At 39.3% G+C, this 144,179-nt stretch overlaps 2 protein-coding genes across 3 annotated transcripts; one reads left to right on the forward strand and one right to left on the reverse strand.

Annotated features, from left to right (window-relative positions):
* The first annotated feature begins 14,285 nt into the window (after positions 1 to 14,285).
* Positions 14,286 to 43,964, forward strand: PIWIL1 (piwi like RNA-mediated gene silencing 1). Its single transcript, XM_089490980.1, has 20 exons — positions 14,286 to 14,354; positions 16,556 to 16,667; positions 23,186 to 23,311; positions 23,849 to 24,060; positions 24,165 to 24,286; positions 25,554 to 25,634; positions 26,037 to 26,234; positions 27,007 to 27,118; positions 29,840 to 29,966; positions 31,145 to 31,262; positions 31,915 to 32,029; positions 32,747 to 32,934; positions 33,841 to 33,913; positions 34,001 to 34,201; positions 35,340 to 35,443; positions 39,498 to 39,568; positions 41,688 to 41,841; positions 42,686 to 42,811; positions 43,609 to 43,756; positions 43,848 to 43,964. The coding sequence occupies exons 1-20, from the start codon at positions 14,286 to 14,288 to the stop codon at positions 43,962 to 43,964; spliced, it is 2,574 nt and encodes an 857-aa protein (XP_089347106.1).
* A 2,530-nt stretch (positions 43,965 to 46,494) lies between these two features.
* Positions 46,495 to 99,701, reverse strand: RIMBP2 (RIMS binding protein 2). 2 transcript variants are annotated; one of them, XM_089491047.1, is made up of 18 exons: positions 99,600 to 99,701; positions 96,856 to 96,906; positions 87,081 to 87,285; positions 82,171 to 82,322; positions 81,828 to 81,904; positions 79,862 to 79,971; positions 77,711 to 78,526; positions 75,157 to 75,308; positions 74,075 to 74,545; positions 71,978 to 72,139; positions 70,568 to 70,726; positions 63,199 to 63,316; positions 58,286 to 58,470; positions 57,404 to 57,572; positions 51,691 to 51,794; positions 50,099 to 50,170; positions 48,171 to 48,305; positions 46,495 to 46,683 (listed from the first exon to the last, which is right to left on the reverse strand). In XM_089491047.1, the coding sequence occupies exons 1-18, from the start codon at positions 99,699 to 99,701 to the stop codon at positions 46,495 to 46,497; spliced, it is 3,429 nt and encodes a 1,142-aa protein (XP_089347173.1). The 2 variants fall into 2 exon arrangements, with proteins under 2 accessions (XP_089347173.1, XP_089347174.1); XM_089491048.1 differs by lacking the exons at positions 46,495 to 46,683; positions 48,171 to 48,305; positions 50,099 to 50,170; ... (1 more) ...; positions 57,404 to 57,572; positions 58,286 to 58,470 and adding an exon at positions 67,996 to 68,688 and having other exon boundaries at positions 63,194 to 63,316.
* Positions 99,702 to 144,179: the final 44,478 nt, after the last annotated feature.

Genomic DNA, 144,179 nt, shown 5'->3' on the forward strand with positions numbered 1-144,179 from the left:
CCGGAGCGGTCACAGCCCATCGAAAGGTAAGTGTTTGGTGTCGCTGGATGCCTCCTGATCGAGGCATTCCAGCGACACCATTTAAGTTTAGGAGGCGATCATCGATCGCCTCCTAAACGCTTTTAAAACGGGCATCCGCCGCCATACAAAGTATGGCGGATGTTGACGCCCCGTGGAGGGGCCAGAGATGGCCCCTTCGTTCCGATCGCGGCGTTGCTGAATGCCTCGAGGTCGAGGCATTCAGCAACGTTTTTTGGGTGCAGAAAGCGAAAACAGATCGCTTTCTGCACCCGTTTAAAGACGTGCCGGTCCTGGCACGTCAATTGTCGTAAAGCACATGCTTTTCCGTGTCGTGCCAGGACCGGCAATTGTCGTTAAGGGGTTAATTGCCGTACATTCCAGATGCTGAGGCTAGTCTAGAGCTTTATATAAAAGAAAGCGCAAATGATAAGGGACAACTTCAGATATAAACGTAGATTTCTGACCTGTCCCTAAGCCATTTGTTTTTCTGCCATAAGGTGAACGTTTTCAATGAACTGACAAACTCATCCTTTAGATCTTGATTAGCTAAGGTCCATGGTATTATTTACCACTATAATTTATTTTATTATATTTTAAAAGGATGTATTATTATTTGAATAAAAGGAAAACAAGAAGGCTGAACCGCCGTTTCACTTATCCTAATAAATAACTAATCAGCACCATGCACTCCGATATATGAAGTGTACTCACGATACCGTTTAATTATTGCATGATAACAAATACAATAATTTACATGATAATTTACCTTTATACAATAATAGAAATATTTTACAGATCTCTGTTATTTGATATTGGTAGACTCTAAATACTACAGTGTCCTTTTAAGGTAGAAAAGAAAAACGGATATACCTTTATTAGTCCAAGAAAAAATAATGTCTTTAGTTAAAGTTGATACCTTTTATTGGGATAACACAGGAAAAAGATGTCAGATTAAATGTTTGAAGGACCTGTTCAGTTGTAGAATAAATGGCCATACTTGGTAAACAATACAGGGGTCAGTATTGATAACTTAACGTGTACTATAGTTTTTCATATGAAGACAACCTCACCATATTTTCCTCATACAAAACCACATCAGCAACCTAAATCAGGCAGTCATGGTATGGACTATAATACACTTCTAAGTTAAGTAGCTAATCACTTAGGGTAGAACATATTTCTTTCTTTTTGCGTATAACTAATCTGCCTTTCTGTTATGTTTAGCCCCCCTGCTATGTGGGAATATATTTCCTGATTCTTCCACTTCCCAACCCAATTAAAAGGAACAAATCTGATTTAAGTCCTTCTTTGTAGAAACCATTGCTCACCCACTGAACGCTTATCTTTTTCATTTTATAATTCTTTGTAGCCTTAGCCTAGATAATAAGCAGCTCATAAAATAGAAAAAATAGAAAAATAAAGAAAATATTTGTCAGATTTTAATTCTTAACTACAGAGCCCCCCATAAATCGTTCTTTTACTCTGCATCTCTTGTTTGAAAGGCTGACTCCCACCTCCTCTTCTCATTTGTGTTTCAAATGGATATTTCATACACGTTGATTGGTTTTGGTATGGGATATCAGCAGCTTTGAGTCAGGCACTCAGCTTGAGGCCAGCAGATTATTCATCAACATCCCAGGCAGGGGGGACCATTCTCACTCTCACTTCTGAGCAAAGATCTATTCCTCTTCTGTCTTTCTTTCAAAGTCATTTCTTCTGAAAAAAGGTATCAGAAATATCAATAGTAGTGCACAATGATCTATGAATTTATGGGTGTTTATTTGCTGTTCTCCGGTATGCATGGAGACAAAGACAAACCAGGCAGAAACATTATATCTGCTTTTATTTTTTTGTATTTTCCCAGTACACCAATGCAACGAAAAGGTTCATATATTGACAAGATTGTCCACAGTTATGAAAATGTGCCTAACGTTATTTTTATTTTTTTACGTGTAGAATCGTAGAACTTCTAGATTTAATGTTGACATATTCTCTTTAAGGACTTAACTTCCTGGATTGGAAGTACCAGTGTTTGGATTTAATATAATATTGAGTATTGCTGTTACAGTTCTGTTAATGAAAGGAGCTTGTTGAAATTAATATCCTCCAGTCTGATAATGTATGACATAGACAATAAAAAAAAATAAAAGAGTAGTAAAGGAATCTGCAAATCATTCTTGAGAACTTTAGAAATCAGCTAGGTCTGAGGACCTTCATATTCTGAGCCTTAAAATAGACCATAACAAAGTTTATTTAATGGTTACCAATTGTACAACAAAATCATTCTAATAACGGTCCACTGAAAAAAAAGTATGAAATAGGAAGATCTGATATAATTAAATCAGAGTTTAATATGAGGTCAGTGCTGCATATTTAGGAGAGCTCCCTGGTCATAATAACAGAATTTCAATGATATAACTGCACAAAACTCAGCCTAATGCATATGTCCTGCATTCTCAATTATACCCCGAAAAAACAGTGAGTCCACTTATGTCAAGCTAGCATATATATATATATATATATATATATATATATATATATATATATATATATATATATATATTGTATTGTGCTAATGCCATTGATTTCAATGGAAGTTAATATCACGCATGTACAGGAAGACTTATAAATACATTGCAGTGTTTATCTTTGGATTAAAATAGTTGATTGGGTAAATCAATGGCAGAGTGGCAGGAGACAGAAGTTACTGGTGACTATTCAAAGGAAAGTCTGGTTACTACACCAAATGCCCTTGCTTTATGAAATTTTCTGGTTTACTTTCAAAATACAGGTTGAGTATCCCTTATCTGAAAATCTGTTATCTACATTGATTCCAAATTCGGAAAAAAAACCAGATAAGGGATACCCACGACTGAGGTGGGACAGAAAGCAAGTGTCCGCCCTTTTCATGTAGTCAGTAGATTCTTTCCCCCGCCTCCTTTACGTCTTCTCCCTGCTGTCTGTTCCATTGTTGAGGCTTCTCCCCTCTGTCCCAGAGCACTTCTGGTTCGTTGTTAGGGCTTCCCCAGAGCACTTCTGCTCCCTTTTCTGGAGTGGAAGTACTCTGGGAAAACCTCAGTTTTCCTGTGGGAAAATTCCACCAACATTTTCAGAAATCTCATATATTTGTCTGTTTGCCATGGAAATAAGAAATAAATGCATAAAAGAAGTTTAACCCCTTAAGGACCGGGCTCGTTTTTTCTTTTTGTACCCTGTGGGACCGAGGCTGTTTTAATACTTTTGTGGTGCTTGTGTTCAGCTGTAATTTTCTCCTCACCCATTTAGTGTACCCACATAAGTTATATATTGTTTTTTTCAGGACAAGATGGGCTTTCTTCAGATACCATTATTTTGATCGTATCATCTTATTTACTATAAAACATGGTGAAAAATTGAAAAAAAAACAACAAATTTTATGACTTTTATTTGAAAAATCTTTTACTCACCTAAAAAAGCAAGTAAAAAAACTAGCTAAATAGATTCTACTATTTGTCCTGAGTTTAGAAATACCCAATGTTTTTATGTTTTTTTGCTGTTTTTTGTAAGTTATAGGGCAATAAGTACAAGCAGCGTTTTATGATTTCCAAACCTTTTTTAACAAATCTGGTCAGTCTGCCTCCATCTCCTCTTTGGAACATATTTGAAGCCGGTTAACCCAATTTAACCCCGTCAAACCATATATTTTTGAAAACTAGACACCCCAGGGTATTCCAAATGCTGTTATTTTAACCCTTTCCATACACCAATTATACAACTACACTTTGTCAAACTTTGTAATAGTAATTTTTTTTTCACACAAATTGTACTTTAGTTATAGATATACAGGTTCTGGTATATGTCACTGTCAAACAACACCCCAATGTGTGTTCAGGAACATCTCCTGAGTGCAGTGATACCCGGCATGCATGGGTTTGTCGTGTTGTTTGAGATTTAAAATGCCACATTTGGGAAGTGCGCTTTTTTTCTCCATTTTGGTCAGTCTGTACCTATGCCCTATCTTTGAGCTCGGCCGCTCCAATTTACCCCATCAGCCCTTTTTTTTATATTAGACACCCCTTGGGTATTTGAAGTGCTTTTATTTTAACTCTTTGTTGAGATTTTTGAGAAATTTTAGCACTTTCTCAAAATAATAAACTTTATTTTTTTATTTTATTTTTTTAATACTTTTTTTTATATTTTTTTTTACACATTTTGCTGGTACTGGATGGTTCATCTAGTGACATCACTGCATAATTATTTTTAAATGTTAGCACATTTTTGTTATTTTTTTTCCATTTTTATTATTTTTTGAATATTTTACTAATCACATTGTGATTAGAAAGCTGGGCTCCATTGACTTGCATGGTTGAATGCAGTACCTGTATTCAACCTGCAAGTGGAGCCAGAGTTCTCTAGAGGGTCTGGAGACCTTCTAGCGAACTCTTTCATCTTTATTGTTTTTTTTCCCGGGCCGCCGCCATCTTGCTGATGGCGAACATCACCGGCAGCTGCGGCTGTGACCGCTCTCCGGAGCGGTCACAGCCCATCCAGAGGTAAGTGTTTGGTGTCGCTGGATGCCTCCTCGTTGATCGCCTCCTAGACGATTTTAAAACGGGCGTCCGCCCCGGGGAGGGGCCAGACATGGCCCCCGATGCTGATCTCGGCCTTGCTGAATGCCTCGACATCGAAGCATTACAGTAATGCCGTTTAAGCGAAGAAAGTGATCGTTGATCACTTTCTAAGCTTATTTAATTTTTTGACGGTTCAGGACCGTCAAAGGTCATTAAGTGACCGTTTTTTCCGTGACAGTCCTGAACTGGCAAAGGTCGTTAAGGGGTTAAAAAGGAATTTGAGACCAATGGATGGAAGAATTAGCTTAGAGTTATAGTTAAGGTTAAGGATAGTAGTGGACTGGTTATATGACCTTAATAAAATTAATTAATGGTCTTAATTATCACAAAACTTTAGAGAGTCTTGGACACTGTGAGAAATGGCAGACTGAGGCTCACCAAGTCTCATACAGAAGATCAGCTCACTCAGTGTCCCTCCTCTTAGTGCAGCCAAAATGGCAAGATTCTCCTCCTCTTAGTGTAGTTAAAATGGCAGCCAAAGCGACGGAACGAATGAGCGAAGATTTTTGTATTACACACATTAGTTTTTTGTTTCTTTCGTCCAGTTTTGTATTTGTGGGTTCGTTATTGGGACGAATGGACGAAACTGCAACATACGGCACAAAACTAAGTCTAATAAAATGTATAACTTTTATCAGCATGAAATCCTCTATTAATTTATCGCCCACACATACAGAAATGTTCCCTCCTGCTGCCTGCCAAACACCTTTTCATATATCTTTGCATTTAGCTGCCAAAAACCAAGGGCAATGCAGATAAACAAACACTGAAGTTATTTCAGGATCATGCTTTTCACATTGTAAACCTCATAAATATATATATATATATTTTTAGAAATGTAGGTATGATGTTAACTAAATGGTAACAAACTGTATTTTACCTGTTGATAAAAGACATGCAAGCTCCACTGGCTAAAAGTTACTATTTGTTTTAGCATCTCAACTTTGGTTTTAAGTGTAGTTCATTTTTAATGAAATCTCAAACAAATTTATTTTTTTTAGAAAGAATCTCAAATTACGTTTCAACACTACTAAATGTAATATCACTCCAACAATTGGGGTTTTTTTTGTATTAGGTAAAAATAGGGTTTCAAAAGTATTGTGATGTTTTTCTTTTTTGAAACTGCTTCAGCTTTCACATAACAATGTATTCTGACAGATATTAGTTCTTTTATATGTTCTTGCTGTGTTAAGGTATGAAAAATATCACATTCCTCTAGGTTTGTAGATAAAGCAAGTTTTTTTCATTTTTATGTGACTTCCCCTTTAACCCCTTAATGCCCCTTTGGACATACATATTCACAAACACACTGGTCAAGATGACCCTTAGGACTTATGTGTACATCCAGCTCTCTAAAGAGAAAGCAAAAGCCTGCTGGCCTGCTACATCTAGTGTAATGAAGTGAGGTTACTATTTGAATGCCTAATCAAGGAGGTCCTAATGTTGTCAAGAGATAGAAGACCCGGGAGGGTCTGTCCACACCCTGCTGGGATCTCTGATCAGTCCCTCTGTTGGTTGATTAAACATAACAAAGTCTCTCTCTGCCCCCCCCCCCCCCAAAGCAATAAAATAACATTTAAAACCATGTAGTGTGAAACAAAACATGAAAAAAATTTGCACACAGCCATCAGTGACCCTAGACTCGGCCCTGACATTATGTTCCTAAAACTAATTTATCAGTTATCGTCACTTACATACATAATGTTTTGTCCTCTTAATTAATTCGCTCATGATACCAATAACATATTGCTTAAAAACAGGATTTTGTTTTACAATTTGCTTATGACTGCTATGTAACTGTAACCAACTTTCAATCTAAACACCGGGATAAAGTATGTGACACTTGAACTTGCATTATTATATCACTGAGGTTATACTACTTAATATTTGCTGCCACCTAATGTCTAGTCAGTAAACTGCACTTTATAGTTTTAAGATGTTTGAGAATGTGCACCTCTCCTTATTCTGAAATAATGGGATATTATGTGTTAACAACAAACAAAACCACTCTGTTATTGGTTTATATGTTTAACCTGATTAAAAAAAATAGGCAAAAGGTCCCTAGGTCTTGTACCATACTTTCGCTTCCTTCACTAATAACAATCAACATTTCAATTAATAATGACAGCATTTTAACTTGTCAGTAGCAGCAGTTACACTGACTGATAAGAGTTGGAGTGTGAGACAATGACAGTTAGCTTAGCACAGGCTGAGATTGATGCTCATTACTCACTTACCATACTGCAAGTTAACCCCTTAAGGACCGGGCTTGTTTTTTCTTTTTGTACCCTGTGGGACCGAGGCTGTTTTAATACTTTTGTGGTGCTTGTGTTCAGCTGTAATTTTCTCCTCACCCATTTAGTGTACCCACATAAGTTATATATTGTTTTTTTCAGGACAAGATGGGCTTTCTTTAGACAGTGGCGTCGCTACAGGGGGGCAAGGGGGGGCAATTGCCCCCCCTAGGTTATTCCTAGGTTATGCCCCCCCGCCGAATTTGGAACCATCCAGCGGATTGCCCAGCACAGTCCCGCAATGGGACTTTAAGTCCTGGGCAGCCTGAAACGCTTTTTTTTTATTTTTTGGACGCGGAGGAGAGAGAGGGGCGCCTAGCAACCGCTCAGCCCCCCTCACTCTCCTCCACGAGGCCTCTACCTCCGCTGCAGTGCCGGCGTTTCATACTGAGCGCCGGTATATGACATCATATCCGGCGCTCAGGAGTGAAGACAGAAGCCTCGTTCTCCCGCCGCAGGACTTTAAAGGTGAGTGAAATACAAAGGGGGTGAGTAGGGAAAGAGGAGGGAGAGGGGTTAGAAAGTGATAAGGGAGGGAGAAGGGGTAGAATGTGATAAGGGAGGGAGAAGGGATAGAAAGTGATAAGGGAGGCAGAAGGGGTGGAAAGAGATAAGGGAAGCAGAAGGGGTAGAATGTGATAAGGGAGGCAGAAGGGGTAGAATGTGGTAAGGGAGGCAGAAGGGGTAGAATGTGATAAGGGAGGCAGAAGGGGTAGAATGTGATAAGGGAGGCAGAAGGGGTAGAAAGTGATAAGGGAGGGAGAGGGGGTACATGTTAATGAGTGAGTATGAATTAATGTGTGGATGCATTGTGTGAATGTGTGAGAGTATGGATTAATGTGTGAATGAATTGTCTGAATGAGGGAGAGCATGCGTTAATATGTGGATGAATTGTCTGAATGAGGGAGAGCATGAGTTAATATGTGGATGAATAGTGTGAATGAGGGAGAGCATGAGTTAATATGTGGATGAATAGTCTGAATGAGGGAGACCATGAGTTAATGAGTATGTGTGTATCATAGATGTGTAAATGTGGAAGGGCAAAGATGGCACTCACCGGGGAATTCTCTCTGACAGCGGGGGGAAGGTCTGCGGTTCAGGACCGTCAAAGGTCATCAAGTGACCGTTTTTCCATGACGGTCCTGAACCGGCAAAGGTCGTTAAGGGGTTAATTAATAGTTTATTTTAGTTCCTGAAATGTTTTTGGTTGGATTGGAGATGCTGTAGGGACTTTTTCCCTATTCCTGAGTGAAGTTTCATTGATTAAGACAGGTGCCCATTTATGTTACCAGCCAAACCTGTAGTTTGTGGACAAGTTAATTTTTTCACTATCTTTCTATCATATCATCTATTATTCATCATTGATAAATAAATATCGGTGTCAATAAATATTGGTGACAATCCCTCAATATTGTAAGCTTGCAAACAGGGCCCTCTCCACCTAATGTATCGGTTAGTCTTAGGCTGTAGTTTCTAGTCTTGTCATAGCGATGTATCAACAAAATATAATAATAATAATGTAAAATATATATTATTAGGGAAATCCAGTCCCGCTCAAGGGGGCTGCATGTGCAGTCAGTATCTGCCTGCCCAGGCACAGTGTTCTACTACTACTGCTGCTGCGCCACCTTTATGACCATCCTTACTTTAGGGAAACCTTTTTTTTTAAAAAAAAAATTCTATAATATTGTGGTGCAAATCCAGTCAACGGCCAGTGCCCAACTACTACTGCTGCTGCTGCTGAAAGGTCCAGAAGGTGTCAGGGAACTCCCCCTTTGGGAACGCCCACTGAATGCCGTTCTTAATTAGAAAAAGGCCCCCAAATTTCATCCCAGCTAAAGGACAGGTAAACAAAATTCATTGCCCGAAATGATTGCAGCAAAAATCAAAATTGGAATCAATTGTTCTCGCTGTGCGCATGTCTAGTAAATATATAAACAAATTAATTATTGCATTATAACTGATAACTAGAAATGCCCCCCAAATGGGATATTGTTTCACAAGAAAAATGGCAGAAAGACATTATTTTAACATCATTAACATTCCATTTTTCTTTTTTCAAAATGTTTGAGGTATCAGTAATTCCTAGAAAAAGCATAAGTTCCAAATCATAATAAAAGTGTACATTAAATTGCCACAATTGAATTCAAATTCATTAAAATGCACTAAATAATAACAGTAACTTAGTAATGCTATTTAATTTTATTCTTTTTTTTTATTCATACTTTACCTATGCTTGCTTAGACACCAACCATAATGTATGAAATAATGTTTTACACAATGAAGAAGTTAAATATTCCACACCACACATGATGTTCATATCTTGAACAGGCTGTAACTAGAAAACACAGCACCCTGGTGCAAAAATTGTCCCGGGGCCCCCGAAGTTGTCCAAGCACCAAGCAACCATGCCACCTTTCCCTCAAACAGCTTGTGAGTGCCTTTGCCCCAAGCAGCAACCCTTCAGTGCCATCCTAACCCCCAAAAACAACCTGTCTGTGCCATCTTTGCCCCAGCTTGTCAGTGCCCCCAAACAGTCAGTCTGTGACAATCATTGCTCTCAAACTGCTTTTTTGTGCCATCATTGCCCAAACAACTTGTCTGTGCCTTCTTTGCCCTTTCCAAAATACACTTTGGCACACATATGTAATCACACAAATTACACACACTTACTCATACTCACTAACATACATGTACACATTCATTCTAACTAGGGCTGCAACAACTAATCGATAAAATCGATAATAATCGATAATGAAAATCGTTGACAATGATTAGTCGAATCGATTTTTATCGATTATAAAAAGAGAGTTTTTTTCAGAGCAAATGCTCTGAAAAAACCCTCTCCTTATATAATCCGACCTCAAATAGAGATCGGATTATAACACTAGAATCCAGATCCCCCGCAACGCTGCGGGAGGAGGCAGAGTGATGTATGGGAGGGGGAGGAGGCAGAGTGGTGTATGGGAGCGGGGAGAGAGGCAGAGTGGTGAATGGGGAAGAGGCAGAGTTGTGTATGGGTGAGTTATAGTGGTGTATGGGTGTGTAATGAATTTCAGGGAGGTAGAGTGGCATATCTGGGGGAGTTAGATTGGTGTATAGGGGGGGGGTAGAGTGGTGTATGGGGAGTATAATGAATTTCAGAGTGGCATATCTGGGGGAGGCAGAGTGGTGAATCAGGGAGTATAATGAATTTCAGTGTGGTACAGGGCATTTATTGGGGGTGGAGTGGCATATCAGGGTGCACAGTGGCATATAGGGAGGTATAAGGCATAAATGGGGGCGAGTGGCATATTGGAAGTTATAAGGCATATCAGGGGGCACAGTGGCATATAGGGGGTATAAGGCATATCGATATTAGGCATATCAGGGGGGCATAAGACATATCTTGGGGTAAAAGGTATATCTGGGGGCTCAGTTGCATATCGCAGGCATATGAGGGGGGCATAAGGCATATCGGGGGCACAGTGGAATCTCTGGCATATAGGAGGTATAAGGCATATCTGGGGGCAGAGTGGCAAGCTGGTGGTCAGATGTGCATAACTGGGGGCAGTTTGGTAAATAAAAAAAAATATAAACAAGGCTTTTTTCTCATAGTTTTTATTAAATATGAAAAATAGTTAACATATGAAATAATATTTACTAATAATTTTGTATTACAACCTAGTTTGAGAAACACCGTGTTTGGGTTCTTGTAGCTTTTATTATTATGTCAGTAAAATAAGAAGGTGAATAGAGACATGCCTTTGTGATAAAGAGATGAAAGCGTATAAGTTTTTTATTACATTATTTTAAATTTAATTTTTTTTTTTTTTTATCCGATTAATGGAAAAAATAATCAGCCAACTAATCGATTATTAAAATAATCGTTAGTTGCAGCCCTAATTCTAACACACACATTCCCTCTCACACCTTTTATGCTAACACATACTCCATCTTGCACACACTTACGCATCGATGCTCACACTTATACACTCATGCTCACACACACTTACACATCCATGCTCACACACACTCATACATAGACATCCATGCTCACATACACTTATGAATGCACATTCATGCTTACATATATACATAAATAAATATATACAAACATACCCCCTCCCGCGCTCTGCTTACCTCTCACCTCTCCTGCAGCTTTCTGTCGAGCAGCTCACACATTGTTTCTGTTTGGGCATTTTCTGTTATTCAGTTTAAAATGTCACTTGCCAGTACAAGAGATCAGTAAGCAATGCTAACAATACTAGCTGCTGCTAACAGAGGTCTCCCTCGACTGCCCCTAAATTAACCCTAAACACCCCACCAACCACAACTGCCCCTAAATTAACCCTAAAGACCCCATCAACCACAACTGCCCCTGAGTTAACCCTAAAGACCCCATAAACCACAACTGCCCCTAAATTAACCCTAAAGACCCCATCAACCACAACTGCCCCTAAATTAACCCTAAAGACACCATCAACCACAACTGCTCCTAAATTAACCCTAAAGACACCATCAACCACAACTGCCCCTAAATTAACCCTAAAGACCCCCATCAACCACAACTGCCCCTAAATTAACCCTAAAGACCACCATCAACCACAACTGCCCCTAAATTAACCATAAACACCCCATTAACCATAACTGCCCCTAAATTAACCCCCACCTCCCCTAACTTTCAGCAGCCCAAATATAAATTTTATACTAACAGTTAGATGAGTGTCTGAGCCATGTGGACGCTATAAGGAAAGGGGCGGGGCCAATCTGCCTCTGACTGCAGGGAGGGACTGGGAGAAAGAAATGGGCGGACCAATCGTCAGTGACTGCAGGGAGGAACTGTAAGTATTAACTGCTGCTGTGAGTCACACTGAATAAAATGGATTATAAATCCAGGGCTATTTTTCAGAGCATTTGCTCTGAAAAACCCCTCATTTTATAATCGATAAAAATCGATTGTACTAATCGATAAAGAAATTTGTTGGCAATGATTTTCATTATCGATTATTATTGATTTTATCGATTAGTTGTTGCAGCCCTAAAAAATATATGAATTGATGGGGTATATTGAATTGGCCAGGGTGAACAATGTCCCAAATAACATAGGGGGCAGGATGACCACATGTCAAATTTCCAATTTGAAAAATGCACACTTCCCAAATGTGGCCTTTTAGTCCCCAAACAACCCGACAAACCCATGCATATTACTGTACTCAGGAGATGTTGCTGAACACATATTGGAGTGTTGTTTGACAGTGACATATACCAGGAGGTGTAAATTCATACCTGAAGTAAAATGTGTGTGACGAAAACGCAAACAAATGACTACCACAAAGTTTGACTAAGACTGGTGGTAGAAGTAGTGCATGGAAAGAGTTAAAATACTAGTATTTGAAAAATACTGGTGTGTCTAGTTTTCAAAATATATTGTTTGATGGGGTAAATTGCATTGGCTGGGTTCAAAGATGTCCCAAATAGCACATGGGGCAGAACATAAAAACATTGGGTATTTCTAATCTCAGGACAAATAGTAGAATCTATTTAGCAGGTTTTTTCATTAGCTTTTATAGATGACTAAAAGATTTTTCATGTAAAAGTCAGAATTTTTTCCCCCTCATTTTTTTTAACCATATTGCATACTTGTTTTTTATAGTTAATTATATGATATAATAAAAATAATGACATCTAAAGAAAGCCCTTCCTGTCCTAAAAAAACAAGTTACAACTTATGTGGTTTCAGTGAATGGAAAAGAAGAAAATTATAGCTAAACACGAGCTTTGTCAAGAAGGCTACAAAAATAAAATCAGCCATTGTAACAAAGGCGTTAATACATAAAGCACATAGATAATAACACCTTAACACACACACACACACATATATATATATATATATATATATATGTTCACCTTATTAAAAGTATTGCTTATATATAATACTTATGTAAGGTACAATTTATATGTGTTTCTAACCAAAACTGCTTTGCCTAAATTATATACATCATTTCAGTACATATTACATATTGGAAGAACCCGAATTCGAATCCATATGATTAAAAAAAATTACCAATTAACACAAAGCGCGGCATCGGAAGGCTTGCTCCTATTGGTTTAACTTAATTCTCGATCTTACTTCTGACAAACATTTCAAATATTATGTTCTTCCGCGCAGCAGAGAAAGTGCCTTTTTTCCCCCGTGAGTCGAAATACTGAATGATATATATTTTTTTCAGATTCATTTAAAAAAGAAATGAAATAACTGAGTGTTTGATATATATCATGTATATTATGGAAATGGAAGGATTACAAAAAAACCTGCATATGCGGAAGAATCGGAAGATGTGACGTTCTCCGTCCTATTTCTTTCAGAGGTCCTGCGCAGAGCGCGTGATTGCTTCGAGGAGCTGGCAGATTTGGTTTGTGCGGGAGGAGCTGCGGAGAATTGTGTGCCGGGCGTGATTTAAAGGCGAGGTGTGGTATGGGGTTGCGGGTCCATTTGCTTAATAATTATAAAGATACAGCAAATTTGGCATTATTAGTATAGAGCTATATATGAACAAATTGTATCGTGCTCGATTAGCCTTAAACGTGGGACGTAATCTTTTAATAGATTCTTAAGAGTTTAAACCCCTTCTACAACGATATATGGATTATAATCTGAGTAAAATCAGATCGATACAATATGATTATTAGAAGTATTCCGGCCTGATGTTTTATGCCTAGTGGTAAATGGAAACTGCAAGGGCCCTGCACTGTAAGGAAGGCCTTGATAGGGGGCGTGCTACCCGTCATTCAAAGTAATGTCTACCCCATTGTACATCACCACGTGCCCATCACTGCCCCCTCATGCCCATCACTGCCCCCCAATGCCCATCACTGCCCCCCAATGCCCATCACTGCCCCACAGGCAGACTGTCCCAAAAACGTTTTTTCCAGTATGATTATTTGACCTTAGATACCCAAGACGCACATTCTAGGGTTGTGTGTCATGAAAATGTTCCAGGTTTACTAGTTTAACAATTTAGGTATTCATCTAGTATAACCTTACTTTGCTCGTTCAGTTGCATAGTTTTATAATTGGTGACTGGACATTTCCAGCAGTTTTCAACCACTTTGTATACATAACCACCAATAAACATTTAATTACAAAGGGCAAATTTAGCCAATAGGAGAATAAAGTTTAATTACGCTTTAATAAGTAAAATAGGACTGTAGTGGATTTTTAAGATTTAATATATGTTCTGACGTACAGACTTTAGTTTATGCTGAGCTTGTAATCCACACGTTGGTTGATGATGGGTCCATGTTAAGAGGAATGTTGTGCTAATTTTTGTAATAATGTTTTGCAATTTATTTTAGTACTACATTGCTGGTCTGAAAAATGACAGGAAGAGCCAGAGCCAGGGCCCGTGGAAGAGCACGTGGTCAGGACCAGAAGACATCTGGACAGGTCTACTCATATTTAGATAATAATGGATATTTGTTTATTTTGTGTGAAGACATTTTTCAGGCATTTCCATATGCATCTCAAGGATCCATAGTCTCTTAAATGCGAACATCTGGGGGGGGGAGTCAGCAGTGTTTAGGTTAGATTTGGGAAACAAGCGGGCCACATCCAAGAAGCCCCTTCCTTTGCCCCCTAAGCACTCAGTTGTTAAAGTTACAGCCCAGCAGTTCTGAACAGAGATCTTTTGCAGCCCCTGTGCTGTATGTTAGGATGAAACATAGGCTCCTCTGCCAAACGGTAACAGGTCCTTGGAAGGAATGAAGCCTAGAGGTTGGGAAATAACTAGGGAGTGCCTGTGAGTTATTTGAGTAACTAAATTCTTGTATGTTGAGTTTTGTAGTAATATCTTTTGGTGTTTTTGTCAGGGCTTGAAAAACTCTGGTCGGCTTGAAACCAATTCCAAGGGTCATGTTATGCATGTATATGCCTTATACCTCCCTATATGCCACTCTACCCCCAGATAGGCTTATACCTCCCTATTTGCCACTCTACCCCCCCCCCAGATGTGCCTTATACCTTCCTTTAAGTCATTCTTCCCCCAGATATGTCTTATACCTTCCTATATGTCACTCCACCCCTTATATGCTACTGTGCCCCCCAGATGTGCCTTATGCCTCCCTATATGCCACTCTACCCCCCTAATATGCCACTGTGCCCCCCAGATATGCCTTATACCTTCCTATATGCCACTCTGCCCCCTGATATGCCATACTGCCCCTAGATATTCCTTATACCTCTCTATAAGCCACTATGCCCCCCTCCCATACACCCTGGTGTCTAGTGGGGGCACCCGGTGAACCTTCACTGCTGGCCGGCACTTTCACTAGAGCTTATATGGCTGAGCACCGGAAAGTCAAGGGCAGAACCGGAGGTTATCTGCACGCATCGTGCAGACGCCCACCAACTGCCAGATAGCAGTATCCTCCGCAGCGCTGAAGGGGACCTGGATTCTCCTTCCTAGCAGGTGGTGGGTGTTTTTGCGATGTGCAGAGATCACCACCGCTTCTGCCCTCCACTTCCGCCGGTGCTTCTATAATGGAGCACCAGAAGGTCATGTGATGCCGGCGCTCAATCATGGAAGCCGCGGCGGAAGCGGAGGATGTCTGCGCGCATTGCACAGACGCCTGCCAGAGAGGATGATCCAGGTCCCCTGCAGCGCTGCGGGGGATCTGGATCTTAGTGTTATTATCCGACCTCTGTTTGAGGTTGGATTATAAAACGGGAGGTATTTTCAGAGCATTTAAAATTGATTCAACTAATCGATAATGAAATTTGTTGATAACGATTTTCATTATCGATTATTAACGATTTTATCAATTAGTTTCAGCCCTACTGTAGTGTCAGAGTCAGTGTGTATATGTATGGTATGTATAGTCTGACATTTGTGTGTATACTGTAGTATCCGTGTGTATGTGTATAAATGTGTAGTGCCAGAGTTAGTATGTCTACTGCAGGGATCACCAAACTTGGTTTGGATATAGGAGCCAGACAAAAAAGATACGAACAAGCTTTTTTTGTCTTCCCCCATCATGTTTTTATTTTCCTGGTGCCCAGGGTTTGTCAAGCCTTGCCATACACTAACATACATCTACACACTGTAACACCTACAGTAAAACACACGTGATAATATTCTATGCCAAGGCTCGACAAACCCTGGGTGCCAGGTCTCCATGGCGACCTTGTCTTATAATTGAAGTTGTCTTTTTTTCAGACTCCAAATTTGAGGCACCTGCACACAGCCCACTATACCTAGGAGCTTGTCACTCATGCTTTCTTGCTCATTCACTTTTACACTCAAAATCTACCCACCTTCTCCTACTACTTTACGTCACAGCTGCATATTTTGAAGGGGATTCTCATTTAAGTTTATATCACTCTCACCTACTTTGGTTAATACATTGAAAATGAAAAAGACATGCTTTATTCAGTATGCACTTATGTTTTGATAAGTTTGTGTATCTATAAACTATATTGTTCTTGTTATACTCTTAAAACTGGAAAGGTCATCAATAACAGAGAGACATTTTATTTAGTGTACAACTTTTTTTTTGTGCTTATGTTCACAAAACATGATTTGTGTTATCCAATAATAAAAATGCCATAGAGTGAGTGAAGGTTGGTTTATCTGGTCTATACAGACAAAGCTGCCAGGACCTGTACCTGGGAAACCAGTTGAACCAGATGCAGAGCTTGTAGGACGTGGAAGGCAGAGGGGAGCTCATGGAGCTCCTTCAGATCCAAAACCTCATGCAAAAGGTACATGTTCTTTAACACAAGAGATTATATTAACTGTTTGAATATTAATACAGAGAGGATTTGTATTATTTAACCGACTAATAACGTGGAAAAAATGGTCAGTTAACTGCCGTTGGCATGTCTGGCATTAAGCAAGTATAGAAATCAATCAAAGGGGAACCATCCAGTTCCAACAAAATGTAAAAAAAAAAAAAATCCTCCAAAAATATATAAAAAAAAAGAGCACGTACTATAATTAGCATTGTATCTTCCCAAAAATCCCAGCATTGAAACAGTTAAACTAGCAGTGAATTAGCATGGTTCAAAGATGTCCCAAATAGAACTTGGGCGCAGACTGACCAGATGTCAAAAGGAATGGGCATCTCCCAAATGTGACCTTTAAGCTCCCAAACAACCCGACATGGGTGATATCACTGTACACGGGAGATGTTGCTGGGCACATATTGAGGGGGAGGTTGTCATTTACCTCTGCTGTAAGTACAATGTGGGGAAAAAAGACTACCTCAAAGTGAGACAAAGGATTAAAATCAGACCTCAAATAGAGGTCTGACTACAAGACTAAGATCCCCCACAGTGCTGCAGGGGAACTGGATCCTCCCCTGTGGCAGCCGGTGAACATCTGCACGAATACCCGACACTTACGCCGGAGCTTCTATGATGGAGCACTGGCGTGACTGGGTCATAGAAGCCCCTGCGGAAGTCCCGAGTAGCAGCAGAGGTTGTCTGTGCACATCACACAGATGTCCACCTGCTGCCCCCACTTGAAACCAAGGGGTACAGGGGACAAGTCTAGGAATGCATCGGTAAGTCGGGAGTGGGCGTATATGGGTGTATAACGCATATCTGGAGGGCAGAGTGGCATATAGGGCGTAATAGACATATCAGAGAGGCATAGTGGCAAATGGGATATAAGGCATATCAGGGGGGCAAAAGGGCATATGTGGCGGGCAGAGTAGCAAGCTGTGGGGCAGATGTGCATAACTGCGGGGCAGGTTGGCAAATAAAAGGAAATAAAAACAAAATGAGAAAAGAAAATTACAGCTAAGCACAAACACTGCAAATAAATGTTAAAACGCCATTGTCATGAAGTGTCCTTAAGGGGTTAAATGTACCCTTTATGATGGGATTTATTTTTCTTTGAAAGTACTATTCACCTTTATATACTGTCAGATATTTTATCACAGAAAACATATATTCTATATATGTATTTTACATGAGCACAAAATGAAGTCAGAGCCATTTTATTTTACTTAAGCATATAGTGATTATTTCTTTTTGTCTTTGTTCCCTTTATAATTGAGAACAAAGGAGTATTCATGTATATAGATGCTTCAGTATATATATATATGATACAATTAATGTTATCTTCCGTGAGAAAGTTAAGGAGTAGACACTGCATATCCTTAGGAATGTAAATTGGAGTGGGAGATACATGGGAAGACTACAAGACCTGAGTTACTATCTAGGAAGTAACATTTGGCGATTAGGGTGACCAAGGATAAACTCCAAACACATATGTAATGGTTTTAAGTTAATTCTTAGACAAGAGCGTCTCTCACAGGTAAATTAAGAAATTACAACGGTGCAAATATGAGTAGAAATTCTAATTATAATGGGTAAAACCCACTGTTATGATTGGAGAATTCCAATCAAAAGGTGGAGGCTATGATAATAAGCCCTGTCTTTAAAAGCTTATGTCTTTAATAGAGAAAAAGATCGCACCCTGAAATAGACAGACCCTGACGGACTTATTCACCAAATTTACCCCAGAGAATTGGAATCTTAAGATTCTGGCACCATATTTCACTCTTAGAGTTACTTTGAGTTCTAACCTATATAATTTGTATAAAGTTATATTCTTTCCTACTTAATTTCTTGCCACTGAACCTGGATTAATTTCTACAAGGACCAGTTGGACAACAGCAGCAAGTGGTGGTAAATATAATTGTTTTATTATTCTGAATAGAGATGAACTTTGTCTTCTTCGTATAGAATTCCCTGTTTCCGGGAAATAGTATATTGCATTATTGTATATGACGGCTTGTGAGACTGCAGCTTATAACCCGTGATAACAATAATGAAAAGGTATTTTTACCTATAGACGAAGTTTGACATTATTTGCATCTATTAGGAATTTCACTAAATACTCTTAGACACAAACAAATTATTTTTAATTTGTCATATTAGTTAAACTAATATAAGAGAAATATGATTTGAAAGATTTAGGATCGGAGATAAAATATAGGGTATCTCCTTAAATTAATATTGTGGATGTGGTACTACAATATTTGGTAGTGTCGTTATTTTGTGTGTGTGACGAAATATTGGTTTTGCCTATTTTGTCTCATTAATATCCCTAACAATACTGATCTTAACAATTTTTGTCAATAACTACAGTGCATCATACTAAGAATTAACAAACGTTTCTCAGAAATAATAAAAAGATTATATTTGCTTAACATTATTAATAGTGTGCCATTTGTTTTTTCCCCCAAGTAAAACGGCATGTTTAACCCCTTCAATCCCCTATAGACGTACCGGGATGTCCAAAAAACGTCCATTAAGAAAGCCCTATGGACGTACCGGTACGTCTGGCCCTTTGTGCAGCGTCAGGGACATACATCCCTGCCGCTGCACGGGAGATCAGGCTGTCGTTTGACAGCCTGGACTCCCCCCCTGGCAGCAGAAGCCAGCGTCGCTGGCTTTCTGCTGCCTGATCTCCTGTAACAGCTTCCGGCGCGAAGCCGGAAAACTGTTACAGATAGAAATGCCCATTCGCGCGATCGGGCTTTCCCTTCCAGGTCACGTCACTACTGACGTGGCCTGGAAGTTCACGGGAGGATCGGGTAGCCCAGCAGGGTCTGTGTAGACCCTGCTGGGCTACCCGATCACTCCGATGAGGGAGCTGTAACAGTTTCCGGCACGAATGCCGGTAAACTGTTACAGTTGGAAATGCCCGATCACGCGATCAGGCTTTCCTTTCCAGGTCACGTCACTACTGAAGAATATCACAGGAGGACAGGGTATCCCTGCAGGGTCTGTCTAGACACTGCTGGGCTACCCTTTCACTCCGATGAGGTACCTGTACCTGAAATCGTATGACTCTTGTTAGGTCTTGGATGAAAAAATGGAGAAGTGCCTATTTAACCTCTTCAATCCCAGGGGTTTTTGGTACCTCAAAGCCCGGAGCAATTTTTGCGCTATGTCGGTTCAGCGATGATTCTCTTTTCCTGTGAATAGTGTACCCATATAAACTATATATTGTTTTTTTCAAGGAGAGATAGAGCTTTCTTTTGATACCATAGTTGGATGATTAGCTGAAAATTTAGAATTAGAAATTTAGTAAAAACTAGCAAAAATTTTAAAAAAACATCTAAGTTTTTTTACATTTTCCCTCTGAATCCTCACAAAATTAGGTAAAGAGACAGAAAATTCCATCCGGATTATCAATTCAGGTGTCCTGATTTCAGAAATACCTAATTTATATAGATTTTCCATATTTTCCCACCACATATAGGCAACATACTATAAGGTGTACATTACTTTATACAAAGCCGTTACATTTTTACATTAGGTATGATGGGACTGCAACTCTAATTTTAAACAAATAAAACAAAAACACCCACAAAGGTACTGTATATTCCGGCGTATAAGACGACCCCCAACTTTTCCAGTTAAAATATAGAGTTTGGGCTATACTCGCCGTATAAGACTACCCCTCTACCCAGCATACAACAACCAGCCAATCACGGCTCTTACACTGCCCTTACACACACACACACATATCTACACATACTCACATACGCCTGTCCATACATACGTATTTATACATGTCTATATATATTTATATATATATACATGTATATATATATATACATGTGTGTGTATATATATATATATATATATATATATATATATATATATATACACACCAGCTTACAAACACACAAATACCTACACTGCTCTTACACACACCTGACCATACACATACACTGACCATCTCACACCAACATACATACACTGCACTCACACCCCTTTCTCCCCATCTCTTACCTTTCTCATCTTCTTTCTTCCATCCAGTTGTGGGAGCGCGAGGTCTGTCATTTCAGACCTCTGCTTTACTGCTCCCTCATCACTACGGGCCGGCAATCGATGCCGGCGCGTACTGATTAGGGAGCAGGGAAGCCGAGGTCTGAAGTGCCAGACCTTGAGCTCCCTAATGTTGGGCTAGTTAGAGGGAGGTCGTGATCTCCCCAACCAGCCCTGCTGATCAGGGCTAGTTGGGTAGATCACGATCTTGCACCTACCTCGGCGCGGCCCTGGGGAGGCGGCTTCTCCACTCGCCCCTCCCTCTAGAGATTCGTGGCTTTGTGGGAATCGGTTAGTTAGTACCCGGCGTATAAGACGACCCCCGACTTTTGGGAAGATTTTCTGGGGTTAAAAAGTCGTTTTATACGCCGGAATATACGGTATATATTTCTGTAAAGCAGACAATCCAGGCTATCCTATCGGGTATTTGGGCACTCTACATGCAGGTATTTGGCCACCAATCACTGTCAAAGGTGGCCACAGAAATTAGTTCCTGCCCTTTTTTCACCAACGCGTTTTAGTATTTTGTAGTATTCTTAGGATTTTTTGTACAGGGTATGTGTTACGGCAGAGAAATCTATCCTAAATTGTTTAGCCGCCTCTCCTGATTACGGAAATACCCCACATGCCTAGTTTTTTTGTGCTTTTCTGGACATTACAGGGCACAAACGGGACCATGCGCGTTACAGATTCCAAACGTGAAATTTTCACATTTTGCTTTAGTAGACCTATGTTTCATTTGGGGCGACGCTGGCTTCTGCTGCCAGGGGGGTCTCCCGTGGCAGCGGCAGGGATGTGTCCCTGATGCTGCACGAAGGGCTAGGCGTACCGGTACGTCCATAGGGGTTTCTTAGTGGGCGTTTTTTGGCTGTCCCGGTACGTCTATAGGGGATTGAAGGGGTTAAGGTCTAGTCAGTCAGAATTTTATTTTGATTCATTCTCTTCTGGCTCTGTACAGATGGACATCAGTAAAATAGTGGCTAATTCCAAGAAAGATATTCAATGGTTTTTTGGCTTTGTTAACTTCTATGTAATGTTAACTTAAATTTTTTTCTTGCATCATCCAATCTCTCATGCAACTAACCAAAAACGATAGGTGATTTTCCAGGAAAATCCTTCATTCTTCTTTAAGAAAACTTTACTATGCCGCCTATCCTGGTGCTCCCTGATCTATCTTGTCCTTGGAGCAGTATTATGGCAGCGACAAGGGGACAAACCACATCCTCATCGTGTTGCTTATTATTCTAGAAAATAATCTTTAGAAATTAAGTATAATGTCACTGATAAAGAACTTTTTGCCTTTATTTGCTTCAGTGCTCGGCCCACGTGATCATAGTTTATACTGATCACCGACCACAGTGCCAATTCACAGATGGTGGTACCAAAATACCTTCTTGGTTTCCGTTGATCATCTACAGTAATTACATATGTCAGTTTTAACATCTCCCCCAACAACTCCAGTTTTCCGGTTCTGGGCCAGGAATCATTAACACTTTACAGGATGTTTTGTGCAACTGTGGACAGATCTAATTTTTCTCACATGGTTGTGGTGGTTTATTTTGAGCCAGTAGCAAATCATAACCAAGGAGAAAAGTCTTAAGTGCTATTGCTTACACTTCTTATTTCTGCAGAGCCTGATCCACGCAAAGCACTCTAAAATTGAGAACAGACGTATTTAGAATCAAGCCTACTTTATCGTAATTTAAAAAGTTCAATAAAGACATGATTGGATGAGTTTGATGTGGAAGAACTTGACTGGCTCGCGCAGAGCCCTGACCTCAACCCCATCGGACACCTTTGGGATGAACTGGAATGAAGATTGCGAGCCAGGCCTTCTCCAATATCACAAATGCTCTACTGGATGAATGGGCAAAAAAAAAAATGCCAAAGTCTTGTGGAAAGCCTTCCAACTACATATAAATGTCTATGTATTTACAATGCAATGTCATAATAGTCCCTGCTGATGTAATGTTCAGGTGTCCCAATACTTTTGTCCATATAGCGTAGCTTCGACTTGCTTCAGTTTAGCACTGTCTCACTAAAGGCATTCATTCCTTTCACATAGGTCACCTAAATTGTATATAACAAAATAAATTAGTCATATATATATATATTTGTTTTAGCACAAGAAAAAACTGTCTAATCAAAGATAACACCTCCTATCGGGCCAGCAAAAATGAGAATATATATATATGTATATATATACATTTACTTAAGCTTTTGGGATCTCAAGCCTCTGGTTCACATGGAAACCATCCATCTGTGGTCTTAAAAGTGTATGTACATCTTTTTTCTGTTTGCACAAAAAAAGTGAAAGAAGGTAATCACGAAAGAAGGATCCAAAACACATTTACGCAAGCTGCCGGTGAGAGCCCTGCATTTTTAGTTTTACTATAAAAAATATGCACAAATCTTTTTTCAATCTTCAGAACTACAGATTTCAGCCGGATTTCAAGATATATGCATTGGTGAGCGTGGTGGTCGAAGACGTGATTTCCATGATATGGGTGTTAATACACGAGAGTCAATAGAGCATGTGAAGGAGTCTAAGACAGGTAAATATTAGCCTTATATATACATTTGGTCTTTCAAATACTACAGTAGTTATTTGCATGATTTATACAACCATTTTTAAAAGTTTGTTACTTAGACAATATTTGGACCCAAATACAGTACCCTCCACAAATACTGGCACCCTTGGTAAATATGAGCAAAGAATGCTGTGAAAAATTCTTATTGTTTAACCTTTTCATCAAACAATACACAAAAATACTCTGCTCTCATGGATATCCAACAATTGCAAACACAACCCAGGTTTATCCAAAAAAGAAAATGGTTATATTTTCAATAATTTTTCACTTCTTTGCTCATATTTACCAAGGGTGCCAATATTTGTAGAGGGTGCTGTATCAGACATAACAGCCTATTTTAGCAAACACTAGTAACAAAGATTGGGGTATAGTTCATGTTAATAGGATAGCTGGGTCTTAGTGTGTGAATTATAGGAAAATGTTGAATGAATGAGTTTACAAAATGAACAGAAGTATTAACCTCTTTATTGGTACTGTCTTTATTGTTTTGTGTCATTTAAGGAAGTTCTGGCAGAACAATTCCTCTAAGCACCAACCATATCCAATTGGTATCCCGAACACAGTGGGTGCTATTCCAGTATCATGTTAGCTACAATCCTCAAATGGAATCCCGACTTCTGAGATCGGCACTGCTTTTTCAGCACGAGGATTTGATTGGTAAAGCACGTGCTTTTGATGGAACAACATTGTTTTTGCCCAAAAGGCTTGACAAGGTAAGCAAAACACTTAATGGAAGTACAAAATAATCACACTGGAAAGTATTTGAACAATTCTGGAGGTTTAGCAACATAACATTAGCTTTATGCTTTAAATCTAGGTGAACGAAGTGTTCAGCCAAACACGAAACGGAGAGACTGTGAAAATTACAATAACCTTAACAAGTGAATTACCCCCTACATCACCTACTTGCTTTCAATTCTACAACATCATTTTCAGAAGGTAGGGTTTTATGTGTGCATATAAATAGATTCAAATGCAAATACCAATTTAAATGTCTGCAGCATAAGCCCTGGTTTGATACATATACAAGATTATTTCAGCTGCTAGAATGGTGCATATGAAATAAAACTGCCTCTTTGGCCATTAATGTCTTACTTTACAAAGATTGTCTTTATTCTAGGTAAGCTTATGCCAAAAGAAGTTAAAACCCATAATATGTATGAATTCTGGTCACATAATTACTGTTTTATATTTTCCTCAATTCCAGCTGCCATCAATATTGTAGCAGATTAACCCCTTCATGATAACGCCCAGGCACGTTGCGAAAAATGATCATTTAACGATCCATGGCATTGCATGAGCTTAAAAAGTAGCTGGGTTAACCAGATGCAATAAAAGGTCCACGAGTCTAATTCAATCTTGTACACTGCATGGTTGTATAGACATAGAAAGTAATTCTGTAACCTTTAGTGGACAAATTCAGCGAGGTTTGTGCTCTGGCTTATCGATATTGTTCAAAGGTAACCCCTTAGAGTCAGGTACAAACATATAAAATTAAAATATATATTTAAAAAAATGTTTTTTGGGACCCAATGAATCACTTTTTCTTACTATTCTCTGTCTCCAACTCATGATCACAGTGAGAAGGGGAGAGGCGGAGAACAGAGACAAATGCTGACTGTCATTACCAGACTGTTAAAAAAAGAAAAAATGGTTCAGCACTCAACTCCTAGGAAGCTGGGTGCTAGCAAGAAAAAAAGGGACAGCATAAACCCTCTTGAAGTATACGAACACCAAACAGCTTGCAATCCTTAGGTTACTTTATTCAGAGAAAGCAAAACAAAAAAAAAAAATGTTTCAGCCAAACAGTGCTCTTTTTGTTTTGCTTTCTCTGAATAAAGTAATCTAAGAATTGGAAGCTGTTTGGAGTGCTGGGAAGCTGTTTGGAGTGCTGCGTTGTCCATTCTTTTCATTATTTAGGGTAGACGGTGTACTCCAGGGCTATTGCATGTTCTTAAGGACTTAACTTACATGATGCAAAAAGGTCTGTGGACTAAAATGCTAGTTAACACGAAGACGGGGAGTGCGTGTGTAGCCAGTCATCCTGCACTGACTATAGCCTGTAAAAAAATTATTTACCAGTAAAATACCTTTTTTGTTAACCAAAGTTTAATCTTCAAATTTTAGCCTGGTAAGAAAAAAGGTTTCAATTTGATATGTATAGTAAGCAGAGGACAAAAATTTATTTTGGATTTTTTTTTTACAGGCTCCTGAAGATGATGAATATGAAGCAGATTGGACGCAATTATTACAACCCTAATGATCCTATTGAACTCAAAACTCAAAAGTATGTGAACAGAAATATCTCTTGTTTTGTGTTAGACTGCATACGGTTTCTGTACTATAAGTACTATGTTATAACATACGTTAATAGGCTGATGAATATATATTTTAGTTTATCTGTGTGCTGCAAAAAGGTTAAATATACTTGACCTAGGTACTTTTTGTACCCTTTGGGACCAAGGCAGTTTTACCACTTTTGCGGTGCTCGTGTTTAGCTGTAACTTTCTCCTCACCCATTTAGTGTTGTACACACACAAGTTATATATTGTTTTTTTCTAATTTCCTATAAAAAAATTAAAATATGATGAAAAAACCCCAACTTTTTCTCACTTTTATTTGAAAAATCTTTTACTCATCCAAAAAAAGATAATGAAAAAAACTGCTACATTTTTTGTTTTGCTTTCAGCCTAATTATATGGCCAGGTTTCACCACTTCCATTCTGCAGTATGAAAATAGCATAATGCTTTGTATTGATGTGAGTCATAAAGTCCTAAGAAGTGAAACTGTTCTGGACTTGATGTACACCTTGCATGAAAACGTTGGAGCCCATAACTTTCACAATGCATGCAGTAAGGAATTGATCGGTCAAATTGTTCTCACAAGGTAAGATGAAAAAAACACATTTTGAATGTATAAAGCTAGGATAAGACGTTACTCTTCCCCTAAGCAGTGTAGGACAAGTGGAAGTTATAACCTTTTTCCCTCTGAGGGTATAACCTTGCCCTGCTCACAGGGTGGGCTTAGCCCTTCTCAGTATGCTGAACAATTTCTCCAGCTTAGCAGCCTGTCTGACCGCATGGGAAAGATTTTTGGGTATCACCCGGCCTTCCTGTTAGCAGGGAGGGTTTGTATCCACTGTGACAGAGGATTTATCTATTCACTAAAAGGTCAAGTGTCCTGTTGACGTATAAAACACAATCAAAGAAAAGAATGCATGCCACTTTCTTTAAGGATCTTATTGGTGGCAGCAACATTCACCAACATTTATGAGAGGTTTTGACATTCGATCTAAGCATGCACCTTATGAGCATATGGTGATTGTATTTTGGCCCCGAAGGTTGGATTGTTATGTCGTGACTATGATTTTTGTTAATGTTAAATCCAAAATGTCAGCAAAAGCCTTGATTTTACAGTGATCATTGAATTGAGTATATATATGATATCACTCAGTACAGGAGAAACTTAGTTATTATCCCTACAATTTCAGTAAATAGTTTATCAGATTCACTTCATCTTAAAACCTGTACCATCTGCTTTCAAATCTTCAATTTCAGGAAATCATGAGAGCTATTAACACCCTAAGCTCATATTTAAAGAATATTGTTGGGTTTTAGTAAATAAAAAATTTGTTTTCTTGCTACTTCCTAAATTTCAGATACAACAACAAAACATATCGTATTGATGATATCAACTGGGATTTTACACCGGAGTCAACGTTTAAAAAAGCAGATGGCACTGAGATAAGCTTCGTTGAATATTACAGAAAAGTATGGCATTGATTGCGTTAATCGGTTTTTCTCACAACATTGTAGAGTTCTGTTATCCTTACTTGCATTTTTATTGGTAGTTCATATTTTCTGTCATTCTGACAGGGTTTTTTTCCATGAAAGCTGAAGCTTGCAGGTGACCAGGAGAGAATTTGAGCATTCCAGCTCACCACTAACATTATTCATAGAGGGGCCAGCCGCGATGGGCATCTCCTGCAAGAGTCGCCTTTGCATTATGCAGAGATAAATCAATAACAGGGCCTACTCAGCTCTTGATGGAGAAACTTGCCAGTGTTTAACTTAATAATCCATAACGATTTCAGAGAATTGAAATGTTCATCTCTCCAGCAAACTCTTTGTTAGTTATTGAACCCCAGTTGTTCTTGATATCTGCTACCTATATTAGGACAAACACATTGTTTGACTGCTGTACTGTCATGTAGTAGCCTCTTGTTATTTCAGTATATGTATGAAGTTAGGACATTCATGAAAAAGTGGGTAGATTAGATGAGCCGCTTGGTTCTTATGTATGGATATCAATGGTTCTATGAAGGCATTATTCATTTTGTGAGATATATAATTCATTTAAGAAACTTCTCGGTTTTTGTTGTCCTTAAAGAAAATGGATTTTTATAGACCTCATCACTCCTTTATTAGCTGCGCCCCCAGGGGTTACCTAAATCATGATTTCATCCTATGTACTTCATCCTATGTACTCATCTGTATATTTTGATTATTGCAAAAGTTGGATGGCAACATCATCTCAAACTTTATCTCCACTTGGCAAATCATCCATATGGCGATCAGGTAGTCAAGGCTCCTCACATAACATGGGCTGACCCACCCTTTCCAGAAGGAACTGTAAGCAGATGCATATTTAGATGATTTAATATTGTTTGTACTAATGGATTTTATGGAATTCCCAATTTCCTTTTATTTCCTGGCATATCACATTGGTGTTTATGGAAGAAGGTGGTTATGTGCACCTAGCGTTTTATGTTCAGAGAACATCTGTTGGGATATGTATTGTTGAGGCCTTGGACTGGGCAGTTACATAGTGGCTGGTATCGCCTTACACATACTTGTATTGTGGTTTGTGAGGATAACATTAACCAAGTTAATGTCTGGCTTAGTATATAGCAGGGCTTGACAAATTTGTTGTGAATCTAGGCGCCAGGTAAAAAAGTTAGGAGCCAGGATTTTTTTAAACTAACAGTTGGTCAGGAGTGATCTGATCATCATCAGCCCACTTACTAAAATCACAGCGTTTGACCTGGAAGCACCCTGGACTTTCAGGTCAGTGCTGTTTTTTTTTTTTAACTCTTTCGATGATGATGTTCCATTGGAGCACAGCATTGACTGATATTTAGTCCCCACAAGCTTGTGGGGACAAATGTTAACCCCTGCAATGCCACGAATGTGTCATACACAAGTGTGGCATTGAAGGGGTTAACGCTGCACTGTCACTCTCATGGAGCGATCAGGCAGCAGGGGGGTGTTGGGGCTGGTCTCCACACTCATGGGGAGACCAAAGAACCCTCTCCCCTGTCCCTGAAGCTGCCTCTGGCAGCTGGGAAGCAATTGCTGGTCTATAGACCAGCCACTGCAGTGGGGAGTCTCTGTGATGACGACTGTAGGCTTCCATGCCTACAGGAATCATCAAAGGGCTTGTGGGGGCTCGTTTTTGCTGTTGCTGGTCTGCCTGGGCTTCCAGGCAGACCACCAGCAGCAGAGTCCCGTACAAAACGGGAATTAACCCCTAAATGCCGCGATCGCGGCATTGAAGGGGTTAACGCTGCACTGTCGCTCTCATGGAGCAATCAGGCAGCAGGGGGGTGTTGGGTCAGGTCCCCACACTTGTGTGGGGGCCCAATCAACACACAACCCCCTTCCCTGAAGCTGCCTGTGGCAGGTGAAAACACGATTGCTGGTTTTCCAGCAACCGTGTTTTCAGCCTACAGGATCACTCCGTGGGAGTGATCTCAGGCTCGGGGGCAGGCTCTGTGTGGCTGTGCTGTCTGCCCAGACTCCTGGGCAGACAGCAGCAGCAGCGCCCCCGTGTGGTGACTCAGCCTCTTACATCCACAATTTTTTCTGGATGTAAGAGGCTGACAAAACCTAGGCGCCAGGACAAAATTCTCTGTCGCCATGGTGACCTGGCGCCTGGGATTTGTCGAGCCCTGGTATATAGTAATGAGGCTTATACTGCACTACCATCAATGACTAGCCCTGTGTATAGTGATAGGAGTTACACTGTACCACTGTCAATGTCTGGCTCAGTATATAGTGATAGGAGTTGTGATATGCTGTTACATATCTGTTCAGTAAATGTTATTTATTTAAACTTCTGTGTTCATCCATTCTTTGCATTTTGGTGCTAAACCTTTTTGTGGGGTAGCCTACATCTGGGTCCACCATGATCTATGTGTGGGTTTTTTGCAGATTATAGTTTTTTACTGGTTAAGTCCCACTCCAAAAAGTTGGTGAACACAAATTGGACAGCCTAAAACTAGTTATTTTGGTGGTAGTTTCTTCCTCTTTCTTCCTCCTTAGTTGTGTGTAAAAAGCATTAAATATTGTCCATATAGGCATCAGTCAGCGTAGCATACCACACTTTTCTGTTTAGTTTGTGGTTGCATTTTAGTTTGGAAAGGTTATTCAAGATGTAACCTGTTTGTGTACTTTATTAATGTGTTGACATTTTTTCCCTTATTTATGCAGCAATATAATAAAGAAATAAAAGACCTGACCCAGCCAGCTATTGTTCACAATCCCAAAAAGACCAAAGGTCCAAGTGGTGTTCCTGCAGGACCTATATTCTTGATTCCAGAATTTTGTAACCTGACAGGTATTTAAAAGGAAGGCTGTGCTCCACATTTTGGAATTATTGAATACTTCTGAAACGGCAGCATGTTTTAAATTAAATCTTAAATTATGTTACGAATAGGTGATGTTGTGAATTTGGGTACAGAACATATGTTAGGTGCAAGTGTAAATTGAGATATAACCAGCAGCCTTAGTAAAGTGAAAAATTATTTAATAACTAATAATAAAAAAGATAACAAATTATGCAGTGGTAGGCTGGATCGGCTTCAACGGTGGTTCCTGGTGCAGGGGAGGCAGTCCTCAGGAACAGCCATTAACCCTCCCAGTGCTGAATTGATAGATGCCTTGCGTTCTTAACATTCATGCATAGTGAGTGCTGCTGTGGGAAAAAATACCCTGCATTCATATTTAATTTTTTTTTACAAATTTGGCTGATACCAGCCTTTTGCTTGTGCATGAGCTTTTGGTCAGTGAACTGATGATAAGGGTGAGGGAAGTCGTGGTCTATAAAAGTGGCTTCACAAGAAAAGCAAAAGGCTAGCATACTTGTGAAAATGTATCTTTTGCCATCTAAACTTTATACTGTATTATGATTTAGCCCTTTACCTTCCCCTGTGTGCTGTTCCTCGATTAAATTAGTGTGTCATGCAGTGCGCTCTGTAGATTTAAAGACATGCAAAAACCTATGCATGTGGGCTATTTCTGTAATCTCGAGATTCTGGCGAATACATTTTGGTGTGTTCCTCTGTAGGTGCATGTAATCTGTGCAAACAATCCAAAGAAACATGGAGAGGTTGATGGGGGGGGCAACAGAAATTAATGTTAAGCCCCCCTTTGCCAGAGATTAGTGACCACATGGTTGCATGATAAGTGTCCAAATGCCCCTTGTAAAAAAAAACCTAAGTTGTCTTCAGTCCAAAAATATATACTTTGTGTGTGTATTTTGAGCTGGTGGGCTATTAAACAGTCCCAAATGGAACATTTACAAAATTAAATAAAAAGGAAAATGAGTCATGTTTAAGGAAACAGTGTAAAAATCCTGAAAAAGTATCTGGTTTTGGGGCACAAAACACCCTTATTAAAGAAGGGATTATCATATGTTTTGTGTGTGTGTTTTCTTTTATGTTAAATGTGTATGATGTTTGGTTGTTATTGAATGTTTACAACATGTACATAAGTCTGTAAATGTGTTTTTTATAGGATTAACTGATAAAATGAGGAGTGACTTTAAAGTAATGAAGGATCTAGCAGTTCATACTAGGTTGGCACCAGATCAAAGAGAAAAACAAATGGCAAGATTTCTGAATTATATACACAAGTAAGTATTTTATTGAACTGATTATGTAAATAAGAACTCCCACCTTTCTGCATGTGTTATATGTATATTCTCTTCAGGCTAGCTGGAAATGTGTGCTAAGAAGAGGTATGTTAGCAGACGTGATGGAAAACTTACGTAAAGTTTTGCAAGGGTGTCCCCTAGTTTTTGTTTTCCCAGTGTGATTTACTGGCAATACATCTGGTGTTGCAGCATCGCCTAGGCAGACTTCGGACACTTAAGGGTGGTCCTAGCTTTTGTTTATATCATGGGGACCCTAATAAAGCCAAGAGTATTTATTGTTGCAAATGTGACAATACATGGCTTGTGTAAGGATGTGTGGTGTCATCTGCAGCACGCTGCATAAAATGTGATGCAAACAGTTTTGTGTGCTGACTTTGAAATAAAAAAAAAAAATTGGTTATTTTTTTGTGTTAGACATACTACATAAACATTGCTTACAACCAACCATTGGACAACAATATAATTCTATCAAATATAGTAGGAATTCACCTTTAAAAGCTTTGATATAATTACTGGGAGAAAAAAAGTGTGTGTGTCATTTCTTGTCTACGTACTATGTCAATGCTCTTTAGTGTTTTCTTTTTGTTGCATCTTCTAATAGATGATTATATTATGCACTTCCTGATTCCAGGGATGATAACGTTCAGAAAGAGCTACAGGATTGGGGCCTTAACTTTGACACCAAACTTCTGCCCTTAAATGGTAGAGTGGCACCTCCGGAGAAGATCTTGCAAGGAAGAGGAACTGTAAGCAATTTGATTTTTAATTTAAGCAATGATATAACAAGAATAGCTGTATTCTCCTTGCATCACATGACTACAGACCTTTGTTAAGCATTCAATGAAAAATATGAATGGCGCAAAATTTTCAACTTTTATTATTTTGTAGCTGTTCGGTATGTTTTGTTTTTTGTTCACATTATTAGAAGTAAATGTAAACCTTACTGCTTTCTTTAGAATTACCCAAGCAGCTTAGTTTATTGAGCAGTCAGTTTTTTTTCCTTTCATATCCTGACACATTTGCTAAAACCAAATATTTAACCTTGACCCTAACAGGTTGCTGTACTGTTTTTTTTTCCTTTGAAAAGAATGTCGCAGAATAAAATGTCATTAAACTTTGTTTTTACGCTCAAGAAACAGATTGAGCAAACCTGCATAAAAAGGGATTTTCACTTAAACTTCATCGATCTCTTCTCTTGCTTCCTACTTTCTCTCGCCAACATTACAGGTCACGGCAGTGTCATCACACTCTGTCAGACGATGAAGTGTACTGTTTGAGTGGAAAAAAATGCTTCCTGCAGCTTGCTTTCTCCCACTAACTCTTAAGATAACGATTGAGAAAACTTCTTAATTTAAGCACGTTTTCCTTAATGGTTCCTGTGTATGTAATATAAATAGTGGCTCTTTAAAATACAAAATCAATGTTTTTTTTTATTAGAACTGTGATGTGTATTTTTTTTTTAGGTTGAATACAATCCTCAATTTGCAGACTGGTCCAGAGAATTGAGAGGCCCCTCTCTAATCAGTGTAAAACACCTAGATAACTGGCTGTTGCTATTCACGCGGAGAAACTATGATGCTGCAAACACTCTTATGCACAACCTTTTCAAAGTGTCACAACAAATGGGAATCAAAATGAATAAAGCAGTGATGTAAGAAATTATTCTCCATCATAGCCCTGTGGCAACTCATTTTCCTAATTTGAAATGCACACTTGGTCTTCTCTGACAGCCCTAGTTAGGGTTACACTGGCACGGATATCTTGCTTTTGGGGCAGGATAAATTCAGATTATTTGTTCTAGATATATATTTTATTACACAACTATCTGTCAATTAGACATGGACTTGGGGTAGAGAATTCATTTTTGTTTATTCTGTACTATTTTAGTGTTTGTATTGAGTTTCTTGGAGGTAGAAGTAGGATTTTTTTTCTTTTGAAGCCATATTCATAAATGTTAGATATTTTTTTATGAAAAAACCCTGCATTCTCCCACTGACGACAATGGGTAAAAAATATATTTACTTGATTTGTAAACCACCCTATATAGGATTTATAAAATGTGTTATAGGGATATACTGTATATTACATTACATTTTTTTACTTCTATTCTTTTTTTCTTTTTCATTTGCTTTTTGTTTTACACAGTTCTAACATTACCAATAAGGTTTCTTGCACAGCAATTAGAGGGTTTCCCTGTACAGTAGTCAGGGCAATCCTATGGGGACCACTCTGATTATTGTTTAAAGCCCCATGACAGCTCTCTTATAGGGGCTGCAGCATACCTGCACCATACCCTGATAGATTATGAGATGTATTGAGATGGGCTTCCCTAGCAATCAGTGTGATGTATCCCCTTTGTTGTGAAGGGATTATTTGTGAATGGGTTTGTAAAGCGAGACATTTAGCAGTACACAACTCATGTTATGCTCTATTATCCTAGAAGATATCATGTTTTCAGCACTATCCATCAATGCAATGTAACAATTCTAGCAAGTTAGCAGGATAACTAATGAAGGTTGGTTAAAGTTTACAAAGTGATCCTTTTTATTTTTTTAAGGGTTGAAGTTGATGACAGTACTGATGCTTATGTAAAATGTTTGCAACAAAAAATTACACCTGATACACAGCTGGTAAGTATGGAAGGGTTTCTCAAGTATTTTGTGTGTGTCTGTGTGTGGTTTTTTTTCCATTTTATGATTACGTTTATTTTCTTGCAGATAGTATGCATTTTGTCCAGCAATCGCAAAGATAGATATGATGCTATAAAGAAATTCCTGTGTGTTGATTGCCCCATTCCCAGCCAGTGTGTACTAGCCAAGACTTTGAACAAACCTCAGACTGTAGTTTCAGTTGCTACCAAAATTGCATTGCAGATAAACTGTAAAATGGGAGGTGAACTTTGGAGTGTGGAAATACCCGTAAGTCTTTATATATATTTATATATTTTTTTTTATTTTTTGTATCACAAATGCATTGTTTCTAAGGATTAGCGCCTGTCAGTGTTTCACTTACAAGTGTTATTTAGGGCGGATGGAAGTTAAGAGACTACTTCCTAAAATACTTCATCTTAAAATAAAACCGATTGGGGAGTTAGGGGTTAATTGGACTGACTAAACTCGACAGGATATATGGTAAACCTAGCAAAACAGCATGCAGATACACTAATATGAAAGTTATTGGCGAGGGCATGGAACTTTTGAGATTAGGACATGCAAATAGAATGTATTCCTGCAACCATATTGCTTGGCAAAGTTCTTTAAGAAGCTGTATTGATTGTACTGTAAAAACACTACAAACAAGTAAATAAATGTGTTTAGTAATCCGAGTTGTAAAATTCCAGGTTTGGGTAACAATGAATCATTTTCAAAGGCCACCCAAGCGATAATGTGCATTTTAATAAATATAGGTATCTAAAAGGACCTTCTAACTTTACATGGTGCCACCCTTGCAGTTTCCTAGGGATATTCTACAGAATCCCTATACGCATTTGCCCCTTTCTGCAATTCTGTTATTTTCTGTGCAGAAGATGTGTTGTGGCAAACATATCTCCTGACGTTTAAAATATTCTTACCACCAGTCAGTAAATGCTTTGAACGGGGGTCTAAGAAGACCCCTGTGCTCTTGTGTGGAAAGCACTACCATTATTCTCAAGTGGGAGTTCTTTCCTGCCATAAATTGGCTGCAAGACTTGTCAGGACACAGCCTGAGTACTTTAAATACTTATAAAAAGTACTTTTAAATGCATCCCATGCCCTGGGTGCTCAACACGGTAGTGACACTTTGTCAGAACAACACATGCAGCGGAAGAGCTAAGCGGTCTCTCAATAATTTGGTGTGATGTAAGCACCGCACGGATTTCATTCGGACAACAAAGACATTTTCCATGGTTACCTCAGTCTACCTCCACAAAAAAGTGATCCATTCATAGCATCAGTCTACACAGACCCACTTTGTCTAAATAATAAAAACCCTCACTGTTAATTATGGATTAGCTAATTTAACTCAATATAAAAAGGCTATAACAAAAAATATTAAATGTGATTTGTGTGTTTTCAGCTGAAAGAGCTGATGATTGTGGGCATTGACTGCTATCATGACACGTCATCTGGGCGAAGATCTGTTGGTGGATTTGTTGCAAGTTTAAACCAAGGCATGACTCGGTAACGTGTGAAATACTTATTTTATGATTTTCCAAATTAAATGGTGTGTTATTAACCCCTTAAGGGCAGGACTGTGTTTTATTGTTTGTACCCTTGGTGATAATGGCTGTTAACATTTTTGCAGTGTTGCTGTTTAGCTGTAAATTTCTTCTCATTTCGTGTACCCACACAAATTATATATTGTTTTTTTTATGACAAGAAGGGCTTTCTTTAAATACTGTTCAAATACCATTTTGATTTTTATCTCATCTACACATGCTAATTTAAAAGCCCGCAAAATAGGTTCTATTATTTGTCATGAGTTTAGAAATACCCAATGTTTTATGCAAGTTATAGGGCAATAAGTACGAGTAGTGTATTGCTATTTGAAAACCATTTTTGATCACATCTGGTCATACTGCCCCTTGTCCTATTTGGGAAATCTCTGGCAGTTCAATTTACCCCCATCAAACCATATATGTTTGAAACCACCAGCCTTTGAATGTTTATCACGAAGGGTATAGTCCTTAAGGGGCTAATAGCAAAATATGAATCCCTTTGTTACAATGGCTGATTATTATTTTGTACCCGTAGTGTTTATTGTAATTGTCTTCTTTCCCATTTACTAAACCCACACAGTTATATATTGTTTTTTGTCAGGACAAGAAGGGCTTCATTTAGATGTCATTATTATGATTGTATCATGTAATTTACTGTAAAAAAGTATGAAAATTGTGGAAAAGGGACTTTTTCTGACTTCTACTTGAAAAATCTTTTACTTTTTACCCGTTAAAAGTCATGACGGTCCTGGCACTTCAACTGTCGTTAACTGAATGTCTTTGCATGACGTGCCCGGACAGTCAAAAAAAATTGTGTTTTCTCTTTTAATGTATTAATGTAGAGTATCAATTATTTTCAAGTAGCTAAGTATTAGCCATTTGTGTGTATTCTTGCTCTGTTATCATAGCCAAGTTTACTAGACAGATTATAATGGCTCTGGATATACAACCCCACACACCATGCTTGTTTCTTGTTTTGTATTTTTTTTTACATGTTGCTTTGCCTACTTACCTATAAGTCTTCAGAAATAATAGAGGTTTAGTCACAGCCAGCTTCAGCAAGAGGACCCCTTGCATGCATGGGCAGAAAGTGTCACCATTGATTTCAGTGGGAGCTGTCCTGATAGTGGATGGCTGCTTAAAGTAGGCAAAAGAGGTGCAAAAAAATCGAATCACAGAGGCAGTGTACTGCAGCTCCAGATGTGCAATTTCTCATAAAGCCAAGTGACTTTTTGTTTTTGTCCTGTGGATAAAATAATGCCTATTCAAGTACTCACATTGTACTTTAATAGGAATTGTTCATTGGTGGGTTCTTTTAAAAGCAAGTGACCATCCTGAGTGGAGAGAATGCTGTTGACCAGCAGCATCTCAATAAAGCAAAATTAGAATTATATTATGGCTACCATGGTAACCTGTGCTGTTAAATGGGAAAATAAAGTCTCGACTGTAAGCTGATTTATTATAAGGTGGACAGTATGCTGGGAACAAAAGTATAATTCCAGTTTACTTTGCACTTCCCCATGGACAAATAAACTTATTTTCTGTATTTTTAACTTCTTGCTGGTATTTTTAGAGTTAAGGAGTTTAACCTTGATTCATACACGCTTTACACTGCAATCTGCATGTACGTACAAGCACATTTGTTGGATTAATTAACCCCTTGGCTGCTAAGCCATTTCCCACCCTGGTGCTAAACTGGTTTTCGGCATTTTGGTGCATCTCACGTTTAAACGCGTTTAGAAGTACATTTCTTGGGAATAAACTATACAAACCATATATTGTTTTTTCAGCACACACAGCAGATTCCAAATATACCATTTTTATATGTGTATGTCTCATAAGGTTTGCAAAATAAAGCCAAAAATGGGAAAAAAGTGTAATTTTTCACTTCCGACTCAATAAAAACTAGTTTGTAATGTTATTTTTCTAAACTCTAATATCAAAAGCTGTGTTGCTAAATATTTATAGTAGGTAACCGGTCTAAAATAAACAGAAATTGAGAACAGTAGACTGTGTTTTTCTAATATTTTATAGCTAAAAGTTAAATTTATTAGACTATCACAAAAGACATCTTTACATTTAATGCATGGCTGGCGTCAATTAAACAGCTCTAGCTGCCCGGGATGTTAAAATATGCCAACAAAACTATATATTTTTAGAAACTACACCCCCAGCTTCAGCAAATGAGGTCTTAGTTGTATTTGTATCACAAATCTGACGTGCACAACAAATAAGTGAATATCACACTTCTAAAAAAAAAATTAAATTAAAAGCGACAAGTTCATTTATGTCTTGCGCACTTCAGTCTTGTTCTACGAATACATGCAGCCCCACATTTGATGCGACAAGGGGTGTAGTTTCAGAAAATATATACTTTATGTACCATAATTTAACTTTCCAGCTGTCTAGAGCTGTCTAATTGCAGGCATCACCCCTAAATGTTTTAAGACAACTGCCATATCTGAAGTTAAAGTGGTCTAGACATCTGGGAAGTTAAATTAGGGTACATAAAGTACACATTTCAAGAAACTACAACCCTTGGAGCTTCAAATGAGGGGTTACATGTATTTCTAGGACAAAAGTTGAGTGCACAAATAATGATGGAATATGTCGCTTTGGCTAGAAAATATGTTTTTTCTAACCATAGCAACATGTTCATTTTTGTCTTGCGCACTCCAGGTTTGTACTAGAAACACATGCAGCCCCTCATTTGATGCGCCAAGGGGTGTAGTTTTTGCAAATATGTACTTTTTGTGCCATAATTTAACTTCTTACGTGAGCAGTAATGCCACGTCAAGGCTTCAACCCTAATTACTGACCATTCACACGCCTTTCATATCTCCATTCACTCGCAGAAGCACACACCATACTTTCCATACATTCACTCACAGAAGCACACACCATTCTTTCCCCTTACAATCCCAAAGAAATGATGGTAAAGGGAGAAAAAAATGGGGCAGTAAAAATGCAAGGTGCTCCAGCGATGAGATGGTTACTCACGTACCGCACAGGCTAAATGGCTGATTTTAATAATATTTGCAGTTCATCAGGATTTCAAAAATTGCCTACCTCTACCATTGGCTAAATTTAACCCCATGATCAAAGGGATCATGGGGTTAAAATTTAGTATCGGACATTTTTAAAAAGGGAATGAGACTTTTTCATAGCTATATGATCACTGTGGTAACATTGGCTACCACAGTGATCATTTAGCTAGAATACTTAAACTTTTTTTTATTTTTTTTTCAAGTTAAACTAGTTTATGTTTAGATAATTTAATTAGGGGGTCTCTAGGCAGTTTTGATCTTTATTTATCTGCCTTTAGAGACCCCCAAATCATTTATTTTACTTTTTTTGTACATTTTTATTTTTTTAACTTAATATTTTTTTATTCTTTTTTCACAAACACTATACCTTTCCAACGGTATATGTTGGGGGTCTCTAGCTGCTTAGATGCCTGAGATGCCCCCATACCGCTTTAACTGACAATTGTCAGTTATTAATAAAGTTGCGCGACGTCACCGGCCGGATTGGGTGGTCCCAGTGATGCCCTTCAATATGAGGGACAGATCGCCGGGGTAGGTGGTGATGGGGGTCCACAGACTTCCATCAAGGTAGGGTAGTGCTAGCGGCATGGTGCCGTCGTTAGCACCTGACTGGGACTGCTAGCGACGGCACCATGCCGTTGTTAGTCGTCAAGGGGTTAACTAAAGTGGTGGAGTCTTGAAAATAATTTAAGGTTTTTTTACTTTTATTATCTGCTTTGCAATATATAGAAAATGAATGGCCTGATATTATTTTTTACTATTTTGTTATGTGATGTAACGCACATTTTGCTTGTACTTAAACGTCTATAGCTTAACTTGTCCTGGAAAAAATGTTTTCCCTATCTTAAACTGTCTTTCTATCTGATCTTACCTAAATGTCTGATCTCTCCTAAATTTACCCATTGCAAAACTTAAAAATAATTATCCAGCCTCCCAGGAGATATTTTTTTTTCCTTTTTTATGTTTCAGTTGGTTTTCTCGATGTGTTCTGCAAGATCAGAAGCAAGAGATTGTTGATGCTCTGAAAGTTTGTATGCAAGGTGAGATACACCTTGGACAATTTCCTTAAACATACAAGTATTGTAAAAACTCTACCAAGTATTCTGGTTATAGCATATGTACGGTTGTGTCTTTATGTTACATTAATATTGAAATTTAAGAATTTGCTCTGTGCTATTGCAGCATAGCTTTATCATGCATGACAAAAGAGACAGTTGCATAGGGCCCAGGTTTACCTTAGGGACACATGGCAACTGTCTGTTGGGCCTTAACACCTCATTTCAGTGGGAATGGACTTAAGTCTTTCGATAGATAGTATATACTGCATTTTTCTCATTTTTACGTGTGCCACTTCTCATCTGCTGTACAATAGGATTGAATACGCTCTGAGGCTTGATACCAGTCCTATTAAGCACTTTGCCCAGTGATGGCACTGGTCAGCCTCACTAGTATTTTTTTGTTTTGGTCTGATTGTAAAATAGGCTAAACTGATCTTTACCTGATTTAGATCAACAAGGAGCCTAGGGCGTTAAGAAGTGCCACAAGAAGTCTTGGTATCCCTGAAGTTTGTCTTGTCTGGCATAGGTACAATATTTCTATCACCCAGTGATAGAAACCACCTAGTTCTTGTTCACCGTACAATCTCTTTCTCAGGGCTTTATCAAGGGAACAGTGCCTTAAGTACACCCAACTTGGCTCGTTGATCAATCGGACAGAGAGTGCTTTGACACCATGTTTGGTGGAGTTTTTGAGCATGATCTTTGGCTAGAGGAAGGTCAACTGTGTCAAAGTATAATACCTGGCCTATCTGGGAGTACAGAGACTGCCCACTTGTCAGCCCCATCGGAGCATTTTCTGTGGCTTCGCGGCACATGGTGTCTGCTCTACAAGTAATCCCATTGAATACCTCAACTGTAATTCATGGAGTGATAGAACAGGACGGGTTATTAAAACTCTTACCCTGGTTAATAGAGGTACCATGCTTCACCTAGCTTAGTGAACAGTGGTGTCATTAGACACCAGCTTGCTGGGCTAGGGGCATCTCCAGGCAATATTTCTTACTCTGTGGACAGATCAGCTATGGGGTGTATGTGTGAGGGTTCACCAAGATGACACCAGAAGCACTGGAGCCCTTCAGGAAACATACAGGATTCTCAGATGGGGAGAAGATAATGTTGACATCTCTCTGCCATCTTTATTCTGTAGTGAACAATTGGGAGGTGAAGCTTACCAGCTGTCAACAAATCAATTTAAGCGTATGGTCTCCTTACCCAAAGTTTTTTTTTCGTCTGCTTGTCAGGAGGTAGAGATAAATGTTGTGGCTTCTGGTCAGGACTGCAGGCTACCTCAATAATAATACTGGCCCCTTGATCTACTAGTGCTGTAAATAGGTTCTTTTGCCCGTTCATTTGGCTATTGTACTTCCCAACGCTATCACAAGTTCTCCACAAGATGTGGCCAGAGAAAGAGTGCAGGCAATGGCTTAAATTTGCCATGACAGGGAAGGTTTGCAGACATGGTGGATATTGCAGTAAACCAACCTTGGTGCCTTGCCCTTCAGGAGGTCCTCCTCTCATGCGGGCCATGGGAACATTCTGGGCAGCTGTTCTGTGGGCCTGCCTTGGTAGGCCACACTTGTCCTCCACTGACCAAAGCAGTGAAAGAAAAAGGCATTTTAAACTTATTGTTAAATTCCGTTTTGTAGGCTCGTAGTCAGTGCACAAAAACCTCCCTTTCTTTTTCACATGGTTATTTTATTGGTATAGCATGGCTAAGTGTAAACTGAACTTCCTGTGAGGGTGGTATTTTTTGTACTGCCTGCAGAGATAACGGAAGGTAAACCCTACCGTCTAGCACTAATTTAATCATTAGGAAAAAAAAATATCCCCAACGTACCAAGATTGATACATAGTAAATAAGCATATATTCCCTTCCACTGTCTTTACTGTCATACGTTTTCCTAATTTAACTATTCGTTTTTGGCATAAATATATATATATATATATATATATATAACAGTGGTTTCTAGTTACCCTTCTAAATGTTTTCTTTACTTTTGTCTGATTTTAGTGTTTTAAAAAATATTAATAGCTAAAGTGTTAAACATGGAGTTGAAAAGAATAATACTTACATATGTAAATATACACTTTAATATTTCAGCTGCTCTAAAGGCCTGGTATTCCTATAACAAAAATCTGCCATCGCGTATCATTATCTATCGAGATGGCGTTGGAGATGGTCAGCTGCAAACACTGGTAAATTATGAGGTCACACAGTTTCTGGATTGCATACAATCTGCTGGAAAAGACTACAGGTATGAGCATATTGTTTACTTTTATGACATACATGCTCAACATGGCTTTAGTCAGATGTCCATTTATGTGATTGTGAAATATCTCTTAACTATATTTTTAGATCAAAATTAAAGCTATGGCTACCAGGGCAGAGCAGAATGAATTGATAAACTCAAAGGGTAGCCAAACTAACCAAAGCTGCAACTCAATAATTTTCAGACAGCTTTTGGTTGGCTGACAATGATTACTTTTGTATTTCAGCAATTTAATTTCAGCAATAGAAAAGCTTTGTTTCTGCTTAATCTGATATCCAATGACACGTGATTAATAAAAGCATCCAGACTAGACGCTTAGCTGTTAATAGTGGTGGGTGAGCGTTAATCACACATATCCATGCAAGTTCTATATGCATTCACATTGACCCACAGGGCTGAATGTATTTTCCAGCAGTTACATAGTAAAATAAAATAGGAGAAAGTTGGGTTAACAGGAGTGTGTGAGATTGCTCAGTTGGTTATGGTTTAAGTTGCGTTGCATGTTTGTATTCGCTAGGTGCCAGTAAAGTCTACTTGGGATAATAGCTGATCATGTATTAAATTGTAGATATACATATTATTTAAATATTTATGTAGGGCCATCATATTCCAGAACACTGTGCATGGGGTATGTTAATATAAACCCTAGGCAAATATGACTCCTAAAATGTGTGAATGATACATTTCCTGTTTTTGGTTAAGTATGTTTAATATTTAGGAAAGTATCCTTCTTTTACATGTATGTGTGTTTGTAAATGCGAATCACTTCTGAGCTGCTGTTTTTTCCCCACGCACAATTTGATGTTTTTGTAACTGTTCTTCTTTTTAGCCCTAAACTCACAGTTATTGTGGTAAAGAAACGTGTAAGTGCCAGATTTTTTGCACCTATCGATGGCAGACTCAATAACCCCCCACCCGGCACAGTTATTGATGTTGAAGTTACCAGACCTGAATGGTATGTAGCGGCTTTCTAACCATGCAAAGTCTCTGACCAGTTGCTTCAAAGTCCTATCAATTGTCTTGTTCCTAATAGCATATGCAGCATAACAACTAACATTTCTCCACATAGCTTGATATTTTTATTATAGACTCATAAAAAGCCATTTAGTGAAAAGGCACAATTACTTTATCATACAAGGACAAACAGACAATTATTGGACATCTCAGGGATCTTGTCTTTATACGTAATTATTTTTCAATCAAAAGCCATGTTGTGGATTTGTTCTATTTACCGTCAACTTTCAGTGCTATGTTACAACTAAGGTATCAGCCTTGGTAACATCTGACAATATTTAAAGGGTCAGTATTTTGTATTCATTTTTTTTTATGTATGTTTTAGTCAATTTTGCACAAATTAGAAAATGAGATTGCTGTCTCATTTTAATGCCTCTCCCAGCTGCTAGGAAGTGTAATTAGGAAGCACATGGCATGTGCATTGACTTGCACAGGAATGCTACTGAGCATGTCCAGAAAGGGTACTTGTACCGTATTTAATAGAGCCAGCCAGCGTGAGGAAAAAGAGAGGCAAAAATATAATTTTCTTACTAATAACTAAAGAATATTCAAACTGATTTAATTCCAATAAAATGCATTGGACTTAGACATTGGAAGATTGCAATGTCTTTTGTTTGGCCTGCTTATTTGCAATTTAAGGTTTTTTAGCACTTTACAAAAGTAAACTAAAAATGAAAATAAACCTTTTATGTTATTATTGGCCAACTTGATGTTTATGTTCTTACATTTACCACATAGGTATGACTTCTACATAGTCAGCCAAGCTGTACGAGCAGGCACTGTATCTCCAACTCATTACAATGTCGTCTATGACAGCGGTGCCCTGAAACCAGACCATATGCAAAGGTTGACATACAAACTTTGCCATCTTTACTTTAACTGGCCTGTGAGTATATTACATTAAATTGACATAGATCTTGTGGCTTAATCATGATGGATTAATTGGATGTTGCATTAACATTGCTTATCTCTTTTAGGGTGTAATCAGAGTGCCTGCTCCATGCCAGTATGCCCATAAACTAGCCTTTTTGGTGGGGCAGAGTATCCACAGAGAACCGCACCTGTCACTCTCTGACCGCTTGTACTACCTTTAGATTATATCAAAAGTTAGAGCAGAATTTTCAGTTTATCGTATTAGTTCATTCAGTTTCGTAAATAGTCTTCAAGTGTTCTAGATTTTCTGAATTTCTTCTACTGAGTTGTATGCAAGTAGGGATTCCAGATGAAGATACAAAACTCCTATTGAATGTTTTATTAGTTGAAACTATTTTATAATGATGGCATTAGACAACTGCGTGAGAATATACTTTTTTTTAAAAAGTATCACATAATCATACCTGAGAACTTTGGGTTTGACCTGGAGTCTCCAAGGGAAGCATTTTTTTCCTGAGTTGTCAGGTCACCACCTTTTTTGACCAGGGAAGCAGCATTTAGCTATGCCAGCCAACTTCCCCTTCTACTCTCAGCTAATTTAAGGATATCTTGGACCGGCCCAGCCACCACGCGTGGCTTGCCTAGTTCCACTACAAGATGGGGTGGCTCCAGGTGGCCTATCCTGGGAAGTTCCCAAGTTTGCACATAAGCACTTATTATGTATTGTTTTATACATATGCTTGGGGGGATGCTGCAATCTCCCATTTTTTACTTTATGTACTGCATTTGAGTTTGGCCATGCCCTCTATTTTTAGTGTAGTTAGTGTGACTTGTTTCATTTCCATCCTCACCCTGGCTACCTCTACTGAAGCAAGAAGCATACTTAAGTATGTGCTTTACAACTCCGATTGAGGCCAATGCAAGTTTAACTAGCATAAATCTTGTATTTTTTTGTATAATTTTTCAATGATTGATGCATCCTACATAGGTGAAGTTTGTAAGCAGTGTTTCCATAATAATAATAATCCTTTGGAATTTCAAGTTTGCCTAACTGGTTCTTTAAATCTTGTGGTGACACTAATGCCGGACTTTCCTGCATGTTTTGTTGTTGCTGTACTAAAAACTAAAAGAAATAGGTTGAGACAAAGCATATGAAGACTCCATAATTATGAGTTACTAGCACCTCCTAATTGCATGTTTTTTTATATTTTGATACAGTTTACAATCAAGCTTGCCTAACTCAGCTTCAGCTATACACATATTCTGACAAAGTGGTTATGTGTCTCTGGGTTCTTCCATGTTTAATCAGATTCTTATACTTTTTGGGGGACTTTAGGGGGTTCTTCCATTATTTGAAAGATATCTGTTTTTCTCTTGACTTTTGATAAACTCATAATTATATACTTACGTAGTTGGTGCTGAATAATTAAACCGTTAAAACATATAGCAAGTTTAGATTTTGGAATCCGCATTGGTTGAGGAAAATGGAATTTTGTGCAGAGCTTTAGCTACCTAGCATATAGAATGCTGTAGGATTTGTTACTTGCCCTCAGCACCAAGAGAGAAACATAATGAGAACATATGAGCGGAGCATTGTTGGGTGAATGAGCAACATCAGGGAGAATTTCAGTAATTTAAAAGAATGTCCTTAGCATTTAACATTTTGTTACAGTTAAAAGCGATTCTAATGATGTAATTGTTTTCTCTGTTGGGGAAAATGTGTGCAGAACATTGTGCCCAAAATAAACTTTGGTTGATTTTCTGTTTTGTTTTTCCAATCTTTTATTTCATAAATAAATGTTATGTAGAACACCAGATTCTTACTCAGTGGGACTTTCCCCACGCTACAGTTTTCAGTGTCAAATTAGCAAAATAATAATTGCAATTTTTTTACAAAATATCAAATTTTATTTATATATAAAATAATTTACACATCAAATGTACACATGCACACACCCACACGATACTTTAATCACATTGAGGCCAGGAACGTTTCAGTTTCATAACTCTAGCACAACAGTATTTTACAGTTTATGTACATTTTAAAGACACAATGAAGGGAGTGTTAATTTGTTTTCATTGTAAACCTTCATTTTACAAAAAAAGGCAGTCTGAAAATAATGTATAAAAACAACTTACAAATGGACTGTAATTACAAAATTGTGACTAGATAGTGATTATACTTTAAATGTTGCCAATCTGAAAATATAAGTGGACTTATTCTATTGACCGATACATATTTTTACCTGTTTTATTGACTGTAGATGATACTATTTAGTATTCATTTTAGATACTGTTTAATGGACCAAATATGAAACATGGACTATGTAGAATCAAATTAATGGAGTATGGTTGGCTGAATGATTGAATGAATGATTCCAGTTTGAAAAGGACAGTGGTCAATGAATTGTTAATTTGCAGTATTACAGGTAGAATAAGACTGGATGCACACAACATACAAATAAATATCCAGTACATATCGAACATTATAAATCATTGTGCATCAGTAAGGCAAAAAACACCAAGGCTACACGTTTCAAGACCAGGCCAGAGATATTTTTCTTTTTTTTTTATCTGTAAGATTTGTATTTATTGTATGGAAAGTTATCTCTGATGTGTGATTATTAGCCAGCTAGTATTTGCTTTATTAATATTTTATTTGTTAAGAATTTGCTTGAGTGCTTCCTCCAATGGTAAACGCAATCATTTGATCCTAAAGGAAAGTTGGAGCTTTAATATTTCTGGGAGGGTTCATTTTACTGCTCCAAGCTTTTTTAACAGCTTCTTCCCTTTGGATAGTAGACCTTTTTTCTTTTTTGAGGACCGTTCTCTGGCTCTCATTGGGCTTCCTGAACCCATTGAAGATGGTGGTGACATAGAATTAAGGTGGACTGTTGGCGACGGTGCTCTCCTTGGTGTACCTGTATTCTCGGATGGGGCCTAAAAAAGTAATAGAATTAATGTCATTGTCTTAACAAAATTAGTTTGGGGCATTTGCTAAAGCCATTCCATACTGTCAAACCATTGTGTTTTGGAATCATTTTTAAAGGAGAATTCTACAACCTCAAAGTGTAGAAACATGCCATTAACTCCTTTACGTAAGAAGTTAATGTTTATTTGACACTTTCTAAAAGGATAATATTTTTATAATCATACAAAACTGTGAGATGCAATTTCCGGTTATTTTTTGTCCATTGTAAAAAAAAAGTGACTGACTTGAAGGGTTTGGCACGCAGCAAGAAAGATACTAAAATGAGCCTTAATTAGAATCAGACTGAGGTTAAAGCCCTTCCTCTTCACATTTAATCCTAGTGAACAAATAGTAATTCACCTCAGTGGTGATGGAGCCTTTAAGCCTGGGAACTGATGATGGGTGGTTTTAACGCTATATTGAACCAAATGCATAGGGGAAGGATTTGAAAATGGGGCCATCTGACATTGCAATTTAATATGGGCTTCAACCTAATTCTGATTCAAAATCAAGGTCAGTTTCTAAGAGAGAAAAAACTCAAACATCCCAGTTGTACACACCTGAAGATACCAGTTAGTGTGTGCGCATTAATGCTGTCAGAGCTGTATGTTTCAGACCATTGCAAGTTCTATTAAAAAAAAATTTGGTGGTCAGATTTTGCTTTACAAAAAAAAAAATGTAGGTAGCTTCATATCAAAGGACGAACATTCAATGTATATTTTTGGATTAGAAGGTATACTTCCAACGTGCTAGTTGGTTAGTATTTAACAGTACTTAAGACAATAATATGCACCTTGGCATGGAAACATACAACTCAAAGGAAAAAATACATTTGGATGCCTTAGCACTCAGGTCTTAGTGTTGAGACTCTTGGTATCTTCAGTTGCTCACTTACGTTTAGGCTACATTCCCTTATAAAGGTGTGAAATGAACACTCTTCTTCTGTTCCCAAGTAGATGAGCAAGGACAAAACAGAAAATACAGCAGTGATGACACCAAAAAAATAAAATGTCTAAATGTGGATTCAGTTACTAGTTGAAAAATAATAATAAAAATGGCCTGGGATGATTCATGCATTTTTTTTGTAATTTTCCCAATTTCCATTCAGTATAGCTACACTCAGTATGCTAATATCACTAGAGTAAAATTTGTTGCAAGTGTGGTAACTGCTCTTTACAACTATGGTTTTTTTTGGGGGTAAACAATTTCTTAAGGCCACTGAGGGAGGATGCACTTACAGGATATGAGTATGATCTAATGTGGTGAATATCCTACAGTATAGTCTGATAGAAGACAGAAATTAAAAAACATTAAATGGCATCATTATTTCCTTTACCAAAATAAGGGTATCATGGAACCAAACACCTACTTACTGTGGATGCTAAATTTACCCTATAAGTTTTTAGAACATTGACATTTTTATGCCGTTATAAAATCAGTAAGCATAATAACATACCCTTTTCACTTTTGTCCTAACTGGAACCTCTTGAGAATACCTTGAGGGTGCATCAGATATATAAACTTCCACGTCATCAGGCACTTCTTCCAGAAAGTTAGATGGGACAAGGCCCTTATGCCCATTTAATTCACCCTGTGTAAAAAAAAAAAAGGTCATCAGTCAAGATTTTACAAGTATCTAACATTAACTTACCAAGTCTTTGAAATGGCTGCATATATAGATACATAACGCATTAGTTAAAGTTATACTTGATTTTATTTTAGTGGCACATTATGCTATACATGTAATAATATAGAGTGTGTAAAATATATATATATATATATATACCGTATTTGCTTGATTATAAGATGACCTTCATTATAAGACGACTCCCAAAAATATTAATTTAGGATAAAGAAAAGGTCTGAATATAAGAAAAAAAGTTTTACTAGTAAATATCAATTCACATGTAAATTTTTTTCATATTTAATAAAAACTATCATTGAGAAAAATGCAATGTTTGTTTTTATTTCCCTTTATTTGCCAACCTGCCCCCCAGATATGCCTTATACCCCCTATATGCCACTCTGCCCCTTGTCTTATACCCCTATTTACCTCTATGCCCCCCCAAATATGCCTTATACCCCCTATATGCCCCCCACCGACTTACCGATGCATCCCTAGACTTGTCCCCCATGCTTCAGACTCCCTGGCATCAAGTTGGGGCAGCTGATGGATGCCTGCGCAATGTACGCAGACAACCTTCGCTGCTACCTGGGGCTTCCATCGGGGCTTCTATGACTGAGCCCCGGAAGGTCATGTCAAGGGGTATTTTTCAGAGCATTTGCTCTGAACAGGCATCACGTTCTAAGTGCACAGACATTAATATGTATTTAGTCCCCCCTTTGTAGTTATAACAGCTTCCACTCTTCGGGGAAGGCTTTCCACAAGATTTTGTAGTGTTTCCACGGCAGGGTTTTGCCCATTCAGTTGAATGAGAAAGCCTGGCTTGCAATATCCATTCCAGTTAATCCCAAAAGTGTTTGATGAGGTTGAGATCAGGGCTCTATGTGAACCAGTCAAACTCCACCAAACTCATCCAACCTTGTCTTTATGAACCTTGCTTTGTGCTCTGGAGCAGTGGAAACGTGCTCTGTGGAGTGATGAATCAGGCTTCTCTGCTTGGCAGTCTGATGGGCAAGTCTGGGTTTGGCTGAAGCCAGAAGAACATTACCTGCCTGCCTGCCTGCATTGTGCTAACTGTAAAGTCTGGGGGGAGGGGTATACTGGTATGGGGCTTTTTCAGTGGTTGGGCTGTGCCCCTTCCAGTGAAGGAAAATCTTGCTTCACCATACCAAGACATTTTGGGCAGTGCTAAGCTTTCAGTTTGGGGAAGGCCTTTTCTTTTTAAGCATGGTTCTGCCCCAGTGTAAAAAAGCAAGGTCCATAAAGACATGGTCGGTTGAGTATGGTGTGGAAGAACTTGACTGACTCGCACAAAGCCATGACCTCAACCCCATCGAACACTTTTGGGATGAACTGGAACGGAGATTGTTAGCCAGGCCTTCTTGTCCAACATCAGTGCCTGACATCTCAAATGCTCTACTGAAGAGTGGAAGCTGTTATAGGTGCGGGGGGGGGGGGGACTGCATATTAATGTTTATGTAATTAGAAAGCGATGTCATAAAAGTCAGGTAATGGTCAGGTGTCCCAATACTTTTGTTCATATATTGTGTGTGTATATATATATATATATTATATTATCACACCCGTTAACACATACACAACATGGTAGAGAACATCTGTATTTAGTAAGTCCTGTTCAGACCAATTTCCAGCAATACAAGAACATATGGTACTTCAATGACAGCACAGGACTTATTGTGGAAGACATTCTCTACCATCGTTCTACTTAAGATAAGCTCTCTGTGGTGAAATAGTCTTACATAGTAGAATCCATCTTCATCGATTTCCCCCAAAACCGTGATTATATCTCCTGTACAAAATGTTAGCTCAGCCTGAAAGGAAGAAGAATCATATCAATTAGTTAAAAGATTTTAGTTTGCATTTCTCTTTAATACATCAGACAAGTTTCAAAGCATTTAATTTGGAATTCCCTATACTATTCTTCACTAGAGTGCTTAGGGCAGTTTAAGAGAAGGACATTTAAATTAGTTACCACATATACTTACTAAAACCAGGTATAATCAGTCGGTACAATTAGTGTTTAACAATACAACCTAGAAAATGCTGCCCTTCCGTTCTGAACTTAAGCCCATTAATTCTGTCATTTTCAATGGGGAAATGGAACGTGGTGTTCAGATGTCTGACGTTTTAAAGGAGTAGCACACCTATATACGTTATATTTTTTCTGCTCAAAAAAGATCTGCCACCTTTTCCCATATTCACTTATTAAAAAAAAAAAAGCCGATGTACACCTGTCCCAAATCAACAAGGCATTGTAAGATTCTTAAATCTTGACTTGGTGTCCTTGGATATTGTTTGGCCCTTTTGTCAGATCACCAACTGACCTTTGGGGATCTGCAGACCTCTGGGCCTCTGATCACAATCATTTATCCAACATTGCTGAAGTTACAGAAAAAGGGGCGTATTTCTGTGTCTTCTAATACTTCAACTGGCAGCCTAGGTTTCTTGCCTTAGTTCTTTTTGGCAGGTGTCCACACTGAAGCCTCACACTGAAGGTAAGAGGAGGGCAATGTAGCACCAGGCGCTTGCGTGGGGTGGTAAATTACAAGACTAAGTCTAAGCTATCATGTTGTTGTGATTCAGCACTGGAAGAGCATGAATCCGAGCCGACACAGCTACAATGCTTCTTCCCCTTCAGTCTTTGGGTCTAGAAGGGTGGCAGCAAGGATACTATGCACTGTGGGTGAGTCTGTCTCGGTGTGAGGTTTGGTGCCTCTGAATGATACTTTACAGGATTAATAGTTAACACGATGGGTGTTCCATGAATACAGGTTTCAGACATGGGTTAAAGCTTTTTGCGTGAGATCGGTCCTTTAACCCAGCCAAACCAAAACGAACATCAAACAAAAAAGAACCTATTTCATATTTGAAGAACTTACTAATCAGGGCCAAGACTTCATTCTGCCTGCCCAATTCTAAGTACTGAAATCTAACATCACTTTTGGACACCAAATTGCAATTGCAGAGCATGTACTACTATCAGATGGCCCACACCAAATATCCATGACAAAACCCTTCCACTTAATGGTAGATTAACCCTGTGTATACCTGATGGCCTGTTTTAACCTGTTACTGGTTATGCACAACTTCCCCCCTTTACAACTATATAATCTGTCACACTTGGCTTGTGGCCACATCTATGGCCAGTCCACTCACTTCTGCTAACCAGTGTCCTGCTACTGAAACTTAACCGGACAAAAAGTTTGCAAAGTTATTTTTGTATCAATGTGTCTAAGTATAGTCTTCATTTGTGGAAGCTTAACAATATGGTAGAATATCAACTGGCTGTTTTCATTATAACGCAGTAAAATGACAAGGAAAAAGTAAGTACCTCCACATCAACATTGGGAGAGCTCTCTCTTGGATCATAATCATACAATGCAACCATTCTTCTTGTGGACATTGAATGTTGCCTTCCGCTCCTCCTGTTTCGCTCTGCAAGTCACAAAATGGATTGTAACCATGTGATGAAAATAGTATTGTCCGAAAATAATGGCATTAAAATAAAACAAGCCAAACAGAACCAACATACACGATAGATGAAATGGACAGTGATGGCAGCTTTTTGTGACACAAAGTATTGAACATTTAATAGAGCTGTTTACAATATAAATACCTGATCAGATGGTTTCCTTGAGAATCTGGATCTACTTGTATGTTAGCACAAATAATGGTGTACTTGGCATAGTTTTGTTTTCTAAGTTGCATCATATCTAGCGTTTGTCTTTAGCTTTGTCTGATTATTTTGAGAACAAAGAGCTTGTCACATACTAGTATTGACATTCAAGTCTTGTATAAAACTGAAAATTCTGACTGGATCTCAGAAACACTAAGGGCTGTGTGTTGGTAGGGTCAAGACAATAAATGTCAGTATTAACACGAGGTGCAGTTTTCTCGATTTCATCTTTGTTGGTAGGGTCAAGACAATAAATGTCAGTATTAACACGAGGTGCAGTTTTCTCGATTTCATCTTTGTATTTGTGCTTACCCAACCAATCAGGTGTTATATTCATTAAGAAGAATGAAGAAGTTCAGCAGGGCCAGATTGATGATGTAAACCGACCCTGACATTTCAATGCCAATGGGCTCTAAATGACATACATGCGGCTGTGGGCTGGATATGCACAACCGCATGCTATGCAGAAATGCGTATCCAGCCTACTGCAGCCTATCCAGACTACGCTACTGTTGGGCAGACTGGACTATCTTACTGCATACTGACGGAACAGAACATGTCAGTAAAGGTAAGTAGCCCACATAATCTGGAATGGGGAAGGCCAAGCTATCTTTATAATCCCTGAGGTATTCTGAGAAAGCAGTTTGTACGTTAGATGTTACAAACTGTTTTCCTCTCACACAGTTACTCAGAGTTCCTGCAGTGAACAAACATTCAGATCACAATCTTGACTAGGCTTGACAGTGGCTGGAAACATCAGTATGTTCTGTTACAAATATGGGCAGAGGGGCACTAAAGGGGTGGATCAGATCAGGGAGGGGTGGGTGTGTCAGAGGAGATCGAGAGTGGTGGGTCAGAGCACAGTGGGATGGGAGGGGGTAGAGGAGGCGGGAAAATGACAGGAGGGTCGCAACAGAGCAGAGGGTACTTGGTGGAGGAGGCTCAGACCAGAAGAGGGCAGAGGTGAGCTGAAGTGGGTGGGTCATAAAAGAAGATGGTAAGGGAGGGGAACCAGAGGGAGTGGGTTAGAACAGCTTGGGGTAGGAGGGACTTGTCACATTATGTGAACTATTGGGGATGGATCAGAGCAGTGGTAGGAGACAATGGGCAGTTCAAGTGATGTAGTTAAGCAGATAAGGTAAGACAGATCAGAGGTGAGCTAGAGGTGTAGGGCCAGGGCACAGGGGAGCTGGAGGGGGCACTTCTGAGCACAGAGGGCAGGAGAAGTAGGTCAAAATACTTGTCTTCATGGGAAATTAAAAGATGTGCAGGACAGGGAGTGCCGCATATGCACTGGGAGTAGACGTTACTTTTTGCCCTGCCCAGCATGACTGACATGGTTACAAGGCTATACACAGTTAGGTCTGGAAATATTTTGACTCAGCTTTAATTTAAAGGGGTAGAACAAAAATATTGTACGAAACATTTAGGAATTACAACCATTTTCGTACACAGTCTCCTTATTTCAGGGGCTCAAATGTAATTGGACAAATCAACACAATCATACTTAAAATGTATATTTTTAATACTTTGTCAAGAATCCTTTGCAGGCAATGACTGCTTGAAGTCATGGAACTCATGGACATCACCAAATGCTGGGTTTTCTCCTTTGTGATGCTTTGTCAGGCCTTTACTGCAGCTGTCTTCAGTTGTTGTTTTGTGGGTCTTTCTGCCTTAGGTTTTGGCTTTAGGAAGTGAAATGAGTGTTCAATCGAGTTGAGATCGGGTGATTGACACGGCCATTGAAGAATATTCTGTTTCTTTGCCTTAAAATACTCCTGGGATGCTTTCACATTATATTTTGGGTCATTGTCTATCGGTAAAGTGAAGTGCTATCCAATCAACTTAGCAGAATTAGACTGAATCTGAAAAGACAATATATCCCTATATACTTCAGAATTCATCCAGCTGATGTCTAATGCGTTATGCTTCGGATCATGAGCCATTCCAAGCCTTCTCCATACTTTTTCCCCCCATCATTCTGGTACAGGTTAATCTTGGTTTCATCTGTCAAAATCTAATCTGGCCTTTCTATTCTTGAGGTTTATGAATGGTTTGCACCTTACGATGAACCATCATTTGCTCTCCTGAAGTCTTCTCTGGATGGTGGGAAGGGGGTTTTCTTTGCCTTACGAGGACGTCCAGGTCTTTTTGTATTGCAGAGCTCACCAGTGTGTTTTTTTTCCTCACAATGTACCAAAATGTTAATTTGGCCACTCCTAATGTTCCTGTTATCTCTCTGATGGAGTTTTTCTTTTTTGCAGCCTGTCTGTTGCAGGATGTCTGTTTCACTTGCATTGAGAGCTCTTTGCTCGCGTGTTGTGGGTTCACAGCAACAACTTTCAAAGTAAATACCACACCTCGAATCAACAGCAGACTTTTTACCTGCTTAATTGATGAAGAAATAACGAAGGAATAAACACACCCCTGTCCATGAAACAGCTTTTAAACCAATTGTCCAATTACTTTTGATCCCTTGAAAAAGAGGGGGCCACATATTAAAGAGCTGTAATTCCTAAACCCTTCCTCCATTTTGGATGTGAATACCCCCAAATTAAAGCTCAAAGACTGCACTTAATATCCATATTCATTATGTTACTGTAACTTGAATTTATTTTGGTAAAGACCAGAAATAACAAAACTTGTGCCAGCGTCCAAATCTTTCTGACCCTAACTATATATATTTATATCAGATTACCAGAGCCCTAATTGCATCCCTGCAGCAGGAGATTGCATTCAATTTAAAGAACAGGCTCCATAAACAAAGCCAACACTAATGTGGTCAAGGGCTGAAAATCAGAGCAAGGAGGAATCCATTATGGCCAATAACACTATTATAGAACTTAGCATTTATGTGTAAGTATGGAGATTTTCCAGTAGCTGACTTTTTGAAAATATAAAGTTAAATTAAATTACAATGCCTTGCAAAAGTAGTTACCCCCTTGGCATTCTTCCTTTTTTGTTGCATCACAACCTAGATTTAAAATGGATTTGCTGGAACTTTGTATCATTTTATTTACACAACATGGCTGAAGATTGAAGATGCAAAATATTTTTTTTTCATGAGACAAAAAAGCAGAAAACTTGAGCGTGCATAAATATTCAACCCCCTCTGACCCCCAAGTCAATACTTTATAGAGTCACCTTTTGCAGCAATTACATCTGCTAGTCTCTTGGGGTATAAGCTTGGCACATCTAGGCAAAACTGCTCCAGCTCCTTCAAGTTGGATGGGTTCTGTTGGTGTACAGCAAGGCATACCACTGATTCTCAATTGGATTGACATCTGGGCTTTGACTACGCTATTTCCCCTTAAACCACTCTACTGCTTTAGCAGTATGCTTAGGGTCATATTCCTGCTGGAAGGTGAACCTCCATCCCAGTCTCAAATCTTTGGAAGACTGAAACAGGTTTCCCACAAGAATTTCCCTGCCATCCATCATTCCTTCAATCCCGATCATTTTCCCAGTCCCTGCCAATGAAAAACATCCCTACAGCATGACGCTGTAACCACAATGCTTCACTGTGGGGATGGTGTTCTCGGGGTGATGGAAGGTGTTGGGTTTGCGCCAGACATAGGATTTTCCGTGATGGCCAAAAAGCTCAATTTATTCTCATCTGACCAGAGTACCTTATTTTTTTCTTTAAGCAATGGCTTTTTTCTGGCCACTCTTCCATAAAAACTGTGGAGTGTACTGCTTAAAGTGGTCCTATGGACAGATACTCCAATCTATGCTGTGGGGCTTTGCAGCTCCTTTAGTTGTATTTGGTCTCTTTGCTGCCTCTCTGATTAATACCCTCCTTGTCCGGTTGTGGTGCCATATTCTTTCCATTTCTTATTAATCAATTTAATGGTGCTCCGTGGGATGTTCAAAGTTTTGTATATATATATTTTTTTATAACCCAACCCTGATCTGGACTTCTCTACAACTTTGTCCTTGACCTGTTTGGAGAGCTCCTTGGTCTTCATGGTTATTTTTTTCATTTCACTTCACCAATTTGGACTATTTTGTGTATGTCCATTACATCAAATCCAAATAAAATCCATTTTAATTCCAGGTTATAATGCAACAAAATAGCAAAAATGCCAAGGGGAGTGAATACTTTTACACTGAACGGTACCAATTAATTTAATGTGACCCCTCTGACACACACACGTGCGCGCACATACACACAATACACTTTGAGGAAACCAACTGTAACCAGAAAAAGGCAAATAGACATACACAGTTCTGTGGGCTTGATGCTTTGCCAGCAGCACCAGGGGTTAAAGCAGGCTTCAGCAGGGTGTGGGTGAATTTACTAACCTACAACGTGCAGGAAGATGACACTTTTTATCTTGCTGTGTGAACAACACAGCTTCACAGCGTTCTGACATCTTACCCATATTAACCAACATTCTGCTTTTTAAGTGAAATCTTGCCTGGTCCCGTGATTGCAAAAGTCCCAGCAAGGTTCTTCTGTGTTAACACAGGGAGATTTCAGTTCCCAGCATGGTGCAACTCAAGTTAGTAAACTCACCCCTCCAATCTACATTTTAATGATGCAAACTCAAAGGACAAAAACATGCTCTTTTTACTTATAGGGAAAATTACAGGTTAAGGTTAAACAATTAAAATTATTTCTGCTATTGTGTATGGCTTGAATAAAGTTAGGGTTTCTTAGCACAGACCTCGTTTAGACTTTCTGGATCTGCGGTGTACAGAGCGAGAGCTCTCTTTGAAACGTTCACTGTTGACTTCAGGAAAGGAATGCATACAAATAAAAGAAGAGGAGAACATATGAAGCTGTTCAAAGTTCTATTTCCAACCTAAAAATGTTCAGCTGGGAAAGTGAACAATACTAACTGAACAAGGGTTGCTCTTGTGTTTGTAATTGTGTTTAAAGTGAAAAAGAAATCCTGTGTAGTGTATCGGTTACACTTTATGAGGATTCACAGTCTTTTGCCCTTAAGTTGTCATTTTATGCAAAATCGTTCAACAACACTTATTACTAAGAACTGGCATATGACGTTATAATAAAACGTTATGACGTTATATACTTTTAACGTTTTGTTCGGATTGTGTAAAATTGCAAACTTATGCCAGCTTTTTGGTAGGTAGGACAGTATAACAGAAAAAAAGATATTTGAGCGGCTTTACATAATTGTAATAATCAGTTAATAAGCAGAACAGCAATGCATTTCAAAGCCAACTATGTTTGGAATATGCGGTTTCATTATTACCACTTTATAGAAGATGCAGTGGTAGTTCCAAACAAATAGGATACATAACATTTGTGTATGAATGTGTATCCCAGTAAATAGCAGTAAGAAAGCAGGTTAGCTTGGAAACAGCCCAACATGATGTAATAATGGATTATATTTCCTACCAATTTTTTCAACAGGGGTATTCAAAGGCAGAAATCCTTGTTTGAGGAGCTGATCCATCATCTCTTCATCATCAGCCTGAATTTCTGAGACCATATTGCAGGGAATATAACCAATTCTTCCACAGATCTCACCACGGTAGAAGCCATCAGAATCTTTTTCACCATACACCTAAACGTGAAACGATGCTGTGAGCCGTCATTAGAATAATAGCGGTCTTGCTACAAAACTGCAAGACAAGGTATTGCAATCCCACGTTCATAGAAAAAATTTACACAAATACAGTAATTTAGAAGATTTGTTAAGGAACGGACACATTTTCCTTATTTTTCTGAAGGTAAAAGCTATACATACAATGAGAGTAAATAAAAGAACTATCTGGACTGAGGATATTTTGAAAACAGGCAAGGGACATAGCATAATGCTGACCAAAGTAGACATCATTTCAATTTATTTCACACATTTCTAATCATATATTCACCTTTGATAGCTCTATTCTAAGTCCATTACTATCAGTTACATGGTTATGGTGGGCCTGTCCTCATTAGATTTTAAGTTGAACTATACATTATGCATCATTCATACATTACTTACAATCATCAACTTTCTACACAGAACAGTACAACAGCTGTTAACACCCCTGTGTCCAGCTCATCTACTATATCTTCGTTTTACTACATTTAACTTCTCCCCTACACATGGAGCTTTCTGGTCATGTAAGTTGGACATTAGTCTACCAAAGCAATTCATGTAAGCCAAGTTTAAACCAAGTGGGACAACAGTCCACAGGTGCAATTTGTATAGCTTAATTCAAACTACATTACCATTCCTAGGATTCCTAGGAGTGTAAACTGTGAAACACAGCTATGTATCTGGATACTTACCTTAATGATCTGACCCTCCTTAAAAGGAAGCTCTTCTTCAGCTGCATCAGGATTTGGGGACATGGTTCTTGGGTCGTAGTCAAAAAGTGCCACAAATATCCGTACTGGGAAATCCTCCATACCACCATCTGTCTCAGACTCATCATACATTTCTGAAGAAAGCTGTTCCCGGCTGCCATAACTATCTAAAGAAACGTTTAAAACACAGCCAATAATTTTTGTATGTCACTCATTTTGAATGTCCACCAGCAGGTCAAAGATAACTTGCTGTTAAAGGTTGTATATTTAAGTAATTTCACGTGCACTCCCTACCAAGGTATATCTGCTTTGAAATCTATGTATCTGACTGTACTTTAAGCTCCACTGCATCCTCGGCACGTATTTGGACTAGGGCATATAGTCAATTTATATACTAAATTTTGTACAAAATTTATGGTTTGCTTTAATGTCTTAATGTATGAAGCACCATGTAAGTAACAGCATCATGTTTAGCATTGCTTGGACCTGGAAGCATCACAAATGATATGTTTGTGGAACAGCAATGAGACAAGGTTTATGCAATGCAGTAAAATACAAAAACGCACAGAATGGGTGAATGGCGGTGATGGAAATGGACTTGGCACCTCCTATCTGTAAATCGCCTACGGAGCAAAAACTTACCTGTTAAACGATGGAGGACAAAGCACATTATAAACCCAGCGGGTAATCTGAATCACATGCAATCTAGCTGGGATGTTAATTAGAAAATGAATAATCCACATTAAGTAACTGATAAGTGTCTTAGACGCCAACGTCGGATTTCAAGGCCTGACTTTTATTTTCTTAATCTAAAACTGTTTCACATTACCATCTTCAGTTAGAGAGGACCTTAGAATCCTTTGCTGGAAGAGCAGGTGCCAACTAATGGCATTACAGTGAATATTCAGTAGAAAGAAGTTTCAAAACTATAAAAACTTGAGGAACTTGAAACCATTACTTGGTTGTAAAGGAGGAAGAAGTTGTGTTGCATACCGTATCTATCGTCAGAGGCCCTGGTACGCTGCAGAGACCACTTCCTGTGTCCTCCAATGCTGGGATAATAAGATTCTTCTTTTACAGGTGAAATATTTCCCTCACTACCTGACCGAGAACGACCACCTTCACTGTTACTGTCCATTGTAATTTCTATGGAGAAAAAGGGAAGGAGCTATTAAGCATGCTCTGTGTGTGCAGAAAAGAGGACCACATAGACTGGCACCCTTTTCTAACAGGGATTCCCTTCATGGTTTAATTAAAGGGTATTCTACAGACATTAAAATGCTTAAACGTTTGAAAAATACTCCGCTCCGGGTAATAGACATTCTTGATTTTTTGCCTATATTCAAATGCTCAATGCCAACAATGGAAAATCTTCATTCTATGTCCTTTTTTATAACTCTTTTACTTAGAAAAATGATAGACCACTAGCAACAAATGCAGAAAAAACAGCACTATATGATAAATACCAACATTTTTACAAATGTTCATAAAGCTAATTCTTAAAAGGGGTCTCAAGAAAACAAAATGTCACATACAACTATGTATTTTTCTTCTATGGATACGGTCTATTGTATACAAGAAGAGCCTCAGCTTGAGTATCTTGGGGTACAATTTTCACTCTGTATTGCTTGTGAAAGGTAATAGGATGATTTACCATAAAGCCTCTCAAATTAAACCCCAGCTTTCTAATGAGCATTTTGTTTGTGCAGCAGGATGAGGCTGGTATGTTTTCTTTGGGTAACAATGGTGAAAACCATTAGGAAGCAATGGAACAACCAATAAAGGGTGGAATAATGGCTCTCATCATCTCGTCATCCAAAGCTCTTAAAGCCAAGATGAAATGCCAACACAGAGTAAATATAGGAATTGGGAAATTGTTTTTTCTTGGGAAATACACTAGTCCACACTTTTAAAATAGAGTGGATTGGATTCAGCAAACAGGGCAGTTATGAAATTATTACATAAAGGTAGACTACAGGATAGATGTAGCTTTCTTTAGACTTACTTCTACTGGTGTGACATACTGATGTGTGACTTTGTGACAACACACTTGGGCTTGGAGAAACTTTTGAAATTGCCCAAGGGAATGGAATGGTGATGTGCGGCATGAGTTGCAACATCACTACAGTAACTGATACTAGTACATCAGAACTCATTGTCAAAAGTACTCAGAAGGCCATTAGATTTATCATACAGCCAAATTCTTTTGTAGTACACTACAAAAGAATTTTGTAGTATACTACATCATGGAAGTATACTATAAACACATTTCCATAATGTGGGAGACACAGCAATGTCCAGTTTATAGCACATATGGCCATATGGATTTAATAAAAGGCTAGAGATTTCCCCTACTTTAATTTCACCTCCAGGAAGAGACCATTTAAGTAAAAACTTTTAGTTATCTTGAACTGATACCAAACTTCTGGAGAGTTGACGAGCAAACGCTCATTATCTGAGGTTATCTGTGCGTGGGCTTACATCAGTGGGCAGGGCCGGTGACATTGTGATTGGGGTTAGCCCAACCGCTATATATTTCTATGGAGGTGGAAGGGGGAAAAGGCCATGGGCGGGAGTGAGGAATGTCTAAAAAGCACTCCGGCAACCCAGAGATTTCAGGCCACGACCTCTAGATCCGGAGAAGCGGCGCTTTCCAGGTATATTGATAAACAGCATAATTAATCTCAAGCCTTCCTGCTCAATCTATTTGTGAGTTTTCGCCAGATACACCTCTACTATCCTTCCAATCAGTCCAAAGGTAAACACATTTTTGAAAGATGAAAAAATAAGAGCAAATCATAGAGTATCATTTGGTTGCTGCTCATAGACGTACTCTGGAAGTTTTGATCCTGATGCTTCAGTCTTTTTTTTTAACACATAAAATGTGATATGAGGTTGATATGAAAAATGAAGACATAACGGAGTGTGTATGAACGAGTTAAACATTCAAACTGTACATTGATAATATTTGCTGAGTAAAGTACAATCATAACTGTATAAATTAAAATAATTTTGGTTTGTAAGTCATCAGAAAGCATTCAGCTTTTACCATTATGCATTACCTTTCTTACCCAAATAGCTCTTTATTACAACCTTCTACAGGGAATCGGTTTAATAGGATCAAGTAGTGGTTACTGTGGAATACCATGGAGGCTCCAGATCCCCAACAGCAACTCAGCCTTGGCCCTTCTCAATGTAGCTATCAGCCACTTCAAAACCACACTGAAAGGCTATGCATGTAAACACTTTGCTGGTTTGGTTTTATTGTAGTGGTTTGCTCTTTTGTCCATTGTTAAGAACAGTCACCAAGCTAAAATATTATTCTTGAAGAGGAATAAATATTCTGGATCCAGTGTTATTTTTTATGGTTACATTTATCAAATTATCTAAAAGCATTATAGTGGTTTCATAAAACAGTATCCCTTAAAAGCTATCGTGGTTTCTCAAAACATTATCACTTACAAACTATCAAGGCATTGTCAACCTCTATGACCCCTATACACTGGCTGGTGTGAAAGCCAATGATTGGAGGGTTATAGGTGACCAACTTTTGCCAGCATTAGGGGTTCTCATGATCTCCTCGAGTTAGAACAGATCAATCAGTTTATTTTACACACAAAAATTATTTCACTTACAAACCCTGGTGTTTGTTTTATCAAACACCAGTTATCAAATGTAGTTACAAATCTCAGTTCACTAGTTTTGGGCAGTGTTAAGTATCACTCGAAATTGACAGCTTTAAGGGAAGAATACATACATTATCGGTACAGCAATGTATGAAAACCAGAACCGGTATGGAAATAAGATAAATGATAAAAAAAAAAATATATACATGACTAGAAAAAACATGCTTGTTACTTAGATGTGTACGGTTTAAACCACAGTTTATTTAAAATTGATCTGCTTTTAGAATTTGTATGTAGGAAATATATCACTCATTTAATTCTATCCTTTATTATTCTATAGATGCTAATTTAGTTCTCGCATTCCTAAAGTGGAGGGTTTAGCGTTAGCTCACTTGTGTTTGGCACCACAGTGGTGCCTATATTCACCAGCTGTCGCAGCACCCACTACCTTAATGAACAAAATAGCAGCCATCATTGGCTATGATTTGTTATGCCAGTCATTGCAATTTTGTCAAAATGCAGTGCTTTACTCTGGAGCTAATCTGACAGAAGGAAGCAGAGTTTCCGAGCAATAATCTCTGTTTAGTGCAAATGAAAATGGATTGAACAAGCAAATTGTTTTATGTTCATTTTTGGTGAGACAATCTACTGAAAAATGCTTTCAACCTTTGTTGGTCACACCCTGACCCTTTCAAGTATAACATTTGTCTGGTTTCTGTGATTACACTCCGCCCTTCAGATGTAGTTTAATGCACACGATAGCTCACTTTCCAATTTAAATAAAAAAAATCTCTTCCTTACAAATGCATAGAGTGAGGTCATCAGAATCCGCTTGTATGCATTTTCCTCTCCATCCAGCATGGCTTGCAGGAGGTGCATTCAGCTGGTCAGTGTGTTCAGCGTGCACATACTTTCTACTCACCACCAGCCATCTGCGGCACTGGCTCACTTGAGAACTTCACGGGATCATGCATGCGCAGAAAGTCCTCCTATTAATTTCAATAAGAGAGCTTCCCTGCCAGGGATTGGCTGTTTCCAACAACCGAAACTGGTAACAGAATTGCACAACAGGGGGAAGCTTACTGCAACTTCTCCTAAAAGTACATTCTTTATTTTTTCTTCTTTCTTTAAGCTAAATAATGCGTATAAATATGCGTTCTGTCCCTTTAAAACAGCAACATACCAGATTAAGCTACAGTAATGCACAGCCAAGGAGGCTTCTCCAGGAGGAAAAACAACAGATACAAAGCAACGTTCCATTCAACTAACCAATGGACGGGACCATCATCGGCCGTGGTCTCTGTGGCACTGCACTGCCGTGAGGGAACCTGCGCGATGGAGGATCTGCTCTGTTCGTCCGAGCCAGTGTGGCATGATTACCTAAAAGCTGAGCACAGGAAAACACAATGAGAGAAAACCAAGTGTTCATACTATTTAAAGTTAGGCCTAATGACGTACAGCACAAGCTCTAAAGGCAACTAAACGTTGCTTTTAACTGAAAGGTTAGCTGAAAGAGAATGTGTTGCTTCAATACAATGGACAGGAATATCTCTTATAATACTATATAAAAAATATGAAATGCCAGAGAAAACCTAATACAAAAATGGCAGCCTCTAGTATAGGAACTTCTAGATAACATGTTCTTGCTGTTGACACAGTCCTGTAGAGTTTCACTGGTGGCCAAGTAGCAATTTATACCACTGAACATGCTGTAGAACATGTTACTTCTCAATGAAAAGTTCGGCATGAGATCATCTTGTCACTATTAACAGTGCCCAAAAAGGCGTACTCTACTTTACTGTATAGCACTGTACAGAAGGGGCATGTTGAGCACAAGTTTCTATTGTTGGAACCCGAAGACCGGTCTTACCAGGAAAGGTTAACATCTTAACATGTAGAGTTTGAAAGAAGGGGGGATATGATAGAAACATTTAAATACATAAAAGGAGGCAACATGATAAAGGAAGACAGTTTATTTAAAAGGGGAAAAGCTACCATAACAATATTGTGACAGAATGACCTGTCATACAAGGCCCCAAGGTAGTCAGAGATGGCTCCAGCCTGGCTGCTAAACAAAGATTGCACAGGCAGGAACTCCATTGTGTAAACTAATCCCATTAACAGGATTGCTGCCAGGGGGAGATTCAGTAGCTAAAGGGGATTAAAGGTTGGGTTGTCTACATGTACCTGTTTATCAATGTTAATTTATGTTAATGAAGTTCTGTGGCTATATCAGTCTATGTTTTACAAGAATAAACTGTTCATTCCTGCTGTACTCAGTTCAAGGTAGTTGTGTCTACTTATTGGGTACACATAGCAGGGTTCCAAGGTGTGCACGCTGGCTGGTGCTGGAAGTGATTCCGGGGACAAGAGGAGGATACATGTGGGTGATCTCTGGGAGTTACTACAGCTCTCTTGGTGAACCCGTTAAAAATAAGATATAGCCTTAAATTAGAGGGCCAAAGGTTTAAAAGTAATATCAGGAAATATTACTTTTCGGAAGTAGAGGTTAATACAGTGAAGGATTTTAAGCATACGTGGGATAGGCATAAGGCAATCCTAGATACAGGCCAGGGACTGCAGAAGCTATTCAGAAATTGCACAGACTGGATGGCCCAAATGGTTCTTATCTGAAAACATATTCTTTTTATGTTTTTATGTTTAACTCAAATTCTCAATGATGATATCTAGACGACTGCTAAAAAATACTACAATGAAAGCTATTTCTTAAGCAATTCAATGGGGGTCTGTAGAAAAACCACACATGTTAAACTGATACATTTTAGATGATAATTTTTTTCTAGCTCAGATAGAGGACTAGAAATCTGTAGACAGATCTAAACTAATTCAGCCATAAAAGGTAAAACACACAGGACAGCATTAACTACTTTATATAATGTATTACATTCAATTATATAGATGTAATTTACAAACATTTAATTACATATGTATGCAAAACGGTCATTAGATAAATATGATGATAACATGTTAGATTTGAAATGTGTATAAAAAGGTTTTATTTGTCTTTTTTTACGGCTAGTTCAATTGTTCTGATTACTTTGATCTGAATTGGTCATTAGATTTGCTTTGATCTGCTTAGGCAAGTGGTGATAGTTATAGTGTTCATTGCGGTGAAATCATGTACATGATTAGTGTGTATAACTTAGCGAAACCACCACCATTAGAGACAGGGCCGGCCCTACAATGGGGCCGACTGGGGCAATTGCCCCAGGCGGCACTTCAGAAGGGGCGGCACTTTGCGTTTTTTTTTTTGTTTTTTTTGAAGCGGAGGAGAGAGAGAGGGGCACCGAGTGATTTTCGCTTACCCGCTCGGCGCCCCTCTCTCTCTCCTCTGCGGCGAGTTTACCTGTTCGGTCTTGGTGCCGGCTTGTAATGCAGAGCGCCGGAAGTGACGCGAATTTCCGGCGCTCAGCATTACAAGCCGGCACCGTGGCAGCACAGGGAGACTCGCCGCAGGACTGTTTAAGGGTAAGTACCGGGGGGGGGTAGATAATGCCGCCCCCCCCCCGGCGTCGGCGGGGGGCGGCATTTTAAACTTCGCCCCAGGCGGCGTTAAGTCTTCGGCCGGCCCTGATTAGAGTTAATGGTAAATTAAAGGGGAGCTTGCACAACCCTGACCATAGTATCTAATGCTTCATATTACACCCTTTTTAAATTGTTAATTTTACTCACTTTCTCTTTCAGGTAAGTTTTCTATTCTACTAGGTCCACAACACTAAGGTACCCTACAACACAACTACAAAATAACATCAGTGGGATTTCCCCTGCAAGCGTAAGCCTTTACTTGTCTTACATATTCATACCCAAACTGACCATCTGGGAACTTTCAGGGTTTGACCATGAGTCTACCCAATTTCAGGGACTTGGAGATGACTTCCTGCTGTGATCATATATACGGCTCCCAATCCCAATGCTACCAGTATGTTATGATTGATAGTCTCGCTTGAATGCAGGTAACTAAGTATAGTTAATTGTATCTTTAAATAATGACAAGACAGTTGACAGGGCTATGAGAGCCACTTGGTTAACACATTTGGTGAGTAACTACATCAAATCTTCACAATGGGCTATTAAAGGGTTAGTTTTCAAGAGTCTTGAAAAGTTCCCAAGTATGAGAGTGACTCTGTGAGTAGAAAGGAAAAAAAAAAACATTTCCAAAACAGTTGTGTCAGCAAATACCTTCAACAAAACATTTGAGCAAAAGTGAAGTTGCATTTTCTGCCAAGAGTTGTAGTGACTAAATCTGGGGCTTGAATGCATCTCACTAACTACTAGAACAACACGTGAACACACATGATGTATAGTTAATTGGTGAGATGCTCTCTGGGAAGTCTACCCACATTCAAAAGGCATAGTGATGTTAGAGAACTGAGAGCTTCCATCTGAACTCATGGGTTTTGTGAATGCACCTAAAACAGAAGTACCACAATTATTAAATTAATTCAAGTGGACCTCTTACCAGATAACTAGATTAGTTTGGAATTGGCAGAAACTAGAGGTGCATGGGGAGAAGGACCTGCTTGCCCCGCTTTAGGCAATCCTAACCTTCTTAACTTCTGTAGGAAAAACTCTGCAGATCTGCTAAGTAGCACCACTTTGGTGACAGCTCATCCTATCCAGTGGGTTAAGACACAGATGTGGACAGGGCCGGCCGAAGACTTAACGCCGCCTGGGGCGAAGTTTAAAATGCCGCCCCCCGCCGACGCCGGGGGGGGGCGGCATTATCTACCCCCCCACCGGTATTTACCCTTTAACAGTCCTGCGGCGAGTCTCCCTGTGCTGCCACGGTGCCGGCTTGTAATGCTGAGCGCCGGAAATTCACGTCACTTCCGGCGCTCTGCATTACAAGCCGGCACCGAGACCGAACAGGGAAACTCGCCGCAGAGGAGAGAGAGAGGGGCGCCGAGCGGGTAAGCGAAAACCACTCCGTGCCCCTCTCTCTCTCCTCCGCTTCAAAAAAAACAAAAAAAAAAACGCTTGGGGCGGCAAAGTGCCGCCCCTTCTGAAGTGCCGCCTGGGGCAATTGCCCCAGTCGGCTCCATTGTAGGGCCGGCCCTGGATGTGGAATTAGTTTGTTTAATCCAGAATAAAGCTGCAAGTGGGAATGCACACTCCCAATGCTGGTGCACACACTGTGACACATACACAGACATTGCTTGCATCACTGATAACCCTTAAAACATTATTCAGGCATTTAAAAATATGAAAAGCTACTAGTCCAATTTTATTTAAAGGTGCAATTTCATTTAGACAAAACATTAACTATGTTCTAGTACGTAAAGCCAATAAAAACTTAGCATCTCTGTCATTAATTATTTCCCCTGAAATCTTTAAAAAATAAATAAAAAAATACACAAACTTTTAATCAGATTTTTCAGTTTTCTTCATTTCTGCTTTGTCACATGGCAGTTAAGTATTCCTTCTAAAAATCTTAGGGTGGCAAAATTTCACAAGAGCAAGATTTTTTCTTAGAAACATTTTTTCTAGTCCTGTTGAATTGTCCAACATAACATTAAGAAAAATGGAACAGCACGTTTAAGGTTCCCAGCATATGCGTGGTTGCTTTTCATGATTTCAGTACAAAAGACAAAGAAATCATAGGGTTTGTATAGGAAAACACGATATCATTAAACCTGATTAATTCAGGAACAATAACATTACGAAAAAAAAACCTTAAGAACTCATCCTTCAGCTAACCCTCAATTAAAAATTAGTTTCAGTTGTCCTTTAAGAAAGAAAGGAAAATAAGGGTTTGCATTTACATATATAAATATATATATTTCTTTCAAATAAATGCACAAACATAAAGGCCGCTACTTCTTGCAACTACAAGCAAATGAAGAGGATTCAGCACGGTACGAAGCCCGTGAAGCACTGGCAACCGATATGCAAAAGCATGATAAATTAGAGGTAATTAGCAAAGATATCCCAGATGGGAGCCCATAAATAAATAACAAAAAATAAACAAATAAAAGTAAGAGAAGGAATAAAAAGAAAAGACTGATTTGGCAAGCAGATGGCAGAAGGGATTTTCATTAAACACACCAGAGATTTTTCTGTTTCTCTATGAGTTGGCCTCAGAACTGCTTCCCTACAGTCTTTCTGCTGCAAATGTATATTCCGGCTTGTGCAGATTCTGTTATTTAAATCCCCAATACACGGTTTCTCTTCATTCTTCTCGTAACTAGAACTGTTCTCTACAAGGTCTAAGCTTACGTCCCCAAAATCCTCCTCCACAATGCTTTGCCTCGTTAGAGTTTTTCTGCGGGTCAGCATCTGCTTGGGGTCTCTTGAACATGTTTGGTTTAGATGTGGCTCACATGCTGTACTTCTTGAATCTGGGCAGTAGTTTTTCTTGAGGTGGTATCGGGCTTCTTCTTCTTCACTTCCACAGTCTAAGCCACTGTCTGGACTTCTCGAGAGAGATCCATATTTGCTCCCTTCAGAGACTGAGTCATCCGAGTATGGAGGGGCAGTTCCATTGTGTTTACATTTAGTAATGTGCCATGGACTTTGATGTCTGCCATCTTGGCTATTAGCCCTTGGCATTTTACTAGACCTAGTTCTGGCTTTACAAGCCATCCCTAAGGAAGCACCCTTATGCAAGAGATCAGAATGCTCTCCGCCTTCCTCTTCTGCAACTTCGGGAATACTGAATAGTGTTTTACTGTGTTGATGTTGAGGGGAATAATCCATCTGCTCCTTTAAAGCAGAGTCTTTGGCGCTGGACATAGAGCACTCCACAAGAACACACATAATATAAAAAATACAATGGACCGAAACAAAAAGAGCGTTGAAGAAAAGGTAATAAAAATATGTAGAAAGGTAAGAGGAAGAGAAAGAAAAAAAATAAAGACAGGGTTAGTTTTTGAGGCAATGGAAAACATAAGGCATGCATGTTTACTCTTTGAAGGAAAGGTTCATGCTCTGAATGGGAATCTGTGAAAATAAAGACATGATTAGGTGTCCGGCTGGTGTCAGAGAGAACATAGGATCAGTACAAACAATGAGAGCTCGGCATATAGATGCCATAGTAAAAAGGTCCATGCAGGGATAGATGCTGCACACAGACAGCCATACTGACAGCAATATTATGGGTTCTTCATAGTTCTCAGGGGGCTCACTGGCTAGCAATACATATAAAACCATGCTCATTTAATACGCTGGATAAAATCCATTAAGCAGGGATAGGTTATCACTGGCACCGATAAAAAGTTTTGTATTTAGTTAAATGTCCCAGTCAATATACTATGGAGCATTCTGCTTGGATCGAAGAATTATGCACACATCACTAACAAATTTCGGTTGAGCAACCAAGTTAAATTCAATAGGGACCTTTAACTGAACTTAGATGTGCTTAACACCAAGTGAAACAACTCAAGACAACTCGCCAGCATGAACCCGACGAGCTGAGCTTGATCTGGTGTACAGTACAGCAGCTTTAAAATCAAGAAGCAAAAGTCCAAGCAAGTCGGGAACTTAGACTGCCTCATATAAAATGTTCACCTTGGCATTTTTACAGGAGCTAATTAATGCTTCCGAAAAAAACATTCATTGTATTTCTTCCCCCCCACATATCCTTGTAAATACAGGGACATAGAAAAAAAAACAAGCGATGGGGTAAAAATTGGAAACAAGTGTAGGAATACAGTGTGCTTTGTCCATTTTGCTATATACCATCGTTTGGACAGGATTTTAGTGGTTGAGGATCAGGCATACTAACACCACAGGCCATGATTAGCCCACTTACCATCCAAAACAAGGCACCTTGGGGAAGGCCCTGAACACCCACAAACCAGTTAGTTGAGCCCTAACCAGCTTAAAGGAGAGTCCTGATATCAACAACAAACCCTAAAACTTGCTACAAATATAAAATGCTATAACTTTTGGAAATTGGTTATGTTTTACTTAAATGAGAAATTCATACAGGGCACTGATAATCTGTGCACCCTACTCTTAATTAATGGCAAACTCTAAAAGTTAAATGCATTTTGAATTAAGGATTTGCTAATAAAGGGACTGACAGCATATAAAATCATTGAAAGTTACCACTTTGAAGAACAAGGTACATTGGCTGGAACCAAACATCAGTGATTATACACCATATTTTGGTTTTCCTGAAAAGCTTGCACCTACCACTTATTGGAAAATGAAAACCTTTTATTACATTGTTTAAAACTTTAAAACTCAGTGTAGTAGAACAGCACTTCAAAACCTATTTAAGCAGGCACATAGTTACAAACTGAAAAACAATAACAAAAAGAAATGGCCTCAGCACTCCATATTTCTGAGAACATGGGGTACCTTATGCAGTCTCAACTAAACGTTCACCACAAATGTCTTGGTCTTTGTTACTGCATTAAAGTCCATTAAAAGAGGGCATTTTGTAAATCTTATATAAGTAGAACACGCTTTCACACCCAGTACTTATCCTTATTCTATTTGCCTTTGAAAGTTGGCAGACGTTTCCTGTGATATAACTGCCAAATAATCTTGTTACAGATTATTAACGCAATTGGATTTTTACTAATTTATTCAAGCAAACAAGTGGATAATCACCAACCATTTTTTTATATGGTTAAGTTCTAAAGACCTTGCTCACCATTACTCCTCTTACCTTGAGGGCGTTGTGAGAAGAGATGCTCACACGTCTCCTGCCTCCATCTTCTAGTTGCATCTCTGAGTATAATTCCTCCTCATCTTCCTCCAATATGTCTGATAAATCAGAGCCTCTACTACTCTCTGTGTGATATTCATCCCCTGGGCAATAGTGTGGCTTAAGAAGGAAAAATAAGTAAATAAATAATAATTAAAAAAAAACCGAAGGAGAGCATTAGAGCATATATAATGCTTTAATTTTTCCAGGGAACAGTATGATTACATTAAAGACTTCCTCTGGTATGGAATGATATTCCAGCTCCACACACACATGGTCTGTAAGGTCTATTTTTGGTAAAATTTAAATCTGGGAAGCTGACATTCAAAGCAGCCATTAAATTATACAAAGTTTATTTTGGTATCACACTCGTCCAGTGATATTTAATGGTTTAAAGTGTTTTCCTCCATTCATTCTCTTAGATATGCAGATACAGATATATATGCATATTTAAGTAGAAAATCATTATTATAATATACAACATTATTGTTGGCCATGATAAATGCTAACCTGAAGAGGCATAAAAAAATCTGAAAACAGCACAGAACAAAGCCTCATCATTTTAAAAGCAGCCAGAGCTATACAAGACCCAAACCTAGTCCTAACAGCAATTCCGTGTTAAAAAGGAATTTCAGTGTCTGGGTTCTCTATATCTTAAAGTTTGTGAAATGTATTCATTAGAGTGGATGGTTTATTTTCCAGACATACTTATCAAAACCCACATATTAAATTATACACATATATTCATACGAATACAATACATGTACACATGTTGGAAAATTAATGAAGAATTGTGGTTTCATCCATGGAACAAAATGATCAAAATTATAATTATGAGATGACTAATTACTAGTTGGAAATCCTTACAAATGTTACATATTCTTAATTTAATTTAACATTTATTAGTTCCATAATGTTCCACCAATTATGATGCATCTTTCTCCCTGGTTGCTTTTAGGCTGAATAAATGTTTCAATAAGCAGATGAAGAGGGGCAGATGTTTATTTCATTACATCTCAATTAAGAGACTATTTGTGGCTCTCCAGTTTTTGCTGACTCTACTGCTTCTCACAACCTGGAACAGTTAGTACAAATTTCACTTTTATTAGTGAAAGCCACTGGGGGGAGCCAATCCCTGTTAACCTCTAAACGTGGAGTGAAGTTAGAGAAAATGTAGCATTATTTTCGAGAAAACAATCACCATATTACATTTGTGGTCCTTGAGGACTAGAAGTGCCATAGGTCTCTGTTGACTAGATCCCTTTATTTGTACCAGAACCATATATTCCTAAACTCCACCAGCCTTGATTCTGTTTCTTTATAGCAACCTTCTGATTGAAAGTGGACCATTCACACAGATAAAATACTTACCTGTTTCCCAAGTTCAGAGCCCTTCAGAAATTCATCAACAGAAGCACCTTTCCTTTTCATTCGGGGAGAGTCATATCCATCCTCCTCCTCCTCCTCCTCCTCGTCTGAGTTAGCATAGTGCATTGAGTTGCTTCTTTCGCTGAACAAACTTCTCTTTTCATTCTAATAGATCAGAGTCAGGAAAGCTTGATGATTTCAAATAGCTGGGTAAATATTCTTAATATTAAAGATGGTATGATGTGCACAGGAATACTAAACATATTTTAGCATTATTTTAACCCCTTAAGGACCAGGCTCATTTTTCGTTTTGTACCCTGTGGGACCGCAGCTGTTTTGACACTTTTGTGGTGCTTGTGTTCAGCTGTAATTTTCTCCTCACCCATTTAGTGAACCCACATAAGTTATATATTGTTTTTTTCAAGACAAGATGGGCTTTCTTCAGATACCATTATTTTGATCGTATCATCTTATTTACTATAAAAAAAATAAAAAAAACATGGTGAAAAATTGAAAAAAAACACATTTTATGACTTTTATTTGAAAAATCTTTTACTCACCTAAAAAAGCAAGTAAAAAAACTAGCTAAATAGATTCTACTACTTGTCCTGAGTTTAGAGATACCCAATGTTTTTATGTTTTTTTGCTGTTTTTTGTAAGTTACAGGGCAATAAGTACAAGCAGCGTTTTATGATTTCCAAATCTTTTTTAACAAATCTGGTCATTCTGCCTCCATCTCCTCTTTGGAATATCTTTGAAGCGGGTTAACTCAATTTAACCCATTTAAACCATATATTTTTGAAAACTAGACACCCCAGGGTATTCCAAATGCTGTTATTTTAACCCTTTCCATGCACCAATTATAGAACTACACTTTGTCAAACTTTGTAATAGTATTTTTGTTTTATTTTTTTTCCACACAAATTGTACTTTAGTTATAGATATACAGGTTCTGGTATATGCCACTGTCAAACAACCCCCCAATATGTGTTCAGGAACATCTCCTGAGTGCAGTGATACCCGACATGCATGGGTTTGTCGGGTTGTTTGAGATTTAAAATGCCACATTTGGGAAGTGCGCTTTTTTTCTCCGTTTTGGTCAGTCTGGACCTATGCCCTATCTTTGAGCTTGGCCACTCCAATTTACCCCATCAGCCATTTTTTTATATATTAGACACCCCTTGGGTATTTGAAGTGCTTTTATTTTAACTCTTTGTTGAGATTTTTGAGAAATTTTAGCACTTGCTCAAAATAATAAACCTTATTTTTTTATTTTATTTTATCTTTTTAATACTTTTTTATATTTTTTTTACACATTTTGCAATGTACTGGATGGTTCATCTAGTGACATCACTGCATAATTATTTTTAAATGTTAGCACATTTTTTTTATTTTTTTTCCATTTTTTATTTTTTTTTTAATATTTTACTAATCACATAGTGATTAGAAAGCTGGGCTCCATTGACTTGCATGGTTGAATGCAGTACCTGTATTCAACCTGCAAGTGGAGCCAGAGTTCTCTAGAGGGTCTGGAGACCGTCTAGCTAACTCTATCATCTTTATTGTTTATTTTCCCGGACCGCCGCCATCTTGCTTGATGGCGAAGATCACCGGCAGCGGCGGCTGTGACCGCTCTCCGGAGCGGTCACAGCCCACCCAGAGGTAAGTGTTTGGTGTCGCTGGATGCCTCCTGATTGAGGCATTCCAGCGACACCATTTAAGTTTAGGAGGCGATCGTCGATCGCCTCCTAAACGCTTTTAAAACGGGCGTCCGCCGCCATACAATGTATGGCGGCTGTTGACGCCCCGGGGAGGGGCCAGACATGGCCCCCGATGCCGATCTCGGCGTTACTGAATGCCTCGACATCGAGGCATTACAGTAACGCCGTTTAAGCGAAGAAAGTGATCGTTGATCACTTTCTAAGCTTATTTTATTTTATGACGGTTCAGGACCGTCAAAGGTCATTTAGCGACCTTCATGTCATGACGGTCCTGAACCGGCAAAGGTCGCGAAGGGGTTAAACACCCTTAAACATTTTATAACTAAATAAAAAGTATAAATATTTGTCATGGAATTTTTAGTCCAAATTCATACATTACCTTGTTACTTTCTGCAACTCTTTGAGCAGCTTCTCTTGCCATAGCTTTGGCCATCGTGTTAGAAATAGGTGTGCCCTGTGGCTGTGGAAGTATCCTTTGGGGAGAGGGAGACCTCCTAGCATGAGTGGGGCTGTGGAAATTTGATGTTGGAGGCTCCAGTGTATGTCCATGGACTGGAGGTACATTGTGAGTTTCTTCCCAAGACTCATCCACTTTCATGTGTGGGCATACATGCTCTTCTTTGGTATCTGACACTCCAGCACTTGCTAATGGCTTACATTTGGGCATAGTCCTTGGGTGGTGTTGTGTAGGAGGCACCAGTAACTCAGGTGGAATAACAGCAGTGCAAGAGTCATCAGATTCTCCTTGTGCTGAAAGGGTTCTCACTGTAACTTCCCTGGCATCCAGATTGAGGATTCTCAGGAGGTCCACAACAATATTCTCCGCCGCAGGAAATATTACTTCAGCAACCTGCGCTTAGACGTAAAATAAAAAAAACCTAAGAAATGACCCATGACACATTTCTAATAATAAAAAAATAACATCTGCTATATAGATCTGTGAAAGCTATGTAGACATATTTTGTTTTTTCAAACAATGTACAGCAGTGAAACACCAAAAGATACATAGCTGAAAGCTTAAACAACAATCTAAAGAAATACATTTCAGAGGACCAAAGTTCATAGGGTGAGTCATAAGGTCACAAAAGCTTTCAGGACTTCAGATGTCCCCAAAAGAACCTTGAAAACCTTGTGACTTTACACATTACTTTAGAATGCTGCATTAAAACTAATTGTATTTCTTTGCAAGCTGCTAAAGAGAAATCATACATAAGAATAACACAGTTGCTTTCTTACTAATCTCATAGACTCAAGTAATTGGGATATGACATTATAATAGCAAACCGAGCTTCTAAACACAGAAGGAATCACTTCAACAACAAAAAACGCGAGGAAACACTACAAATTCAAAAACCATCAAATGTCTGACATCCCTAACAAAACAGTCAGAAACGTCATAACAAAATCAATATCTCATTTTGCTAAAATTTGGTTATAAAACCTCTGGCCTCTGTCACCTACCTTTTGACCCCTTGCGTAGACACAAAAGCCAGTGACATTTGCCCCATTGGAGGTTCCAGTTGGTGACAGCACTGGTGCTTTCCAGGTAACTAGCAGGGTAACAGGTGTTGGGCCAGGGTGCACGGAAACATTGTCAGGTGGTATGGGGGGTCCTGAAATACAAATAAATACTCTGTTTAAAACTCTTCCATATAAGTTCTATGGTAATCAATGTACAGCACTATAACAATTAATCTCCTATTATGTACTGTACCAGCTTTAAGCAAAACTACGGCTTTTCACCAAAACTACCCATAACTTGTGAATTTTGTTTTGTAATGACTGGGATAGCACTAGAGAAATTTAGGTAAACAGTTTTCCTCATAGTAGCTGAGCTCTGAGGCAGGAACTGGCACAGCAAGCATTATACAGTGGCAAGAAAGAGTAAGTGAACCCTTTGGAATCACCAGCATTTATGTATAAATTCATCTTAAAATATAATATGATCTTCATCTATGATAGTGATAAAAATGAACAAATACAATCTATTTTAACTAATAACACACAAATTGCTATTGTCCATATTAAAGAGATCCACATTCAGTGTGGGTTGAAAAACGTATGTGAATCCCTAAGCTATTCACTTCAACAAAAGCTAATTGGCGTTAGGAGTTGGAAAACCTGGAGACCTACAATCAAGACTTATTGATTTGCACTAAGTTTGAAAGGGTTACAAAGTAATCTCAAAGAGTTTACATATTCATCAGTCCACAGTTGGACAAATCATTTATAAATAAATATGATTTAGTACTGTGGCTACTCTCTCTAGAAGTGGGCGCCCAGCAAAGATGACTCCAAGGACACAATGCACAATGATGTAAAAAAGAACCCTACCGTAACAGCTAAAGGCTTGAAGGAATCCTTGGATCTGATTAGCATCTCTGTTTATGCCTTTACCATATGCAAAACAATGAACATGCACGGCAGGACACCACAGTGGAAGCCACTGCTCTCCAAGTTAACACTGCAGTTCACCTGATGTTTGACAAAGAGCTCCTTGGCCCCTCCACAATGCTACTGGGAAAATATTTTGTGGGCTGTCAATGTTTAATGGGTGTGTTTAATAGACATAAAGGTTATCATTGTTTGTGCGTTATTGGCTTTTTTTATTTTGTTTTTCTATGCATGTGACTTAGAGCAGATCACATTTTATGAACAAAAAATGCAGAAAAAAGGTAATTCCAAAGGGTTTACTTTCTTGCCACTGTATTAACAAATTCCTGTCCTGAAGCCGCATCCACTACTCTTACAAAGAGTCTCTGAAATAATCTGCAAAATAATCAGGAACTTTAAAATAGACGGTAGATAACTTACAACCACAAAAGGGAAGCTGTGATAACCACCACCATGGTATACATGTAATTTGTATTTCTAATACATACATATTGTTAATGTTAATCTGCAAAAACCACTGCTTATTTAGTTTAGTACTTTAAAATGTAGACTCTGGGGAAAATCTCCAGATTCTTCAGTTTCACATCTTATTTCTTGCCCAGAAAAAAGTATGTAATTATTTAAGGGGTTTGCTAATAACTCAATTAAACAAGTAGAGCAGCTGTGGATCTTTCCCAGAAAACAATTCAATGTAAACAACCGTCCAAGAAAAGAATCAATTATAATGACTAGAAATGTTGCCAGATAATCAGACTCCCCCAGACTTGGAACTCTCACAAACCATTTCTATTATATCATTCGGTATGAAGGAAAAGTCTAGACAGGTACCATGCCAGATTAACAAGTATAATAACGTTCTAAACAATATAATGGGATAACCACACAGCAACTGAAGGGTCTGTATGGTGACTTCCACTGGATGTGAGAAAAACTCTATGGTAAGGGGAATTGGCAAAAATAAACATAAAATCTTAATAAGCCTTTCATACATTATAAACCAGGCACAACACTGCTATTACCAATTGTCACTTAGCTGGTTGGAACATAATGTATGCAGACAGCCATATTCTAAGGAAACGTGGTGTTGGTTTTGTACCTGTTTAGATACTCTAAAGCTTTTATGACAATTAAAAATGGTATTGAATTAGGGCATTTACATATATTTCAGAAATATGTAAACCATGTAGTAAGAAACATTGTGAAGAACAGTATATAGGGTCACCTGTGCATATGATTACTTGGCATTTACCTTGATGTGCTACCTGAGCTAAGCCAAGGTAAATAATAGAATAAGGTAATACAAACAATGACTAAATTGAACCACACAATTAATAAGGGATTTTGTGTACAAAGAACAATCCAGTTAAATGGGAAAATTTGGGGGGAAAATGTTAAGGGTACACAAGTCCATATAAATCTCTTGTAGAACAAGCAGAAAACAAGGATATTTGTGTGTACACGTTGTAGTGGATCCAGGTATTGTTCTGATTATTTGCCCAATATGGATAAATGAAATTAGGGATGTCTTGTTAGGTTTTTTTACAAAAATAACTGTATTTGTTCTTATACTGAAGGAAAAATGAAATAATTAACAATTCATAGATTAGAAAATAACATTAACCTGATGGTAGGGTAGTAAACTCTGCATAGGCTTCTTTCCTCTCTCTCTGCTCCAGAGGAAGCTGCCATGGCATCTGGTGGGGCTTTGCAAGGAGCTTTATCTTGTATGTCATGTTGGGCTTCAAGTTGAAAAACTGGTACTTGTACCTGGCAGCCTTCACAATGTCAAATTCCTCTTCATTGAGGAATATGACATGGCTGTAATTGCTGTTGCTGGGGAGCCAACTGAGTTCAGCAGATATCTGAGTAATATTGTCTACTTTCAGATGAGAAGGTGCTACAATTACATCTTTCCCAACCAACAAAGTACATTGTAGCTCATCAGAGTTTCCCCGGTCTGTAACAGTCTGGATCGAAATGCGATATGTAACTGTGGCAAGATCCAGTTTCTCAATGAGGCTTTTCGTTCTGCTTCCAAAACTCAGTGACGCACGGACCTCTTTTCCCACCAACACATTATAGCTGTGGATAGTACCCCAGCCTGGTGGCACTAGAGGTGGCTCCCAGCCCACAATAACACTTTTGGCGAGTTGTTTGATAAGGGTTATTTTCCGAGGATAAGGCACAATGTCTTCTCCAATCTCATCAATGTTAACATCAATGGTCCCTGTGCCATTGTTTAGCATGCTGGACTCTATGTGTATAGGTGGTGCACTCTCCAACTTGTGTTCCCCCTGAAGAAGCGGTGCAGAATGGTTAAGGAAATTCTCTTCCTGTTCACTGGCCAAGGTGCTGCTTGACACATGAAATTCATCATTTTGCACAAAATCCACAAAATTCGATGGGACTAGTCCTCTTTGTCCATCTAGCAGCTCTCCTGTACAGAAAACAATGTGGTTTTAGTTATCACTAATATATAAAATGGGTAATATGATCTTGGGTATTGTAGCTAGCAAAAATTAGAATTAAAGTTCCATAAAATACCAAAATCACTTTACATTTATATTCAATAATATAAATACATGTTTGTGCCACTAGATATGTTTCTTAAATTTGAATTAATTATAATAATATTTAAAATAACCAAATGTCAGATAGGACTTGATTTATAGTTTACAGTAAATAAAAAAAAAAAACATTTTATCTGTAGAGAATACCGTTTTGTTTTTTGTTTTTTTATACACAGTTATTGCTTAATTTACATTAGAAAGGAACTGTTTTCCTAACATATGATTTGTGCTGCAGACTGAGAGGCCAAAACCTTGCTATAAAGAGAAAACTAAGTTTAAACCTAATTTCCCTCGGCATCAACACATAGCAGTAGGTACAAAATTCTACTTCTGAAATGTAAAGCCTTGTTAGGCAAATTAATTTGGCTTTCATGTCAAGGTTTTCTTGTCCTACTCTTTAGATGCAGATCAAGATCAGGTGGAGTCCTGGAGAAGACTGAAATAAGCAGTCCCCCTCCAGAATGAATTTTTATATATCCATCATACAAGACAGCGTAAAAGTAAATCTTTACATATGTCATGGACATGGAGGTAGATTTACGGCTCCTGTCTTGTGTTGCTACACTGATATACATAGACGGATACATAAGGCATAATGCACACAGTTATGCTTAATAGACAAAAATACACGCATTCATACAGAGATATCTCCATACTTAGGAACTCTCTTGGTTTCATCAGGTAAAGCTCTGCTCTTCTTCAGGGGCAGTGCAGGAGCAGTATTTAGCCACAACTGCTCCCCAAACAATTCTGTTCCCGCTTCCATGCAATCCGATGCTATCTAGGGATAGCCTCACCCGTAGCATAGAAGCTAACCCCTCACTAAACCACACGCCGAAGAGAGAGGGCTACAGGTAACCTGACCTGGGAATTTCCCAGGCATGCATATCCTATATCAATGCACACACATGCATAAGAGATCTCTACACAGTAACTCTGAGCATTGCCGTTTTATGCAAGCACACAGGCATGCAGCAATACACTGACTGTCCTATGTGACTACAAAAGTTGCTTCTTACTGGTGGAGTCTGCCATATGGCAGGAAGTAAGGCGCTTACTCCGCTATCAATAAAGTATATTGTTTTTGTGGAAAAAGTTTTAATTGGTTTTCTTTCCCTTTTGGAGGACAATGCATGGTTGTCTGAAAATGATTAGTACAGACAGTACTCGCCCTCTTTTTGAAATTACATAAGTATAAATACCTTCATAGAAGCCGTCCTCGTCCATATCTCCATACACATAGAGGTATTTTCCCGCCACCAGGGGAAGTTCTGCCTCAGGGTTTTCATTTGGTCCATCATAGGGATTATAACTAAACAAAATAAACACGAAAAGGGTTTATGATCTATCAAACTATTTAAACATTTTCAAATGAATTCCGATTTTCATTGCTAATATTAATGTTGCTATCTTAATGGTGCCTTAATATTCCTTAACTCCCACTACCACCTCTGTGCCCTTCAAAAAAAAAAACTGCTTAAATGTGCTGTATTTTGTATCGGTATATTAGGTAAATTGAATTTAACAATCATTATCCCACCAGGTTTACACATAAGCAATCTGATACATGTTGTGGATGGAACTAGCTTTATGGAACATCAATGCTCAATAGGGTAAATGTGTGTGTGTGTGTGTATGTGTGTCGTGCAAATGGGACAAAAACGATTCGGACAAATTTTCCATTTTGTTTTTGGCCCATTCGGTTTCAGGCAAGAAATTTTGTTCCCTGTCCATTTGGTTCAGCCAAAAATTAGGATGAAGATAGAATATAGCAGGTCGAGCATAGAAGAGAATAAAGCATAGAAGGGAGAAGAAGATGCGGAAGCAGAAGCAGAGCGGTCAGCAGAGAAGCTTTTTGCTTTGTTTTTCTCCGATTTATGGGGGATTTGGCATCATTTTCGAGGCTCCGTACGAATCACAGACTTTACCAAGATTCTGTAAATCTGCAAATCGTACGAATCTGAATGCACAAGTCTGGCATGTCCACCTTTGCCTTCAAATCAGGATCAATTATTCTAGGAACACATTAACAAAGTTTTTTTAAGGAACTCAGCAGGTAGGTTGTTCCAAACTTCTTGGAAAACAAACCAAAGTTCTTTTGTGGATTTAGACAGCCTCAGTTGCCTCTTTCTCTTCATGTAATCCCAGACAGACCGATGATGTGGAGATCTGGGCTCTGTGGGGGCTATACCATCACATCCACAACTTCTTGTTCTTCTTTATGCTGAAGATATTCACAGCCAATGTCTCCCGTACGGTATTGCATGATGGATGAGTGTCTGTACTTCTCAGCATTGAGGATATCATTAATTCTCACCAAATCCCCAACTATTTGCAGAAATCTAGCCAAAAACTTACAAGGAACCTCCAACAAGGTCCCACTGTGTTCTACTCTTATTTAATGATACCTGATCATCTGAGATGTGGCTTCTCTGGAAAATAATAGCTGAAATCTCTACTTAATAGAGAATACCTTTACCTCCTAACCATAAACCTACAAAATCCCTGACTTTGTGCAAGTTTAACTAGAAGGATCGATGCTGTGTTGAAGGCAAAGGTTGGTAACACTATATATTGATTTGATTTTCCTTTTTCCTGTTTTCACTCACTTTGCATTTTTCCAAATGATAAAATTAAACTATTAACATGCCTATTTTTTAAAGCATTCTTACTTTACAGCATTTCTTCACACCTGCCTAAAACATATGTACAGGAAAAGTAGGATAACTTATCTGAGCAGCACCAAGTATATTTTTATGGACTATTAGGTCACAGGGTTGTCATCCAAGGAGCACTGCTTTATCCTTGCATTTATCTCCTGGTTATGACAGGAATAACTCAATATATTTAAAAGCTAGGCTATTGCTATTTTTCATAATTTGATGGGGCAACTACTACGGTGCAGTTAAACCTAAATGGGTTGCAAAATGCAGCAGGGATTTCTTAGTTTCATAATGTTATTCATACTGATACAATTATCTATACATTCTATTTTTGTTGGAACACAAATTGTCTGATTTCCTGTATTCCATTTTGTAGCATGGGAGAATATTATAAGGTTACATTATAAAGTTTATATCTTAAAACAAGGAAAGGCCATACATTCCAATTTATTTGCTGAATGCTTCTCTGTGATCTTTTTTATTTTTGAAAAAATGATTATTTTACCTGTACCGTGCAATACAAAGGTGGACTTTCCCAGAGTATCTTTGCTTTGAGGTATTAGTATTCTGTTCATTATCCATCTGAAACAGAAAACGCAGCAGCTGTAAACATGTAAAACTTATTTAATATCAGATCGGTGAATTACATCAACATTGTTACTTTAAGGCCACTGGCCAGGTAGGTGGGAGGTGGTAAAAGGCCTTTGTCCAGTGTACCCAATAGCCAGTCTGTGCCTGGGTATATTTGTTTAGCTTTTTTTTTTCTCAACTGGATCCTTGACTGTCATGGAATGTCTTTTTAACTATATTCTGTAGTTCTGCATGCAAGTAAGCAGTACCAAACTTACATCGGACTCAAACCTGTGCCTTGGGCTAGTAGACCGTGACCTTGAGAGGAAAGTAGGTTTGACACACAACTGCTCTGGCTTGTCCCCTGTGATCTGAAGTGGGCGAATAAACTCAGAAATCACTGACCGGCTACCAGATGCACTTTCATGCCCTGTGCGAAAACAAAATTCCAACTTGATTAAAAAGGAGGCAGGAAGAGCCAAAAAACACACTATAAAGCGTGTATAACAGAGTATCAAACAGTGACTCTAAAATAAGGATCCATTGGCTTTTATCTGTTTTTTAGCACAATTATTAAAAGCTTGTCAAACTACCCTAATACATTTTTGGTGAGTGGCAGGGGAGAGCCTAGGGCTAGTGGTGCCCAGGTGCAGTATTTCTTCAAAGTCACCCCATCCATTACTAAAAAATCAAACCCATGCACATACTTTCACACAAACACACCTAAAACTATACGCATCCACTATCTTCTTCCATCCTCTCCCTCACATTACTAACCCTAGGCTCACCCCTGATGCTCTAACACGATACGCTGACGTACACTGTGTGTGCCCCAATCTTTGAATTCTATGCCAATATTAAATAAGGGAATTGGGGACTTGGTTACTACATGGCAACAGCTCCATTGACTATTGTTGTATAGCTGCAAAAAAAGCACTAAATGCCTCAGGTAGGCTTAACTAGCACTTTGCACCAAGGGAATAGGATGAAAAGTAGAACGTCTTGTACTTATATTTTGTAAATTAAAACTATAACAGTATCATTTGTAGATTTAACCCAGCAAAGAAGAAGATAGCTCAGCCAAGAAATAAGACAACTGCTCAAATAAAATGGCTTTAAGAATTCATGTTTTGGGAAGCTGAGTTTAAGTTGAGTGTGGGAATCAGAAGATGACTAAGGTGAGAACAAACCAATAGGATTGTTCCCTAATGGACACATATCAATACTTTTAATTTAAAATCTGAGAATTATCATCTCAGAAAGTCGCCAACCTGTATTTGGGTCAATCTCAGTAGATGATTTAAGATTTGAATGAATACAAATATTTTATGATGTCTACTTAATTCATGATCAGAGATTTGGTGAGGCATACATCTTTAATCATTGTAGAATCTACATATATTAGTATAATTTAATTTTGTGATATAAATAAATGTACTTTACTTCTTTTGAATGTTTTTCCATCCTTCAAATACTAACAGGATGTTCTTCTAAGTCTCCACAGTTTCTACACGTTGTCTACGGTAATCTATGTAATAATTATGTAAGGAATTAGTAAATAAGCGGGCCAATGATTGTGATTGTGATTGTGTCCACATTTGTCAGGGCATCAAAGATATACCGTATTGGCTCGAATATAGGCCGCACTTTTTTCCCCCACTTTAAGTCTTTAAAGTGGAGGTGCGGCCTATATTCGGAGTCTAGCGCCCGACGCCCGGGACATGCAGGGTTAGGATACAGTGGTGCAGGGGACCTGCATCCTACTCCCCGATACGCTTAGACAGCCTCCCCTGCCAGCACTTTCCACGGGGGGGGTGCCGGCACGGGAGGTTGTCTAAGCACATCGTGCGGATGGTCACCGGCTGCGGAGGTTGTTTACCCGCATCGCCGCAGCCAGTGACCGTCCGCACGATTTGTTTTACCTCTGCCCCCAAGACTTACCAGAGGAGACTCCCGGGTGTCTTGCGGGGCCGGCGGGGGACATCTACGCAATACGCGTATACAACTTCCGGTGCCGGCACATCAGCTGAGTGCCGGCACCGGAAGTTGTGTACGCGTATTGCGTAGATGTCCCCCGCCGGCCCCGCAAGACACTCGGGAGTCTCCTCTGGTAAGTCGGGGGGGGCAGAGTGGGAGCATATCTCGGGGGGGGAGGAGGAGGACAGTGGCAGCATATCTCGAGGGGGGAGGAGGACAGTGGCAGCATATCTCGGGGGGGAGGACAGTGGCAGCATATCTCGGGGGGGAGAGACAGAGTGGCAGCATATTTTTTTGGTGCTTTTTTTTAAAGAAAAAAACTTTTTCTTTAAAAAAGCACCAAACTTTTAGGGTGCGGCCTATATACGGGGGCGGCCTATATCTGAGCCAATACGGTAATATTCATATACTGAAATTGTCAGACTCACCTACTCTGGTGGTTAATCATTCATATTCTACTCTTATTTAATGATACCTGACCATCTGAGATGTGGCTTCTCTGGAATACAATAGCTGAAATCTCTTCTTAATAGAGATTAACACAGAATACCTTTACGTCCTTACCATTAGTAATTATTGTTATAAAACAAATACGTTGCTGCTATATGAATCTTTTACCGGAGAAGTGAAAATATTGCTAGTGTCTTCATGTTAAATGAACTACTCATTTTAATCTATGAACTACTGTAAATCTCTGGTAATATCTAGTTATGGTATATAAACTTTTAGCTTCTCTAAAAGTTATTTTCTTTGGCTTATGGTTATGTTTATTTTTCATTACTACCCCAATTACGGAGAAGTTTCAATAATAATAATAATAATAATTGTAAAGAAAAACAATCATCCCGTGTAATCATTACTGAGTTGTATATGTTGGGCTTCTGGAAGTGATGACCTGCTAGAATAATTGTGCTGCTGCCAATTTAGATTTTGGTCCACTGTACACTAAAGTAGCCAGTGTCCCTGTAACTCGTTACCAAATCCATACATACCAGTAATGAATCTGTGTGTAAAACAAAGTTGGGAAATATGATCCATAATTACAGCCATTTATGTCAACCATAATACTCTGTGACTGATGTATGCTAGGGATTTCATTCAATTCTTGCATCATTTTTTTAACACCAGACCTCAAGTATATTGGCAAAATGTATAAATCAATATAAAAAACACTGTGTAACTAAATCCAAATTAACACCATGTAGACAAGTAGATAACTTCTTTGGTATCTTCCCTAGCTACTAAATTGCTACTGCACCTTCAGAGATGAGTGTGGTGTTGTACTCTTGTTACTTCCCAGCACAATAGTAAGAGTGATTTGTATTGTGACATGCATAAATGATCTTGATGTCTTACAGGTTTACTCTGTAATAGGATTCCCTCAGCATGAGTAAAATCATGTATGTGAAAGTCAAAGAAAGTGATGGCAAACTGGGCTACTCAATATAATCTAATGAGTGATGCACTATAATGTGTTTTTTAACGATGCTCCTTAAATAATATAGTGGTATAAAAAGTGATTCTGGAGCAAAGTTTAAAGGTAGTTTTATCTTGACATCAACCAAATGGAATATTCTATTGGTTGATAGGATAATGAAACCAATTTTGACCATCCATAGTAAATATTCTGGATTACCAGGTTTGGAGTCATGGTGTCCCATTTTGCATTCATTGTATAATAAATGACCCAGTTTTCATAACATTGTAATGGTACAATAATTACAATTACTGAAGTATAATGTATAATAATGACATATACTGTATTTGCTTGATTATAAGACCTCAAATATAGGTCTGACTACAAGACTAAGATCCAGATCCCCCGCAGCGCTGCAGGGGACCTGGATCCTCGTCTCTGGCAGCCGGCGGCCGTCTGTGCGATGCGCATACTAGTGGCATACTAGGGAGGCAGAGTGGCATATAAGGCATTTCTGGGGGGCAGATGTGCATAAAACTGGGGGCAAGTTGGCAAACAAAAGGAAATAAAAACTAAAATTGCATCATTTTTATTAAATATGAAAAAATGTGAATTAATGTTGTGAATTAATTATGTTTACACGTGAATTAATATTTACTAGTAAAAGTTTTTTTCCTATAGGGTAGTCTTATATTCAGGATTTTTCTTTTTTTTCCTAAATTAATATTCACATTTTGGGGGTTATATATTATGTATTTGCTATAATCGAGCAAATACGGTATTTCACATGATGTAAAGCTGAGGCTGTTTTATTTCACAGAACACACAACTTGCTACACAGATGAATCCCAATAACTTGTTGTGGCTATCTAGTGATAATATATATGCAACCTATTTACACACAAATGTACAGAATACATAGAAAAAACACTGAATGACTAACTTCTACAAATAGATATGTCATGCAGTCATGAACAGATTAAGCTCAGATTGTTAAGAAGTTACACAACATCCTGTAGAGTGACTGATTAGAGCTGATCATAGATTCTAGAACTCTAACAGGACCCATGTGCATCTCCAGGCAATAGACTGAGCTGTGTAATGACCTGAATTTAGCTGTCTTCCTGGATTACCTTCAAATGCATTTTAAATGGGAGCAAAAGTTTGCTGCAGAAAGACATTCAAAATGTGATTAGGAAGTGCCTTTCTTTTAAGAGGAAATATAAAACATAAAAGTGCAAATTAATCATCAGACAACTATCATTCCTTTTAAACCTTGTGTAGGTTTAGAGTATAGGATTGCTCACTGGTAACACATGAGAAGTCTTCTGCATGCTGATGGGCATACATCAACCTCTAGCTGGTTAGCAGAGAAACACACAAATGCAACAAGTTTGTTCCTAAAAGTGTGACCCTGCTGAGAATCAGTCTCACCAATTAGATACACATGATGACTGAATACTGGAAAATCGATAAAATACAACAGAACCCATTGATTCTTAAGACAGAATGGGGGCCACACAGTGTAAAGAGTCTTCTAGTAGAACATCAATGTTCTAGGTTAACAAGATTCACTGTGAACAATAAAATACGGTAATTACATGGATCCTCTAGCAGGTAGAGTGCATTATTAATTTGTTAATATCAATATCACAGAGCCTCATGACCAGATGAAACCATGTTTGGAGTCTACTCTACTGAAAACCAATCTTTGGAACCATTGAACAAGTTATCCTCCAGCTTACTGCAGAATTTTAATGTCACATTTTTAGGACAGAATGTGTCCCCACTCACCTTTCCCAATGGAGGTGGCTATTCCATTCATTAACTGGGTGAGAGTTTTATTGGGGGAACCTGGGACATCAAAAGAACCAATTGTGTTGCCACTCAACAAGTCAATCTTGCCAGCTTGCTGACGGAATTTTTCCAACTCTCGGGAGAGGAGATTAAACTGCTCACTCTGTGTCCGACATTTCTCTTCCAACTCCCGAACTTTGGCCTACAAAAATGTACATTTGGTTTTAACTAAATAAATGATATTCTCCATACACTCCTAAACTTGTACATAAAATCTGTGTCAATGCCACACATGCAATGTTTCCTCTGCTTGCTAAAAATGTCAGTCAGAAAGGAAAAATCCAGAATACTTTAAATTGTAAAGTTAGAAAAACCAGTAAATAAATGCTCAATGAAATCCTTGTAATTCTAACTACCATAAAATAATTCATGAGGATCACATGCTTTAATGAGTTGTTATGCTGCCCTCCTACTTCTATGTGCATAGTATTTTAAAATGTACTTATGGGTAGCACAGGTCCCACAACAATATATTGATGTAAAATGAAATTCGCAAATTTGTCAGGTTGCCATAGATAATGGATAATTTCAAATAAAATACACTTATGCCAATATGGACATGTCTGAGATACAAGATATGTCATGTAACTCCTTACTCATGGGTTACATGGGTACCCTCATCTGCATATGTCTGCTGCCTTAGATATGCATTTGGAAGCCACATGTGGCCAACAACTGCTGCAAATACTGGAATAAAAAATGGTACTGTCAACAAAACTTCACCTAACTACTGTGTTTGAAAAAACAGGTTGCTTCTTTTAACATTTCATTGACTAGTTGTGGCCAGCAGGTAAACTACAGCTCATATGAGGTTTCCAGCAATAACCATGAAGCCATAGACCCAACCATAGTATTGATCTAGTTCAGAGCTGCACAACTCCAGTCCTAAAGGGCCGCAAACCAAATTTTTGGATATCCCAGCTGGAGCACAGGTATCTCAATGAAAGATTAGTGTTAAAAAATAACAGGCAAGAACATGCAGAATTCCTGGCCTATTTTCAGGTTCCAGGACTGGAGCTTGCACCCATGGTCTCGTTTATAAACCACCATAGCCTGCCAGTTACTAGTAGACTGCCCCTAACAGATTATGAGATATATTCACTAAACTGGAGAGCTGAACACTTCACCTCACTTATTTTCCTGTAATATTTTCACTTATTTTCCTGTAAATTATAAAGGGCCAATGCCAATGAGCATTTCTCTCCTGTGAGAAAGTTAGCCTTGCCACAATCATAGTTAATGCAGGGAGATTAATTGGACTCTTTACAAAAAGTTACTCAGAGTTCAAAAGCTTATTAATTTTACATCTTCTTCTACAATATGTTGGCCCAATAAAAGGTTTTAACTTCAACTAAAGACTCAATTTTCTCTTGGGATAATACTGACGCATCTTTTGTCTTAGGGAGAATAATTGAAAGTAATTGAATTGCTTTATCTCAGGGTTAGCTCAGCTGTTACATGAGAATCTCACAGGTGTTGGCCCTTCATAATGGATAGTGATATTCAACTATATGCCAAATTCAAGATTTACTGAACATATATCTAAATGAAATCAATAATGAAGTGGTTTTAAGGTTGTCTGCAATGACCATAACAAATTATCTTGCATTGGATAAAAATAAGACTAAATACATTTAGGAAAAAATAAATAAACACTATCACATTGTAAGACATATTATTTTACAAAACTACAGATTCTAAAATCTACAGCAAAAAAAACACACTGACGTGGAAAACTCTAGCTAGTGGTAATATTGTTGAATTCAGGTTGCCATATGAATTACATGTGGAGCGACATGAGTTTCGGGGACACATGCCTAATAATATTTCATATACGGTATATATTTTCCAGAAGGAAGCTGATGATCACTCACTGCAAAACTTGTGAGCAACTAGATCATATGCTAAAAAAGATTCACAGTGTTTTGTTAAAAATCCAAAATTATGACAGAACCTCAGAAATACTGCAAATGCGTCTTTTGTTACTGGTGTTAAAAGAAAGTTCACCATATTCTGGATGCTCTTAGGCTTGGGTGAACTATTAAAAAAGACATAGTTCAATCCCACACTATGTGTCAAACAAGCAGGAACAGGTATTAAAATGCACCTGTTAAATTTTAATGGTGCAATAAAAGCTAATCATTTTTACATAGATACTTCTTCTGGCTTTACTCTAATTGGTAGTCAGGCAGTGCTGGCAAGGGTAGGTAGAGGGACGATTGCCTTTCGGTGCGACCAGATTTTAATGTTAGATCCCAGAACGTGAAGATTTAGCTTTTCAGGATAGGTTGATGCACATGGAGTGTGTTGTCTGCAAAATACCTTATGGGCTTCTATATTACTGGGTGGGCCATGTTTCTGGTCATGCTTTGATTAGTGCCATGTACGGGACTATTTAAAGGCTTAATATTGTTAACTGAGACAGCTATTGTTTCCACAGATTAAAACAGTTGACAGTGGGTCATCAGAGTGGTTAAGGAACCAGATTTGTTTGAGTTAATGGGAGTGCAAGGACAAAGCATTATGCTGTCCAACTATCTGATGCATTAATTACGGGTTTATGTGACACTGCTAAATGTAGCCAATGCTATCCCCACAGTGCCCTGTGCAGTTGGGGTACCCTGTTTTTGTTTGTACTTATTTGAAACTGTTTTTATACTAAACGCCAAAAGTGGGAAAAGTGAGGGCTGCTGAGGAGTGCAAATATCTATACAGATGCATATAGATATTGGATGTTTGGTGTATCTGGCAGATAATCTGAATTCAAGCATAATATACATAGAACCATTCTTATTACACCAGGGTCTCAAATTGTTAGAAATGGCCTCTCAACTGCATAATCAACGTGAAGCAATATCATAGGCAGAGCAAGGGAACATAATCAACACGGGTACTCTAAGAGGTGATCGGCTGTTACAAAAGAGGGTGTAGTGCTTAGTTTATAATCCATCATATGGAATGACTCTTAGGGTTGATATCTAAGATTATGACAATGACTGATCTCACTGTAATAAACCAGCTATTTTCAAATTGGATGTGAGAACGAGTATCCACCCAAACATCTGCCTCTATGAGTCTACACACCCTTTTCACTTTTCACACAACTTGAGTCTTTCTTCTACTGCTATCAGCTCTTCCCTCTTGTCTACCCAATATTTTAACCCTACTTTACATATTCTCTGGAATTCCCTACTCTATTCTATTAAACTGCCTCTTACTTACTGTAAACGCTCACTAAAACCCACCTATTCAAAGAAGCATACTGCCTACCTGCATAATACCCTCAAGCTGCATCCCGAAGAAACCATCCATCATCCCCATACCACTGACTTCTCCATATGACTCTCGCAACAAATCACCCTTGCCCAAGCAGTCCTTTTATCTCCCCCCCCCAACCTTCTAATAGATTGTAAACTGGCATGAGCAGGATTATGTCTTAATGTACGTTAGAGTCTTAAATAAAAAAAATGTATATTGTAAGTTTTAATGTTATTGTTAATATTTACTGTGCCTATATTGTAATAGTGCTACTAATAATAATGTAATGCAATATAAAATCCAGAACCTGTAAACAGGATTAAATTCAAGTAATAAATTCACCGGGTGCTTTCTAGCATAGGACAAATGGCGTCTAGAACTTTAATTGTAGAGATCAACATAACTAAATAACTGATTCTTCTGTATCCTATAATACGCATATCATATTTAATTTACACATGGATTTTGTGGATTGTACGGCAGCATTTTCTGGCTTGCTATATGTGGTTGGTTTGCCAATCCAACACGTTCTGTGTTCCTGGTTTTAATGACACCAGCACATGATGATGGGTAAGTCGTACAGGCTTTGATGACATAACTAGCTATTGTCTTACATACTCTGTAACTGTAAAATATTTCATCACCTTAATGCTATCAGGGCAAAATATGTTCATAATAAATTAATTTTATGCTATCCAAGAAGCTGTTTGACGTTTGCTTCAACAAATCTATTTCTGCCTGTGACCAACTTGGACCCTGTGTATAGGAATAATTCTACAAAATGGAATATGTACAAGGTAACAGAAAGAAGCTTCATAAACACACATTTCAAATACCTGCATGCTGTCCAAAGTGGTCTGGGTGAAAGGCAAAGCAAAGTTTAGGACAAAACACAATAACAAAAGTAAATGAATAAAAACATTCATCAAACACAGTTTAATCTACATCAACTAATGTTTGAAAACTAAAAGAAAACATGCACAATTTAACCAGCTGGCACTATTTTAACACATGCAAGACACCGTGCAGTACATGACAAGAGCTGCAGAAAGCCTGGCACTAAATAAAAGGTATAAATTCACATATTATTGTAAACTTTTGTTAATATATACACACTGTTTAGCAGCAAAATAAATAAATAAATAAATAAGGTTTAACTAATTATGCACCATAGGGATAAACTTTCCCTCTATCTCCTGCAAGGCACGTTCTCATTTTTATGTCATTTGTTATGAGTTATAAACTATTTTTAAAACATTTTCCACCCTGTGTACAGAATATCGTTTCCTAAAGGACAGCTTTATGAGCAGGTAACACCACTGAGGGGATATTCTTCTCTCTAATAACCAGTATACGAAAACAAGAATCAGCAGATACGTCCAAATTCTCAGGAGTTTAGTGAAAAATATATGATTACTTATTTTTTAGTGTTGGGTCGTGAGTATTACCACATTAGGTCACAGGCCAATGAGCTGTTCTTTCTTACAAACTCTTGTGTTGGCCACAAGAGTCTGCTCACTGTGGTCTCACTACACTCGGGAGCTTCTGTGAGTAAACTTGAATCTAATTTGCTGCTAACCATCCAACTTCTGAAACCACGGGAAGGGGAACTCATTCTCTAATTGTGTGAGGGAGAGGGGTGTGTTGATAAGTTTACAAGACCCGTGAGTGTGTGCTTATTATGGCCTATTATTTATATACACTCACTGGCCACTTTATTAGGTACACCTGTTCAATTGCTTGTTAACACAAATAGCTAATCAGCAAATTAAATGGCAGCAACTCAATGCGTTTAGGCATGTAGATATGGTCAAGACAACTTGCTGAAGTTCAAACCGAGCATCAGAATGGGGGCAAAAGGGGATTTAAGTGACCTTGAACGTGGCATGGTTGTTGGTGCCAGACAGGCTGGTCTGAGTATTTCAGAAACTGATGATCTACTGGGACTTTCACGCACAACCATCTAGAAGGGTTTGAAGAGAATGGCCCGAAAAAGAGAAAATATCCAGTGAGCAGCAGTTGTGTGGACAGAAATTCCTTGTTGATATCAGAGGTCAGAGGAGAATGGGCAGACTGGTTCAAGATGACAGAAAGGCAACAGAAACTCATATAACCACTCGTTACAACCAAGGTATGCAGAATACAATCTCTGAACGCACAACACATCAAACCTTGAAGCAGATGGGCTACAGCAGCAGAAGACCAAACCAGGTGCCAATCCTATCAGCTAATAACAGAAAACTGAGGCTACAATTCGCACAGGCTCACCAAAACTAGACAATGGAACAGTGGAAGAACGTTGCCTGGCCTGATGAGTCTCGACTCCAGCTGCGACATTCAGATGGCAGGGTCAGATTTTGGCATAATCAACATGAAAGCATGGATCCATCCTGCCTTGTACCAATGATTGAGGCTGGTAGTGGTGGTGTAATGGTGTGGGGGACATTGTCTTGGCACACTTTGGGCCCCTTTGTACCAATTGAGCATCATTTAAAAGTGACAGCCTACGTTGCTGTCCATGTCCATCATTTTATGACCGCAGTGTACCCATGTTCTGATGGCTACTTCCAGCACGATAATGCACCATGTCACAAAGTTCACATCATCAAACTGATTTCTTGAAACTCACATCAAACTGGTTTCTTGAACTTGACAATGAGTTCACTGTACTCCAATGGCCTCCACAGTCACCAGATCTCAATACAGTAGAGCAACTTTGGGATGTGGTGGAATGGGAGATCATGGAAGTGCAGCCGACAGCAACTGTGTGATGCCATTATGTCCATATGGACCAAAATCTCTGATGAATGTTTCCAGCACCTTGTAGAAAGTATGCCACGAGGAATGAAGGGAGTTCTGAAGGCAAAAGGGCATCCAAACTGGTATTAGCAAGGTGTACCTAATAAAGTGGCCAGTATCTCACAAAAGTGAGTACACTTTTTGGAAATATTTTATTATATCTTTTCATGTGACAACACTGAAGAAATTACACTCTGCTACAATGTTTACAGCCTGTATAACAGTGTACATTTGCTGTACCATTAAAAATAACTCAACACACAGCCATTAATGTCTAAACCTTGGCAACAAAATAGAGTACACCCCTAAGTAGAAATGTCTAAATTGGGCCCAATTAGCCATTTCCCCTCCCCGGTGTCATGTGACTCATTACAAGATCCCAGGCGTGAATAAGGAGCAGGTGTATTAAATTTGTTGTCATCGCTCTCACACTCTCATATTGGTCACTGGAAGTTCAACATGGCACTTCATGACAAAGAAGAACTCTCTGAGGATCTGAAAAAAAGAATTGTTGCTCTACATAAATATGGCCTAGGCTATAAGAAGATGTTTCACAGGACAGGTTCCACTCAGAACAGGCCTCGCCATGGTCGACCAAAAAAGTTGAGTGCACGTACTCAGCATCACATCCAGAGGTTGTCTTTGGGAAATAGACGTATGAGTGTTGCCAGCATTGCTGCAGAGTTTAAAGGGGTGGGGGGGTCAGCCTGTGAGTGCTCAGATCATACACCGCACACTGCATAAAATTGGTCTGCATGGCTGTCGTCCTAAAAGGAAGCCTCTTCTAAAGATGATGCGCAAGAAAGTCCGCAAACAGTTCGCTGAAGACAAGCAGACTAAGGACATGGATTACTGGAATCATGTCCTGTGGTCCGATGAGACCAAGATAAACTTATTTGCTTCAGATGGTGTCAAGCAAGTGTGGCGGCAACCAGGTGAGGAGTACAAAGACAAGTGTGTCTTGCCTACAGTCAAGCATGGTGGTGGCAATGTCATGGTCTGGGCCTTCATGAGTGCTTCCGGCACTGGGAAGCTACAGTTCATTGAGAGAACCATGAATGCTCATCAGAGACTGGGCCGCAGGGCAGTATTCCAACATGATAACGATTCCAAACACACCTCCAAGACGACTACTGCCTTGCTAAAGAAGCTGAGGGTAAAGGTGATGGACTGGCCAAGGATGTCTCCAGACCTAAACCCTATTGAGCATCTGTGGGGCATCCTCAAACGGAAGGTGGGGGAGTGCAAGGTCTCTAACATCCACCAGCTCCCTGATGTCATCATGGAGGAGTGGAAGAGGACTCCAGTGGCAACCTGTGAAGCTCTGATGAAGCCCATGCCCAAGAGGGATTAAGGCAGTGCTGGAAAATAATGGTGGCCACACAAAATATTGACACTTTGGGCCCAATTTGAACATTTCCACTTAGGGGTGTACTCACTTTTGTTGCCAAGATTTAGACATTAATGGCTGTGTGTTGAGTTATTTTTAAGGGAACAGCACATTTACACTGTTATACAGGCTGTAAACTCACTACTTTACATTGTAGCAGAGTCTCATTTCTTAAGTGAAAAGATATAATAAAATATTTACAAAAATGTGAGGGGTGTACTCACTTTTGTGAGTTACTGTATATATGCTATGCAAGTTTTGGGCAGGTGTTAAAAAATGCTGTAGAGTAAGAATGTCATCAAAACTACTGGTTATCCTATTTCACTATTGCATGTTAAAAGTTCAGTTTAATGTTTATTGTTCCTGACACCCCAATAAATAAGAATGCATATTAAAGTTTCAGTACTTTAATACGCATTCTTAAAAAAGAAAAAATAACACAAAAGGCTTACCTGACCTAAAACTGCAGTCATGTTGCTGCAGACACCCTGCTCCTTTTTAGCCTGACACTTCATGCCAGGCCAGCAATGGGGTCGACTGGAGGCGAGTCTATCACATGCAGGTAGATGTGTTCAGCTGAACACATCAACTGCACACAAAATAGTGGGCGGGGGGTTTGGGGGGCAAATGCATATGGGTGATTCTGCGAAATCCCCCAAGCGTTTGCAAAAGAAACACCAAAAATGTTAAAGAGACCATGCAGCTACCATATTAAAGTGTATATGGTGGCCAGAGTGTCCCTTTAAATAATTATCAGTCAAACAAAAGGCTTCAAGCTCCCTGTTTAACAGAATTAGTACGGAACTGGCTGCCATATTAGGGTGACACATTCAATTGTCAGCCAGCTCACCAATTAAAGTGTTAAGCTGGATACCTTAAGCCCACAGGAGAATGGAACATTTGCTATGGGAGTGAGGGTATCTGAAGAATTCTAGAGAGACGGGAACCTAAAGGTTCTGCCCCACCATGATGGTGCTGGTTACAGAATACACTTGAGGTCAAATGGCACTGTATTTGCACTGTATTTATTAAATTCCAGTAGTGATCCTGTAAGACACTGGGACAATGCTTCTGATTTAGAGAATTTCCCCGTAAATACAGGACATATGGTCACCTTAGACCAGTCTTAACAGGGACTGTACATGTGTTAACGTTAACCCGAATCCTACAATGCATGCTTTTAATAACAAAAAAAACCCATTGATTAAGCCTCAGTTTATTTTTTCTCTTTATTTTTAAGAATTTTATATCAATACAAATTTCAAAGCAGTTAAATAAATTATATCAGCTGGTAGTAACCTCACCTCTTGGTATGGATTTCCTTCTAATCAGAAAAGGTTTAAACTTCACCTAGCAACACTAGTGAATATGGGAGTGCAAATCAATATCAGATGTAGAGGACAGTAACCAAGCATAAACATTCTGCTGCTTTCTGTCCAGCAGATGTTGGTCAGGAAATAGAAGCCAGGTCTCAGCAAGATTATTTATTAGCTTCTGGGGTTTAGTAGTGTAGAGGAAATCAATTTTAATATATATGATAATGCCACTTATGAAGGAAGGAAGCCAATCATGGGAGAAACAAACAACGTGAAGGTCATGTTGTCAGTCTAGAGAGCACCTGGGCTAAGACCTCTACCTGGGTAAGCAATTATCTGTTGAAGGGGACAGCAATTTACACTTTTAACTGCTGCTATGGAAGGCAGGGCCAGCACTTTATACAGCATTGATCCCTCTACTGTGACAGTAACCTGCAATACTTACTACAATAATAAATGTATCAGTTGGATGCCCTCAGTTTAGTACAGTAAGGTAATGGGTCAATGGTAATAACCATATTTGTGAATTCCCTTGGTTTGACCCAGAGTCTCCAGGCAAAGTGCTGTTTCCTTTGGTCTCTGGGTCGGTTTCTTGCAAATCATGATACAAATGTTTATTTTTACATTGCACACAAGAAACTCCCATAAAGGATACACTTAATTATAGACCTGGCAGGCAAAGTACATAAAGCTTTTTTTTTTATTATATCCCACCAACTTGTGTACACACTGAATAGAAAGCACTGGTGTCTTATCCACATAGTGAAACATGCACACAATGCCAATTTACATAATGTGCTGTTAAAATCTGTTCCTGAACTTCCTAATAGTAATGTATTTTCCAATGAATGTCAATTTTATATTGACAATTGTAGTGCCCAAAAAGAATCTGGCATGTAAAAGGTTAATCATAATGACTATATATATATATATTACTACAGTTCCTTACCTCTAGCATATGAACTGCACCTTCATGTTCCTTCTTGGCTTCGACCTGGGCCTTAAAAACATAATGTTATATGAAACTTGGCTCAGTCTTACCACATATCGAACATGTCAATATTAAAGTGATGCACAGAGGCATTTAGCGTTTTCACAAACATTAATGAGATATTTGGCATAAAGCTACTGTGTTTGCACTTGTGCAATAAACAGTTAATAAAAACCTCAAATACTGTGTTAACACTAGGTTTGGATACCAGCCAAGTTTTAATTTTATTTTATGAATCACATTGTGATTAGTGAGTTGGGCTCCATTGACCTGCATGGTTGAATGTATTACTTGCATTAAACCTGCAAGGGGAGCCCGAGAGTTCTCAAGAGGGTCTGGATAGACTTGTGACAGTTGGCACTGCCATCTTGTGAATGGCAGCAATGCCATTCACTGACGGCCCTTGTGGTTGCTCTTCAGAGCAATCATAAGGAGATCGGGGTAGGGGGCTGTGTTACTGACATGCCTCAATATCAAGGCATGTCAGCAACACCGTTTATGCTTAGGAAGCAATTGCCAATCGCTTCCTAAGCACTGTTTTTGCCGGCCACCGCCGATGATCAGTTTGGCGGCGGCCATTTCTTTCGGGGGAGGGCTTTCCTCCCATGATCCATGGCCAGCCTCACTTGTGAGGCTTCCAAGGATCCTGCAAAGCCACGGCGATGCAGGTAATTAACAGCAGCCCGTACATGTACGGGCTTTCTCACCAATGCAGTGCATCGTGACCCCGTACACATACGGGCTTTGTCGTGAAGGGGTTAACTGATTTCCAAAAGTATTGGTACACCAGACCACTGCACCCACAGAGACATTTATGACATTGCATTCTAAAAACATAGACATTAATATGTAGTTGGTGCCCCTTTGCAGTTATAACAGTTTACACTCTTCTGGGAAAGCTTGCCACAAGACGTTGGAGTGTTTCTGTGGGAATTTTTGCCCATTCATCTAGTAGAGCATTTGTGAGGTCAGGCACTGATGTTGGACGAGAAGACCTAGTTTGCAATCTCCCTTCCAGTTTAGTTCCTTACTATGTAGTTGGTCTGAAGGACACATGCCAAGACATTTTGGACAATAATATGCTTCCAACTTTGATGGAGCAGTTTGGGGAAGGCCCTTTCTTTTCCAGCATGACTGTGCCTAGGTGCACAAAGCAAAGTCCATAAAGGGTGGATGAGTTCATTGTGGAAGAACTTGATTGGCCTACACACAGGCCTGACTTCAACCCCATGGGACCCCTTTGGGATGAACTGGAATGGAGATTGCTAGTCAGGCCTTCTGGTCCAACATTAGTGCCTGACCTCACAAATGCTCTACTGAAGAGTAGAAGCTGTTATAGGTGCAGGGGCAACTGCATATTAATGTATTTATAATGCAATGTCATAAAAGTCCCTGTTGGTGTAATGGTCAGGTGTCCAAATACTTTTGTCCATATAGTATATCTCTGCTATGGAGTAATAGCATCATTATTCCCAGTGAGTCTTCACTCATCAATGAAACTATAGAGAAATGGTAAAAGAATACATAAAGAAGTTAGGTCTTGGACCATCTGTCATATCTAAGATAGATACGACCAGTCATTTCCTCCCTTGTACTTTGCACTAAAACAGATGAATGAAATAACAGATACAAAATCTCTGAACCATCAATCATAACAAAATAATCAGCTTTGATCTCAGCACAAGTCTTTATGAAATTAGAGAAATAATATAAATGTACCTGACTCCCCAATTTCCTGCATATATGTGCACATTTACCAACACAGACAAACTAATCTTTCAACATAATTTTCCTGTGATCACAATAAACTGCAGCTACATTAACCTCATTACAACCAGTAAATAAGACATGGCAACAAATAGTTCAGAATCTGCTTAAAATCTGATTTTTATCAGATTTTGTTCAAATAAACTTCCACAGGCTTTTAATAGTCAGAGTGTCCAGTATGTGATTAAGCCTAAGCCAGTTTACTGTTTACCACAAGTGGTCAGGATGCTTATCTAGTACACTGTGCATAGATAACACAGCTAGAAAACATAAAAATGGCTTTATATATGCAATTTTTTTTAAGATATTTTAACCTACTGGCTGTGGAATGCATTATCTTTCGGACCAGTAACAGTTAATCTTCCTTATAAATTCTAAAACATATAAGCATGTAAAGGGGTTGTTCCTCTTAGACTAAACATTAACAGCACTCACTACTAACAAAAAAAAGGACATTTAGCAGATCTGTTATTTTAAAGTACCTGCTTTTGTGTATCTGAAACAGCTCTTAGGATGTATAGAACACATAAGAAATTGTTTATGTTCTTTAACTGACCCTAGAATGCTAACCATCTGCCCTTTATTGGCCAGTGCATTTGATAGGGAGTGTTACAGGTACTAAAGCCAAATTAAGCAAATCACATATAAATCATCAATTGCTATCTTGTAGGAAATTCAAAGTTCCAGTAAGACATATTGCTATGCGTTGAGTGGTCAGTCATGGAGAAGCCCTACTGCAGCCATACTACTACAGAGTGTTTTACGGTATGAAAGATTAAGTCGTGCTAAGAACACATGAATCACATTCTTCTCTGCTTGTTCAATTGTGAATACCTCCTTTATATCATATGACATTTGTGAGCTGCATTGCGTGGACAACGCTGAGCAGTGGAGTCAGTGTGTTTAGCGCTACTGCTTCTGGCTGTGCCTCTTACCTTTTGTAGAAGCTCAATCTCCTGCTGTTTTGCATTGAGGACGGCCAAAGCTTGCTCATGCTCTAATTCCAGCTGTTGCCGCCGTTCAGCAGCCTCTCGCATATGCTGTTGGGAAGGACACAAAACAGTCAGAAACTGTATATTACAAAGCTTCACCTACAATATAACAAGAGTATGCCAATAAGAAGGTTATTTTCCAAAGTTAATTAGTTGAGAACTAAATCAGTAATATTTGGGGTCACCAAAATTTAAAGGTGTTTGGGATGGTATAATTGGATTATTATTCGGCCTATTTATGTATGATCTTATTTGAGCATATTATGTTATTTAATACAAAAATCTAGGAAAAATAACTACTGCAGTGTCTAACGTAAATTGAATACATTTTTCATCTTCTACCTGATCAGATGCTCTCTGAGCCAGATATGAAGAGTAAAAAGAAATTTTACCAAACAAGAGAACTGTCACCCACGGCTGTCATACAGAACATGAGTTTATTATTGGCTCCGAGTTAAATATTAAAGAGAGACTGCCAGATTATGCAGCATTATTTGGAAAAGGCTGATAAGGCAAGACAAATGATTTATCGACGACAGATATATAAAACGGTAGAGAAAAGACTACAGGATATTTTCTTATTTAACAAAACAAAGTTGGAGCACGTTAATTAAACCTCACAGCGCAGGTTTACGCAAGCTGCATGCTGGTGTAACAAAAATAGCAATTAAATAAGGCATTAGTAGTACAAAGGGGGGAAAAGGGTGGTGGATTAATTCTACAATTAGCATGACAGCAGAAGTGATGAAGGATAATTCTGTAAGGGAAATTACTTTCTCTTACGAAAAAGCTGCTGCCATCCTGAAAGTGAAGAAGGGAAAAAAAATCAAATAGAAGTTAATAATTTATGGCGGGTGGGGGAATTATAAATGCAGATGGAATGAGGAAGAGATTCCATTAGCTGTCTGGTTCTGTTTTAAAACTTAACATGCATACTGCATACCTCGGAAAGAATTTTTAGTAGTTGGTCTGCGCAAAAATCTGGTGTTGTGCATTTTTTTTCCTGTTACAAAAGTGTGCACTGAATGATTGCGCAAATGTAAACCTGAAACAGTTTCTGTTTTCATATAATAAAACTATAAATGCAATCTACACAACTACATATTTAGTTAAGATTGCATCCTATACTCTTAAGTTTGAACTACTTTGTTCAGTTTGCTGCTCCAATGTCCCTCAATTTGTGTATCAATGTGTGTAAAGTGTTAGAATGGCTCTGTGTGTATGGAGTGGTGTGTGTATGTAAATGTAAGTGGAAGAGTGGCTGCATGCATGTGAAAGTGTATGTTGTAAGAGTGTATGTGCATGTATGTCTAAGGTGGTTGGTTGTGTGTGTATGTATGAATATGTAAGTGTATGGCGTTAGAGTGGCTGTGTGTGTATGTGTAAGGTGTTAGAGTTAGCACATGTGCGTGTATGTATGTATGTATGTGAAAATGCGGAGCTGCCCCTGACCACGACCCCCACATCATAATTTAGTAATAGCCCCCACCACGATCATTTTCCCCCCAACCATCACTCCACATTGCAGCACAATCATTCACTGTCCATCTTCATGCACCCTAACATAAGTTCTCATCACCTCCATACCCACCCAACGTTATTTCCCCATCATCTTCATGCCCTTCCTTTAGCACTCCCCTTCATATTTATATATATTTCTCCCCTAGTCTCCCTATCCTTGGCCTCTGAGTCTGGCAGTCTATGGTGCGTTCTTCCTCTGCGCATCTACCAGTTAGCGCCGTGCCGGATATGACATAAAAGACCCAACTAAGAAGGCTCCTGAAACATAATTTGTGAATATAAATTGCTTATCAACATTAAAGTAGCTGTAGAGATAATTAAAGCTTAAATTAGGAAAAAGAAACATACCTTTATATATTAAAATAAAGTTAAAAAAAGTGTACATACAAACGATGAATGGGAGGCTGTAGTGTAATTAGTGGCTGATTAAAGACATAAGCTGTACACAAAATAACCAGTTGACACTTGATATTCTTGACAGGCATTGATTAAAGGACTTTAAAACAGTGGAAAGCAACACATTTCATGCATGACCAATGTCCTTCCTCCCTTGTTGCTCTAGTCAGCTGTAGCTTAGCATCCCACGTAATGAGTGGCAATGAATTTAACTCCTGAGGTGCTCACTATCCAACAAAATGTAACAGATTGGCTTGATTGACAGATACATAGACAGACAGATAGATAGGATGGATAGAGAAGATACTTAGATAACGTAAGCATGCAAAACAAACACTTAATAGTAACAGGCAAGGATTATTTTAACTTTTAGTACAGTAAGGAGAGACACATAAATGCAGAGAATATCACACAGTAATAAAAGACAAAACAAATGTTGCAGAGTTCCTGCGGTCTGTTTGCATAGTGTGTCCTTTGTGCAATCATTGATCGGACATCCAAATTATCCCTATGGTTCTGTAGCTACTCTGCCAACTATTGGCGTTAAGAATGTTTTCTTATTTAAAGTCATTAAGATTCTCATGACATGATAATGATCAGTTGATTAGGTGGAATTATCATTGCTTCCATTGTAAGGCATATAATTAAGTTCACACACATTATTGGTAATTTGATCTACAGTAGGTATTGCTATTTACATGTGTTTTTGTACAAAACTGATTGTGAAAAGTTACAGATTCCAAACTAACTAGTAAACAACCTGTTTTTATAATCTCAAACATAGACCCTAAAGTAACAATAATTAATTAAAAGACAGCAGCTGCTCAGGGCTCTATTTATAGACCTGGTGCCCCAAGCTAAAGATGGGCTCATTTTCTAAAGCCAGTGTTAGGCAGTGACTAAACACAAAGGTAAATCACAATACTTCCCGAAACCCGTGACTGGAAGTGCTTGGAAATGACCCAGTGTGACAGAATGGTGTGATGGGAGAGTGAAACAACATGGCCAGCTGAGGAAAGAGTGTCCTTGGAATCAGCACCAGGCATCCGCAGACAAAAAAGGATTTGTCAGGCTGCCTGTGCCTATCCCAATAGAACATGGTCTTCCCCATACCATAACATAGAAAGTGTATGAATCCTAGCCTAACCTTTATTGTAAATGGCTGCCTTATGCTGACTCCAAGGATGCACTTTCCCCAACTAAGAAGGCTTGCTCCCACCATCCTCATTCTGTCACAGAGAGTTAATATGACTTTTCCCCTCTGCTTAGGAAAGTATTTTAATACCTTGTTTGTAGGCACCCTTAAAGAAGTGAGTCTTGGGGGATTCTTTGAGGGATTGGGGAGCCCTTAAGAAATCTTGAGAAGTATGCATGAGAACTAGAAATTAGAGCGCCGGATAGATGGAGATAATCTGATAAGCACAAAGACCGGGAAGGCGTGTATTTGGATGTAGGGCAATCGCTATGAAATAAAGAGCCAGTATTTTGAAATAAATCCTGAAGCGCACAGACAGGCAATGAAGAGACTGACAGGTATGCTAGTAGCCCCTGGATTTAGCAGTGAGTTGGTCATCAATAACTTTAGTATGGGCGATCTCAGTAGAATGTCAAAAGCAGAATCCCGATTGAAGAAGGTCAAGTGAGTTGAAGTCAAGAAACTTAGTTACTATACAATTTGTTCAAGCAGGTGAGAGGAAGTAGAGAGTTATGGTAGCATGCTTGACGGAGGACAGGACAGATTCAGTAGAGGGAAAGATTGAAGATATGAGCTAGTGTGAGTAGGTGAGAGAGACTGGGTAAGATGAGAAAGGACAGGAATAAAGAGATATGTGGTTGAACAAGAGGAAAGAAGAAAACGGATAAACATCATTTTCAGTGGAAAAACAGAATTGGTTAAATAGAAGAGAAGGGATAGTTCAGTGCATGGGAGTGTGCACAGTCAGAGTTACGCCAATAGCAGGAGGGGGACTGTGGAGATATTTCACATCTGTGTGTTTCAATTTTATTATTGCCGTATGTGGCAGAGTAAGAGACATTAAGGTAAGTGGGGTAGTTGTGATACTGCGAAGAAGGGAACTGAAACAACTGAAGAGGTGTTTAGGGTTATGGAACAGGGAAGCGATAAGGGAGGTGAAGTACGTTTCCTTAGCAAGGATGAGAGCAGAGTAGTAGGAACGTAGCATGAATTAATATTGCAGGAAATGAGACACAGAATGAAACTACGTTCAGCAATGTGGGAACAACGTCAAAGGTATCAGTTAGTGGTGTGTGCCAGGGTTTAAAAGAAGCTTTGTGAAGAGCGAGTAGTGGTTGGGGCTACATCCTAAAGCGCAGATGTGAGGGGGAAGTAATAGAGAGTGATAGCTAGGTTAGGGCATGGCATGTTTGAGATGGGAGAGGGGAGAGGGATGAATTCCTGATGATTAAGAAAGCTCAGGTCTCTGGTTAGGCAAGCTTGTTTGGAAGAAGAGGGAATTAGTAGGAGCCAAGTAGATAGAGCAGGATAGCAATTGGTGATCAGAGAGGGGGGGGTAATTAGAGAAGTGTCTTTGATGTTTCACACATCTTTAGATGGAGTCCATGAGAAATTGAACTATTTAAGAGATGTACTACTAAAGGCATTGCATTAAATGTTTTAGTAAGACTAAAAGATAAAATTACTTCCCAAGAGGGTAGTAGAAAAATGGAACAGCATCCGAGCAGTGGTAGAAGCTAATAAAGTGAGGGACATGCATGAGATAGGTATAAAGCTAATCCTAATCCTTTTTCATTAGGAAAAATGGGAGGACTAAATGGACTGAAATAAAAGCCATTCTTTTGTCAATGTTTTTTTTTTTTAGGTAGGGTACAGCTGACCTTTCAAAAAGGCCTCCAAATAATGAAAATAATCATGTCAAAATTATTCTGGAGTCAACAAAATTCACAGAAGCATCCAAAACCTCCAAATTAAAAATTATTTCAAAATAAATTAAAACAGGGCAAGCTTGGGAGTCGCATGAACAAGGTATGCAAATATAGTCTAAACAAAATGAAATACACGATAAACAATATTCATTTAAAGGACAAATGAAGAGCCAATTATATAGAACACACTAGAGGGCTTTCAGTCAGTTTTACCACAACACAGCCATCTACGATACATTCAGAGATCATATTATGTGCGAGTCTTCTCTTACTCTTGCTAATTATGTATAAAACTTGGTTTGCAGTTTGCACCGTTAATCACAATGTTTTATTAGCAGGTGGTTTCCCTGTATTTAGGTGGTTGCGACATTACCCTTTTAATAACACAGATGCATGACTTCAAGAAGCACGAATATGATTAAGCCAATGTAGCCTAATCAACTCTTATACATGAAAAGTACGCTCATACCCAGCAAACATTGTGAGTGTCTAGAAAAGAGGGACATCAGGGGAGAAAAGAGGGACACCAGGGGAGAAAACATGGACTTGTAGAAAGCAGCAGGTTAAAGTCTAGCTTGACTCATGGTGACTTGTTTTTATAACATTTTATTATCTGTACCTGCTTCCTGAGCAGCTTGCATGAGCTCCATCTGGATAACCTCTCCAAGCAGTCACCAAGGCAACCACTGAATATACATTATGAGAGCTGTACTTATCAAGGAAATACCTGCGGCTCATAGTATGATCTCCAAGCAACTCGATGCCTTCTGCACACTGAAAAATTACACACGGTGGAAGATCAGGATAGAGCTCCATGACCCTTTAACTACCGGAGTCCATCATACATCAGGGCGTGCAGACAGTACACAGTGCTGGGTGCATGTATAACAACATGTGGGTGTTACAAGTATATTTGGTCTTGGCAGGAATGTTACCCCTATTAAAAGTGCAGGATATGTGTTTGCTTAAAGCCACTTCAATAAATACATATATTCTTTAAAAAGTTTGCAACGCATTCTGTAGCGTTCCTTCTACATAGACATATTTATCATCATTAATGCCACGTTAAGGCCAGATTAGTACTATCATAACATATCTAGTACAAATGAACCTTTGCTTCAATTATCTAATTGATGTGGAAAGAAAGCCGAGTGATGCTAAAGCTTCTATAAGGAGCTTTCTATCACTGGGATTCCTGGATGCCAAGATGTATGCTTGTGGGTATGTAATAATCCAGTGGGTATGTAATAATCCAGTGGGTATGTAATAATCCAGTTTGTATTGAGCAGTTCCTCTATAAAGCCCTTTTTTTAAGAAACACAGAGAAGCACCAGTGTAAGAAAATTATATCTCCATTTATGTATCAGCTATATACATTTTGCTTTACATTTTCTTCATAAGGTTGCATTATTTTTACATAGATACTGGATTTACGAAACACAACCCTTCTGTTTCTACAATACATATTTGTATTTTTACTTTTTCTGCTGCTCCGTTTTGTTCTTCACATTTCTATTTACTTCTCTAGCCCATCATATATTATTCATTTTCCATCATCCTTCACCAACTGGGAATCTTAAGCACCTTTAACATAATGAAGCCAATTATTTTTATATCTGCTGTGAGGGTTTGTAATCAGTGCCCTGGTTAAGAAGACTTTTTGTATTAAATAGATGAGTGACTTACCAAAAAGGCATGTCATTAAACCACATAACTATCTATTTACATGCTTTCCTTTGCATACTCCTCAAACCAAAAGAACAGACAAGGAATTCTTTTCATCTGTTAATTCCTAATGCAGTCAGATGAAATGGTTGTTGGAGGGGTCAAAATTGAAAAGAGAGGACTGATCATTAAAACATACACATGGTACCTTGAAAAAGGAATCTGATGTTTATCCAATACATAATTCCACAAATGCCTTTCAATAATAACAGTAACAAGACTCCTTCCTCTGGATGCACTATCCTTGTATCACAAACTTGTAGCACAATTAGACTATCATCAAGCACCTGGTGTCCATTTGACATCTAGAGTAAGTAATTATTTAGTTCCCGTACAACTTGTTAGCATAACCAACAATCAAATGTGTCTCTTAAGATGCTCCTAAAGATTCATGACATACAAAATTTTGTTATATGTAAAATAAAGGTGTATAAGCAGAAATATATGTTCTGCTTAAAACACGCAAGCAATATGAGATGGACGTTCTAGTAGAGCTGGTCATGAAGTATTTGCTTATGGGTTCTGTGGCCAAAATAATTGATCCAGAATATAATGTAATAAATTCAGGAATCCCTCTACACTCCCAGCATTGCCATGTTTCCTTATGCACACCCAGATGGAGAAGGGTGAAGAGTCAACAAAATTAACAAGCCACCCACATATTGTTCTGAAAAATAACCAAGCTGCGGTCCGCAGTAGTGCCAAGTATGACAACACTATAAAGACTAGCACAATTTCTAAAACATTCTTACCTTTTCCAGGGTTTGTAATGTTTTATAACTAGTGCAGAAGAATGGAGATAGGAGGAGGTATAGATAAGTGACCAAAGATTTAAAAAAAATAAAAAATCGAACTCTAAAGAACACAAATATAACTAATTGATTTTGGGTTATAATTTCAATTAACATTTATACTTCCTTTGTTATCAAGAATGTATGAGAAATTAGAGGTGTGAAGAATACAATATCATTCGGTCATCTAATTATACAGTATATGGTCCTTTCGATTCAGGAACTAAACAGGTTCTTCTGCTGTTCTTCTGCTATTGATCTGTTTTCTAGTCGAGCAGAAGGATAGTCTTATTAATGTATTTTTCTCGGTTGTTGACATAGTAACTTATCTTTTTTTTCTCATTAGTGGCAACACAGATACTGAGTTGTCATTTCAGACTATAAAAATATTGATAACTATGCTATTGCTTCTGAACGGACATTACAAAAAAAAAAGATCAGATTAGATTAGATATTTTAGTATGTTTCCGTGTGTTTTAATTATATCATTAACAGTTTCAGGAAATATGCATTTGGTTACTGTGAAAATGAAAAGCTTGACATATAATTCTTAAAACGCTTTTTCAAACTGCCACACAATATTGCGCTTATTAACTAAAGCAGATTTTGGAGGATAAACCTTTTACGACAACAAAAATAGCACACAGCATAACATTAGTAGCAGCAATTGCAATTGCAATTGCAGAGTGGATGCATGTTGTGAGACAGTTAATAGATTAGCCATTAAAATCCAAACTATTTGTCATGCCCTATTTAAATGCACAATACAAATTTAGCACCACATAGAATGCACACACCATCAAATGTGTTTCATGCCTCGCAGGGCGCATAATCATATAACTCATCCAGGTCTGTGATTAAGCAACTTATCAGATGTGACATATGTTGGACAGTTTGTACTATTTTAAGGTTTTAAAGAAGAATCTTGATTTTTTGTTTTTGTTTTAATGGGACCTGATATTCAGTTAAAGTAAACCGTTTGTGCTTGCGTATCATGTTGGGATGCACTGCACTATTTGTGCTGCAAAATTATTTGTTCTACAAGACAGAAAAAAATGTGTATAATTCAGGGTTAATCACAAAAAGGCACGTTTAAGAACAGCTGTGAGAATGTGAGAGGATGTACCTTTTGTTGTGTCGCATACCTGTTCCCCTGATATGACCATGCATTATGCTTTCCACCCCACTTATTGACAGCAGTAATACTGATCATGTACCATAAAGTTTAGACTGGGAGCACAGGAGAGCTTTATCTCTTTAAAACGTTAACTCTCCTCTGGCAACACTTATGGAATAAAGCTTAAACAAATGAATTATACAAAATATGTATGTATGTTGAGAATGGTCCCTTCTTTGCCAGTTACTTACTATTAAAGTAACATAATTGAGACAATGCCATCATAAGTGTTATGTCTGAGTGTGCTCAAGGGAATCATGAAGGAGGAACTGTCTGATGCATAAGTAGAAACACAAACACAACAATTATCCTTGAGTGAAACTACATAGTCACTGGGTAGGGTTGTTTATCATGGGTTCCTTAGCTGATTGAGGGAATAACTAACACAGGACACTAGAATCCCTTGCACTCCCTTGCAGAATTCTACACTCTATAACAAAGTCATAGACCAGTTATCAATTTAATTTAAGACAGTTCCCATCACCCTTCTGATCCTGTCTATAACTAGGAATCATACAGTCCAACATTTCAAATGGCCAAAGAGGGACTCTTTTGATGTATGTGGTGTGGTTAGGGTCAGTGCTTTACCAAGATTGTATGTGATTGTGTGACCTAATGATATCTGTACTGAGTTGCACAATTTGGTGTACAAACTCAGTTTCTGTTTACAACCATATGTTCCACTTAAAGAAGCTGTGCTAAAAGGCTTCCGCCTCATCATGCCATGTTATGACCAGTTCACACATTTTTATTATAATTAATATTTGAATGATAAAAACAGTGATGCATTCTGAAGCATATTCATTAAACTGTGAGTTTACCGAAGAAGGGAATATTTAACTTCACTCCTTGCCATGATTAAACAGACCCATTGAGCTTCCCTGCCCAGAAGGGTTGGGCTAGGCCTGAATAAGGTAAGATGACTTTCAAGAAACATACTCACATGAACCATGCATTAAACAGGGTCAGAGTAACCTTCCTATGCAACACAGCTCATTGAGGTTGGCCTTTCTTAATACAAAGTGAAGAAATATGAATCTGCAACTCTTCTAACAACTCGAGTCTCTTAACCTTCCAGTACAAGTAATGTAAACATTTCCAGAAAAAATAACTGACAAATACTATTTAGTAACAGTGAGATCAGCTCTTTACATAACTTGTTTAATAACATGAATGGCTTGGAGTGTTAGCCTTATTATATACTGACCTGATAACATAAATACATGATCTGAAAAATAATCTGGTAAGAAGTTTCTTATACATTTTATAGGGGTAACAATGACGAGGTAAGATGTAAGAGTCATATCAGCACTGTCCTCGTTTCCTTTGTCAAAATAGATCTTAAGACTTCTGACATCTTGAAAGCTCACATGACTTCTTACGCTATCACTATGTCTTAAGTACCTTTTCTGTCACACCCATTGGACAATATCCATAAGTAACCCATCTCCCACTGTAGTTTGTTTCTTACCTTTAGGACCTGCTCTAAGTTCTCCAGTTTGGCTTGGAGCTGGTAATTCTCCTTCACAGCCAAATCTCGTTCTTTGGTGACTATGGTAAGGGTCTCTCTGAGCTGCTCATAGTCCAACTTCACCTGCAAAGGATGAATAAATAAGTGAATAAGTGATTTTTAGCATGCCTGGCTTACATCATGAGATTTATTATATAAGGTACGCGATGATATTTTCACATGTAAAAATACATTTAACATCCTGCAGGGAAACTAAAATGTCACAAATGTGCACATCACAAGAGAAGAGAGATGATTTTGCAGTAAACAAAATAGGCCAGGAGCAAATCTCCATTATTAACACCTCCCAGTGGCACACATTCAAGCATGTGAGATTGCTTAATTATCCCGGCACCCTTAGGTGCAGCAACCATTAGCAATCACACACCCTGCTGCTTTGCTAGATACACCCCTGTAGTTTAATCAGTCTCTTGACGCAAACACAATACAAATGGTCCTATTAGACCAGGTTTGTTTCTTAATGAAGCTGTGTGTGCCATTATCCTGAAAGTGGCAAAGTTTCCATCACTCTGACAATCATATCACACTCTGATGTCTTATAATGGAAAGTACATCATTCATGGTCGTGTCTATTAACTAATGAACAAGCTGTATAATCATCGGCAAAACAAAAGCTGAGCAATTTGGGGGGAGTTTGTAAGAACATGTCCTTGAAAAAGAACTAAGTTGAAACATTCATAAAATTAGGTATTAACTAGGGCTGCAACTAACGATTATTTTAATAATCGATTAGTTGGCCGATTATTTTGTCGATTAATCGGATAAAAAAATACATTATTTTAAATTGAAGAAAAATTGCAATAAAAAACGTACAATTTACACTTTCATCTCTTTATTGTAATGGCCTCTCTCTCTCTATTCACCTTCTTATTTTACTGACATAATAATAAAAGCTACAAGAACCCAAACAGTGTTTCTCAAACTAGGTTTTAATACAAAGTTATTAGTAAATATTAATTCATATGTTAACTATTTTTCATATTTAATAAAAACTGAGAAAAAAGCCTTGTTTACATTTTTTTTATTTACCAAACTGCCCCCAGTTATGCACATCTGACCCCCAGCTTGCCACTCTGCCCCCATATATGCCTTATACCTCTTATATGCCAGATTCCGCTGTGCCCCTGATATGCCTTATACTCCTTATATGCCAGTGATATGCAACTGAGCCCTCTGATATACCTTTTACCCCCAGATTTGTTTTATGCCCCCTGATATGCCTATATGCCCTGAAATTCATAATACCCCCCATACACCACTATAACTCACCCATACACCACTCTGGCTCCTCCCCCTCACATACACCACTCTGGCTCCTCCCCCTCCCATACACCACTGCCTCCTCCCCCTCCCATACACCACTCTGGCTCCTCCCCCCTCCCATACATGACTTTGGCTCCTCCCCTCCCATACATCACTTTGCCTCCTCCCCCTCCCATACTCCACTCTGCCTCCTCCCCCTCCCATACTCCACTCTGGCTCCTCCCCCTCCCATACACCACTGCCTCCTCCCCCTCCCATACACCACTCTGGCTCCTCCCCCTCCCATACATGACTTTGGCTCCTCCCCTCCCATACATCACTTTGCCTCCTCCCCCTCCCATACTCCACTCTGCCTCCTCCCCCTCCCATACTCCACTCTGCCTCCTCCCCTCCCATACATCACTTTGGCTCCTCCCCCTCCCATACTCCACTCTGCCTCCTCCCCTCCCATACATCACTTTGGCTCCTCCCCTTCCCATACTCCACTCTGCCTCCTCCCCCCTCCCATACTCCACTCTGCCTCCTCCCATACACCACTCTGGCTCCTCTCCCTCCCATTTACCACTCTGCCTCCTCCCCCCTCCCATACTCCACTCTGCCTCCTGTGAACCTCCGTTGCTGACAAGACACCAGGGAGACGGGTAGAGAGGCAGAGTGGTGTATGGGAGGGGGAGGAGCCAGAGTGGTATATGGGAGGGTGGCTCCCATACACCCCTCTGACTCCTCCCCCCTCCCATACACCGCTCTGCCTCTCTACCCGGCTCCGTTACTGAAGGCACTTTCCCTGCAGCTTCATAGAAGCCTCAGTGTAAGTGAAGGTGAGTAACGGAGGCTGTCTGTGCGATGCAGCATCGCACAGACAGACTCCGTTACTGCCCTTCACTTACACTGAGGCTTCTATGAAGCTGCAGGGAAAGTGCCTGTCAGTAATGGAGCCGGGTAGAGAGGCAGAGTGATGTATGGGAGGGGGGAGGAGGCAGATGGGAGGGGGGGAGAGAGACGGAAGTGAGAGACCGGCCGACAGTGAGGAGAATCCAGGTCCCCTGCAGCGTTGCGGGGGATCTGGATTCTAGTGTTATAATCCGATCTCTGTTTGAGGTCGGATTATATAAGGAGAGGAGTTTTTCAGAGCATTTGCTCTGAAAAAAACCTCTTTTTTTAATCGATAAAAATCTATTCGATTAATCGATAATGAAAATCCTTGACAACGATTTTCATTATCGATTATTATCGATTTTATCGATTAGTTGTTTCAGCCCTAGTATTAACTAAAGTAAACTCTAGCGGAACTCCACAGGTGCACTCACAACATTGGCCCCTGTGTTCTATTCACGAGTTGACCAACTCCTTGCATAAGGTTTTCTGCCATTTGTGGTCCAAAGCTGAATAGAGTTAGTTGGTGTAGGGAAGTACTCCCAGACTCAGCATTCAAAGGTTTAGTATCAGCTAAATTTGGAGTTTGAATTTGGATGAAAGGTCCATGTGAAACAGAAAAAACATATGTTTCAACTAACATTCACAGATACTAATAAAAAAATGTTTTGTTCAAAATGTCAGCAAAGCAAAGCAATTTTTTTCCATGTCAGGAAAAGAATAGTGTGGCTGTCAGTGTGTGAAATAGTTTGTTTTAGGATAATCCTTCAAAATGTCTCCCTTCCAAACACATCATTGTTAAAGCAGCAGAAAGTGGTAACAATAGTAGACAGGTGACAGAGTAATGTGTTTCCAACTGATTTTAATAGGGACGTTCTTGTTATTGTCTTTCACAGGTCATGTTTTGTGTTCATCCTAGAATTTGGCATTGTTATTAGCAACCGTTATTAATATATACTGAAGACTTTCTTAGAAGGTTCTGAAAATCATGACTTGGAAAAAAGGGAATGGATCTGCCTGTCAACTTTTCTTTTTGAAATTAAATAAAGGCATTATATGAGTAGTAGAGTAATAAAAGAGATAATTTATTTACTACTTGTTAATATCGACTATGCTTTTCTAATTGCCTATTACCTTGGTTGGTCATATCTGGCTGGACAACATTATCACATGATCTAGTCAGTAAAAATCATGCCGTTTTCAATTTCAGTGCAGTTGTAGTGCAGTTTGATTAAAAATACGCACTAACTTTAACTTAACTACAAATACAACAAAAATTCACAATTTAACAGTATATTGGTCTGCGCCTTAATATAAGTCAAGTAAATAAAAAAATTTAAAAATGAATAAAAAATAAAACAAAGAATCAATATATATATATTCTCAGTTGGTAGTGTTCCCTAAATACCAAAAAGAATAAAAATTCACAGAAAAATTAACCCCAAGATGCTTTTAAGCTGCAAAATGCAGCAATTGGGACCCATTACGTGACAATTAACATTCAATAAATGGGCACCCTATTGATGTAATTATTATTCATATATATGATTCAATGATGTTAAGCAACACCTTCAAATTCACTACATCTACATTCCATGGATTGTAAAAAAAAACCAACAACAAACATGGTACACGTGGGGTAAGAAGGAACCAGCAATGGGGACCAATGTTGGCTGAGCTGTGGTCAATTTCATCAATTTAGCCCTTTAATCTCTATGGGCAACACGACCTTTAGTGAACAGACCTCAGTTATAATTATACAGAAGTAAGATGGGGGAAACAATGGAGGTTACAATTTTATGTATTCATGTGTTCATACTGGTCTAAAAAAGTCATACACATTTAATATAACTATAAAAGTAATTAAGTTAATACATCATTTACACGATGATGTTGATTTGTGTAGTTTACACGCAACAAAATAGAAGCACTGTGAAACAAAAGTAAAAGACAAGCACAGTGTGGCAATAAATGAAGATATGTTCATTTAAACATATTATATAATATATAATCCATCTTTGAATTATAGAAAGCCATATACTGAGAAAATCTACGTCAGTGGAATTTAATATTTTGCCACTGAGAGCTAACACAAGGTGGAGAAGCTGCCTTAGTAAAGATACATGCAGAGTGGGACCCTATTACATATATAAACAATATCATTTTCACACCATTAACCCCTTAAGGACCAGGCTGTGTTTTACCTTTTGTACCATTGGGTTTCAACACTTTTGCGGTGTTCGTGTTTAGATATAATTTTCTCCTAACTCATTTAGTGAACCCACACAAATTATATGTTGTTTTTTTCAGGACAAGAAGGGCTTTCTTCAGATACCATTGTTTTGATCATATTATCTAATTTCCCATAAAATAAAATAAAAAAATATGATGAAAAATTAAAAAAAAAACAACACATTTCTTGACTTTTACCAACACATTTCTTGACCCCAAAAATCTTTTACTCATCCAAAAAAGCTAATGAAAAAACTTACTAAATATATTCTACTATTTGTCCTGAGTTTAGAAATACCCAATGTTTTTATGTTTTTTTGCTTTTTTCTGCACTTTATGGAGCATTAAGTACAAGTAGCGTTTTGCTATTTCAAAACCATTTTTTCTAAATCTGGTAATTCTTCCCCCCATGTGCCATTTCAGGTATCGTTGAAGCCGGCCAACGCAATTTACCCCATCATACCATATATTTTTGAAAACTAGACACCCCAAGGTATTTCAAATGCTAGTATTTTAACCCTTTCCATGCATGAGATTCTACCAGCAGCCTTTGCCACACTTTGTGGTAGTATTTTTTTGGTATTTTTTTTTTTACACAAGTTGTACTTTGGGTATAAATTTATAGCTCCAGGTATACGTCACTATCAAACAACACCCTAATATGTGTTCAACAACATCTCTCGAGTACAGTGATACCACCCATCCATGGGTTTGACTGCTGTTTGGGGTTAAAAGGCCACATTTGGGAAGTGTGCTTTTTTCCCCCCTATTTTGGTCAGTCTGTGCCTATGCCCTATCTTTGAGCCCGGCTGCTACAATTTACCCCATCAAACCATATGTTTTTGAAAACTAGACACCCCAAGGTACTTAAAATGGTAGTATTTAATCCTTTCCATGCATCAGATTCTACGACCAGCTTTTGCCACACTTTGTGGTAGTATTTTTTTGGGGTATTTTTTTCACACAAATTGTCACATCACTATCAAACAACACCCCAATGTGTGTTCAGGAACATCTCCCGAGTGCAGTCATACCCCACATGTATGGGTTTGTCTTTTTGGGAAGATACAGCGCTAATTTTAGCATTTGCTCATAATAATAAACTTTATTTTTTTATTTGATTTATTTTATTCTTTTTGGACTTTTTTTTTTTACATTTTGCTGGAACTGGATAGTTCCTCTGATGCATAATAATTTTCAAATGTAACCATGTTTTTTTTAAGCTTTTTTATTTTTTTTTTCATTATTTTTTAATATTTTACTAATCACATAGTGATTAGAAAGCTGGGCTCCATTGACTTGTATGGTTGAATGCAGTACCTGTATTCAACCTGTAAGTGGAGCCAGAGTTCTCTAGAGGGTCTGAAGACCATCTAGCGAACTTTTTCAACTTTATTATTTTTTTTTCCTGGGCGGCCGCCATCTTGTGGATGGCGAAGATCACCGGCAGTAGCGGCTGTGACCGCTCTCCGGAGTGGTCATAGCCCGTCCTGGGGTAAGTGTTTGGTGTCGCTGAATGCCTCCTGATCGAGGCATTCCAGCGACACCATTGAAGTTTAGGAGGTGATCGTTGATTGCCTCCTAAACGCTTTTAAAACGGGCGTCCGCCGCCATACAATGACGCCCCCCCATGATGCCGATCTCGGTGTTGCTGAATGCCTCGACATCGAGGCATTACAGCAACACCGTTTAAGCTTAGAAAGTGATCGTTGATTACTTTCTAAGCTTGTTTAAGTCTCATGACGTGTCAGGCACGTCATAGGTCGTTAAGTGACCGTTTTGCATGATGTCCCTGACCCGGCAATGGACGTAGGGGTTAAACCTCTGGTACAATAAGACAAGTAAGGACACTTATGAGAATGGGAAAGCATTGGGTCTGTTGAACACGTAAAATCATGGATTCAGACTCTCCTAAAACATTTTACTCCGATAGTGAGATTTAGGACTAAACCCACACTTTAGCACAATGGTATGGAGGCCTGCCAAGTGGGCTAACAGACTATACCACCAAAAGGTTTAGGCGGCCACCAAAGTTTTTAACATTTTGCAGGGAATGGCAGGCTCAATGCTCAGCTTTCACATTACAGTTTGTGTGAAACATGAAATAGCATAACTGTTCCTTCAGATGTACATATTCATAGAGCTCCAACAGATTATGTTGCATTCTTACAATAGGTAGACAGTGAAGATAAACAACAATTATTAAAGTAACAATATACAATTTGACAATGAGACTAATGTACATAGAGACATACTGTTACATAAGGAGAAGATGGTCCCGCATGCATACAATCGCCCAGATTTTGTAGCACTCTTGCAATAGGGAGACAGTGGAAATAAACAATAATATTAAAAGTGACAACATACAATTTGATAATAAAATAAACAAACATTAAGGCATAGAAGGAGCAGAAAGTCCTGCTCACGGGAGCTTACAATATATTATTTAAGTGTAAGTTCATGAAAGAAGAAGTGGGTCTAAGGGTATTTTTGAAGGACCAAAGGTGGGGGAAGACACATAAGCGGTGGAAGGGCATTCAAGAGGATAGGGCAGTCCTTGTGAAACCTTGTATTGCGCATGAGGTCTAAAAATCAGAACAGAGGAAATATCATCAGATAAGCAGGGAGACCGTGTAGAAGTGTATTTTGAGATGAGTAAGGAGATGTAATAGGGGATCCTCTATGAACGGCTTTGAAAGGTTTTGAAATGAATCCTGAATCATAGACAGTCAGTGAAGAGGCTGAAAGAGGGTAAAGGTGAATGAGTGAGGAAGATAAATCTGGTAGCAGCTCTTCTAATTTTTAAATACATGAAAGGATTTAATGAAACCACAATGAAAGTTCACAAGCAGTAGGGAAACGCTGGAACATTGCATGTTCTAGAATTGGTGGTTGTACTGAAATCCGTCTCAAGAAAGGCCGAGAGAGGTGAATTTAAGGGGCCAAAGAAAAAATGAATTAGAAAACTTCACGCCTGCTTTCACATGTTGCTGTCATCTTTTCAACAATAGTTAATCCACAAGTGCAGAAACAGCATTCATTATATCAAAGCTACTGTCAAAGCCAATATCTATACAGCTTGGAGTTATTACTGCTCTCCAGATATCTTCTGCTGGCTGCATGCATCTTATTGTCCTAGTCCCTCTTGGTCTGACATTCCAGTGATTCCATAGAGATATACTTTATCAGGCATTTTACTTGTTCAAGTACAACAAACCAATTTACAAACCTTTTTTTTGTGATGTTGAAATGCTTTATGAAGAATTAAAAAAAAAAAACTGTGAAAAGTGACTTGGGTAAAACAAAGCTCTGTTGCGAGGCCATTAGAGAAATGAACGGAAATTAATTTTCCTCCGTTAACCCCAATAAAGGCAGAGAATGTAATATTACAATCCAGCAAAATCACTTGAAGCCAAGGACAAAATATTACATCCTTTGTCTTTAAGGGGTCACGTCAGGTATTTCCTTCCTATAGCGCCAGCAATGACAGCACAGGAGGAATTCCTCAACATGAGAGAGAATCTATAGGGTTCTCTGATGACCCCTTGCAGGTGATCACACATAATGAGACCAGTAAAGCAGGGCTGCAGAGATCGATCCCTCACCTTTTCTGCACTTTGATAAAGGGGCCTTCATGCCCTGAAACATCTGTGTTACATTTTGTCCACCTACTCATGCTTTTAAAGTAGTGACTTGAGCCACACTTTAACATATTCCTGTGCGCTTGTTTTTTTCCTGCATTCATCGTTGATATGAGACTCAGTAACAGCTGTCTACATCAATTTGGTTACAGGGTGTAGACCTTACAAACCTCCTCACCTAGGAAAGCCTTGTGGATTTCCTGATAATTCTTATTAATCCTTAACTCATGCACTCCAGGCTAAAAAGTCTACATTAGCAATCTAGTTAGACTACTTTTAGACTAAGTTTATATCCTTCACCAATGTTTCCAACAAGACACCAAGCACGCAGTTTCTAGTTGGGTCAAGCTGCATGGTGTTTGGGCATATCTGGCTCATACAGAAGATTACATTTTACCCTGCCTTTGTAAGGCTGACAAGTGTAATCCTGTAGTTTTGATATTCTGCCAATTTAGGATTATTTAACAATACTGTGCTGGGAGCATTTTCCCCTAGCAGCATTACTTTTTGTCCTACTATTAGTGACATTAATATCTATTTATGCTGCAAAAACGAGGGTGGTTAAAATATATGCGAGTCAGGCCCGGACTGGCCATCGGGCACACCGGGCGTTTGCCCGGTGGGCCGGGCCACGGCAGGGCCGCATTGATTTAGGGGCTGATGGAGCTGCAGCTCCAGGCCCCTATCCTACCTACGGCCGCATTAACGCAGGGCATAAGGGGCACCTGCCCCTTAAGCCCGCCGCAACTGCGACCGGGTCCGCCACTCTAGGGGGCCGGGAAGTCCCCACCAAGGCCGGCCTTACGGGTCTGCGGCCGCACAGGGTTTAAATTAAAACATCGGGGTTTTTTTAACTTTATTTAACATCCTCCATGTTAAATAAAGTTTTTTTTAACTTTATTTAACATGGAGGATGTTAAATAAAGTTGAAAAAAACCCCCGATGTTTTAATTTAAACCCTGTGCGGCCGCAAACCCCTAAGGCCGGCCCTGGTGGGGGCTTCCCGGCCCCTTAGAGCAGGACCGGCCTTTGGGGTGTGCGACCGCACAGGGCGTCACACTCTAGGGGGCGGTCCGCACCGGGTGCCGCTCATCAGCGGGTGCCAACTTGCGGCACCCGGCACCCCTCCAGAGACGGACAGTAATGTCCGCCGCTGGAGGAGCAGGCTCGCAAGGGAGCGGTATCGGAGGTCTTTAACAGACCTCCGGTTCCCTTGAGTGATTTTAAGCCGGGTTCAACCCGGCTTAAAATCACTCAAGGGAGCCGGAGGTCTGCTAAAGACCTCCGATACCGCTCCCTTGTGATCCGCGCGGCAACAGCTGCTGTGCGCCGGGGTCTGAACCGGAAGAAGACAGAGAAGACAGAAGAACTGAAGAAGAAGAACGAAGAGGAGGAAAAGGAGCTGTAAGGAGAAAAGAGGAAAGGTAGGAAAATATTCAGTGAGAGTGGATTAGTATATATGTGTGGATTAGTGTATATGTGTGGATTAGTGTATATGTGTGGATTGGTATATATGTGTGGATTGGTATATATGTGTGGATTGGTGTATGTGTGGATTGGTATATATGTGTGGATTGGTATATATGTGTGGATTGGTATATACGTGTGGATTGGTATATACGTGTGGATTGGTATATACGTGTGGATTGGTGTATACGTGTGGATTGGTGTATACGTGTGGATTGGTGTATACGTGTGGATTGGTGTATACGTGTGGATTGGTATATACGTGTGGATTGGTATATACGTGTGGATTGGTATATACATGTGGATTGGTATATGTGTGTGGATTGGTATATACGTGTGGATTGGTATATACGTGTGGACTGGTATATACGTGTGGATTGGTATATAGGTGTGGATTGGTATAGGTGTGGATTGGTATATATGTGTGGATTGGTAAGTGTGTGAGAGTGATGGGTGTTATGCTGTACCATTTCCAATGTCTTTTTCATGATCTAATTATGCTCTAAAAGTACATCATAACTCCCATCACTCTATACTGTTCCATACAGTGGCAGAGCTGGGAGGCAGAGGCCTTGCACCCTCACCGCAGGACTCCTGAAAGGTAAGTGAACTTCAAAGAGGGAGAGGGTAGATAGTTAGGAGGGGGTAGATAGGGAGAAGGGCGTGAGACGGGGGAAAGGGGGTAGATAGGGGAGAAGGGAGTGAGAAGGGGTAGATGGGGCAGAAGGGAGTGAGAAGGGGTAGATAGGGCAATCATACTCCTATCATGCCAAGTCTGCGAGTACATCCTGGAATCTGGGTATGCCTGGGCATGATAGGAATGTGATTGCTGTTAACAATCATATATATATATACATATAATATTGTTTTTTAATTGTTTTGTCCTATTTTGGTGTGTTACTTACTTTAAATAAAAGGGTTTTTTTTATGGTGTGGGGAGGTCATATTCGGTTTCGGACAGGTAAATGCTGCATTTTCGGTTTCAGTCCAGAATTCGTTTCGGTGCATCCCTACTACTAAGCCAGACAATGAAGTGGTAGGCCTACACCACAACAATGTTTGGCGTAGTATATAGTGATTGGGGTTATGCTGCACTATTGTCAATGTCTGGCTCAATGTATAGTGATAGGGATTACGCTGTACCACTGTCAATGTGTGCCTCAGTATATAGTGATAGGTGTTATGCTGTACCACCGTCATTGTCTGCCTCAGTATATAGTGGTAGGTGTTATGCTGTACCACCGTCAATTTCTGCCTCAGTATATAGTGATAAGTATTATGCTGTACCACCGTCAATGTCTGCCTCAGTATATAATGATAACAGTGAGAAGAGGCAGAGGTGGTAGATAGTGATACAGGGGGATAGATAGTGAGAAAGGGGAGTTTTGTTACAAGTTTTTATTCCTTTCTTTTTTTGGGATGGGGGGGGCACCAGAGGCGCCAGAACACCTAAGGCCGGCTCTGCCTTAGAGTGGCGGACCCGGTTGCAGTTGCGGCGGGCTTAAGGGGCTCTGCCTTAATGCGGCCATATAGGCCCAGTCAGTCTGGTCCTGACTGGGCCTATTTTAAGGTAGGAGCCTGGAGCTGCAGCTCCATCAGCCCCTAAGTCAATCCTGCCCTGCCACAGGCGCGGTCGCAGTTGCTGCTTGCTCTGGCAACAAGGTAAATAGGGTTTAGGGAAGGGGCTGCAGTGAGAAGGGGCAGAGGGGGGTTAGGTAGTGAGAAAGGGGGAGAGGGGATAGATAGAGGCGGTACATATTGAGAAGTGGGGAAGGGGGTTACATAGTGAAAAGGGGGAACATAGTGAGAAGGGGCAGATAAGATGATGAGAGGGGGTAGTGTGAATGCGTATGAGAATGAATGAATAAATGTGTGGATGAATTGTGTGAATGCGTATGACAATTAATGAATTCATGTGTGGATGAATTGCTTGAATGATTTGTGAGACTGCATTAATGAATGTGTTAATGATTTGTGTGAATGATTAAATGCAAAGATGGTACATGAAGGGTGGGCTTTAACAATAAATAAATAAATAAATATGGGCTGCTCAGGCTTAAATGCCCGGGCCTATTTTTTGTCCCTGTCCGGGCCTGATGCGAGTCATAACTGAGAAACACAAGGAGGTCTGTTCATTAAACTGAGAGTTGTCAGGAGAGTTGTGTTTTCAACTTCTTGACTTCATTGTGTAATATTTAGGTCCGACCCCATTGAGCTTCTGCTGCAAGAAGAGCTTGACTGGCTCTGCATACTGGATAGTTAAATCTGTCTAATTTACACATGGCATAATACAGTATGATGAAGAAACATGTCAGCGTTGGCCCGTCGTGAAGAATAATGAAGTGAGGTAGTTGAAACCACAACCCTCTTGATATCTCTCCCTTTGTTGGCTAAACCTCAAGACAGTTTTTATATATGTTGTATCAATAGTACTTTATATGTCTTTTTTTATACAGATTATAGTTTTACTAACACACACATTTAATCTTATATTACATATTCCTGTATATTGATCAAGTAGTTAAGAATGTATTTAAATGATGATCATGCTAGAAATATGATGGTTGGATTTTTTTGATCAGGACAATATTACTACAAATATAATTCTAGAACTTAATATTTTGTCTGTTTTCCAGGCTAGGTTTACATCACACATTCCTAAGTCTGGCAAATAAGTGATTATTATATAGCTCAATAATAATTGTATCTTCATATATCTTAAAGAGTCACTGTGATGAGATGACAGGTATTCAAACTTTTTGATTAAAAAAATCTCTTAATTTATTTGTGTAAAGCGTCCCTACTACTTCATTAATATGTCGGTATTGCAAATTTCCATTATATATCAATTATTTGGGCATAGTATAATTAGTACCTTCTCATTTATGATAGGCAAATTATAGACATAATTGTGACAGAACCCTCCATCACTGGGGTCCCTGGAGAGGCCTGAGAGCCAGCCTCCTCCCTATCGACTATGGGCCCAGGCCTTGTAGAGACTTCTGTGTGTGGATACAGGGGTTCAGTCTGCTGATGTACCCCATGTTTTAGCACTCAGAGTCTCAGAACTGTAACGTCAGCTGGACATCCTGTGGTAGGAAGAAGGCTGATTATCTGTACATTGTTAATGGTATAGGTGTGAAGTGTTTCCCCTGTTATTGTGTGAGTTAGCCCTTGTCTTAAGACCCCCTGTAGGTATGACTTGGTGTCACTGCTGCATACCTAATTATCCATTACATAACAGGTAGCTGTTAATCCTGTGAGCTCCTGTTATCCCTGTGTCCTGGCCATTGTCTGTCTTAAGCCAATTACATGTCTATCGTCATTCCACGTCTACGTCCCCAATTAATGTAATTATTTACGTCTCATGTCATTCTGTCCTTCCCCCCGGATATTGTGTTGCAGGATTTGATCTAATTACTTCCTTCCTGCCATGGTAATTAGATCATGTGATATTTGTCTTGCCCCTTTTCTTACTTGTGTATATATAGCTCTGTCTTTGGTTTTAATAAATGAGTCCTGCTTTCACCTCAACATGAGTGTTGCCTGATGTTTGGGGTGGGCTGTAGCCACACTGTGTAGCTAAGCTTCGGATAGCCACAGTGCCAATGCGGCTTCGGTGCAGCGACGTCCCTCCTTCTATCTACAACGCTGGTTCTGCCCGGTGCTGAAGGGGTTACTTGTTGGTGTCCCGTCAGGAGGAAGCAACGTTTGGCGGGAGTACCCAGTCGGGGTACAGGTCGGTCCCGTCACATTGGTGGCAAGCGGTGGGATGCTTCCTTAAAGAAATTTGTTATGGTCTGATTTCCGGGGCCGGAAGTTTCCTCTTTCACACCGGAGCGGGGACATCCAAAGCACCAGGATTGGTCACCCTTCGGGCAGAGAAGGAGCAACGCCAGGATCCTCAGCTATGGAACTGGAGTTCAGACGGCGTATGCAGGAGGCACGGGCCCAACCCGATGGACCTGTATCCGCTGAGGACGAGCTGCGGTGGAGGGATCATATCCGTCGGCAACTCTGGTGGGAGACTCTGCGATGGGAACAGGAATACTTGGGTAAGTGCCTCCCAACCAGCGAGGACATTTACTGGTTCCAGCTGGAGGCACGAATGCCGTTGCTGGGAAAGCAGCCCAGGGAGGAATGGGTGTCCGAGTTAGACGGGCTGGTCCAAACCGAGATGATGTGGGATGACGGATACAGGGCGTTACGATGGTATGCAGCCGAGGCGGGTTGGTGCCTGGAAGGTACAGAGCCCACGGAGGGCTATGACTTTGGCGGCCTAGGATTGTTATGGGATAGTCTTCAGGAGGACCTGGATTTCGGCAGTACAGTGGAGTGGCGGATTATGGACATCCGAGATTTCAGGGAATTGGACCTCCCAGGTGCACTGAGAGGTGATTTTGACTTTTTAACTACACAGGAGTGGGAACTGGAAAAAGCATATAAAAAACTGTTTGACCGTGTTCACCAGTATGCCCCAGTGTCCATGGATTTTGTCGATTATTCATCCGAGGATGTTAACCCAGGATGGGGGGATGAGGCTGCGGTCTTCCCACCGGGGTCCTCCGAATGCTGGGTAGTTCGCTCAGATCCACAACCCCCAGCTGAAGCGCCGACAACAGGGTGGGGAGCCCCTGGCCTCTGCCCCGTATCTGGAACAACAACAGGAATCCAGGGAGATGCGGTAGCTAGCCCACATCCCCAGCGGCAGCAGGAGCACGAGGGAGTGGAGGGTGCTGTCCCTCCTCCCCAGCGGCTGTTGGATAACCCGGGAGACAGCGCAGTCGGGTCATCTCCCCAGCGGCAGATGGAGAACCAGGGAGGGGATGCAGGCGGCATCACTCCCCAGCGGGTGGGCGAGTGTCCAGGAGATGGTGGAGCCGGCCAGTCTCCCCAGTGGCAGCTCACAACTCTGGGAGCGGAGGAACCTGTTCTCCCTCCCCAGCGGCAGATCCCAGTTGAGGGAGCTGAGAGTGTCGTTCCTCCTCCCCAGCGGCTGACAGATGAACTGGAAGACGGCGCAGCCGGCTCATCTCCCCAGCGGCAGATCCCAATCGATGGAGCCGAGGGTGTCGTCCCTCCTCCCCAGCGGCTGACGGATGACCCGGGAGACGGCACAGCCGGCCCATGTTCCCAGCAGCAGAAGGAGCATCAAGGAGGGGGTGCAGGTGGCATCACTCCCCAGCGGTCAAGTGAGTGCACAGGAGATGGCGCAGACGGCCAGTCTCCCCAGCAGCAGCTCACAGATTCGGAAGTGGAGGAACCTGTCCTCCCTTCCCAGCCACAGATCCCAGTTCAGGGAGCCGAGGGTGTCTTCCCTCCTCCCCAGTGGCGGGCAGATGACCTGGGAGATGGCGCTGCCAACCCATCACCACAGCGACAACAGGAGCCCCAGGGAGAAGATGCAGGCATCATCACTCCCCAGCGACTGGGAAGATTCCAGAGAGAAGGTGCTGTAGGCACTTCTCTCCAGCGGCAGTTGTATTTTTCTGGAGAGTCAGAGGTGGGGCGGGGGAATACTGCTCTTGGAGGGGCAGATTATTTGGGGCACCAGTTTCGGGAGGGCATTGATGGGCCAAGTGAATTAACTGACTACGGAGTCAACCCGTTTGGGGTTTCCTCCTGTGTCAGTCCTATTTGGAAGGGGGAGAAGTGTGACAGAACCCTCCATCACTGGGGTCCCTGGAGAGGCCTGAGAGCCAGCCTCCTCCCTATCGACTATGGGCCCAGGCCTTGTAGAGACTTCTGTGTGTGGATACAGGGGTTCAGTCTGCTGATGTACCCCATGTTTTAGCACTCAGAGTCTCAGAACTGTAACGTCAGCTGGACATCCTGTGGTAGGAAGAAGGCTGATTATCTGTACATTGTTAATGGTATAGGTGTGAAGTGTTTCCCCTGTTATTGTGTGAGTTAGCCCTTGTCTTAAGACCCCCTGTAGGTATGACTTGGTGTCACTGCTGCATACCTAATTATCCATTACATAACAGGTAGCTGTTAATCCTGTGAGCTCCTGTTATCCCTGTGTCCTGGCCATTGTCTGTCTTAAGCCAATTACATGTCTATCGTCATTCCACGTCTACGTCCCCAATTAATGTAATTATTTACGTCTCATGTCATTCTGTCCTTCCCCCCGGATATTGTGTTGCAGGATTTGATCTAATTACTTCCTTCCTGCCATGGTAATTAGATCATGTGATATTTGTCTTGCCCCTTTTCTTACTTGTATATATAGCTCTGTCTTTGGTTTTAATAAATGAGTCCTGCTTTCACCTCAACATGAGTGTTGCCTGATGTTTGGGGTGGGCTGTAGCCACACTGTGTAGCTAAGCTTCGGATAGCCACAGTGCCAATGCGGCTTCGGTGCAGCGACGTCCCTCCTTCTATCTACAACGCTGGTTCTGCCCGGTGCTGAAGGGGTTACTTGTTGGTGTCCCGTCAGGAGGAAGCAACGTTTGGCGGGAGTACCCAGTCGGGGTACAGGTCGGTCCCGTCACAATAATAAAGTTATAAAAAAAAGGAGAATAAGAGAGACTGGTAGGTCAGACAATCGCATAATCTAGGACTAGCTACACATTGCTGCATTTGGCTAGCGCACAGTGTGTTACTTATTGTAGGTTTAACTAAAAAAATGTAAACAAAACTTTTCTGCAAACACTTCCTCCATCTGATAAATCCTTTACCTGATCGTTCTGCTATTTACTACCATCTGACAATGAGTGCTGGTAATTACCATCCCTCAACACAACAAGAAGAGAGCAGTTACTGATAAGAAACCTGTACTCGTGTATAAGAGTGGTATAGCATCACTTCATCTTCTTTATTTCCTATTCTGTAATAGTCTGTGATTAGTTGGCTGGGATTGCGAGATAAGTAGTTTGTCGGCCTGTTGGGTTGGAACGCCCATATCCTCTGGGTTCTGCACTGGGCAGCGGCACGCTGTAGATTCTGCCTCTGTTTCTTGTCACTGATTCCGGTATAGAGGGATAAATTACATAATAATATTGGCCATATTCTGCATTATTTAATTAGATTCTAACTCAGATTATATAGTAAGTCATTATTATGTATATATTATTTTGTTCTCTGAACACAATTAAAATCACATTAATATTCAGAGTAATTCCCATATAAGTGTTCAGTGTCCATATTGTGTTTGTTATAGCACTGTATTACATTTGTATTTATCTATTTAACTATTTGTTTCAGTGTTGTTAATCATAAATCTTCCTAGTTTACTGTCTATGCTGATGGTTATATTGACTATTGTCCATTTCATCTCCATCGCAAGGAAATTTGATAATTTCATGACAATTCTGATTGTTATTGTCTAATGATTTGATATATAAATTTTGACTATTTCATAAGAATTTGCACTGAGCTTGTTAAATCAGTTGATTATATAGATTTATTATTGTTATTCATTTAGAATATTTTGCAGGACACTTGCTGTCCCTGTTTCCCAGAACTAAGGACTGCCTCATAACTGATTGTGTGAACCTTCAGTGCTGACCCAGGTTACATGATCACTGTGATGAGATGACAGGTATTCAAACCTTTGAATTAAAGAAATCTCTTCATTTATTTGTGTATATCAAATCTGAGGTCTTGCAGTTTATGTGTACCCGAGTGCGGGCAGCCACAAATATGTCTACGCACACACAGAGGAAGCAAACAAAGAAAGAAATATAGTGGGTTCTTGGCCGCATGTAAGTTCTTATAGCATGAATGAATATGGCTCTCTAAACATAAGCAGTTATATGATGCAAACATGGAAGACACACATGGACCTCCTTAGCAGATACCCAAAAGGGAGCATTACACTGTCCCCATTTGGGGACTATGAATGAGAAATTGATCTCGGAGAAGCATCCATACTGTATACTAATGCAAACCAACCATCTATAATTTCCCTGATTTAAAATGTCTTCATTAGCCAAGAATACAATGGCAGCTTGCATTGTGTAACACGTCATTCCAGGAACCGTTTGTATTTTAAGCAGTCATTAGCAGTATCATTACAGTTGATCATGAACAATATATCAACAGTGATTCATCATTGTGTCATGAATACGCACGCTAGTGGGAATTACCTGGTCATACTGCAATGCTTCGCGGGACAGGCTGGCATATTGAAAGCTTAGGCGACTCTTGTCTTGAACAGCATCTTTTAACTCATCTTCCTGGTTAGAAAAAAAGAAACGGGACTTAGTGGAATTGACACCTACAGCCATTTGATCAGTCAAAACAGAATATTAAAGCAAGGCAGTCTGCCCCATAACTCTAAACTGGTCGGTGGAGTTCAAGTTAACGTGTAAAACAGAAAATCCATTTTTCTTCATATATTATCGCACAATATATTCAACCTTGACTCGTTCTCTAGTTCTAGAATTTCAAAGGTCATTTCAACCCTTTTTTTTTTTTTTATTAGTCATCAAGACCACTGTACAATGTTACCATTAAATGGAAAAAGATGTATAAGAAAGAAAGAAAGCAAAACATTTTATTTTTCAATAACAAAGATGTTAATATTGGCAAAAAAACTTTAAGGGACCTGTTGGATTGAAATGGCATTTGTCTCTAGTTTATTTAAAGCGTGATGCCAGGCATCCCACAGAAGAAACATGTTAAAGATGTGATTTTGTTATGTTTCTTTTAGAAAGCTTTCCGAAGAATATGCTAAGGAGGTATTTAGCAATGTAATGGCAATATAATGTATTTCTTAATACAGTGAAGGAAAACATTATTTGATCCCCTGCTGATTTTATACGGTTGCCCACTGACAAAGACATGATCAGTCTATAATTTTAATGGTAGGTTCATTTGAACAGTGAGACAGAATAACAACAAGTCACAACATAGTCACCAAGAAAACAATTGGTAACATACTACACCGTGAAGGACTGAAATCCTGCAGCTCCCGCAAGGTCCCCCTGCTCAAAAAAGCACACGTATAGGCCCGTCTGAATTTTGCCAATGAACATCTGAATGATTCAGAGGAGAACTGGGTGAAAGTGTTTTGGTCAGATGAGACTAAAATCGAGCTATTTGGCATCAACTCAACTTGGCGTGTTTGGAGGAGGAATTATGCTTTGAGGGTGTTTTTCTGCTAAGGGGGCATGACAACTTCACTTGGATGGGGCAATATACCATCAAATCTTGGGTGAGAACATCCTTCCCTCAGCTAGGGCATTGAAAATGGGTCGTGGATGGGTATTCCAGCATGACAATGACCCAAAACACACGGACCAAGGTAACAAAGGAGTGGCTCAGGAAGAAGCACATTAAGGTCCTGGAGTGGCCTAGCCAGTCTCCAGACCTTAAACCCATAGAAAATCTTTGGAGGGAGCTATAGGTTCGAGTTGCAAAACATCAGCATTGAAACCTTAATGGACTTAATGGAGAGGATCAGCAAAGAGGAGTGGGACAAAATCCCTCCTGAGATGTGTGCAAACTTGGTGGCCAACTACAAGAAACGTCTGACCTCAGTGATTGCCAACAAGGGTTTTGCCACCAAGTACTAAGTCATGTTTTAAAAAGGGGTAAAATGAAAATCAATTCATGACTTATTTTAAATGCGTTATTCTGAATTTTTTGTTGTTATTCTGTCTCTCACTGTTCATATAAACCGACCTTTAAAATTAGACTGATCATGTCTTTTTTAGTGGGCAAACGTGCAAAATCAGCAGGGGATCAAATAATTTTTTCCTTCACTGTAAAGCATTTTGCAACATAGACATTTACATGGCTCAATTTTGCAAAAGTGCATTATTGTTAAAGAGGGGCTATTTCAAGCCGTCGCCACAGCTGTTGCTAGCTTAGAGGACCCATAATTCTCTGCCGGACCCAGAGGGTTCCCAAATATATAGGGAGATGAAGTAAAACATCTGGAGAAGCACAGATGAACAGCCCAGTCAAAGGGCATGATTTTATGCCTGGGGCATGACAGGTGACAAATTGTAGTTATCACCTTTATTGTGTTTTCTTGCCTCCTTTGAGTTAAATACACTTGGGTGCTATTGAAGTATCCAACCAATAATGATATTTTTATCTTTTCCAGCACCTCTATGATGAGGAACAGCCAAGTGTTAAAGGGTTGTTTGGCTGCCCAGCTCATTAAATTCCTTCTATCTCCCCAGTGCTGGGGAGTGGACATCTGTCCAAATACATTTGTGCTGAACCTATCAATTTACTACACGCAGGGCTGCAAAATGCTTGTTGTCCGTGCAACAAACCTATTCTCTAGTTCTAGTTGGTTAAATGAAAATATATCTGATAAATAATTTTCAGGGGCAGCCATGGATTTTTTAAAATATCTTCACAAGTTGCATTAATGCTCATACTACACATATCAATGTTTTACCGGAGACTCACGGTTGTCCTGATTGTAAATATTAATACAATTTATTAAGATGTTTAAAAATCTGTTGCTACTGCGTTTGTAGTAACCGAATCCACATTTGTGCACCTGGTGTAATTGTGTGCATTTCCTACTTGACTTCTTTGTAGAATTAAAATATATTGCAATAAAGCAGCAAGTACCATGGAATGTGCATTTTTTTTACTATCCCATTCTTTTTTTAATACAAGACATTCCCACAAGATTTGTGGGCTATAAAAAATCATGTAGCTTAATATTATACTCAATGCCTAGTCTTCAAAAGCCACTACAGAATAATTCAAGCATAATCAGGTGCTATCATTCAACGTCTCAAGGTGATTCCCGTGATCAACATGACTACAATATATGAAACACTAAAAGACAGAAAATAAAAAAATAGGACATAAATTAAGCAGTGCCATAACTTAACAAAATAATACATGTATTATTATTAATTATAATTAATAATTACTATTATTGGGGTCACAGAAACCTGATTTGAGTTTCTTTTATCCTTAGGTTCCTCTAGGGTTAGAAAATGGTAGCCCGTAATGCAGTCATTGTTGGTCTACTCTATATCTTAACTGGCATTTCATTGGCTGAGGGGGATCAAAACTGCATCTGCCTAAGCCTTTATTATAATACAACATTTAAGTCAAAACTATTTTGTTGTGTTCCCCAACATTTCAAGTGCAACCGAATCACAAAGCACATTAAAAATTGTATGCTAACCAGATCCCTGGAATACCAGATCCCTGGTATTCTCATACAGACAGGTTTGCCTTGCTGAAACCATATCACAAGTGGGGAACACTACGAGCCTAGTATTAGTACAAATATATAAATAGTTCAATCATATTCTTTCGTTCTTAATTAAAATGACCTGAAAAACCATTTATGCAAAATCGTTATAGCGTATATTATAAAAGTAGAACCTTAAACATAGCTCACTGGCCGATGTTAAGCAGCACATATATCAATGGAATATTGCCAAGCAAATAGGGAAAAACAAGTAACCATGCAGCTGATTAGTTCCCTATGAGGAGCAGGGGAGTCAAGTATAGGCTTCAATAGCTATTTTAACAAATGGATCACTTTAAGGGTTAAGGTCTGAACAAGATACAAATCTGAGTTACCTTGGGATAGATCAGCTGCATCCTTTGCAGAGAATGAAGTAGGAGAGGGTGGCTCTCTGTAGCTTGCAATGTGCTAAACCCGTGGATTCTCTCCTAGCAGCAGCATAAAAGGCTGGATATGAAATTACACAGTAGGAGAATGATTTTGTGGACTAATGTAATCTGACAATACTGTCTGGGAAACAAAGTTCTGCGTACCCTCGAGTAAGGCATCTGCTTGCCCATATCTGGGTTATGTATCATTGATCTATATGGATGCCTTCTTAGTACTGCACCTTGAAATAACCTTTACATTACAATGAGGGCTGTTAACCTTCCTTTGTATTAAGCAGAAAACCATGAGTTTGGATATGATTACCTGGGAGGCGGGGTGGGGGCAGAGTAAGATCATTTCATTTATAATCCCTTCTGAGAGATCAAAGCTCTGTTAAAATATTCTCCTTGGATTTAATATGTTCTTAATGTTTATATCTACTTAGAAAATGACAAAAAAAACCTCAAAAATGAGAGCAGTAAGATTCCTAATAGAGTCTGAGAAATACATTAACGCAAGCTTTTTTCCAATCATTACGTGGCCGAAAATTCCTTATGTTTTATTGTGGTTTGTTGCAAATTTTCAAATTGAAGGTCACCTCTATGTTATCCCAACAATGTATATCTCCAAACTGCTAAAGAAAATAAACGTACAAAATTTTACAAAACTAAAATTGTAATTGGAATTGGAATTTAATAACACCTGAAGCCCACAATAGTGGAGTATTAAGGGGAAAAAAAAGATTTTATTTTTCACTTATTGTGTTCAAATGTGTGTATTGCATGTGTCATTGATTATAATATATTATTATTATTATAGACTGGATGGTCCAAATGGCTCTTATCTGCCAACACATTCTATGTCTTGCATTACAGAAATGAGTTTCAGGACCATTATACTAAGGACAGCTCCCAACCATTGCACAAGAAAATTTGTATTTCTTTTCTTCTAGGAATCACTTACAACCTACTGCAAAAGGTTCACTTTATCACTTGTTTGCTCCACTTCACTAAATTATTACATTTCTTTCTGATGAAAGAGAAACATAATTCATCAGAATTGTTAGAGGTTAACCATAGAGCTCTGGTACGATATGTACACATTTAAAGCAGGGCTTTTTTTAAATGTCAATTGATGACACATAATAGACATGAAAAAGTGATTCAACATGCTATAGCTTAAGACACACAGTTTCCAATGCACCCTTTATGACAAAGAAAGAATAACTGTATCCCAAATACAATTGTAAACAAGAAAGACCTCTATTTAAATACTTTCATTTCAACATGTAGAATATTTTACTGGTTAATATAAAAGTAGGTCAACTGATGAGCGGAGATAATTTTTTTTGTGTGGTTGGCCTGGAAGAACCATGTAAAATGCCCAGAGAAACAATATCTGCTCAAATACTTGTGACAGCAAGTTTTTATTTAGCTACATCTGAATTTTAAATAAGCCATTTCTTCTATTCTTAACACTGCTATTTCTGAAAACAGAATGAAAAGAATGAAATGTGTGATGTCTATCAGCATCCCCATAAAATACCGTATTGGCCCGAATATAAACCGCACTTTTTTCCCCCACTTTAAGTCTTTAAAGTGGGGGTGCGGCCTATATTCAGGGTCTAGCACCCGACGCCCAAGACATGCAGTTCTGGGCGCCGGGCAGGCAGCAGGGTTAGGATACAGATCCCCCGCAGCGGTGCAGGGGACCTGCATCCTACTCTCCGATACGCTCTGACAGCCTCCCCTGCCGGCACTTTCCACGGGGGAAGTGCCGGCACGGGAGGTTATCTAAGCGCATCGTGCAGACGTTCACCAGCTGCGACGATGAGCGTGAACGACCTCCGCTGCTGGCACGTCTGCTCGGTGTGCTTTAACAATCTCCCTTGCCGGGAATTCCCACGGGGGGGAGCCCCGGCAAGGGAGATTGTTAAAGCACATCGTGCAGACGTGCCGGCAGCGGAGGTCGTTTACGCGCATCACCGCAGCCGGTGAATGTCTACACGATGCGCTTAGACAATCTCCCGTGCCGGCGGAAGTGCCGGCACCGGAAGTTGTCTACGCGTATTGCGTAGGTGACCCCTGCTGGCCCCGCAAGACACACGGGAGTCTTCTTTGGTAAGTCGTGGGGGGGGCAGAGTGGCAGCTTATCTCGGGGGGGGGAGGTCAGAGTGGCAGCGTATCTCGGGGAGGGCAGAATATATCGGGTGGAGGGCAGAGTGGCAGTATATATATATCGGGTGGAGGGCAGAGTGGCAGCATATCTCGGGGGGGCAGAGTGGCAGCAGATCTATTCTACGTTTTTTTTTTAACTAAGAAAGATTTTTCCTTAGAAAAGCACCTAACTTTTAGGGTGCGGCCTATATATTTAGGTGCGGCCTATATCCGAGCCAATACGGTAAAATGCAACTGGATGTTAGTTTACCCCAGAATTACATTACGCTTCAACACCAGAGTGTATTCACTAAAACATGAGTTTGCTGGTTTGCTCCCTGGTATCACTATGCATTAAAGAAGGGTCAATCCTACAGCAAGCAGGAGTTGACTCTGCATAACGCATAGTTACTCTAGAGATATGTCTAGAGACATTAAATAAATCTCCCTATAATAACCAAGGATTAATCAGGGCCAACTCATCGAGCTTTCACGAGAAACTCATTGAGTTTGGCCTTCCATTGTTCACAGTGATACAAAATGTGCACCTCCCCTTTAAGCTCCAACATACCCCCAGGTTAGTAAGTACACTATATAGAATATAGTGAGACGGCACTTGAAATTCCACTTCTTCAACTTCAGCCTAGTTAATTTAAAGATACGTTTACTTCAAGTCTAAGGAAGTTTCTCGTTTTAGATTATAAAACTGCACACGATTATCACGAATGACTCCTGTCTACCTTCCAGCTATTTTCACATACTTTATATGTAAATCCTTGACTGCTGTTTTGACATCAGCTCTATATTCTGTCCTCATTTTCGCTGCTCAAATTATTCATGACATATATTCAAAGATGGTAACAGAGGGATAAAATGACATATCATTTGGTATCAAACATTTAAAGGGTCACAATTCCTCAATCACAACGTCTTACAATATCTCAATACAGAAATCATGGCCATTTAGAGTTTTAATATATCATTGATGGATATATAGAACTGAAATAAATGTTGTTGAAGAACACCAAAGAAGCCAGGGGGAACTAGCAAATTATACATAGAAGAACATATTGCATCTGTAAATTATTTAAAAGGTTTTGTTCAGTATGTTTTGTCCTAAAATATATTTTATCTTATTAGTAATAAATGTTAAGATCTGAAGTAAATATTCTTGTTGACCTTAAGTACTCGAGAATCTCTTTTATTGAGAGGTATTGTTTCGTTATCATTGATAAAAAAAAAATAAGACTTAAGATTTAAGACTGACAAAGCATTGGAAAATCGTATAAATATATTTTAAGCACCTTTTTAATTTAAGTTTCAAACTAAGTATTTTTTTCTACCTCTAGGTTAATTTTGTGGAATAGATACAAAGAAGCCACAATTTTCAGCGCCGCGGAGCCTCGGTTGGCCCCGGATAGCCGGCCGCAAGGCCAGTGGGCAGAGCCGCTCGTCTCGGGACCGGAGCGCGGACAGAAGGGGGCCGCCTCTCTCCCGTAGCGCACCGCTGCTAAATCATTCGTAGACGACCTGATTCTGGGTCAGGGTTTCGTGCGTAGCAGAGCAGCTACCTCGCTGCGATCTATTGAAAGTCATCCTTTGAGCCAAGCTTTTGGGTTTTTTTAAAATAAAATAAAAAAAGAAGCCACAATTCCTCTTGCTATGTAGGATGTCCATCTTTCTGGAGGGGTGGCAGAGGTGTCATCCTCACTATTCAGAGTTACCTGTTGCAAACGTCTGTTTTGTGGAAGGGGACAACTAAATTCTCTACAAATACTCTTTCTTATCACGTGAAGCACAATATCATTTTCAGATGATACCAATGGTGCTATCTCAAAGGAAGCTGAGTAAGGTCCTAAAGGACTGCCTTTACCAGTCCTGGGAAAAAGCAGCCTCTACAAAATTTCCATCTCCAGACCTCCTAGGAGCAGCAACTACCAACAAATACTGCATGTAATGGAAACCTATGGAAACATTTAACCAGTATATATAAATGTAGTGGCATAGCATATAGTGGGATTTAGTTTCATTCTGCAAGCTGATAAATCCAGAAGATGCAATAGACAATTTTGTACAGATAAAAGCAGCATGATGTAGGCAACACAAGGAAACCAGATCTGCTTGCTGTCATGCTTTGGCAATTATTTGATAAATGAAGCTGGCCTGCACAGCATCACGGGATATTATCAGTAACTCTGTTCCTTGTTCAAGCGAATATCATTTTAGAGAAAGAGGGTGATGGCAGTGAGTGTTTATTGTGCCTCAAGAAGAGGCTACAGGTCATGTTTCAAGGATTCCCAGGTTGGTCACATGCCATTAAAGAAGAACAAACTGATGGGTCAGCAAGGTTGTCATTCCTATTGTTCTATGTTTTCTAAAGCAAAGACTTGTGACCAAAGTCATCATAAAACGCTAAGCAGATACTGGCACCTGATCCGCTGCCATGAGTGAGAATTTATTTTTACTGAATAAGGCACTAATGGCAAAAGCCTATTTCAGGCATTCTTGATTCAGCAACACCGCATGTTTAGTTTACCATGTCTTTTTCTTTAAGCCCATTACTAGATAAGTTATGATGAACAGTTATTATGATTTTTGATAGCATTCTGTCAAAATATCAGGTGAATTGCAAAGCCTCATATTCAAAGAAGTATAACATGAACCATGCAGTTAAGTTGTTTTGTCAAAATTTCAGTCCCTAACTACTTCCACGAATAAAATAATTTTCCATCCTCAATGTAAATGCATCACAAATATTGAGAGGAACCATTTATTCTTCAGTTCTTCATTTTAATACATTACAATATTATTTCGCCCTATACATATTTCATAAAACTCCATCCAGTATAGTAAATATCTGGCCACCTCCAGTCTATATAACTGCTTGTTAATAAGTCCTAACATTATAGCACAACACGATATAGGAGTTGGCCAAGCTATTCTATATGACCAAAAGTTTGTGGACATCCCTTCCTACATACTGGAAGGCATAGTTTGGTGGAGGAGGGATAATCGTCTGGGGCTGTTTTTCCGAGTTTGGGCTAGGCCCTTTAGTTCCAGTGAAGGGTATTGTTAACGTTACAGCATAATGTCTTTAGAGAAAACAGGTGATCGTTGTTAACCTGATTTGCATGTACCTACCCAGAATCCCTTGCACAACAGGATTTCTGTGGGGAAAAACAGGTCTTCAAGCTTGCCTGATGGATGTAAATAAGTGTTAGTGCTTACCTTTTTCTTAATTTTTAGTGGAGGGGATTTGCATCACATTTCTTGTCCCCACCATAACATATTTTGAGTGTTACAGCATACAAAGACATTTAAGACAACTGTATGCTTTCAAGTTTGTGGGAACAGCATTGGGAAAGGCCCTTTCATGTCTCAGCCTTACTGTTACCCAGTGCACAAAGCAAATTCAATAAAGACATGGTCTGATAACTTTGTTGCGGAGAAACTTGAGTCGGGAGAACCCTGACCTTAACCACACTGAACACCTTTGGGTTGAATTGGGACGACTGCAAGCCAGGCCTTCTCATCAGTGCCTGACCTCATAAATGCACTTTTGGATGAATAGGCACAAATTCCCACAGAAAAACTAAAAAATCTTGAGGAAAGCCATCCCAGGAGAGTGGAGGCTGTTATAGCTGCAAAGGGGAAGGGCCATATTAATGTCCATGCTTTTGAAATAAGCCCAATAAGCCCATATAAGTGTGATGGTCAGGTGTCCATATAGTTTTTGTCATACAGCGTATATTTAAGTTGCAAAATATAAAAAAAATATTCCCAGTGAAATTTTAATTCCTATCCAAATGGTGATTTTTTTTTTTTACAGCAGATGTTAGTAAAAAAAGAAGCACTTGCTCTAATGTTCATTCTGTATGGCAGCTCTTAAAAAGATGATTTGACAGTAGGCAAGTATCCAAAGTATGGAAAGTGCAAGACTAGCATATAGTTCTATGCATTAATTTGTTCATGATTATAAAAGAGCCCTTCCTACATACAGTAAGGATAATTACAGCACCAAAGCTTAGAGTCCTCTTTTAGACTATGCAGTGCAATTATTTTGCTGTAACATATAATAGCTATATCATTATATTCCCTGAATTGCTACAGCCTGGCTTCTCAGAGAGAAAAGAACCAAGAAGAACAGAGTACCAATTACACTCAATTTTCTATACATTCTGTAATAATAATAACACAAAAGCGGAAAAAAGGGAAAAAAAAATATTCATTTGATACCGAAGCAGTTCATTCAATACATGCGTATTCTGCTATTTTTGTGCCATGTGTTTAATAAGTACTTGGTAGCATTTAACAAAGTTTTGTGTTGAAAAAGGCTGTGTTGTAGGAACAACTGCAACATTTGTTCTTTTTCGCAAGGCCGGGAACTAACTTACAAACCATCATATTGAGGACTTTGCAATCTGTATGCATCAAAATATATTCCTTCTATTTGCTAGTCATGGTAAAACCTTACATGCCCACTGCTCATACTTTTGTAACACATTACATCAAACTATGCTGTCGGTCTCAGGCACTGCTACTACCACGGCAAGCACTCAAAATTCTCACCTTTGACCCTTCCTCTTTAATCGCTGCCTTAGCCAAACTGATGCACAAAGCCATAGACCACACTCAGCCACACCGATGCACATGCAATGCTGTTCAAAAGGTTGGGGGCACTTGGGGACTGTTTTCATGGACCTCAAGGAAATTGTAGCTGTGCTAACATAATTGCAAAAGGGTTTTCTAATGGCCAATAAGTCTTTTAAACTTAAACTTGGATGAGCTAATAATGGAACACAGGAGTGATGGTTCCTGATAAAGGGCCCCTGTACGCCTAGGAAGATATTCCATAAAAAATCAGCCGTTTCAAGCTAGAATAGTCATTTACAACATTAACAATTTCTACATTGTATTTCTCATCAATTTTGTGGTACATAATGCAGATTTCTTTCAGAAACAAGGACATTTCTAAGTCAGGGCTCGACAAATCCCAGGCGCCAGAGAATTTTGTCCTGGCGCCTAGGTGTTTGTCAGCCTATTACAGCCACAAAAAACTGCCACGCGGGGGCGCTGCTGCTGCTGCTGTCTGCCCAGGAGTCTGGGCAGACAGCACAGCCACTCAGAGACCACCCCCAAGCCTGAGATCACTCCCGCCCCCAAGCCTGAGTGATCCTGTAGGCTGAAAACGCGGTTGCAGGAAAACCAGCAATCGCGTTTTCAGCTGCCACAGGCAGCTTCAGGGAAGGTGGTTGAGTGTTGATTGGGTCCCAACACAAGTGTGGGGACCTGACACAACATCCCCCTGCTGCCTGATCGCTCCATGAGAGCGAAAGTGCAGCGTTAACCCCTTCAATGATCGCGGCATTTTAGAAGTTAATTCCCGTTTTGTACGAGGCTCTGCTGCTGGTGGTCTGCCTGGAAGCCCAGGCAGACCAGCAACAGCAACAGCAACAGCAAAAACAAGCCCCCACAAGCCCTGTGATGACTCCTGTAGGTATGGAAGCCTACAGCAGTCATCAAAGAGACTCCCCCCTGCAATGGCTGGTCTCTAGACCAGCAATTGCGTCCCAGCTGCCGGAGGCAGCTTCAGGGACAGAGGGAGAGGGTTCTTCGGTCTCCACATGAGTGTGGACACCAGCCCCAACCCTCCCCTGCTGCCCGATCGCTCCATGGGAGCGACAGTGCAGCGTTAACCCCTTCAATGCCACAATTGTGTATGACACATTCGTGGCATTGCAGGGGTTAACATTTGTCCCAGGGTGCTTCCAGGTCGAATGCTGTGAGTTTAGTAAGTGGGCTGATGATGATCAGATCACTCCTGACCAACTGTTGGTTTTAAAAAAATCCTGGCTCCTAACTTTTTTAGCTGGCGCCTAGATTCACAACAAATTTGTCAAGCCCTGTTCTAAGTGACCCCAAACTTTTGGACAGTAGCGTATATACCATTAAGAATTAGTTGAATTGATAAGTTGATTATCATGACTATAGTATTTATGTTATTTTTGCATTTATTTTATTTATTATCATTGCCGCCGCCCCCCCGCATTAACTTTATGTACAGGAATTTTATCCCCCATATGCATCTGCCCCTTTTTTCAGCCCCCAGCTACTTGACAAACATGTCTCCTGACATTTGGTATACTTTCCATCAGCCAGTTGCAGCATTCGGCCAACAAGGGACCGCTGTGCCCATTAACGGGAGTCACTCCCATTAGTTTCAATGGGAGTATTTTTCTGCCACTGTAAGTAGCCAATCTGTGACACAGAATGGACCGCAGGGGGGGCATTCTGGAGCACATTTTGGTTTGAAAGTATCAATTCCCCAGGTGCTAAGCTAATTGAGTAGAAAAAGCTTAAAGGCACAACAATAGTGAGTGTAGACATTCACTTTTGCAGATATTCCTTAGAGGAATAGACCAGGACATATGTAACGTATGGTTTTTACAAACATTAAGAGGTCATTTTCTTTAGCTAATATATCACTTATAGGCGATGCGTCACCTTCTCTGGTCGTTTTAACACTTTTGTAACTTAATGCAGCATTAGGAAGATCAATTTTGGTGCCACTAAATGCTAGTGACCAGGGTTTTTCACACCCTAGTGATCGTAGTGTTCTGCCATTTTTTTTTTAACCATGTTTTTTCAATCATGGTTCCCCTGTTTGCACCCACACAAATCTTACATTATTAAACTACCATATATATGTATTGTCCATCATTTAGTGATTGATTTATTTATGATATATTTTTTTTATTATTTATTTTACAAAAAAAGAGAACCCCACATCGCAATTTTATTTATGATCAACCCTTTATTACAACACTTGATTTTGATATTCTTAAAACTTTTTTAGGTTGTGTTTTATTTTATTTTTATTGTTAGGATCCCTTTGAGGTCTTTAAAGACTTTGGGGTTCTCTCTTGTAACCAGAAAATACACGTTCAAATGTTATGGTGACATTAATGAGGTATGTATATTTCTTTTTTAAATTATTGAATATATTTTTTTTTTGGAAAAAAATATAAATATTTATATTTTCTCTCTTTTTGGTGGGAGGAAGAAGGAGAGTCTATTTCTTCATGTGACTCTCCTGTAAATCAAGCATTTTATTACCACACCCATTGTGTGTGTACCTTATGGCTTCCTATCCACTGAATAATTGTTGGACACAGTGCAGGTACACATCAGCGCTGCTCTACAGGATCAGTCTTTCTGAGCATAAACACTGTATCTGTTTTCATAATTTAAATTAACACAATGAATGTGTGTAAATTGTGTGAGACTAATGAGTCACATAGGGATTGCAATACTTGCAAACCCAAAATGACTTTAGTTACATATTTGTCGTTTATTTGAAAAGCAATAAAACGTGACTGACGACAGATACACATATTCCAAAAACAAGGATTTTGGCTAAAGAAACCAGTTTGTGGCGTATGATGAAACCTTATACCACTCTACATGAACATCCCATGCATTCTCGAATTCTTCCGGTCCTCCAACTCCCATGGACTACAATTCCAGCTACAAAAAGACTATAAATCCTTACATATTTGTTTCACATATTCATATTTTTTCACTATAAGATATTATAGATCACTTGTCTTCCAGTAAAATAATCAGCTATATAGGTAAAAATAACACACTGTATATTTACCGGGAAGATTTAATTACATCAATACAATGCACATATTGATAAACCATCAATCAATAATTAACCTATTTTAATTGTAAAACTTGTTCAGCAAATCAGCTTTGTGAATTTGCAGGTTATATTAAGTATATTATAGAACTTTTTTTTTCTGAATGAACAATGTCTAACTTGTGGACTATAGAGACCTCATTCCTTTAAGCATGGTCACATACAGACACAATGTGTAATTCATCATTCGTAATAAATAAAACACTTTGTTTTTCTTAGTTTGTTCATTAAACTATTCTAGGTCAAATGCACTACACGCCAATAGAATTAAACATGTTTAAAGTGTGTACCCCTTTAAATCTCTAACAAATTGGCTGTGCTTTGAGTGTTCAAGAGGTTGAGTCCCAGACACCAGGGCTGGATGTGCAAGTGAGCAAAAGCCTCATATATCTGAAATTTGCTATACTAAAAATAATAGAAACACTGGCTAAGCAAGATGGGAGTTATAATCGACAGAACATCATTCATTTTCTCTAGATGTAAACAAATACGGCAACATGATTTATTCTTTAAAGAAGTTCTATAAGCAATATTATCTGTTCATTGAGAAACTTGCCAAAGCTGGCTTTTAACATTGTCATTATCAATCTAAAGTGACATTCCCAATTGATTAAATAGGTATATCTCCTAATTTACACTGCAGAAGGTCCATACCTTTAGCACACATCCATCTTCATCCCTTGTGGATGCTTGTCCAAATCAGATAGATGTTCAGGCAACGGCACAGCGTGTGACTAGATTAGAATGAATGTGCAGGCTCAATGTGACCTTTTAGTGTTCCAGGAGGAGCGCACGGACACCATGTCCCTCCCTTATTGCCCGAATTGGGAGACTCCAGAAGACATCAGGAAAAATGATTACTGTCATTTACATAGTGGGTGTATCAACCAGGAGAGGTTTGTTTTTCCTGAGCTTCACGTCATAAACGAAGAGTTTAGTGGTTAACCCTTCTGTTGCAGTCTCCAGAGATATTAAATATCTTGGTTTTAACAATATACAATTAAAATTGAGTTTCTATTAATTTAATTAAATAGAAAATGTTACCTTGTCAAGGCTTGGCCATCCATTATCTCCAAACTGATCTGGCTCTGAGCCACCAGCTTGTCATTTTTCCACATGGCTACAGAGCACATCAAAATACAATGCATCCCGATTTATTAAACCGTGTTTTCCCACATGAGAAGATGTTTTTTGGGGATGTATAAAAAAAGTTTTCTGGACAGTCTGCAGCTACATTATCATTTCAACTGACTAAACGGGCCATCTCAGGTCAGACTAAAATATTCTGAAATCATTGAGTCTTAATTGTAAGTCATCTGCAAGCTGTCTTAGTACATCAAAACCCTATAGGGTTTAATCACTAAAGGGGGAGTTAGCAGAAGAGGTAGCAGGGTAGTTGCAGTTTCAGCTCCCTGACTTTGATGGCCCCTTATAAATTGGTGAGATTTCTTCATCTTAATGATCAAACTATACACTATCCACAGACAGGGTAGTCATTCTTGAAAAGAAATGATAAAGCATATAAATAGCCATTTATAATGCCTAGTGAATTCAGTGGCGTGGTAACACAATAATGTTAGCATTAGTGGCAGTGCACATGTGTGTTAGCATGAGTGTATATGAGTGTGCATGTTAGAGTTAATGTTTGTGTTAGCATGAGTATATGTACATGTGTGTTAGTGGGATAGTGGATATGTAATGCATAAGCTGTTGCATTTGTTACTGGGTGGACTGGTAGGGGTTAATAGGTTCGAGGAGATGACACTTTAACTCAATATATGAAATCAAACATATAGTTTATTAACCAAATTAACAACAATAATAGCTATTAACCAGATTATTCTCACATCCCTTCCTGCACTGAAAGACCCTTGAAGCTATGCGCTGCTTCACAGTGTGAGACGGGCAGCAGGGCTGAGTGCCAGGCACCATACATTGATCAATGGCAGAGTCTCACCATTGCTGGAAGGGGACAACTGCTATATCGTTAGTAATACATGGAAGTTGATGTAATTAATTGCCTAAGCTAAAAGCTCATTAACTGTTGTTTAGATATGTTGCGGTTAGTTAAAAACAGGATTCTCATGTACTCCTTATCCTGCCAGTCACGGTTCCCAAGACTCTGGGTCCAATTTCAGCTGATGTACTAGAACATTCTTATTTTGACATCATTTTGATATAAAGGTCCTGTGTAAGAATAACTAATAACGCCCCTTCCTTGACATTTAACCTTTAGACTAACATGCCTTCATCACACTATTAACCCTATCACGTCCAGGGGAGGGCTGGCAGCCTAAGGCCTGGGGGGCAAGTCTAGTCAAGTGGCCCATTGCGCCACCGAATCAGCACACCATCCATGCCCATCTTTTCCTGGTTTTCTAACGCTTATTGATGTAATGTGATGGGACTGGGAGTAAAAAAAAATATATGTTTAATACATTAAAAAACAGCTAATTTTTGTAACAAAATAAAATGTAAATATGGAAAAATTGGACCCTAGGGATTTCCTTGGGCCGCTGTCCGTAATCATCCCCAGAGTCCCTTTGTCCCTCATTCACTAAGCCACACCTCTGTTTTACTTACTCCCTGTAGTTCAGGTTTAAATCAAATAAACAACACATGTAAACAGCAACACATGTAAACAGCACTGAATAAGAAATACAAACCCTATATTTGCAGGTATATATAAATAATGTATGGAAACATAGCATAGCAGATACAGATCAACAGAATAACACACAAACCCAGCTTTGCATATACAGATCAACCGGAAATCACATAACAACTAAGCATTTAAGGTATAGATAAAAACCCCTAAATTACAGGCATAGATCACAGGATGCACACCCCCAAAGCCAGCCCTGGTGTCCACACTGCCCACATAGAACCCGACTAGCACCAAAATAACATTAACAAATTACAGTCCACAGCGAGTCAACTTTGTCCCCAAACAGCCCAGCGTGAGCCAATTTCATCCCCAAACAGCTCGCCCTGACACCAGTACAAGCTCTGCCACACCGACACCCAAACACACACACAAGGACAGGCTCTGCCACATCGACACCCAAACACACACACCAGGACAGGCCCTGCCACACAGAAAGACAAACACACACACACACCAGAAAAGGCCCTGCCACACAGACAGCCAAACACGCAGACACCAGGAGAGGCTCTGCCACATCAACACCCAAACACACACCAGGACAGACTCTGCCACACCGACACCCAAACATACACACACACACACCAGGACAGGCTCTGCCGCACAGACACCCAAACAGACACACCAGGACAGGCTCTGCCACACCAACACCCAAACACACACACCAGGACAGGCCCTGCCACACAGAAAGACAAACACACCAGAAAAGGCCCTGCCACATAGACAGCCAAACACACACACACCAGGACAGGCTCTGCCACACCGACACCCAAACACACACACACACACACACCAGGACACGCTCTGCCGCACAGACAGCCAAACACACAGACACCAGGACAGGCTCTGCAACACCAATATCCAAACACACATACAAACCAGGACAGGCTCTACCACACCTACAACCAAACACACACACACCAGGACA

Source organism: Sceloporus occidentalis, unplaced genomic scaffold, assembly GCF_023333645.1.
Source record: "Sceloporus occidentalis isolate IW3139 unplaced genomic scaffold, rSceOcc1.0.p SCAF_48, whole genome shotgun sequence".
Lineage (NCBI taxonomy): Eukaryota > Metazoa > Chordata > Lepidosauria > Squamata > Phrynosomatidae > Sceloporus > Sceloporus occidentalis.

Coding starts and splice junctions, on each gene's coding strand:
- PIWIL1 (XM_089490980.1), top strand. CDS start 14,286: ATGACAGGAAGAGCCAGAGCCAGGGCCCGTGGAAGAGCACGTGGTCAG. Junction 24,287..25,553: donor TACAACATCATTTTCAGAAG/GTAGGGTTTTAT, acceptor TTTTTTTTACAG/GCTCCTGAAGATGATGAATA. Junction 34,202..35,339: donor TTTGGAGTGTGGAAATACCC/GTAAGTCTTTAT, acceptor GTGTGTTTTCAG/CTGAAAGAGCTGATGATTGT.
- RIMBP2 (XM_089491047.1), bottom strand. CDS start 99,701: ATGCGAGAGGCTGCTGAACGGCGGCAACAGCTGGAATTAGAGCATGAG. Junction 78,527..79,861: donor CGAGGACGGCTTCTATGAAG/GTATTTATACTT, acceptor TTTTCTGTACAG/GAGAGCTGCTAGATGGACAA. Junction 48,306..50,098: donor ATGAAGATGGATTCTACTAT/GTAAGACTATTT, acceptor TTTTTTACACAG/GGTGAATTAAATGGGCATAA.